At 42.9% G+C, this 116,388-nt stretch overlaps 10 protein-coding genes and 1 long non-coding RNA gene across 12 annotated transcripts; 7 read left to right on the forward strand and 4 right to left on the reverse strand.

The window, feature by feature from the left end:
- Positions 1–1,190: 1,190 nt before the first annotated feature.
- Positions 1,191–2,015, reverse strand: gjb7 (gap junction protein beta 7). Its single transcript, XM_070849906.1, has one exon. It carries the CDS (start codon positions 2,013–2,015, stop codon positions 1,191–1,193), a length of 825 nt encoding a protein of 274 aa, XP_070706007.1.
- Positions 2,016–4,570: 2,555 nt separating this feature from the next.
- smim8 (small integral membrane protein 8) lies at positions 4,571–10,860 on the forward strand. The gene is made up of 2 exons (XM_070849552.1): positions 4,571–4,826; positions 9,789–10,860. The coding sequence occupies exons 1-2, from the start codon at positions 4,698–4,700 to the stop codon at positions 9,945–9,947; spliced, it is 288 nt and encodes a 95-aa protein (XP_070705653.1). The 5' UTR covers positions 4,571–4,697; the 3' UTR covers positions 9,948–10,860.
- A 797-nt stretch (positions 10,861–11,657) lies between these two features.
- ddx51 (DEAD (Asp-Glu-Ala-Asp) box polypeptide 51) lies at positions 11,658–18,758 on the reverse strand. The gene is made up of 16 exons (XM_070849460.1): positions 18,719–18,758; positions 17,471–17,814; positions 16,646–16,827; positions 16,404–16,554; positions 16,026–16,171; positions 15,323–15,394; positions 15,129–15,235; positions 14,262–14,370; positions 14,006–14,151; positions 13,663–13,852; positions 13,454–13,569; positions 13,231–13,347; positions 12,279–12,380; positions 12,139–12,202; positions 11,919–12,053; positions 11,658–11,781 (listed from the first exon to the last, which is right to left on the reverse strand). The coding sequence occupies exons 1-16, from the start codon at positions 18,739–18,741 to the stop codon at positions 11,764–11,766; spliced, it is 2,022 nt and encodes a 673-aa protein (XP_070705561.1). The 5' UTR covers positions 18,742–18,758; the 3' UTR covers positions 11,658–11,763.
- Positions 14,269–14,719, forward strand: LOC139217951 (uncharacterized). The gene is made up of 2 exons (XR_011585639.1): positions 14,269–14,397; positions 14,642–14,719. It is a non-coding gene; the product is annotated as an uncharacterized lncRNA (long non-coding RNA).
- Positions 18,759–19,302: 544 nt separating the features above from the next.
- cenpe (centromere protein E) lies at positions 19,303–43,315 on the forward strand. Its single transcript, XM_070849707.1, has 54 exons — positions 19,303–19,403; positions 20,125–20,237; positions 20,344–20,433; positions 20,532–20,650; positions 20,743–20,862; positions 21,519–21,600; positions 21,691–21,758; positions 21,843–21,917; positions 22,041–22,092; positions 22,207–22,294; positions 23,382–23,511; positions 24,409–24,528; positions 24,659–24,811; positions 24,891–25,038; positions 25,138–25,237; positions 25,420–25,750; positions 25,849–25,905; positions 26,302–26,469; positions 26,600–26,674; positions 26,760–26,828; positions 27,173–27,304; positions 27,615–27,792; positions 27,875–28,029; positions 28,122–28,415; positions 28,648–28,794; positions 28,987–29,151; positions 29,418–29,588; positions 29,727–29,876; positions 30,594–30,782; positions 30,906–30,998; positions 31,109–31,192; positions 31,321–31,437; positions 31,515–31,631; positions 31,725–31,946; positions 32,309–32,389; positions 32,656–32,739; positions 33,107–33,268; positions 33,994–34,227; positions 34,514–34,630; positions 34,711–34,944; positions 35,102–35,323; positions 35,442–35,537; positions 36,161–36,229; positions 36,540–36,665; positions 36,760–36,954; positions 37,035–37,244; positions 38,449–38,661; positions 38,874–39,077; positions 39,430–39,606; positions 39,735–39,835; positions 40,046–40,143; positions 40,861–40,996; positions 41,093–41,439; positions 43,138–43,315. The coding sequence occupies exons 1-54, from the start codon at positions 19,348–19,350 to the stop codon at positions 43,212–43,214; spliced, it is 7,611 nt and encodes a 2,536-aa protein (XP_070705808.1). The 5' UTR covers positions 19,303–19,347; the 3' UTR covers positions 43,215–43,315.
- A 2,254-nt stretch (positions 43,316–45,569) lies between these two features.
- rad51 (RAD51 recombinase) lies at positions 45,570–50,798 on the forward strand. Of its 2 annotated transcripts, none has more exons than XM_070849231.1 (10): positions 45,570–45,668; positions 46,145–46,243; positions 46,636–46,773; positions 47,926–48,043; positions 48,234–48,325; positions 48,425–48,519; positions 48,715–48,828; positions 49,164–49,293; positions 49,454–49,575; positions 49,738–50,798. In XM_070849231.1, exons 2-10 carry the CDS (start codon positions 46,160–46,162, stop codon positions 49,859–49,861), a joined length of 1,017 nt encoding a protein of 338 aa, XP_070705332.1. In that variant the 5' UTR covers positions 45,570–45,668; positions 46,145–46,159; the 3' UTR covers positions 49,862–50,798. The 2 variants fall into 2 exon arrangements, with proteins under 2 accessions (XP_070705332.1, XP_070705333.1); XM_070849232.1 differs by having other exon boundaries at positions 45,584–45,668; positions 46,142–46,243.
- A 133-nt stretch (positions 50,799–50,931) lies between these two features.
- rmdn3 (regulator of microtubule dynamics 3) lies at positions 50,932–58,454 on the reverse strand. Its single transcript, XM_070849230.1, has 12 exons — positions 58,250–58,454; positions 57,439–57,628; positions 56,579–56,719; positions 55,094–55,439; positions 54,844–54,946; positions 54,191–54,251; positions 54,003–54,078; positions 53,828–53,905; positions 53,558–53,656; positions 52,694–52,747; positions 52,364–52,444; positions 50,932–52,202 (listed from the first exon to the last, which is right to left on the reverse strand). The coding sequence occupies exons 1-12, from the start codon at positions 58,449–58,451 to the stop codon at positions 52,143–52,145; spliced, it is 1,491 nt and encodes a 496-aa protein (XP_070705331.1). The 5' UTR covers positions 58,452–58,454; the 3' UTR covers positions 50,932–52,142.
- A 15,386-nt stretch (positions 58,455–73,840) lies between these two features.
- On the forward strand, positions 73,841–78,166 carry LOC139217972 (uncharacterized). The gene is made up of 9 exons (XM_070849484.1): positions 73,841–74,094; positions 74,499–74,621; positions 74,739–74,867; positions 75,406–75,598; positions 75,834–75,958; positions 76,443–76,633; positions 77,124–77,257; positions 77,425–77,673; positions 77,822–78,166. The coding sequence occupies exons 1-8, from the start codon at positions 73,888–73,890 to the stop codon at positions 77,655–77,657; spliced, it is 1,335 nt and encodes a 444-aa protein (XP_070705585.1). The 5' UTR covers positions 73,841–73,887; the 3' UTR covers positions 77,658–77,673; positions 77,822–78,166.
- Positions 78,167–80,026: 1,860 nt separating this feature from the next.
- cfap206 (cilia and flagella associated protein 206) lies at positions 80,027–87,288 on the forward strand. The gene is made up of 12 exons (XM_070849753.1): positions 80,027–80,134; positions 80,341–80,424; positions 81,189–81,279; positions 81,582–81,770; positions 82,351–82,518; positions 83,279–83,493; positions 83,687–83,806; positions 84,545–84,743; positions 84,882–85,022; positions 85,719–85,912; positions 86,778–86,921; positions 87,067–87,288. The coding sequence occupies exons 1-12, from the start codon at positions 80,027–80,029 to the stop codon at positions 87,286–87,288; spliced, it is 1,875 nt and encodes a 624-aa protein (XP_070705854.1).
- A 2,644-nt stretch (positions 87,289–89,932) lies between these two features.
- On the forward strand, positions 89,933–95,889 carry LOC139218346 (xaa-Arg dipeptidase-like). Its single transcript, XM_070849907.1, has 7 exons — positions 89,933–90,355; positions 91,195–91,343; positions 91,892–92,034; positions 92,118–92,272; positions 92,860–92,995; positions 93,304–93,411; positions 94,747–95,889. The coding sequence occupies exons 1-7, from the start codon at positions 89,933–89,935 to the stop codon at positions 94,926–94,928; spliced, it is 1,296 nt and encodes a 431-aa protein (XP_070706008.1). The 3' UTR covers positions 94,929–95,889.
- A 5,280-nt stretch (positions 95,890–101,169) lies between these two features.
- LOC139217647 (gamma-aminobutyric acid receptor subunit rho-1-like) lies at positions 101,170–116,105 on the reverse strand. Its single transcript, XM_070849025.1, has 10 exons — positions 116,002–116,105; positions 110,457–110,498; positions 109,043–109,149; positions 107,018–107,085; positions 106,711–106,934; positions 103,226–103,308; positions 102,795–102,935; positions 102,557–102,709; positions 101,839–102,035; positions 101,170–101,457 (listed from the first exon to the last, which is right to left on the reverse strand). The coding sequence occupies exons 1-10, from the start codon at positions 116,103–116,105 to the stop codon at positions 101,170–101,172; spliced, it is 1,407 nt and encodes a 468-aa protein (XP_070705126.1).
- Positions 116,106–116,388: the final 283 nt, after the last annotated feature.

Here is a 116,388-nt window from a genome sequence, read left to right on the forward strand (position 1 = left end):
AAAGGGCTAACACGTAATATTTAATTTGAAAGAGCGAGACAACTGAAGAAAGAAATCTAATATCAGGTTAGCTGAGAGAGAAATGCAGATTCAGTTTAAGGAGTAGAAATGTATTACCGCACTCACAATAGAGTGAGTGACCTACCGTGATGGTCAGTCACAATTCTAAACAAAAACTACCTGTACAAAGGTGATGAAGACATGAACTACTCTGTGGTCTAATCTTTATTTTGATGCTTTTCAGTGAAACAGATTTTTTTTCATGCAACTTGCATGTACCAATTTGGGCAAAATTTAGTTTCAGTGCAAGTCATTTCCTCTCAAGAATTCCAGAAATGTTTCAAGAAACAATTAAACATTTTCATACGCTAACGGATCTCTAATGAGCCCAAACTGCCCGTGAATCCAAGTTTGGCTGAGAATGACCCGCTGTAGTCTTTTACTAGTTTTAGACTATTTGAGTTTGTGTTTGTTTGTTTTTTCATTTCTTGTTTTTTTGTTCTTTGACCTTTTGCAGCAAGCAATTCTATGCAAATTATTTACACTGACTTTGTATAACTACATTGAGGATATCTGTAAACGCAACCTTGACTCTTGTTTATCATGTATCATGTTTCTAAATACTCAGAGTCCAGTTCATCACTTCTGCAGCTGCAATATGACGTCTCAGTGTTTGTATGACAAATACAAATACAGAGACAATCATTTAGATAATTTGTGTTTGTTACAGCAGGTGTACTGCACATTGCTGTCTCATGAAAAGATCAATTCAAAGCATTTTTAAAAAAAAATAAAATCTTCTAACAGCAAATTAATATTGCAGAGGCTGCACGATCCTATTTTCCATAATGCAATTCGATGTCTCAGATGAGCATCCTCCTGCCTGGTAAACACCCAAATATGCAAAACATGTAGCATTCAAAATGTGTGGTCTCATGACGTCATGATGACATCACTATAACGTCACCATCTCAGGCTCTCTGTAGAGCCGCGGAAAACTTCTAAAAATAGGCTACAACTGTTTTCGCAGGCCGAGTGGTGCTCCCCAGGATGAGTACAAAGACCATGTGCACAACTGAGTTCAAATCAGACACATTTTTGGTTAGTATTTTGACTGGTCATTAGACATGGCCGCTTCTTACTCCAAGTGTAATCTAGCCTGTCAAGTAATCAGGGGTTTCACTGTGGTTTCACTGGGAGATTGGAGCTGAGCTTGAGTCAGCCCTTTCGGACTGGACTGGCTGGTTTGCAGCAGTGGATGCAGGCTGTGTGCTGCCGTCCTGTGTGTTTACCATGGGCTCAGCCGAGACAAACTTGTTGACAATGGAAACAGGTGGCTGCCCGTGGCTGAAGGGTTTCTCGTCCACGGGTGCATACCGCCTGGTGAAACATTTCCACAACTGCTTCCACATAATGTACATGAGCTCCGCAAAATTCAGAGCGATACAAAGAATGGAGGTGCAGCCCATGATGTACAGGAAGATCTTCTTCTCTGTGGCTCTGGCGATGTAGCAGTCGACCGTGTTGGGACAGGGACTCTGGCTGCAGCGCAGCATGATGGGCACCTCAAAGCCATTGAACAAGAAGTAGAAAGCAAGCAGGGAGCCCACCTCGAAGGCCGTCTTGAAGACCAGGCTGACGGTGTACGTGCAGAACAGACCTCCGTCAATGCTCCCTTTGTCCTTGTACAGTTTTCGCTTGAGTTTGGCCTCCCGGTGCTCCCTGTAGGCCACGTGCAGGGCCACCAGCAGGGACGGGGTGGAAACCATGATGAGCTGCAGAGCCCAGAGGCGTACCTGTGAGATGGGGAAGAAGTGGTCGAAGCAGACGTTCTCACAGCCGGGCTGTTGGGTGTTGCACACAAAGTCCTTCTGCTCGTCCTTCCACACCTGCTCGGCTGCCGCCACGTACACCAAGATCCTGAAGAGAAAGACCACAGACAGCCAGATCCTCCCGATCACGGTGGAGTACTTGTTCACCCCACTAAGGACGTTCTCCAAAAAGCCCCAGTTCATCTTCCTGAGGGTCTCCTGTCAGGGAATTAACCAACGGGTAAGTGAAATTGAAAACAGCGCATTAGAAGCTGTAGGATATTTGAGATCATTGTTTAAGGCCACTTTCCTCTGATGTCCATTCATTATGTAAATCAGACCTAACTTCTTGACATAGGTAGCCTACTAAACCATCATTCTTTAGTAAAGGAGGATGATACAAAAGGTCTGCACTGTATCACCACACAATAATAACAGGACTTTATAATGCAGAGTGTGCATACTGTGCAATAAACACAGACACAGTCCTTCAGTTCTATAGTCTGAGCACATTCATGACTACTAGTCGTGACATTTTACACAAGGCGCTGTACATACCTCTTCACTACTTCTTTGTGGGAATTTGTTGAAACATGGATTTATTTATGTACGTTTTCAGATACGTGACACCCCCCACGGACAGCCGGACCGCTCAGGCGCATTTGCAAATATTCAGATGACGACAAACCAACACAGCAGGGTTGTTATCATCGGTTGGTTAAGACTTGAGCCAGCGTTGCACTAAATACAGTGACATGACTGGAATATTCAGATGCATTTGCTATTGCTATTGCTGTCAACTTACTGTAAAATCGTTACCAGTGGTAACGTAGCTGAATGTGGCCACGGCTGGTATACATGATATAAAGTAATAGGAATTCCACCTGTGGTCATATTAAGACTTCTGATATTAATGTATCATGACAGACTGTAGCTACACAAACATAGAACAACCTTTAAACATTTATAACTTTTCTTAGTAAAAGGTCATTCCTACATTAAGTGCAGAGTTTGGTCAGGTAGAAGTGAGAGCGGAGGACTCACCAGCAGTGTGTTCAGCAGCCGGTGTCTGTCAGGACTGTGCTGTGTCCTCTCCTGCTTGCACACCTGCAGGGTGTCAGCTCAGTGTCTGCCACACCTTATCCATCCGCACTGTGGCTTATCAGCGGCATCACACGCTTTCTCTTTTGTTTTTGACAGACAGGGTTTGCTTCAAATCACTAGCACACATGAAGTGTTTGCATGTGTGTGTGTGTGTACATAGACAATGTCACCATGGAGCTGTCTAATGCAAATATTACCTGCTTCCTGTCCAGTTCAGGCTGAGCATGAGAGAGGAGGACGGTGAAATAACCTCAAACACACTCAGTATGAACTTCCTTATTCTCTCACCTGGACTGACACACGAGAGTCAGCTCATATTACAGTGCTGATGAATAATACATGCAACCCCCGGGGCCCCGTGTCCTCCGACCGTCTGGGCCTCCTGCTCGTCAGCTTTTCGCCTACACTCTTCCAGTTGTGGAGCCTGTAATATGTCTGCTCTTACTGTGGTCCACATTCGTGTTGTGCGCAACACAGTCCCCTCTCTTTTCAGTTTTATCGTTCAGTTCGTGAAATTTTTTTACATATTGCGACAAGATAATGTGATTCAGGAGTAGCTTTAAAGTTCTATTTGTTAAGTACGATGAATGTGTCATTCAACGAGGAGAATCTGGAAGAGTTTTGCAGTGGGCTTTTCACTTTTTTTTACCAGGGACACTAGCCCACTGAACACACTTCCACACCGTGTGACCCTTTTTCTTTTCTCTCTCTCTTTTTTTTTTGTTTTTTTTAAAAATAGAGTTGTGATTTTATTTTTTTTTTAAAAATGTATGCACTGTCACATGTGGACTTAAGATAACTAATAAATAAAATGGGTGCTCTGCTCAGCTAAAGTGGGCTATTTATTCTATTTAGCGGTGAAATGCAAAGTAAGTACATTTAGTCAAGTACTGTGGCTCTGACATTTTCCTTGACTAAGTGGCGATACCTTGGGAATGCTTTCACCAAATTTGAGGTGGCTGTGGACAACCTGCTGGGAGGGAGACGTCCAAGAACAGAACGTGACTTTCATCGAGCACATAACATTTGGTAAAGATAGAACTTTGTGTGACGGAGTGTCGGTGAATATTGTCCTACAGATCTGGTCAGATCTCATCAAACATGACAAATTTGGGCCAGATTTGACACGCTGTCTGAGTTTTGCACAGACCTTTGATAACGTGACATCAAGATTGCCAAATTTGAGGTGGATTGGATGAACGGCCTCGCATTAGTTTTACTGTTTACGACCCCTAAAATGGCCAAAGAACGCCCCAGATTTTACCATATTATTGAAAATGCCGGACTTCTTGTGCATTTTACGAAATGGCTCCAAGAGGCTTTTTTTTACATCTGGATGTGACACACGTGCTCACCAAATTTCATCTTTATAGGACGAAGTGAAAGGATGGGGCTTCGGCTTTAGGGGGCGCAATCAAGCCATTTTTGCACGCCCATGTGTGACACCCATAACACCCATAACACCCATTCACTTTACCTGACCAGGGTGCAGAGTTTTTTAGAATCCCTTGCACCTCATTTTCCCATCTGAAGTGTCTAAGCACTGGTTGCACTTCTCGCTGATCACCACTGGGGGCACTGTGACCATTCACAGTCTATATATTTTTTTAGTCTCCTCTTCTTTAAAATCGTCTCAGACTTCTTCGACCATTGAACATGGCGACGTTCAGGGACACAGAGTAGTCCCAGAGAGTCCCAGAGAGTCCCAGCGTCTGCAATGTTGCTTTTCTGATCCCTACCGTCAGATATTGTCCCTACGGAGCTGTCCGTGCGCAGGCGGACATGTCGAGTAAAGAGGCCGAGGACGGGAAGAAGGGTCCCGGGGAAAAAGGTTACAGGACCCCCGGGCTGAGGGGGGCGCAGACCACCACTCTGTTCCGAGCTGTCAACCCCGAACTCTTCGTCAAACCCGTAAGATTCACAGACACTCGGTGTGCTGCTCATGGAGCAAACGGTAACCTTTGAAAACAAGCTTAGAAGTGAACCACTATCTGGTGCAGGGTTGTGTTCAGGTACAGTAGTGTTTCCTACACACTGGATGTGTCTGTGTTGTCTGGGAAGGTAAGACATCCAAATGGTCTTATTGTCTGATACTTACAGTTGATGCCTGGGGATAGTAGTTTGACAAGACAATCTCCACTTATCTGCTTATTTCTCTGGAGCATTAAGCAATTACATGTCACAGTCTTGACCAATTCAATTCAATTCAATTCAATTCAATTCAATTCAATTCAATTTATTTGTATAGCCCAATATCACAACAGAGTGTCTCATAGTGCTTTACAAAGTTCACTGAAATAAACAAGTGTAAGCGAACAAACAATCTAATAAAGAGTCCAGCAGTCGATGAGGCCAATGGATCAGTCCGGTGGATCAGTCCGAGGCATCACCTGCCCTTTATGACCCTCCTTCTTCGGGAAGGAAAAACTCAAAAAACCCAGTGGGAAAAGAGAAACCTCCGGGAGCACCACAGTGAAGGAGAGATCCAGCTCCCAAGGACGGACAGGCTGTAGCCTTGGACGGACGCACATCCATTGGCTGGTGGAGAACCACATCAGCGGGGCCAGGACCAGGATCCATAGGAACCAGGGAACCACATCAGCAGAACCAGGACCAGGATCCACAGGAACCAGAGAACCACATCAGCGGGACCGGGACCAGGACCCACAGGAACCAGAGAACCACATCAGCAGGGCCAGGACCAGGATCCACAGGATCCACAGGAACCTGAGAGATGAGAAAGCACAGAAACGCTCCGGGGAAGATAGCAAGTTAGAGGCAGACATTTGACTGACATGGGACATAACGATGGAGAGGAAGAGGAGGAGAGAGAATAGAGGAGCTCAGTGCACCATAGGAGTCCCCCGGCAGTCTGAGCTTATAGCAGCATAACTAGGGGCTGGTCTGAGGCCTGATCCAGCCCTTAAATATATGCTTTGTCAAAAAGGAAGGTTTTTAGTCTACTCTTAAATGTAGAGAGGGTGTCTGCCCCCCGAACCCAAACTGGAAGGAGATTCCACAGGAGAGGAGCCTGATAGCTGAAAGCTCTGGCTCCTGAACTACTTTTGGAGACTTTAGGAACCACCAGTAGACCTGCATTCTGGGAGCGCAGTGCTCTAGTGGGGTAGTACGGTACTATAAGATCTTTAAGATATGATGGGGCCTGACCCTTAAGAGCCTTGTAGGTGAGGAGAAGGATTTTAAACTCTATTCTAGATTTTACTGGAAGCCAATGAAGAGAAGCCAGTACAGGAGAAATGTGGTCTCTTCTCTTAGTTCTCGTCAGAACACGAGCAGCAGCGTTCTGGACCAACTGGAGAGTCTTTAACGACTTATTGGGGCAGCCTGATAGTAAGGAGTTACAATAGTCCAACCTAGAAGTGACAAATGCATGGACCAATTTTTCTGCATCATCAGTGGATATGATGGGCCTGATTTTGGCAATATTACGTAGATGGAAAAAGGCAGTTCTAGAAATCTGTTTAATGTGGGAGTTAAAGGACAAATCCTGATCAAATAAGACTCCCAGATTCCTCACAGTGGAGCTGGAGGCCAGATTAATGCCGTCCAGAGCAGTTAAGGTAGTGGGAAAGCTGTCTCTGAGGTGTCTGGGGCCGAGCAAAATAACTTCAGTTTTATCTGAATTTAGCAGCAGAAAGTTGCTGCTCATCCAGGACTTTATGTCCTTAAGGCAGATTTGAAGTTTAACCAACTGATTGTGTTCATCTGGCTTTATTGATAAATATAATTGTGTATCATCTGCATAACAGTGGAAATGAATGGAGTGCTTCCTGATAATATTACCAAGAGGAAGCATATATAAGATAAAGAGTATTGGTCCAAGCACTGAGCCTTGTGGAACTCCATGTCTAACCTTAGTGTGGACAGAGGATTCGTTATTAATATGTACAAACTGAAATCGATCTAATAAATAGGACTTAAACCAGCTTAATGCAGTTCCTTTTATACCAATGAACTGTTCCAGTCTCTGTAACAGGATGTGATGGTCGATGGTGTCGAAAGCAGCACTCAGGTCTAACAAGACCAGGACAGAGAGAAGTCCTCTGTCTGATGCCACAAGGAGGTCGTTTGTAACCTTCACCAGTGCTGTCTCTGTGCTGTGGTTCGCTCTAAAACCTGACTGAAAATCCTCAAATAGACTATTAGAGTTTAGAAAATTACACAGCTGATTAGCTACAACTTTCTCCAGGATCTTGGAGAGAAAGGGAAGGTTGGATACAGGTCTATAGTTAGCTAACACCTGAATCAAGAGTAGGCTTTTTCAGGAGAGGTTTAATTACTGCTACTTTAAAGGACTGCGGTACATAGCCTGTTAGTAGAGACTGATTTGTCATATCCAGTAAGGACGTGTTAATTAGGGGCAGGACCTCTTTAAGGAGTCCAGTAGGAACGGGGTCTAAGAGACATGTTGACGATCTAGATGAGGAGATTATTGAGGTCAATTCAGCAAGATCAATTGGAGAAAAACAGTCCAAGTACACATCAGGTCTAACAGCTGTTTCTATGGTTCCTAGGTTTGAGGTTGGACCAGACCCTGTTAAGGGCAGGAGGTGCTGAATTTTGTCCCTAATAGTTAGAATTTTATCATTAAAGAAGCTCATGAAGTCGTTACTGCTGAGCTCTAAGGGAACACAAGGATCAATAGAGGTCTGGCTCCTTGTCAGCCTGGCTATTGTGCTGAAAAGGAATCTAGGGTTGCTTTTATTTTCTTCTATTAATGAGGAGTAGTAGGCGGCTCTGGCATTACAGAGGGCCTTTCTATAGGTTTTAAGACTGTCTTGCCAGATTAAACGGGATTCTTCCACTTTGGTGGCCCGCCATGTCCTTTCTAGCCTTCGTGAGTGTTGCTTAAGCTCACGTGTCTGGGAGTTATACCAGGGAGCTTGTCTCTTTTCTTTAATTCTCTTCTTTTTTAGAGGGGCAATAGAGTCTAGTGCCATTCGCAGTGAACCTGCAGCACTATCGACCAGATAATCAATTTGGGAGGGGCTAAGATTAGCATGGGGGTCATCCACAGCACAGGGACACAGTGGCTGAAATACTGAAGGAATCACCTCCTTAAATTTGGCAACAGCACTATCAGATAAGGATCTAGTGAGGACCTCTCTGTCATATAGAGCACAGTCCAGTAGCAAGAAATCAAATGTTATCAGGTAATGGTCTGATAAAATAGAGTTATGTGGAAAGACTGTTAACTGTTCAGTTTCAACACCATAAGCCAAAACAAGGTCAAGAGTGTGGTTAAAACAGTGAGTTGGTTCATTTACACTCTGGGAGAAGCCAATTGAGTCCAATAGTGAGACAAAGGCAGTGCTGAGACTATCATTATCATTATCCACATGAATATTAAAGTCACCTACTATAATCACTTTGTCCACACTAAGGACTAAGTCTGATAAAAACTCTGAAAACTCAGTTAAGAATTCAGAGTGTGGACCAGGAGGGCGGTACACTGTGACAACCAACACTGGTTTTAGAGTTTTCCAGGTTGGGTGTGAAAAACTAAGAGTAAGACTTTCAAAGGAGTTATAATTAAGTTTGGGTCTAGGTTGGACTATTAAACTAGAGTTAAAGATTGCTGCAACTCCACCTCCACGTCCAGAATCTCTGGGAATATGAGTATTAGTATGACTGGGAGGAGTGGCCTCATTAAGGCTAACATACTCCTCAGGACGTAGCCAGGTTTCAGTCAGACACAATAAATCAATATGATGGTCAGATATCAGGTCATTTACTAAAACAGCTTTGGATGGCAGAGATCTGATGTTTAAAAGTCCACATTTCACTCTCCTGTCCTGTTTCATAGTATCAATGGTGGTATTAACTCTGATTAAATGTTTATGCTGAACTCCTCTCCTGTTGGACTTAATAGATCTAAATGGTCTGAATGGTCGAGGGACAGACACAGTCTCTATGGGATGTTGGGTGGGTGACTGTACTGATGGAGGAGCAGAGAAGCGTGTAAGACTGCAGCTCTGCCTCCTGGTCTCGACTCTGGATTGTCAGGTTTTAGGACTAATAAACTTCTCCATATTTCTAGATAAGAGCGCAGCTCCGTCCAAAGTGGGATGGATGCCGTCTCTTCTAATGAGACCAGGTTTTCCCCAGAAAGACTGCCAATTGTCTATGAAGCCCACATTGTTAGCTGGGCACCACCTCGACAGCCAGCGGTTAAATGATGACATGCGGCTGTACATGTCATCACTGGTCAGATTGGGCACCAATGAGAAAGACAGCAGTCTTCAGAGATCTTATTTATATGTAGCAGCTGTTTAACTTCTCAGATATGGTGCAACAATGGAGAGCAATGGAGAATTGTGAATAATTCTGGACCAATCAATTCAGTGTCAGCCTCACGAGAGATTGGATAGCCCTTTTGAGTGGCATACACTGAAATGCATCCCTCAATGGAAATCTCTCATGGTAATTTAGTGTACGACATCATTTGTTATCTCAGTGACACAGAATGAGACAGAGAAATTGTCAAAAGACTTCTTCTTTAGATAGAGGAGATTGGAGCCAGCTTGCAAGTTATAACAAAGTTTAATCTTACACGTAAGAGGAGCGTTTAACAGTGCAACAACATCATGGAGGTTACAGAGTAAAAGGCTCCACCAGTGAGCAGGTACAGTTGGTTTTTATAAAGGGAGTTGTGGGTGTAGCTCTCACACATCGTGAGATCATCTACTGGCGTGAGAATTTCTTGTTGTCCTTGTAGATATGAGGCTTCACACCGTTGCAGAGCACACCCTCAATTGCCACTCTTGTCTGGCAATTCGCGAGCATGTCCTTGGATGGCAATTCTCATAACAGAAGTCTTCACTGTTACATGTCGGCATTTTGTCTTTGCAGAACAAACCAGTGATGGTGTTTGGACTGGTGACCATCACCCTATGTGTGGGCTACCTGGGCTACCTGCATGCAATGAAAGAAAACGACCAGCAGCTGTACGAGGCCATCGACAGCGAGGGAGAGAGATACATGAGGAGGAAGACTTCCAAATGGGACTGATGGCGCAGCGCTGTGTGTCTGCTGCGACGACCTGAAACGAGGACAGCTGCCGCGTTTCCTTTAAAACGCTTCCATTAAATCGCTTTAAGTGCATCTGCTCGGCTTCTTCGGTCTGTGAACAGAACTGCAACACAATAAGCTAAAACTACTGTCAGGAAATTATTTCTATAAGACCAGAAGTGTATTTTCGCTGTTAGTTCGTACCACAAAATGTCCCAACACACAAGATAAACTCTCAGAGACAGAGATCTCAGTTCAAAGTTTTACTTGCAACAAGCAAGCAGTACAGGCAAAGATCTACATCTGCACTGAGCGGTCTCAGTGTCTTTCAAGCATATATGCAACATGTATAAGCAAAGTTCCTCCTGTCAGCAGTCCTCCTCCGCACCCTGCTCCCTCTCCTCCTTGCAGGGGCGGTTGGTGAGAAACGCAGGTGCGCTGACTTCTCACTGTTCAAGGCCTTCTAGAACTCTTCTTTATCTCAAGAATGCAAGCACAGTCTGATACATCCTACGCCAACACACATCTCTTTGGTCTGTGTAAAGGTCACAGCAACTATCACACAGTCCTGCAGCAGGCTAAAACTTCATGGTAATAAAGCATAAATGTATTAACATAAGAATGTATTAACATAAGAATGTATTAACATAAGTGTGTCTGCACATTTTCTATTTCCTAACAACTACACAAAGTAAAAGTGAACACTGTTGGGTGTTGGGTGTGATGAACATCACGCTCTTGAATCTTTTTGGACTTTGAACTGTCGATCAGACACAACAAGACAATGAAGATATTACTCTGAGCTCTTGGAACTCGAGATGGGCATTTTCACCGTCAACAGCATTTACAATATTGATTTGTAGAAGAATAGATTAGAAAGATTAGTGTAGAATAAAAATTGTCATTATTCGCAGCCCTAATTTGTGATCTCACAGAATTCCCTGCACAACTGTCTGGTTCTTTCACCATGCCTCAAAAAAAAAAAATCACAGTATACATATATAATGTATATATAACATATTGAGATATCACATTATGTGAGTATAATGTATTGATTAAGATGTAGTAGGAATTGATTCATGTTGGTTAGTATGACAGGGGTGTTGATCAAGTATCTAAGGTAATAGAAAATGCATCCTATCAATAAGCATGAAACCAAAATGTAACCGAATATCACATTTATACTCTGCTTTAAGGAGGAGTTGGAACCTGCTGGTGTCAGCAGATGGTGCTAGAGGATCTGGGGAAATTAACAGCTGCTCTGTGGAAGCTCACGAGGTAGGACAAAGTGATCAGGTCAGAATAAGGTCAAAGGGACAAACCCCATCCTTATAGAAGGTGGTATCACTTAATTGGGGACAGATGTTAGGGGGCAGGCAGGTGCTGGTTTTGGGTTATAAAAGATTCTGAGAAAAACTTAGAATCTGAAAAAAGACTTTGGACAGAGAGGACCCACGTTTGGGGGACTCTCTCCCTCACACTTCGACACACACATATATATATATATATACAGAATTCCAGTATAACTTTAAAAAAATCACTTAGTTTAACTTTGTTTTGGCCCCATATACTGACATTAATCAGCCATTGCTAATGAACAGGCAATGACTCCTTGTCACATGTTGGGTCATTGTTGTGGGAACTGTCACTGTGAACATGAAATCACCAGCACCACCACACACACACACACACACACACACACACTTAATGTTTTATTAAACAACATGAATAACAGCAAATGCAGCTGATGAAAAATGCAATGTGATCTTTACAAAGCACAGATGTCCGCTCAGAGGAGAATGTCAGCGTTGCTCCATCACTGGTCTTTCTCATCCTACAGAGGGAAACAAAGGGCAGTGTGTTTGTAGGCAGACACTGAAATTCATTACTATCTATCTAGAACACCTCAAACTGAGGATAATTAGTTTATTTAAAAAAACCGAATGTGTGTGTGTGTGTGTGAGACGGTACCTTGATAATGTTAGCCAGCTCCTGCAGAGTTTGTTCATATCGGGCTTCCATACACTTCAGGGTTTCAGGTTTGACAATCTGCTTTTGAATCCCAGGGCTTCCTGCTTCCGCCACCATCCGAAGGAAGTTCTTCTCCTGAGCGGCACAACAAAAGCCGTTTCAGTTCAAACCTCTTTTAGTACACGGTGCGTGGGGAAACAACATGGGAGTGTCTCCGTACCTGCACTCCTAACAAAAAGGTGAAGGCCAAGCCCACTTTCCCTGCTCTCGCTGTTCTCCCGATCCTGAACAAAGACAGAAGCCAGTCAGAACACGGTAAGATGGAGCTACACTAAACACTTCAATTGACGAACAGCTCACCTGTGAATGTACGACCTGATGTACTGAGGTGCATCGTAATTCACTACACACTTGACCCCGTCGACGTCGATGCCTCTCGCAGCTGCATCTGTGCTGATCAACCTTCAGGGCGACAATTTAATTTAAATATATGTCTTGTTAACGCTCCCACTGCAGGAACCTGTACAGAAGCTCACACATGACCAAACGTAGCTGCGCTATATGTGTTAAGTTTGCTTTGTGAAGTTGTGAATGTGGTTATGTCACCACTATGTTTTTCTGGTAATCGATATTCAGAAAAAAAAAAAATTGGGCATCAAACTCGATTTCGTTTCACAAAAATAATATCTGACCAGAGCTCGAAAGCCCAACGGTGACACACGGCTGCACGTGCATTTTATCATGTGATTATTATTATTATTTTCCAGCAGATGCACAATGTGACTTTAACTGCATGATTTTTTTTATTTCCATAGAAATGAATTCTTTTTTTATTTCATTTTTATTATGTTCAAGACTATTAGCAGATCAGCCTGCGGTCTATGAGGTCCTGTTGCTGTTGTATGCAGCTCGGCACTGAACATTTGGAATGCACGTCAGATGTCGGGGCGGTCCGAGACACGAGGCTTGATCCTGCTGCTGAAAAGGTTGCCATCTTAACGTCACCGTTTCAAAAACTGATTTAAATTTGGGAGTCAATCCTGCTGTTTTAGTTCATTGATTACTTGGTCCCTAGGATTGGCTGGCGTCCTTCTGAAGTAGGTACAGTATATAGATGGATTTGCACTTGATGAAGTTTGTTGTACCGAAACAGACTTAAATCTCGACAGCGTACGGGAGCTGGTTTTTGGTACTTTGAGTTGTCATTTATTCTCCAAACTCAACTGTATGTGTAAGATTGGATGAAACATTTCTTTCCCCCAATAACTTAACAGACCAGCATGCACACACACACACACACACACGCACTCACAGTTTGATCTTTCCTTGCTGAAACTCCTTCAGTGTCTTCTTTCTCTCACCAGGAGAGAGTCGGGAGGAGAACTCAGCAGCCTGAACTCCACCGAAGAGCTGCACCAGCAGGTAAAGTCTGAAGAGGCAGAAACAGAAAGGACCGCTCTGAAAGAGTCCACAACACCTGACAGCTGAAAATATGTCCGGGAAAATGGGTTTTGACGGATGCAGCTTTGTCCAACCTGTGTGCGGCCTCTCTAGAGTTGGTGAAACAGAGGACGGGGCTCAGCTTCATGCGTAGGATGAAGTGGAGTATGAGAAGGGGCTTTTTGCTTAACGTACAGGGCACGTAGTACTCCTACACACACAAAAGGTGCAGCCGTTAACAACGTGATTCAGTTTCTAATCACAGTGAACCAGCCTGTGCTCCTCCCTGAAGGCCCCGTCTTACCGTAAGACCTAGGGGGAAGTCAAAGCGGCTCTGTTTCTGGGCGGGGGCTGCCGGCGTGGTGTTAGAGTGACCGTGGGTGGAGCTGAAGAGTCGGGGCTGGTGGAGGCCCAGCTGCTGCAGCTTCTCTGGGTTGTGTGTGAGTGTGGCAGAAAACAGGAGCTTCTGCAGTGGCATCTGAGGCGGAGACAGACTGAGGGGAGACACAGATGGTTGTTCATACTGTCCCTGCCTACAGGGAGGCTGGTGCTGAACATAAGGTACGTCGGCCTGACTCTGTACTCCAGAGTTCCAGCTCTAGCCACTGAAAAGAGACGCGTAGCTTCGGGTGTAAACACAGACTCACCCGGCTGCCGTGACATGTACCGGCTCCGTTCGACTGAAAATGGACATGGCTTCCGGTCCGCGTCCCGATCTGTACACGGCTTTCACCACCTGACCGAGCCAAGACTGGTGCATGCTGTCAATCATCCTGTCTGCCTCATCAATAATCTGCAGCGGACGAGGGAATGACTTCAAATAAGTACAGATGGCAGACGACAGTCATGTCTGCCATGCTCTGTGAATATGCTGATGGAAGTTATTCTGGTTTAGGAACTCACAAGAAACCTGAGGTGCTCCAGACACAAGCCCGAATTCTTGTTGATGTGATCCACAAGTCGACCGGTGGTGGCCACAACAATGTCTGCCAAACTGCGTCTCACGCCCCCTCTGGAAGAAAAATCACAACAGAAATAAGTAAGTACTTGAAGTACTGTACAAAAGTCCTGATCTAATATCTACATTTTTCTCCTAATGCAAATCTGAAGCTCCTATGTGCAGAACGTCATCATGTCGAATGATGAATCAGACCGGAAATTAAATACTGCTTTCATAACTCAGCTCTGCTTGTCAGTGTCAAATCCTAACTGACATTTTTCATTATCATAAAAATGTAACATATTATTTGTTAAAATGATGTTTGAATGAATGTTTCTTCCAGGCAGAATCTGCACAAAGCAAAGCAGTGGTGGAACAAACTCTCTGGTCTTTAACTTAAATAAAATAAGTCAAAACTGTTCATACTTTTACTTAAAAAAAGTTAAAGGTGCTCATTTAGCAGAAAACCCCTCTACAAAGGGAGATTTTTTTTTTTTACAACCCGACGACCCAAACGTTGTGCCAATGCCCTTATTACTGACCCAGGGTGTATCTGTAAAGCCTCGGCTACAGATTTAATAAGAATTAGGAGTCCCTTATGCCTCATTACAAAGTGGTACTTTGTATTTTAAGGAGCTCATTTTATTGTTTCATTTAATAAAATAACAACGTCATGAACTTTATAAGCTCACTTTGCATGTAAAAATTCATCTGCAATGCTCCTTGTAACGATAACTGTCAAATAAATGTAGTGGAGTAATGGATCAAATATACCCCCCCCCCCCTTGAAATGTAAAAGCACATCATAAAGCCCTCATGTCTCCGCTGACCTGTCCTCTGAGAGCGACGCCTGCTCTGCAGCGAAGGACTTCTGACCGGCCAGCATCACCACTTTCAGACTGGTTCCCTCGGCGTACGTTGTGAACACTTTGCAAACCTGCAGAGGAGAACGTGTCAGCTGAGCAAACGTTACTTGAACGATATCATCCACACTTTGTTTTTTTGTTTTCTCGAAACGTCTCACCTGCTGGGCAAGCTCTTTGGTCGGCAACACAGCCAAAGCCCGGACTTTACACACCACTCGCTCCGTCAGGACCTGATGGTGAAGAGCATCGTTACTTCACCCGGAGAGCGTTTGCGCGTGCTTCTCTCTTCACACATACAGGGTTCACAAAAAGTTAGGGATATTCGACTTTCAGGTGAAATTTATGGAAAATGTAAAAAGTGAATGCTACAGTGATATTATATCATGAAAGTAGGACATTTAAGTAGAAGCATGCAATGGTAGATTTTATTCATCTTAAACAATTTATTGAAAGAAAATCTAACAACAGTGGAGGGTAAACGAGGGTAAACGTAAAATTGGGACGTGGCCAAAGGACGTCCACTCCTCTCCTTTCTGTGACTCTTCCAGTCTCTGTATCACTGTTGCAACCTAATGATGACACTCTGTGACCCTCTAAGCTCAGTGGACACTTCTGTCTGAGGACTTCCTGTTTGAAGCCTCCAGTGTTGAGGTGCTGCTGATGGTGTCGTCTTGGTCTCATGATGTCAGAATGTGAACAGCAGGATGAGGAGGACTGTTTAAATACCAATTCTAACTGAAGCAGGAAATGTATTGGTGGTGGTTCATCCTGAAATTTCACCTGAAAGCTGAATATCCCTAACTGTTTGTGAGTAGTGTATGCACAAGCAGTGGTGCCTACGCCGATCACACGGCAGCTCACCTGTACGACAGGTACGACAAATGCCAGAGTTTTACCGCTGCCTGTTGGTGCAGACACGCAAATATCCCTGGGCTTGTAGCCGCCTCTTCCGGTCAGCAGCCCCTGCTGCGCGCTCTCCAGGATGGCCGGGATGACCTCCGCTTGCACTGTGGGACAGGTCACAGCGTTCTTCAAATCACAACATCCCTTTTTCACCCTAAATCCACCCACACAACACTCACCCAGAGATCTGTTAGAAGGATTTATTCTAACAAAGTAATAACACTCAGCTCAGAACACTCGTGTGTGTGTGATGTATGTGAACTAACATTAATATTAACAAGCCAATTCTCAGCCACTGCTGCTGAATACGCGCATCAATATAGCTCGTGTCATTACCTGGGAAAAGGTGCTGAATTCCATTAGTTTGTAGTTTTTTCACCAGCTGAGCAGAAAGTCCTGGGACGTCCGAGATGGGTACTAGATTGCTTTTGATGTCTTTGAGAATCGCATCAGGCTGAGCAAGCCACTGAGGGAGGACTCTCTGAATCTGCGAACGGAGGATATTTAGAATCCCCTAGAGGATGAATACCAATGATACTGGCGACCCTTCCTTTAGCAGCATCGACAAATCACTGTACCTTCTGGACAGGTTTGTTCTCAAATCCTCCCAAAACTGTGAATCCGGTCGGAGCAGGAGTCTTCCCTTCGGTTTGTTTCTCTGCTTCCTCCTCCTCCTCCTCCTCCTCCTCCTCCTCCCCTGCTGTGTCCTGTCCATCTCTTCCAGTCGCATGAGCGTCTGCAAGACTTTTAGCCGAACTGCCTGAAATCCAGAGACAGACAAACGGAATCATCTCAGGCACATTCTCAAAACTCAAAACTAGTGTTTAGGGCCGCTTGGGGACAAGCTGTAATTATTACATTGACTTCTTATCACTTAATAAAGTTGCTACTGAAGACTTAACTGTTTATACACCCAGCAGCCTCTAATGGTGTCTGCCTGCTGTTTGGTGCTGAAAAGCCAAATAACATTAGAGGAAGAACGTTGCCAGAACATTATTGTGTTCTCATCCTAAATCTTATGATGCACAGATTCTCGTAAAAAAAAAAATCCGTTTGTACAAGTGTTTCCTGGGGAGGCCCGGTGAGCGCAAAGACACTCAGCTGACACAGAGCTGAGGGGAACTGCAGAGTTGGTGTTAATTCTCTGTGAGGTCCTCTAACTAACTTTTCACAGTACGCACCTATTTGATCAACTGTTTCTCTCGCTATATACCCAATTATCTGCAGTGAGCTAAAATGGGCTGATCACATTGGCCATGCCGGTGTTTCAGTTAGGCCCAACACACAATATAACACTACTGGAATGTCATCATATCATATTATTGATAATATGATTGACGTGACATGAATATATTGCCCAGTTTGGTGTCAACATGTGAACGTATATAAGAACAAACACACACCTGACTGAATCTTCTTCTTCTTCTTCTGCTTCTCAGCGGTACCTTTCTTGCTCTTCTTTATCTTTTCCTCCACAGGCTCCTCGTGGTTATCGGAGTCCGAGGCAAATGAAGGCCCTCCTTCTGATTTCCTCTTTTTGTGGCGTTGAGGCTTTTGACTGCTGTCCTTGTCCGCTTTTCTTTTCTTCTTGACGGCCTGCCGTTCTGTCACCTCTTCAGGCCGGCGCTGTCTCTGCTCTGTCAAGCTCGGTTTCTGCTTCTCCTTTGCCTTCTGCTGCAGTTTAGCCAGTAACTCCTGAGAGCGAGACTCCTTCGAGACACTCCCATCTTCCTCCTCCCCGAGATACCTGAGAGCAACGTGGCTTAATGTAAAACAGGCTGCAGATTCTTCAGTGCACTTCTTCTGTACAATCACAGCACAACAGCTTTTAGCCATTTTTGTGACTTTCTGGTTATACAGTTCTAACTACATTTTTGCCATAATTGTGTTATTCACAAAACACTATTCTTTGACAAGTTAATAATATTTTGTTTAGGGGAGCTTTAGCTGTATGAACGAATGCCCCTATGATCTAATAAAAAGAAAAGATACTTGTTTCCAACACCATTTTCTAACTTGGTTCTAGGAAGTTCTGACCTAGGAAGGTCATTTTTACCTAAACAGATGACTTGCTAATGTTAATAACACAGTTAATACTTATGTTTCTTAGCAAGAACTGATTATTACTAACTCCAAGTTCTGGTGACTACTTTAGAGATGACAGCAATTAAGGCCAAAATTTGAATATGCAATTCGAGTTCATCAAAATGAAATGTTCCATTAAATAAACAACATGCAACATAAGACAACATATTACAGTAAGTCAGTTAAGGACGAAACATAGTAATTCATCTTCCAAAAATAAAACGCACACTTTTGAAAATAAGAAAACATGTCAGTTTTTACCCTGTATTGTTTGCAATTGCACTGTAAGTGAATCTGTTCTAAGATCTAAAATAAAATATGTTAATGAGTCGTGTGCCCAAATATCCCTAATATCAGTTTACTTTGTATATCCACACATAATAAGAGTTCATTGTCAACTAGTTACATTAAAGTCTTTTTGCTTTAATTTTAGCAGACAGAAGCTTAAAATTCCAAGCAGAGGATATTTGGACCAATTGCCAGTTTCTTAAAAAGCACTCAGAACTCCAAGGGCATTTAGTACTGTAAAGGTAGTAAGTGATCATATGGAGGTACAATAAGCCTACCTGTTCACAAGAAACAGAGACATGTCAACTCAGAGATGAAACGCCCCAGCAAAGTTTTTCTGTACTTTTCAGCTTTCCCGCATGAGGGAAATATTCAAACTGAATGAATCCCGTCCAGATCTGTGAGCGGTTCTATGTTTTCAAAATACTGTAAATGTCTACTGAACTGCAGAAACCACCCTTTACCTAAGACATTCATGCCTTTATCATGTGTTTTCCACACTGCATAAGGCGCGGGTTGATGACGCCATCACGGCCAGTCGCACTTTTCCGTCACCAGTCGGTCGCGGCCACATCATTTTTTTTCGCAACTGAAATACAAGTAAGTGATAAAATACAAGTGATTTTGCCTTCAGACCTTTTAGCGGTAAGATATTAAAATGTCGATAAAAAAAATAATTTCAGAATAATCGTAACTCAGCCTGAACCTTTTATTCACCACCCCCCTCCCCAGATGGACCTGCCCACCTGATGACGCTGACCAATCAAAACGAAGTGGCAGAATTTAAACGTAGCAAAAAGATTCATTTGTTGTGCGCTCGCGGCCATTGACCAGGCGTATTCAGTTAGCTGTCATGAATGAGATGTATTAGTTTGCCTTATTTGTGGAGGACTATCAGCAAGCAAAAATGACTGAAGAGTCCGCTGTTAAAGTCTGTGTTCGAGTTCGCCCGCTTATTGCCAGGTGAGCTACATGTTCGGAGCCGTCTTTACATTAACGTTACCAAGTGGTAGCTAATGCTAATACAGGCTGTTAACGTCACTTAACTGGTAATCACTCGTAGTTAACGTTAAATTTCGGGTCTTCGTTTCAGCAAATAATAACTATGTATCTGGCATACTTTTATATATTTATATTTTCACTTGTGTGTTTGACGTTTATTCTTATTCTTAGACTAACTTAGTGCCGCGGAGCCAGAAGTTTGACGTTTAAAGTTAACGGTGAAGTTTTTTTTTTTCTTTGTCTGAGTGACAGAGAAACGAGGACTCGAGATTTATCGTTTTATTAGTGTCGTATTATAACCACAGCTCTGCAGGGACTTATTGATCCGTGTCCTTTCCCCACACGGTAATCTGTTAACATGGTTGTGTATTGCCCGCTGGCATCTACAGGCGCCATTTCTGGTACACTAGAAAACAGGGCTCGTCCATCAAGACCATAATCTTTGATGTTGTTGACATACAATTAGACTTTTCACAACATAATAAATGCGGATGATATTATGAATGAAATTGGGACCTTGATTTCTCTTGTTGTTGTTGTTGTTATTATACTCCTTATTACATGATGGCTGCCTTAACGATTCAGCCACAAATGAATCCTCCACTAAACCTTCTCTCCTCAACACGCTGCTGAGAGAGTCTAACATTTCCACATGTCGTTTGAATGTGTGTCCTTGTTCCAGGGAAGAAAGTGCTACTTCGGAGAACGCAGAGCCTGTCCAGCTATTTTGGAAAGCTGACAAGAAATCAATTTATCAGGTTGATGATGGGAATTCAACCAAGACCTTTAGTTTTGGTATGTTTTGCCGCATGTTACAGGAGTGTGTGGTTCCTTTTGAGATTATTACCAGAGTAATTGTATTAAAAATCTACTGTACACTCATTTTCTTTTGTGTCCACAGACCGAGTGTTCACTGCTGAAGAAACAACTAATCACCTGTACCAGGACATTGCAAAGCCACTGGTTGTTTCCACTGTTGAAGGATACAATGGTATGTAATGGAAACTAGAGACGGTGGGATCTCTCTCATGGTAGTGTGTAGTTCCATACACTCACTGTACGCATGTCTGTTCTGTGTTTAATCCACAGGAACCATATTTGCTTACGGGCAAACCTCTTCTGGAAAGACTTTCACCATGATGGGAAGTGACCGCATTCCTGGAGTGATACCTCTAGCTGTGGAAGATGTTTTCCAGACCATTAAAAATGTAAGAACTGTATCACATGCTTTAAGTGTTTCACAGTTTGTTCTGTAATCACTGCTTCTTCTAACTGATTTCTTTTCTTTTTATGCCCAAAGTGTCCAAAGAAGGAGTTCCTTCTCAGGGTTTCGTACATGGAAATCTACAATGAAACTGTTACTGATCTGCTTGTCGACAGCTGGAAGAGAAAACCCCTGGAAGTCCGAGAGCAAATCAATGTAAGTGGACTAGGGTAAACCTCCTTGGCCTGCTTTAGACTGCTTTAGCTTTAGCTCTTGTTGCACTTGCTGGCTAAAGCCGGGTAGATCCACACAGGAGTCAAGGATGCTGTCCATAAAGCCTTAGCCTTATGCTTAGCACTAGCATTACAACCGCTGTACGGCTTCTTCAGCTCAGCCTGGATGGGGTGTTCCTCCTTTAGTCCATTGCAATGCAAGGAGTGCTCCCCTTGTGTATACAGCTTTCTTCCAAGCTGTAGTCGTTGGTTGAAAAAAAAAAAAAAACACACTTAATACACAACAATTTTATACTCTGCCTGCAAAAACAGTTGTATAATGTCTGTTGTGGCTCAGGAGGGTGCTTTTAAAATATCATCAGGGTTAACTCAGTTTGGACTTGGAGATGACACATTTTCAGTGGAAATCAATTGGAAGCAATGAAGTTTGACATGTTAAATGAATTGCATTATGGGGTAAAAGTGAGGATAAATTGGACAGTTCTCTGGCGAACCCATTTAACAGGTGATTTATTATTAATCTGGGCCTAAGTTCCTTAGTAACATACTTAAAAGCTTAGGAGCAATAAATGCCAGAACGCCTTTGAAAATGTACTTAACTATTTTACGTGATTGCGTCTTCATAATTACTGCGTGCAGAAAAACATCTATGTGGCTGACCTGACTGAGGAACTGGTTACGTCTCCTGCACAAGCTCTGGCCTGGATTCGGAAAGGAGAAAGTAAGATCTAAGGTTATTACTGATCGCGAGTATCAGCCTTGCACTGCAGCTTGCGTGTAACGTGTTTTTCTGCGCAATCTGCTTCCACAGAGAACCGTCACTATGGAAAGACAAAAATGAACCAGCGGAGCAGTCGCTCACACACCATTTTCCGAATGGTAAGCAACACCACGACATGTCACAACAGTAACATGTGGGATTGTGGGGAAATCTGGATTTTTCATGATTTGGTTTTTGCTTAGATCCTGGAAAGCCGTGAAGTAAGTGACCCTGCATCAGGTGAAAACGCTGATGGAGCCATTATTGTGTCTCATTTGGTAAGCTAGCTCTTTCTTATTATTATTTGCATTCATATTATTTCATCCATGTTTTGGTTTTTTTCATCATTGTTTGTGTTACAATAATTATTTGGTCACTAGCAATTTTGCTTTATCTTCCAGAATTTAGTCGATCTAGCTGGATCTGAGAGGGCAAGTCAAACAGGAGCTGAAGGTAAGATGGAGTTGGAGCCATGTGAAATGCACATTAGGGCTGATACTATGTTGGGGCTTACTGAGATCACACCCTACAATGTATACTGACTTTACATCTATTTTGACATCCTAGGCACGCGTTTCAAAGAAGGTTGCAATATCAATCGCAGCCTGTTCACACTTGGCCAAGTGATCAAGAAACTGACTGATGAAAGCCAGAAGTGAGTAAACGGGGGGCATGCAGTGTACTTATTGCAATGACTTTTCCACTTGTGTTAGCATAACTTATCATTTCTACTCTGACAATAACCATTTGGGTTGTACTGATACTGATGATACCCTTTTGGTACAGTGTTGAGTCTTACTGCTCCAGATGTATTTTCACTGACCAGGCAGGCATAAATCTCAGTAATGTATTATCTTCTATTGTCTCTATATTTTGTGGATTAGTTATTGAACAAATGCAAAAACATGTAGCAACTCCGACCAGCTATGGTCAGTGAGTACAGGTTCTGGTACGAAACCTGGTAACCTCAATGTGTTGGCGAGACTCTGGGAAGCTGCACGCGGTCACTGCATTCGGCAGTTGTTCACCAAGAAACGGTGCCAGCATCTGTTTTAAAAGCTGCTTCTGGTCTCTACCAGACTAACCACATCCCAACTCCAGGGCCTTGTTCTTTGTTTGTGGGTTACTGAGTTATCCAAATTTGAGTATAGACTGGAAATTCATCTGGAACCTTTGTCAGACCTTATGACACCCTATGCTCAGATCTGCAAAAATGTAGCTGGAACATGACCAAGACATTTTAGGGTGAACCACCTACATGAACTAATGTTCAGATACAAGTGACCTTCTCAGATTTATAATGAAAGAGTGTTGATTTGAATATAGTTCCAGATGAGAACCTAGTGGTTATTGTGAAAGTGTTACCTGTACTTATACTTGATTTAAAAAAAAAAAAAAAAAAAAAAAAGCTTGTAAATTGAATATAAAACAAACCAAAAGGACAAACTCAATTAAAAGTTTCCAAGGAGCCAACATTCCAATTAACATTGGAATTTGCATGTTAAAATGATAAACTGCCAAACTCATTCTGCAAAAAGTGATTTATGCAGTTAAGGCTGCTTTAAGTGATTAAGGGATTTTCAGTTCCATCAGTTTGGGGACGAAACAATTCATGTTTACATTAAGGAAAGTGATGAGAGGAAAACAACGGATCGTAAGAACGGTTATTAACAGCCTCTTTGTATGTGTTGAAGATTATTTCAAGGTGGTGACATTAATGAAATATCACTCGCTCTCTTCAGGGGTTTCACCAACTACAGAGACAGTAAGCTGACCCGCATTCTGCAGAACTCCTTGGGTGGGAATGCTAAAACAGTCATCATCTGCACTATTACTCCTGTTACTCTAGATGAGACTCTCAGCACTCTGCAGGTCAGTAAAATGTGCAGATTTCTTTCTTGCACACCTCTAGAAACCTCTGCCATGATATTTTAATATTTAACTATTACATTGTAATAGTAAATTGCATAGTTTGCTTTTTTTCCCCCTGTGCATGAATGCAAGATGGAACTGCAGCTCTATAGCTGGGTATACAGTATGGGTTAAGTCTGCTCACAACATCCAAAACAGTCCGTCTAGGAAGTGCAGTTATATGGGAATTTTAAGCATGACCCGTCAAAGCGAATGTCACGCCCCTGTCTAGGGGTGGCTGAGACGCAACATGAATGAAATCTGTCTTTCCCAAGCAGCCACAGAGACTGTTCACTTGCGCCAAAATCCCACCGGGGATGTCTGCGTTGCTCTGTGGCAGCATTCCGGTTTTGGTTGTAGAACCCACCGGGGGCGTTTCAGATGTTGAGCATTTTGCGTGGCTGATTCGTTGACTTGCTCAGATTTTGTTGATTTGGTCATTTCCCTGTGATTTTGGTGAACCTATGGATATGAAAGAAAACTAATTATAATCTCTACCCTCCCTAATGCGGGTAGAAAGGAGAGAAATCACTATTTACAGAAATGGCAGCCCAACTCTATTACCTACAGCACATTACAAACCAAACCCTCAGTGGGGTAACACTGCAGTTAGACGGGTGTCTGAGGCCAGTTGGGAGATGAGCAAGTCGAGGCTGTTCTCTCTGCCACTGACCAGCGCCCTCCTGCCTCTTTGAAACGAGGGCCATCCTAATGGGAACCAATCACAGGCGAGAACCAGGGGCAGACGGCCATTCCAGAGTGTCAGGGTTACAGCAACCGTACGCCCGCAGGCGTAACAGAATATGAGACTGCGAAATCAAAGCAGACGATGTTTCACAGAATGTTTGTTTATATCAGTTTGCCAGCACTGCAAAGAAAATGAAGAACGACCCTCATGTGACAGAGTGTTCTGATGATGGGGCTCTGCTCAAAAGATATCGTAATGAGATTGTAGATCTCAAGCGACGGCTCCAGGAGGCAAGTGTTATTACATTTTTATTTATGTTCCATTCCTTCATTCATTCACTCTTAAATTAATTCATTGGTCACGTGCATGACAGCAGCACCCTCTACCCACTGACCTGTGAATGACCCCCCCCCCCCACAGGTTTCTTCAGTTACACAGACCACAGCTACAGAGAAAAAGGTTCTCTCCCAGCTGATTCAAGAAAAGGATCAGCTCCAGAGAGAACAAGAGGACAGAATCAGAAACTTAACTAAACTGCTTGTCACCAGCTCAAACCTGGTTCCTGTTCAAAAGGTAATTATTAAACAAAATAGTTAAATTACAGCTTCGTCTGCATTATCATAGTCATAATGACTCATGTCTTGGTTTTAAGATGCCAAAACGCAGGGTGACGTGGGGGGGGAAGATGCTCAGACTTGCCCGTCCTTCTGCTTTTGGTGGAGTTTCATCTGACCTCAGCTTTGCGGAATCTTTCACTCGAAAGAGGAAAGGAGACCGCTCTTGTCTGGAGCTAGGTGAAGGTAAGGAGGAGCAAAAATTCCCCTAATAATTCCCATTTTTAATGCATGAAGTGCACTATTTGATAATTAGCTGAACGCATCCATGGCATATTTTGACAGACGACGAGGACTTTGAGTCTCAGTGGGAGATTCCTGATGAGCCGTCGGATGAAATGGAGATGAGTCACAGCTCTGTGGCTGTTCGTAGCTTTGAGGACAGGTGAATGTCCCTCTACTAACAGTTATAGCAGTTGTCACTTTTAAGATCTACAGTGATAATAATTTAGTAATCCATAATATAATAATGTGACAGTGAATCATGAATTAGAGCTTTGTTGACCTTCATCCTGCTCCCCTAAATGGCCATTCATTCATTCATTTCACTGTTTGCCTTTATTCCAGTCCCAAAGACTTTTTGTCTCCAGACCGGATGCGTGAGCTCTCAGAGAAAGTGTCCAATCTGGAGCTGCAACTGGACATGGAGAGTCAACAGAAAGAGGAGGCCATGACAAAGGTAGAAACATTGAATGGCAGAGTGGCAGACCTGGAGCTCAATCTGCAAACGGAGGCCCAGCAGAAACAGGAGGCCCTAGAGAGACTACAGACGACAGAAAAGAGGGTAACCGAGCTGGAGCTGCAGCTGCAAACGGAGGCCCAGCAGAAACAGGACGCCATGGAAAAGGTGGAGATGTTCGAGTTCAGAGTGGCAGACCTTGAGAGACAGCTGGAAGAGGTGTGCTGTGTTTTAATATACCTGCTCTGTGCCCTCCAAGTGAGAGGAGAAATCCTCAATTACAATAGCACATCTTCCAAACTGTTCTTGTTTTCCAGATAAGAAGTGAGTTTGCAGAGACCATCCAGCTGTGTGAAACTATGGCTTCAGAGAAGGTAATATTTAATGGAATTCACCAACTGTGCGACCCATCTCACAGCTCAGAAGGTTTTCTTGTCCTTTTAAATCAGCTCAGTTAAATCAAGACCAGGCTAAATGTAGAACTATTCCAGACTGTCTAATTTCTAGGTTTAAAGCCAAAAATCTTTGCCATATGTAGTTGTAAAGTTTTATAACCTATGGTAGAAGTTTGTTTCAACAGGCAAAAGTGCAACATCTGCACACAAAAATAAAATCAGGACCTGTTAAGTTACATGTTGACTTGAATCAGAATCATATAAAGGAAGGGAATTAATGCAACAAGCAAAAACTATGCATTTATTTAAGCTACTTAGTGATGATAACAGTGCAATGTGCCAATGCAATTCAAGTTAGAATTTGTGTGTTTATAGGACACGGTGGCTGTTGAGCGAGACTATCTGAAGCAGGAGCTTGGGATGTTCATAGAGCAGATTGAAAGTCTGGAGAAAGAGAAAGCTGCTCTGTCACAGGAGCTGGAGGAGAAGAGAGAGACAGATGAGTTCAAGTCTCTAGAGGAGGAGTTCAGGAAGGAGCATGAGGTAAAGTTGCTCCATTATTACCGATTATCTAGATATTTTGGGTTTGACTTTGTAGTTACTATGTTATTACTGGTGATGCTTTCAATGTGTTAATGCTTTTTGTGATTATTTTGTTTGTGTATTCTAACAGGATGATCTGCAAAATGAAATATCTAGCTTGAAGATGGCCATCAAATCCTCTGAAGTGCAATGCCTGGAGCTTCAGGTAAGTTGACATGCTGAAAATAAGTTTTGTTTTATTAGATATTTAGTTTTGTTAAATATTCTGTTTGTTTTTTTTTTCCACCAAGAAAAAAATAGATACTCAGTCTGATGAGCTGAAGAAGAAAACTGAATTTGCAGAGGAACTTCAGAGTATGGTATGTTGTTTTGTCGCCTCTAAATATTATGCCAGTTCTTAAAATGGCTCTTTTAGCGCGCTAGTACGAGTGAACTGGGGCTCCAGATGATAAATACCAGGGAAGCTTTAGTGAGCCGTCTTTGGTTCCATTGTTTTATGTAGTTTTTCTTCCAATGTTAACTGGATGTATGGGAGATGAGATTTAGGCTGAGGAGCCATTGAATTGTCAGTTGAAGTTGAAGCACTGAAAGGGTTCTGAAGTGAAGAGTGTGCTGAAAGGCAACTGAAATCAGTAATTAAATAATTAAGCAGGGGGGGCACTGTCATTAAGCAGGCTAATTCTGCCATATTGCCCTCTTGTAGAGTGGTAAGGACCTGGTGCAGGAGGTGGCAAAACTCCGGCGCTCCCTGGATGATGCCGAGGGCCTCAGCAGAGACACAAAGAAGGAATGGGCTGTCCTGCGCAGTCAGAACATCACTCTGGAGGAGACAGCTGTAAGTGGGATTCACACACAACGCTTTAGCAGTCTGACACTCTGAGTAGTTAGAATACTGAAGTGGTTCAGCTTCATTAACTGCCTCGTCCAAGAGTGAATGAATTCTTTTGTCCTGCCCTGTTTCTGTTTTACCAGCTGTGTGCTCTTATGGTTGCTTTTGAAGTCTTAAATAAGACTCAAAAAGATGGAGTATGTACAATAGTGGACAGTGTGTCTCAATGATAATGTAACATCTGTGCTAGGGGCACCAGGACCAATATGTGTATCTTTGCCATTTAGTGTTTTTTTTGTCACAATGTCCTCTCCAGATGACCCTGACTGCCAACCACGAGAAGATGAACGCTGAGGTGAACAGCCTGCGCTCTCAACTTGAGACGGAGAAGGCACGCTACAGAAAGATGCAGATCGATCTCCAAAAAGAGCTGAATGTTGCGTTTGAAGAGAACACCAAGCTCAACACTCTGCTGGATGGGAAAGTCCCGAAAAGTATGTTCAAAGTTAGGGTGTGTATTTAATGTAACTGCCAATTGGGATTTGCTGGGAGCTCTAAGATGTTTTCTGCCTCCAGATCTGATAGACAGCATGGAACTTGAGAGAAGAGTGGCCAACCTGACTAAAGAGCTGACAGCATCTCATGAAACAGAAGAGGCCCTCAGAGCTCAGCTGGAGAAACTAGTTTCATTCCAAACTCTCCCAGATAAAATGGACAATTTGATGAAGCAGGTCAACATCCCAAACACCCTCTAAGGATAGTGCCAGATTGAGATGGAGAGCATTTTACAGTAATCATGTGGTTTCATTCTGTGTTGTGTCAGGTGTGTGAGTTGACTGAGGAGCTGTGTGCTGTTCAAGCTGACAGGGACGGCCTGCTCTCAACCCAAACTCAACGCCAGGAGGAGGCTCAGCAGCTCACAAATTCCCTGCAGATGTCCCACGACGAGATTCTGAAAATCCAAGCAGACCTTAGTGCTGCTTTGCTGAGGGAGAAGGAGCTGAACCAACAGTGTGTTGATGTCACACAGCAGCTGGATTCACTTCGTTCAGACCTGGAGCGCTCTAATGCTGAGAAGAGTCAAGTTATAGCCACCATTGAAGAGAGAGGCTTGAAAGTAAGCTGCTATATAATATAAATATAAAAATATATGATATGTTAAGACATATTGGCCTCTAGTTCTCAGACACAAATCACAGGACAAACACTCACTCCATCAGATCAGATCAGATCAGGATAAGGAAAGGTGTCCACTATCTAATAGATAGGATACTCACCATCCATTTTTTTACCCTCATCCTTTATCAGGACATCTCTAGCACAAAGTCATGGTAATGCTTTCATTTCAGCTGGAGGAGAGTGAACAGCACAGAGCGTCACTGGAGGAAAACCTGAGTGAGTTACAGCAGCTGGTGAAGGATTTGGATGAGAAGCTTGCTGACAGTGAGGTTGCCCGAACCACAGAGGAGGAGATCGGCAAAGAACTTCAAGAACAAGTAGGCCTCTGATTGATGCTTGCTTTTATTCAATTAAGTAAACGCGATTGGATTTTTTTGAACACTCAGAACACGGAGACCTTTGCTGTATGTCATATTTTCTCTGGTTATTACGTCTGTTCTTGTGTTAAACTGTAGATCAATTAATACCATATATGTGACCTCAAGTTTTGTGAATTTGGATAATTCTAGCTGAATCAGCTAACTGAAGAGCTTCAGTCTGTGCGAGCTGGGAACGAGCAGAATGCCTGTGCTCAAAGCTCAGCAGAAGAGACGGAGAAGCTGCTCTCTACACTTACATCTCTCACTGCAGAGAGAGACCAGCTCAGGATGGACCTTCAGGAAAAAGAACAGATGGTTAGTGACTGTTTTTTAGAATATCAAAATGTTCTGTGTGTCTGTGTGTGTTTTGCTTTTATTTGAAAGTAACAGTGAAGAGGCAGGTAGGAAATGGGGGGGGGGGCATTAACCGACAAATCAACAGTCTTATTCTCTGTAATGACAACTTAAAATCTGCTGCTTAGTGTCCTTGTTCAACTCTGTGAGCAGAAAGAGTCTGATTTAGGGGAACATGTGAGTTAAATGTTAAAATGCTGACTGTTGGTTGGAAATCTTCCCAACAGATGCAGAGTCTGTCACACGAGCTTCAGTGCGTGCGAGATGAGAAAGATGCTGTCCCGATGGCCAGTGGTCAGAGCTCAGCAGAGGAGATGGAGAGGCTGCTCTCCACCATGGCTTCTCTCAAGGCAGAGAGAGATCAACTCAAGACGGACCTCCAGGAAAATGTGGAGATGGTAAATGCTTCGTCAGTCCAGATTTTAAAATCCGTTCATTTCTGTCAACTGTGCTGGGCCACTGCTCTTTTTTATTTTTTTTCTGTCTCTGCCAGAGCCCGAAAACAATTAGTACATTTTTTTATTTTTACAAAACAGATGATTGAGAATCAGGAAGAGCTGAGGACAGCCCTGGAGAAGAATCGTGAACAGAAGGCGCAGATCAAACAGCTGGAGACTGGCCAAACATCCAAACACGACGGTCCTCCCAACGAGATGAATGCACAGCTAGAGGAGCTACAAGCACATGTAAGAGTTTCTTGATGCATCAGGTCTCTTTTTGCACAATAAAAGCTTGCATGGTACCCTTACAATAACTATGCACTTACTTCAGCTTTAAAGATGTTTATTGTCATAGAAGTTCTTTTTCAATACCATTACCCATAATTCATGGTGCCAATAAGCAAATAAATTCAAAGTTTAGTGAGAAGTACAAAACATGCCTGTGAACATGAAAATGCAAAGTGTGAAGTTATATGTCTCCTAATGATGCATTTCTAAATGAGATTACTTTTGAATTCTGGGTAAATAATTTTGGATGATTTTGTCACCTGCTGCTGCGTTCTCTTCACAATTACAACCACAAACCAGTACTGAATTTGTTCCAACTCTAATTTGCGTGTCTAAATGACTTCCTCTTCATCGAAATCGAGTGTAGAGTGATCACCCAAACCAGACTGATGGAAAAAGCAAACATTTTTACGTAACTAAAACTGGTCATAACATGAACACGTAGAGTTGTTGCGCTATCCAAGAAGAACATTTTGAAATGGGAGTTCCAGAACCAGTAGCTCCTCCCACTTTGTAACTTCATTTGTTAACCAAAAGATGTTGCAAGTTGATATTCAGCCCTTTTAAAAATGTACATAGGAATTATCTCAATACGAACGTTTAGACCATCCAAGGTATTAAATATATCCTGTGTAAATAAATCCTGATGAAAAGTTTTCACAACAATGATTTCAGACGAAGACTGTGACTGAGGAGCTTGAGAGTGTGCGAGCAGAGAGAGACGGTTTACTGTCTGCGAAGATGGCCGCCACTCAAACTGTGACTTCTCTCAGTGAGGAGAGGGATCAGTTGCAGGAGATACTGGAGGGACTGAGGCAGGAGAAGCTGCAGCTCAGAGCAGAGCTGGAGGAGAGGATGGAGGTGGTATGTTAACACTCTTCATTCTAAAGTAGTATTCATGTAAAAAAAAAATTGTATTGTATCTACAGAATCCCACTCTGCCCGGAGAGAGAGAAAAGGAAGAAAGTAAAGTGTTTTCTGTTGCAGGTCGCACTAGCTCAAAGTGGTTTTAATCAGCCAGAAATACTGACCTCAGAACTGCAAGCACAAGATGAGAAAGTAGTCCAACTTCATCAAGAGGTAACGACAAAATAACAAAATTATAGAATATGTTTAATATATTAAGATGTACATTCTGGTGCATGATTGAAAATACTTGAATATGGAATGTGGCCATTTTCCCCCTCCAGATAGAGCAACTACAGGCTACTCTGCAGATGGTCAGTGAGCAGAAGAGCCAGTTGGAAAATGAACTGCAGCGTAATATGGAGATGGTGAGGCGAAGTTGTGTCTGGTCCAACCGGTCGTTTCAGGGTTGTGATCACACTGCTAGGGACGTTAAGTAGCTTGTGTACGGAGCTTGTAGTTTCCCTTTTGTAGTGATGAATTTTCTCATTTCTAGGCTACAGAGACTCAAAGCCTTCACAGTTCACTACAACAGCAGCTCCAAGAGCAGAATCAAAGAAACGCTGACCTGGAAAGCCAAAGCCAAGAGAGGCAAGCTCAGCTAGAACAACAGGTTTGTTCCTTGCAACATGTTTCACTCAAGCTGTATGTTTTGATGTTCTTTTGAACAACATGCTCTCTTATTTTTAGATTGCAGAGACCCAATGTTGTCTACATTCTCTTCAAAATGACCTTCAAGAGCAGAAGCAAAAGAACTCGCATCATATGGAACTCTGTGAGCAAAGGGAGTCTGATCTGGAGCAACAGGTGAGTTAAAATGTTGATGAAAGATATTTTTACTATCTGATCTGCCATTGTCGGTGCTCGAACTGTAATTTTGAAATCCTCCTGTTAAAACAGACAAAGTCTCTGAACGATCAGCTTGAGAGTGCACGAGCAGAGAGGGATACCTTGTTACTTGAGAAGGAGACCAGCTGTCAGACCTCCACAGAGGAGATGGAGAAGCTGCTGCGCAGAGTGACGTCTCTCAGTGAGGAGAGGGATCAGCTGCAGGAGACACTGGAGGGACTGAGACAGGAGAAGAAGCAGCTCGCAGCAGAGCTGGAGGACAGGATGGAGATGGTAAGAACATGGACTGAATGTCAATTAAGATTCTGATATATCCTGTTCATGCTCTCTAAAACTTGGTTGCATTTTTTTCTATGCCTTAAATTCTATGCCTCTGTTGTAACTTAATACAACAGTCAGAACTAGAAATGTAGTGAATTTGCACCTCAAGTGCAAAAATAAGAAGAATAAATAAGGTTTCACGATTAATTATCTGCAGTTCTGTTTTAAAATTAAACTTAATTAATGGCGAGAAGTTCCAGGAATCCAAGGAAAAGTGATCTCTTCTGAGGAGGCTCTAATTTAATAAACCTACAAACCTAGTTCAAACTGATGCCCCATTGTTCTCTTACACATTCTCTCTCTTTGTTCCTCAGATGCAGTGTGACTTGCAGCAGCAGTTCAACTCTGAGTCACAGTCACTAAAAGAGGAGCAGGAGGCTCAACAACTTCTGCAGGTAAATTCATGTCACTGGCTTTTTCTCATTGTTATACCTCTGACAGTTTTGCATTTAAGGTTCATTTCATGCATTGGGCAGTTGCCCCCTAACACACAAGACTCTTTTCTCTGCATTGAGCTATGTTGTTACTTTGGTAATTCGAATGATTTTCAGTTCATGTTGTTGCTCATATCTTCGGCTATGTCCTTAAGCAGATAAAGGCCTTATAGTTATATAGTTATAGTTATACTGAAAATGTTAAAGTATCCCTGCATGGTGTTCAGATCCAACAGCTACAGGAGCATCTAGAAGAAACAAAGGAGGAGATGAGCCAGTGCAAGCGTGACCTTCAAGAAAATGTAGAACTGGTGAGTTCTCCCCCCCCCATCTTTTTACCTGGATCATTATTAAAATGTCTGTTTGTAGGGTTGTAAATCATTTTTGTCATTGAATGAATCTGCTAATTATTTCTTGATTAATCATTTAGTCTATGAAGTGTTACAGTATCCAGTTTATTGTCATGATAAATAAAAAGCTGTTTTGCTTGAAAATGGCTGAAATGACAAATTGTTTATCAGAATAATTGCTGATTTATTTTCTTTTGATTGATGAACCAACTGGCAGTTGCAGTTGCAGCTGTAGTAATGCCACAGCCCAAGACCGTTGGCCCTTTTATTGTACACTCCTTTTTAGCGACTTTGTATAGAAAAGATTTTCAGTTATATATTCTTTCAGATGATCGAGAACCAGGAGGAGCTGAGGGTGTCTCAGGAGAAGATTAGAGTTCTACAAGATGAGATCAGCTTGCTGAAGACTCAAAATGCAAACCTCGAGGCCAGACAGGGCAATGGGTGTGAAGCAGAGAGTACTCTCCAGTTACAGGAGCTCCAAAACCAGGTAGGACTACATTTAGGAAGTAATACACTGAATGAACCTGATTTTTAGGCACATTTTTAGATGACTTGATTAGGTTTGTCCAGATTTGACAAAACTCCACTAAGCAAGTTATGTACTGAAATACAGATATTATAATGTCAAATATTGGGGATGACAATATTGGGCTATACAAAATAAATTGAATTGAATTGAATTGAATTGACAAAACCTGGAAAAGTCCTAGTTTTCCAGGCCTGGAAGTCATGGAATTTTGTTCATTGTTACAGTAATCTTCCATGGATTAGATTATATATAGATTTTTTTTAATTGCCTCAGTGTAATGTGATGCATTGACTCTGAATCAATTTCAGAAATAGTAACTACAGTGGACAAACGGGACACATATTTAGATTAGATATCAGTGCCTTGCGTATTTTTATATTTTTCATGGAAAATTCACATTTTTTTCATTCACTAAGCTCCATTTAATGTGACTCTAATTCAATACCAAAATATATCGCTATATGGCCCACATAGGACACACCTCTTCTTATTCTTATTCTTTATTTCAATAGCGTCCATGTAATGTGACAGTTACTAGCTCTAAAATCCAATATAAAGATGTGTGCCCTAGATTACATGGACATTTTATTATGCTTCTTTGTAAAGTCATGGAAATGTATTGAGATTTTGTCTATGAAAACGTGTGGGAGCCGAGTAATTGGATCTCTGTTCTTTCCTGACAGATTCAGAGACTGACTGAGGAGCTTGAGAGTGTTAAAGCAGAGAGAGACCGCCTGTTCTCTGAAAGGACCGCTGATGCTCAGACTCACAGTGAGGAGATGGGGAAGCTGTCGAGCAGAGTGACTTCTCTCAGTGAGGAGAGAGATCAGCTGCAAGGATTGCTGGAGGGACTGAGACAGGAGAAGCTGCAACTTAGAGCAGAGCTGGAGGAGAGGATGGAAAGACTACAAACTGAGGTTTGTGACGAGTCGTGCTGCCCTCCTCTTCCTTCAAATTAGTTCTGGAGCTTTAAAACAAGGCAAGGGTGTTCAAGGTTCGCACCCTGCCATCCCATGTGTGTAGGGGGCAGGTCTAACTGGTATGACCCAATCTTGGTCATAATCCTTTAAGGGAAAAACATGCAAATAGAATATAAATGAATAATCAGATGGAGTTTAAACAGTTTGTCAATTTCCTTTTTGAGCGTTACTTATTTTGTGGACTTCCACCATTGACTGACAAAAATGAACATTTTGTTTTAAGTCTTCTGCAACACAAGAGCTTCTGAAGTCAGTCCAGGAGGAGCTGCATGAACAGAAGCAGACGAACTGTGATCTGGAGAAACGCAGTCAGGAGAGGGAATGCTCTTTAGATCAACAGGTTAGTGTCCATCTGACTTTGTTATAAATAGCAAGAGCTGCTTTTATGAAACACATATGTAACAGTCTCCCTCTTCACAGATGAGGACTGTAACTGAGAAACTGCAGAGCCTTGAAGAAGATAGAGACAGCCTGCTCTATGAGAAGGAAGCCAGCTGTCAAACCTCCAGGGAGGAGACTGAGAAGCTGCTGTGCAGAGTGACGTCTCTCAGTGAGGAGAGGGATCAGCTGCAGGAGACACTGGAGGAACTGACGCAGGAGAAGAAGCAGCTCAGAGCAGAGCTAGAGGACAGGATGGAAACACTGCAGACTGAGGTGTGTTTCAGATGGATTTACTTATATGAAATAATATTCATTGTAGGGCTGCACACCTTTGTCATAGACAGAATAACAGTTATAACAGGATATTTGGATTATAAACTAATGTAAAGACACAGCTGGAGTTAAAGAGACACCTGAATGCACCCTGCAGATAAGGACTCTAACTGAGAAACTGCAGAGCCTTGAAGCAGAGAGAGATGGCCTGCTCTCTGAGAAGGAAGCAAACTGTCAGATCTCCACAGAGGAGATGGAGAAGCTGCTGCGCAGAGTGACGTCTCTCAGTGAGGAGAGGGATCAGCTGCAGGAGACACTGGAGGGACTGAGACAGGAGAAGAAGCAGCTCGCAGCAGAGCTGGAGGACAGGATGGAGATGGTATATTTTTGCAATTCTAAAGTCAATGGGAATCCAAGAACCTAGACAAGCATTATCGCGGTCTGCTTCAAAGCACTTTAATGTTGTCAGGTTATTTACCTTTTTTTTCTAACTACAGATCTCGGTCACTCAGCAGAAGATGAGCGAGCAAGAACTCCTGAACATGCAGCAGCAGACTGAGAGAGAAGAGCGAGACACCAAGCTGCAACAAGAAGTAAGTCCTCAATAGTTAAATATAGTTAAAGGAATAGTTCAAACGTGTTGCTTAATGGGCATATTTACTGTCTTGCCATGAGTTAGGTGAGGTGACTGATGCCATTGTCGTGTCTGCCTGGTAAATATAAACCACAGACTGAGATTATCTTAGCTTGGCATGATGACTGGGAATTTATATCCCTTTTGTTTAACCTACATACACTACCAAGGTGGCCTAACCTAAGAATGACACATTGTAGTCTTAAGGGAGGTTTAGATGCCAGACGACTTGCTGGCTAGCAACCTCCTGGAATCTCCACTGGTGGATGACCACAAGACCCCAGGAAGTTGCTACGCCTGTAGTTGCAGTTACTGGAGAATAATGCAGTTTTAAAAACTGAATTTACATCCATACATTCACTGACAAACTGTTTAGATAAAATACATTACACAATTCAAGGAGAGATCATAATCGAGATGAGAGCGAGAGGCTTCAGAGATGATGGATTATCTCCAACAAGGCCCCCTCTTCACACATTCAGAAGCCATCCAGTGGTGCTTCTGTTTGATTGTCTCCATGCTTAAGATTTCTATCAGCTGTGATCCTGCTCTGAAAGACCTGGTACTGTCTCTTGCTGTCAGGCGCAGCAGCTCAAGGAGGAGCTTCAAATGCACAGAGAGCGACAAATTCATGCTGAAGCAGGTGAACAGGTTCGTTAACTGTTCTACTTCAGCTATTTGTTTTTTTTATTGGTCTTTTTGCATCAGTTTATCATCTAAATTTAATCAGGTAGTCTCACTGAGCTCACCTCAGAGACCTTTATTAGTTTTAATTCATCCCATGGCATGAGACTTTTAAGCTTTAATGTAATTTATTCCATTTCTAAGGTGCAAAGAACTAGAAGGTAGCTCATAAGCGTGATATAGCATGGGTTAGAGAAGAGCCACGTGTATAAAATCTGATATCAGCATGAAAATGGATAGTATTATTTTCATGTTTTTCTTCCTCCTCTCCATTCAGTTGCTCAGTGAAGCAAACACAACCATTGCAGAGCTCAGAGAGCAGCTGAGCAAGTTGGATGAGAGCAGCAGTGGAGACAAGGAGGCCGCATCATCACGGCTGCAAGACTCAACCGGGCAGCTTCAGGTAAGTTCAATGAACTTTTATTAACCAGCAAAGCAAAGACATTTTTACATAATAGTTTAATACAACTCTGACACCACTGATCTCATCATTGCAGGAGACCTTCAGAAGATTCCAGCATTTTGTAGACACTTGTTCCAAGTACAACTCAGCAGCCCTGGACAAAGCCCTAAAAGTGCAGGGCCCCCTAAAGCACTCTGATCTGACCTCTCTGCCAAAACCCACCATGAATGCATACAGTGCAGTCTGTCAGCTGGGACTGCAGACTGTTCAAAGTTTGGGGAACATTATGGTAAATAATGAAATTTCAAATGGGGGAAAAAAATATTAAGGGCTGACATTTTTTATAACTCCTGCTCTTTGCTTCCCCAGGAGCACCTACAGTCGCGAGCACAGGGCTACAGGATTCTGTTTGAGGAGTTGGTGAAGAAAGATTTGACCGTTTTTGAGGAGAGGCGTCTGCAGGATGTGCTGCTGTGCAGAATGGATGCTCCCAGCTACTCTGTCAAAGACACGGACTTCCACACGCTGTGGAAACACAGACTGACCGAGCTGCTGGACAAGAGACAGCTCTACCTGCAGGTGAGCTCTGCTGCTGTGGCATCTCAAAAAGGTTATTACAAGCCCCATTTGGGCAGGACTGATAATATAAGGGGAGGTGGGGAATTAAATATTGACTGCTCCATTGTAATTTAACACATTGTTCTGGACAGCTTTGCAACCACTGTGAAATTACAGGATCTGGTCTGTAATGAACATGGAGATTCCACAGGACAAACCAAAAGACAAAGTCAAAAGACTTCCCACTAGTCGAGGAGGGAGAGGAATGAGGCAGAGATACTGCCGTCGAAAATCGAGAGTCGTGTTTGTGTCAATTCTGAACACAGACACACACATTGATATTGTTCAGAGTGACTTGTGCTTCCCGAGAATATCATTACCTCCGATTTCCATTGAGCATAAACAGAAACTTGCCTGAGAATCAGCATTTTAAGTTTTCAGTATCGAAGTGGTCCATGGGTATCAATGGGTACGCTGCAAACAGCAGCTGCAGAAGACTGTTAATATTGCCAATTTTCCATTCATCCATTGTCTATACCACTTATCCTTAAGGGTTGTGGGGCTGGAGCCAATCCCAGCTGACTTTGGGCGAGAAGTGGTTGGTGGTCATTCACAGGGTTAGCACGTAGAGACAGACAACCACTCACGGGCACACCTAGAGACACTAATTAACCTAACCTGCATGCCCATGGACTGTGGGAGGAAGCTGGAGTACCTGCAGACTCTAAACAGACAGGCTCCCATCAGTACCAACTTTGGAAACAATAACAAACAAAAATATTTTTTGATAAGGAACCCTTCGCTTTGGATTTTGAAAAAAAAAAGCTTTAGAGCTGTCTGATGGACAGACTGTAATGGATACTCTTTTCTAAATTACCTCAAACATATTTTAAGTATTTCCGTGCTGACATTTACTGTTGCTCACCAGCTGACATATACAACAGTACTAATTCAACCCCCCCCATGCAAACTCCACACAGAAAGACCCCACGTTCAAACCTGGATTAGAATCTGGACACACGGTTTGGGCATTTAGCAACTCATCCAGAGCAGTTTCAAGTATAAAAATGAACAGAAGGCTTCAACAACGACACATAACTTAAGTTGTGTTTCTCACCCCTGTGACTTTGACCTGTGAAATGGTGTTTGTCCTATTCCTCATTATATTTCCATTTCCCCAACATTCCTGGACTGACACTTCACAACGACTCTGTTGCTTTTGTAGAAAATGGTCGGCATTCTGGAGAAGCTCTACGCAAACATGGCTTCTTACCCCAGTGAGCTGTCAGCTGAGATCAGCGAGCGGGAGAGATTCAAGGAGCAGCTGCAGGCCATGGTCACCAACCTGCCAATCAGCTTCAGCACAATGGACAGCATCCTAAACTGTGAGCTGGAGCGCAGATCTGCGGTTGCACAAGGCAGGAAGAGGATTCTGCAGGTAGTGTTCAACATTCACTTCCCTAATTGTTGTGTTTTTGGCCCCATTTGCCTTTTAGGACATAACAGAAAGTGTCGCTCATATCACAAAGTAAATGACTAAATGAATATAAGTGACTGTGAAGAATATGCTTAAAGCATGTGCTAGAGATGGAGACATTCATCCGTAATGAAGGCTGTATTACAGTAATGCTCGTCTCTCACGTCCTGCAGGCCATTATGGATGAACAGAATGGTCCGTGGGAAGAGCTGAAGCTGCTGGAGACTCAGGCTCATTCTCAACTCCGAGAGGAGAGAAGCAAGACCTCCACTCTGTTGCAGGCGCTGGAGGGAGCTCCTCTGAAAACGGAGCTTTCTCTGCTGAAGGACAACCAGCAACTTGTTCTCCAGCTCCAGCAAACTGAAGAAAAAGTCAAAGTATGTCTTCCAGATCTGTATCAGTTTGGTTTGAGTACTTCTTCACTCGTTTTTTGGCAGAAATATTCACCTCAAGTGTTTATTGCGCCTCCCAAAGTGCCCTCTCTCTGTTTGTGGTTGGCCAACATATATTCTTTTAACTACTACTTCCTAATGAAGTTATTTTCTGTAGGCCAATTAGTGGGTGTTTCCTCATTGCCATGGCCACACACACTGACTATTCTGACTCAATCCCACACACACCATCCTGCTAATCTGCCCCAACGAATAGTCAAACAAATGCAAATGCTGTTTGAGTGTACGACTGAGAGCTATTACTGTTTGCAGATTATGACACGTTTTTATTTTTCAGGCTCTGTACACACAAATTGAGCAGCTGGAGGACGCTCAGATGAAAGCCAACAACCGGGTGTCCAACCATAAACAGGCTACTCAGCTCCTGCAGACAGAGCTGCAGGACAGCCGCGCACAAGTGGAGGAGATGGACGATACAATCAAAACCCTCAAGAGTAAACTGCGAGAGTCCGAGGTTTGTCAATTTTAGGCCCATCATAACACACTTTTGAGGCTTATCATTGAGTTAATGTATCATAGTCTTACGCTGAAGCGGTTCAAATTTGCTTTGACTTCTTATATTTCTCTGTCTTCCTGGTGTAGATTAAGGCGCCACCCAGTGCCGTGGAGCTGGAAAAACTTCAGACAAAACTGTTCAAAATGGAGATGGAGTTGAATTCAACGTCTGATAAACACCAACAACAGTAAGCTCTTTGGATGCATTCTGACTCTTTGGTGTGTTTCCTCCTGTTTGACTTCAACCAATGGAACGTGACGTCAGGATTTCTGTGGTTGCCCTCCCTTCAGCCGTTTTCCCCACAAATATGTCAGATGGTGAAAGAGACTCATGTTAGAAATGTTTCAGTGGAGTAGCATTTGTATGAGCTGACCGGTCTCCCTTTATTCCTTCTCAGGATCCAGAGGATGACCACTGTCTTGAATGAAAAGGAAGATTCACTCAGGAAGCTTAAAGAGGCCTTGAGAAAATCACAGCAGCAAGGAGAGGAATCCTGTAAGTCATCGGGTTCTTCTGAAAGTGCAGTAACACTGATCGGCTCAGCCCAGGAAGTCTCACGCAGGGACAAAGCCAAGTTTAGCTTACTAAATGATCATTTCTGTCCTCCATTTTCCACGAATAGAACACAGTGCTGAACAGCATGGTTAATTTTAACATGTATTTGAGATGGCATGTTTTGTAGCCATACCACTCAAATCTCAAAACCTAAAGACGCCTTGAAGATCAAAGGCACACGGACTATTTGCTGACGAGCCACAAAAATAAACCAAATGCTTTATTGAATTTTTTTTTTTTTTTTAAAGCAAGAAAACGCAATGAAAATTTCAGGAACTAATGGAAGTAAAGTATTTTATTACAATTTAGTCAAGGTCTTAACACAACTAAAACTATAGGGAAAGCTGGGCAGCATGGCGGCGCAGTTGTTGCCTCACAGCAAGAAGGTTCCTTGTTCAAATCTGCTGGTTTGCAGTTTGAACATGGAACCTTTCTGTGTGGAGTTTGCATGTTCTTCCCGTGATTGTTTGGGTTCTCTGGCTTCCTCCCACAGTCCAAAGACATGCAGGTCAGGTTAACTGAAACTTATTTGTGCACTGGAGCTAAACACTTAAACACTTAAGTTGACACCTGCCGGGCTGTTTAACAAAGCTGCTGATAGTTGGTGACCTTCAGCTTGGTAACTGAATAACACTGATGTAGTCATGTTGAATTCAGTCCTTCAAGGGGAGGAGCTTCATGCCAGACTGACCAATCCCAGAGGTTTGATGATCAAGAGCAGCATTCTGCTGGAGAAAACCAAACTGGAGGAGGAAGTCAAACGGCTTCAGCTGAGAATCACTCAGCTGGAAAGGTAATCTGCACCAGTGTGAGATCCGGATTGTTACAGTTGCTGTAATTCACTGCATCTCCTCGTCCTGCTCTGACACCTGTCCTTCTGTCACATCAGCCTAGTGAGCAGTCAGCACGCAGAGATGGGCAAGTGGAAGAGCAGAGCCATCAAGCTGAAGGTGAAGAGCAAGGCCGAGGTGGACAAGCCCTCACCACCCTGCACCCCCACCAAGAGGGGGCTGCCCATGACCTCCGAGTCCTCCACTTTCTTCAGCTCGCCCAAGAAGTTTGTGGTTACTCCCAAAAAAGTCCTGGACTCTCCCAGGAAGATTTTGGAGTCTCCAAATGCGCCTCTGCTCGACTCCCCCAAAAGCAGATTCTTTGATGTGGACAGAGGTTCAGATCTGCTGACCAGAACACGTCCCAAGCAGTTTTTTGATAACTCCAGCCTCGGAACCATTCCAGGTAAGCTCCAGCTACCGTTCCCCTACCTGTGCTGTTGTTTGTCTGGTAGTCCTAATGTCTTAAAGACCTGAGCTCTTTGTTTTGCCAGAAGTTTCCAATGGTCCTGACACCCCAAATGCAGAGACGGGTAACTGTTCTACTGTCACTGTGTTTTGGGTTCACTAACAGAAGCACAAGGTGTTGGGACTTGACCACTCTTCCACTAAAACCTGAATTAGAACTGATGCTCACCTTCCTCAATTGATGAATTCACTTTTCTTTCTTCTTTTTTTCTAATTAAACCGAGCAAACATTCGCTGTAGGGTAGTAGACTGTGTGCAAACCATGTATTTCATTTTAAAGTAGAGGAAAACAAGCAATATATAAGATCATTTACCACAATAAAAAAAGGAAATGTTAGGATTGATTAAAAAATAAATAAATAAATAAATAAAATAGTGAGCCAGAATATTTTCTTTCAGTCAAATACAACTCTACTCAATGTCCAGTAGGACCACAAATAAATGTAATGCAGTCTAATCCAACGGTCCTACAGCAAAATCATCCCTCCATGAAGGTTCCAGCATTTAGTTTCTGTTGAAACTATTTTAGATGCTCCTTAAGATTACAAATGGACGGCGCTAAATACAAGTGTAAATGTCCCTGACGAGGACCTAACGGGAAAATACGTTATCGGTGCCACTATTTTCCTAACATTCTCTGTGACCCTCTAGCGGAGGTGAGGTAGGTGGCAACGAAATCCGAGCACAAGAGGTCAATAGTAGACGCATGCTAGACACAGGTGTGAACGGTGATATGTGCCGGCTGTGTTTCTGTCCAGATCACTGAAAAGCAAAAACCTTTAGAGGTGTGCGTGGCCATCTTGGAGGATGTAGTTCGTGGTGCTGTTGAAGTAAACCACATGACGCAGAGGTGCTTCATTAACTTCATGTTATCCCCCCCCCCCCGTCCAGCATGAACTCAGACATCCAGTCTTATTTTGTTGCAAATGCAAATTAGCAGTAATATGGCGCAACATGGAAATTAAAGCACAATCATTTCATTTACTTTGAGCAATGACAATATTTTCTCCCTAAAATCTCTAAATATTTGTACTAAATAATCGTGATCAGAATATTTGTGATTATCATTTTGGCCATAATCACGCAGCCCTAATAGTCAACATGCAGAGATAATGTTCACTTATTTGCTACAGAAAGGTTTTGACCTATTTCAACATCGGAGTTGGAATCTCAGACTTTTACAATACAATGTAATGATTTTGATTTAATTAATCATTTTCATCAATGATGACCACTGTTGTGTTTAACTTTTTTTTTCTCAATTCGACCCATTTCATCCTCTAGTGAAAGCAACCTTTATATTACAATAACTGCAGCCTTTGGTGTTCTTTTTTTAATAGCAATTTTTGGCAATACATACACATGGCTTTTGAACTGTCAATCAAATTTCAACTGTTTTTCTATATTGGGTATCATTAAAAAGCACCACTGTGGTGCTGGTTCACATTGATGGGCGACTGACACATTTACTGGCACATCAATAAGAGCAAATCACCCACACACTCACATTTGTAATGGAACTGGTTCGACACATTTCATGAACAATCACAGCCACTGAAAGCTGGAGACCAGTGGGATGCATTTCATTATGTTCCTGTCGGTGGAGTCCTGTTTCTAAAAGCCTCGTGTGTTGCAGATGCTGCTGTGGGAGCAGATGGGAAGGAGTGGTGGCCTCAGTCTCCTAAGCAAGAGGACATGTGTAAAACCCAGTAAAATGTCCCACATGTGCAATATTAATGTCTTTGTCTTTTAAGCGTCTCTGGCTTTTATTGTTACCTTTTGGTTCGTCATTTTACTTTGAAAAATAAAGCTTTTCTTGGTAACAGCTACTACAGTTGTCTTTCCATGTTTCCGTGAGCCAAATAGAAACTAGAAATGGAAATGTAAGAAATTCCTTGCTGTAACTTAGTTTCTGATACAACGACAAACATAAGTAACAGTGTGGCTGTATAGATTTACGTAACACTGTTCATGCTGTTCATTTGAGTCTTTGAGTCTAATTATGAATTACGGTCGTGTTGCTGTATTGATTTATGCAGATGTATGGCACTACACATGATTCAACTACAGAATATCATGTTGGTTTGTGGGATATCTTTTTCTTTATCAAATACACATGTGGTGGTTTCTCCAAGTTCAGTGCAAAGTACCACTTTTAATGACTACTGTGGTCTCAAAATGACTCAACCCCCTTCTTGACAACCATCTTTAGTACTTCGTAAAGTCTCCTTTTGCTGTTCTGACCTGCTGCAAACGTGATGCACAGTCAGACACCAGGTTCTGACAGCGTTCCTGAGGAATCTTAGTACATTCCTCATGGGCAACAGCCTCCAGTTCTCTAATATTCTTGGGTTTGCATGCTGCAACCAGAGATTTTCTATTGGATTCAAGTCAGGTGACTCTGACAGCCACTCTAACATCCTCCAGGACCTTTTCTGTAGCCAGGTCTTGTTGGACTTTGAGGTATGCTTGATATCATTCTCATTGGAAAGTCCAGTGACGCCCAAGCTTCAGCTTCCTCACATTTTCTCCTAGGATTTCCTGATGCTTCATTTAATCCATCTGCAGGTTTCCAGTGCCAGAAGAAGCTAATGAGTGCTCTTACGAGCACGGTGGTGTAGCGGTTTGCACCGTTTCCTCACAGCATGAAGGTTTCAGGTGTGAATCTGCTGGCTGGCAGGTCTGGGTTTGAACTTTGAACCTTTCCGTGTGGAGTTTTGCATGTTCTACCCGTGCCTGTGTGGGTTTTCTGCGGGTACTACGGCTTCCTCAGGACAAGGCAAAAAGTCAGATTGAGTTAAACCAGTTAACAAGACAACTTTAAAGCCCCCAAAGCTTCCAATTCAGAATTTACTGTAATGTGGGAATGCATTTCATTGCACAACACAAGTGTACCTTAAAACTGGGAGCTCTTGACTTTGGAAACAGTGGTGGACAAGCAAAATCAATCTCACCACCAAGTCCTTCCTCAGAAGATGGAATTTTCATCACAAAATTGTAGATGTTCAAATTAACATTTTTCCAATCAGTGGACTTCACAACCATCTTGGCTTAAAAGTTGAGATTGAAAGTGAAATTGATGATTGTGAAATGGACAAATTTAAATGGCTGTAAGGAAATTCTGTTCAGATATTTTAATTGGTTACATAGATGTTAATATGTGAGCGCACAACTTTGACACCAAAGCACCACTAACTTCACTCCTTTGGCACCTCATGTACCCTTGAAGTAGCTTCACCTCTCAGAAGCTACTAGGACCTTCATAGCTGTAAAGAAACGGCAGTTGACGTGCAGAGATCAGCACATGGAAGAGCAGAACCATCAAGCTGAAGGTGAAGAGCAAGCCTTCAGTACCCTGCACTCCCTGACCTCCACCGCTGAAATATCAAGTCAGGTATGATTTGCCATATCACAGTCTATCAGTGATCAAAAGTATCCCATCATTTGTACCTACTGACATTATATATAGCTACTGATTTGATTCATACTATACTATACCCTCACAGAAGTGAATGCATGTTCTGCATTTTGAAGGGACAGTTTATCAAAAATGTTTTATCCTCTTCTGATGAAAGAGATCCAGGTGCATGCCGGGTCATTCTAATGCTTCACGTGGAGATTCTTGAATCCTTCATTGTGAATTCTTGAATTTTTTTGTGTCTTGAGATAACATTTGTTATGAATTGGTGCTACATAAATGAAGAAAGATTGATTGATGCTGGTCCCAACTGTACTAGGAAAACTAACACAAATGCTACAATATTACAATAGGTATTGTAATCAAATAATCTTGTAACTAATTAAGCAATATTGGAAGTAATTGATACTCACACTCAAAACAAATAATAAATAGCTCACACAATATAACTTGCGTCGTGCCAGTCAGATTAGCACTTCCTGTTAAACTTTCCAAATTAATTTCGTGAGCCTTTAACTTCGAAAGGACAGTCTGGTTTCCTGTATTGATGCTAGCTTTGTTATTGTGAAGCTCTGTGAAGCCACCAATCAGAACGCTTTACGGCGTCTTTACGTACAACGTCATCGCGTCGTATTACCCGGTTGCGCGCGGGAGTTTTGGTTATCAAACAGTCGAACTCGGGAAGGAAACGGGCTCGTAGTGATTCCGCACAAATCTCCGCGTTCAGAGCCTATGATTACAGCACACAGGTGAGACATGAGCTTTTACATGCGCCGAACTCTGCACCGTCCGCTGGTAGCTGAAGCTAGTTAGCACCGTGGCGAACTGACGCGGAAACAACCCCAATGCTAATGAACTAGCAGCTTAATTGAGGAACTGTGTCAGTGAGACTGTGTCTTGAAATAACGCTGCTTTAGAGCAGTTCTGAAGCTAACCAACCGAGTACGTGAACAGCTACTGTTGTTTTAAATGTGTAATTTGTAAGTTAACGTTTATCTGTTCACTTCAGCTGCCTAACGTTTTCTGACGTCACTGTCTAATCGAGCAAAGAGTGGACTAAAGCTGAAGAAACCGATGTCGCCATTTTCGCACTTAAAACTTAACAACGCACATTTGATGCTTGGTAACCAGGTGTTAATAAGGAAATAAAAGCGCGCTAGAACAGTCAAGTGTGCAGACAAATCAAGATCTCGCAAAACAAGCGCTTTCCTCCGTGCACAAGCAGGTCTTGACGCTCGCCATGGCTATGAGGAGCGAGGCCCGGGCGGAGGCCGAGGCGGAGGAGGAGGAGAGCTTCGGCCCGCAGCCTCTGTCCAGGCTGGAGGTACGTGACGTCACGCTGTGGGCTGGGTCAGTCGCCTGTCACTTGATGTGGGATGTAGTTTACCAGCTGCACCAGGTTTAATACACACACACACACACAATGAGCTTTGTGTGTGTTCTGCTGTTGTTCCCGCACAATGTCGTTTGATTTTTATTTTGCAATCACAAAAGAAAGAAGCCAAAAATGTGTTTAAAGTGACTGCGATTGGGCCAATTGTCAACTGTGGAGGAGATTCCTCTCATGTGAGATTAGTCTATAAAGATGTACTTTTGGTGCAGGACAAAAGAGGAAAAGACAACTACCTGTCGAACTCATTCTACACTCTTTCATTTATGTCAGCTGTCGATGAACTAATGCTTGGCTGTCTCTTGCTCCGTTATCTCCGGATGCAGCAATGTGGAATCAGTGCCAGTGACATCAAGAAGCTGGAGGACGCAGGGTTCCACACCATTGAGGCGGTGGCCTACGCACCCAAGAAGGAGCTGCTGAACATCAAGGGCATCAGTGAAGCCAAAGCTGACAAAATTCTTGTAAGAAACAGAAGTTGTCTTATTCAGCGTCCCTGAGTTGTTGAGCAATTGCAGAAACATGCTTCATGATCCAGTGGTTAGTTTGAATAGCTGTTATTGAGGTTTTCAGAGGTCATTTCAACACCCCCAGTTATTTGTCTTGTGCTTTTCAGCAGATGTTTCTCAATAGATCTTTACTTGGAGGTATAACATTTTATTTGACAACACCAGGTAGTCCATTGGCACATCACACGCAGGACAGGTGAATATATCTGACACCAGTTTAGCTTCATATTAGAACCCGGCTGATACTGGAGTTTTGAGGCTGACGTCATCCATCAATCTAGTATCTATGCTCCTTCTCATCAAGGGGCATTGGGCAAGAGGCAGCGTACCTCAGCCGACATATACAACAACACAAATCCAACCCCGATTCCAAAAAAGTCTCGTAATCCCACATTTTCTTCAACATAGAAAACACCTCAAATGTTTAAACTAAGAAAAAAAAAAAAAAAATTAATTTTAAATTGCATGGCAGCAACGCTTCTCAAAAAAGTTGGGACGGGGCCATGTTTACCACTGTGACTCTTTGCCAGATGTTTGGGGGAGGAATGAGCCCCATCCATGTCTGATGTAGGATTCTAGCTGCTCAACAGTCCTGTCTGTCCTTTGCCGGATTTTTCATTTTATGATGCGCCAAGTCCCTGAACGAGACGCTGTCTGCATGGCAGCATGTGGTGTTCTAGAACCTCTATATACTTTTCGGCACTGATGGTGCCTTTCCAGATGTGTAAGCTGCCCACGCCTTAGGCACTAATGGAACCCCAAACCATCAGGCTTTTGAACTGTGTGCTGATAACAAGCTGGATGGTCCCTCTGCTCTTTAGTCTGCAGGACTCAGCGTCCATCGTTTCCAAAAAGAAGTTCAATTTTTAAGTCATCTGACCACCAGGTTCAAAACTCTGGATCCCTCTGTGTGGAGTCTGCATGTTCTCCCTGCTTTCTTGGAATTGGGGTTATATATCTGTCTATCTGCTGATGTGTATCCTCCTGACCTGTTCATCCATTCAGCTCTGTGTCTTACGCTTGTTGGGTTTCTGTGTCAGGCACATAACACATCCTGTATTTAATAATCCTATAGCAACTACGATTTGATTTTTCCTTCCCTCTCAGGCTGAAGCTGCCAAGCTTGTGCCCATGGGTTTCACCACGGCCACTGAGTTCCACCAGAGGAGAGCAGAGATCATCCAGGTCTCTACAGGCTCCAAGGAGCTCGACAAACTCCTGCAGGGTTCGTAAGTCTTGTATATTATCAGGGAGTAGTCATGCAGGAAACCACCATCCACCGCAAACTAGGCCAGCCAGTGCTCCAAGGTCCTACTGCTAATGATGCTCACGTCTAAATACAAGTGATACGTGACGACGTGAAGTCAGTAATTACCGAGGAGCTTATTTCAGGTGACTTGTCGCTTCTCCTGCAGGTGGGATTGAGACGGGCTCCATCACGGAGATGTTTGGCGAGTTTCGCACAGGGAAGACCCAGCTGTGCCACACGCTGGCCGTCACCTGTCAGGTAGAGTCTAGACTAGCATACAACTCCACCTGAACTACTTCCTGTCATTAGTGAGCGCTGAGCATTCTGACTTGTTGCTGCGCTCGTCGCTGTCCCCAGCTGCCCATTGATCAGGGGGGTGGAGAAGGCAAAGCCATGTACATTGACACAGAGGGGACCTTCAGACCAGAGAGGCTCCTCGCCGTCGCTGAGAGGTGAGTTGGCACATTTCCTCTCCAGCCCAGAAATGTTGATACTCAACAGCAGTTTTTAGCCCACCATCATTACTCAACGCACCCGCATGCTGTACTATGTGACATGTTTTAAGTTGTCGCCCTGTGTTTGTGCATTGCTTCATATACAAGTGGACGCTTGGTGATGAGTTTCATGTGACCCCTCTGTGCTGTCAGGTACGGGCTGGTTGGCAGTGACGTTCTGGACAATGTAGCCTACGCCAGAGCCTTCAACACGGACCATCAAACCCAGCTGCTGTACCAGGCCTCCGCCATGATGGCCGAGTCCAGGTCAGTCGGTGCAAACTGTTTGTGCTTAAAGTACCAACTCGCGCTCGGCTTGCTGTTACATGCAACCATGAATAACATTTGAAATTGCTCTTTGACATTAATATCACCAGTACATGTTAAGATCAGAACGTCTTGAGCAAATACATTGTACAACGAATTTATTCCAACATTGTCTGATAGTATGGATCATTTATTTCTAAAAGCAAGAGACAGAAGAGCATTACAAGTTATTAGTAATGTCATTTTAGTATGAATACACCGGGTATCGTCCAGGCCGCGGCGTCTATCCCTGCACACACACACACACACCCCCTCTCTCCCTCTGTGTGTTTCAGGTATGCTCTGCTGATAGTGGACAGTGCCACAGCTCTGTACAGAACCGACTACTCGGGCAGAGGTGAGCTGTCTGCTAGACAGGGACACCTGGGACGCTTCCTCCGCATGCTGCTCAGGCTGGCAGACGAGGTAGGCGGCTGGGCCGGATGCAGGTGTTCTTGCGGCCCAAGACCCCCTGGTTGTTATGGCGCCATCATGTGCTCTCTATGTCTCTCATGTACTCATGTTCTCAACACTCATGTCTCTAACTATGAGTATTTTTGTCTGCCTCGACCCTATGTCACAACAGTTTGGCGTTGCCGTGGTGATAACCAATCAGGTGGTAGCACAGGTGGACGGTGCAGCCATGTTTTCTGCAGATCCCAAGAAACCAATTGGAGGCAACATTCTGGCTCACGCCTCCACCACACGGTGAGTGACAGCGTGTGATTCCTCCTCGCAGCGTAGCATGATACTTTCACTGTGTCTTAGTAGAGCAGAGCGGCACTCTGAAAGCTCAGTTCCAGCCTCTGAGGTACAGCTTGATGATTGTGGCTCGTTCAAAGGTTGTGAAACGTGGATTTTCCTTCGCAGTCTGTATCTGAGGAAAGGCAGAGGAGAGACGAGGATCTGTAAAATCTACGACTCGCCGTGTCTGCCGGAGGCCGAGGCCATGTTTGCCATTAATGCTGACGGAGTGGGTGACGCCAAGGACTGAGCTGGCCGAGAGGCAGGAAGCAGCGGAGTGGTGGTGGTAAATATTACTGGAACCCCTGCTGGCTCACGCCTGGACTAAAGTGTTGTGCTTGTGGATCTTAACCCACGCTACTGCCTTCGCTCAAAGCCTCGGCCTGATGGGTAATCAGGAGCTGAATGCCACAGGTTGTATGATTTGGTTTTACGCTGACTGAGATGGAGTCAGTGAGCCGGTCCAGGCTGCAGATCTGGCCTTCTGGAGCTCAGCTGTGAAACAGCAAGATGGACTGTTTTAGTTTTCTGCAAACTGAGGCTCTTTCATACTGAAGCACATTGCACTCAACTAAGGAAAGAGACTTTTTCCTGCAGTTATAACCAAGAATACGTGCAAGATCTGTTATGCCATTATGAGATATTACTTCATAGTTACGGGACATTTTTTGTAATTACAACTTAGTATCTCCGTAATTACAAAAAGCTAATTAGATCGTAATCTCTAATTACTCAGCAAAATTAAATCTTAATTACAAGAACTGTATCTCATAATTGCCAGATCTTTACTACCTAATTACAGAAAAGCCCTCTCATAATTGGGTCTTAAGTTACTAATTACTGGAAAGGGAAAAGTGCTGAGGAGGTTATAATTGCATGATGTGGGGGCTCAATCTTTTCTTTGTTGAATGCAATGCAGCTCTGTAGTTTCATCTAAGGAGTCCAACTATTATTTTGTCAACTATTTTTAATAATTTGAGATCCTTTTTTCCGTGAACTTGTCTTGGTGGTGTCTTTGTTTTGGGGATCTGACAGTGAAGTATTTTGAGAGTGCTGAAATATTATTTCGCAATGACTGCAATGTTTTCATGTCTTGCCAGCTGAACCTTCTGTATAGAAGCTTCATAGCCAAGTTAAATTAGTGTTAATAAACTGATGTCTCATTTGTTAGCATCAAAAGAATTGTATACTATAAACCCTATTGTCTATATAACCATATTGTCGGTCTTATGGATGATTACATGCATTTATCACTTAAACACTCAAGAAATTCAGGTTTAATACAAAAAGAATTTTATTCAGTGTTCTCCACGTGTCAATTAAGTGCATATCAATGTTTCATTGTGGGGTCAGAATGAAGAAATTTAACACGATATACACTGTTATCTCACAGCAGTGACAGCAAATTAACCTCAACATGAATTAAAAACAGAAAACAAGGTGCAATTAAAATATTAATCAGAAAATAGCTGCTGCGTTACCTTCACACAGAAAATAACGGGAACGTAAACACTCAAGGTTCAAAGGCAGCAAACACCCTCAAAGGAAAACTAGGGTGCAAGAGTATTGGGATCCTTCCACAGTCAGAGAGATGGCTTCATGCACTTTCTAATTTAACTTGAGTGGCTGCAAAGATTCAAACTGCAGTTTGAAATTGAAACTTAACTGAAAAAATGAAGACTCATATTCAGATCTAAACACTCCAGTGTTTCTAATCTACATTAGTGAAGCGTCACTCGTCTCCATAAAACAGTCAAAGAGCAACTGAACTGGACCCAACACAACAGTGTTCAAATAAAAGTACGGTTTGTCAGATTTATTTCGTACCAACTCCAAAAGTCTCTCTCTCCCTTAAAGCTCTTAAAAGATCCCTGATCAAACTGGATTACCAGCTCTGTTTCCACATTATTTTACTATAACATTTCTCAGTCAGCGTCAGACTGCATGGTGGTAAATTACGAACCCACTGCTCCTAAATACTCCAAACTCATTGGTCATCTTTTCCAAAAATCTAACTTAGAAAAATAAAAGTTGAACCACCAAAATTACAAAAAACAAACGAATTAATAAATAAGAATCTTCCATTTAGTGAAACTAGCTATGCAGATTATTTGCCCATGTCTTTAGAAGCCCGTCTCTGAGACCGGCGCTCCACAAATAAAACCAAAACCAGATAAATAGTTTGGGGTTTATTTGTTTTGTCATTTGGGTGATCTGATCCTTTAACTCTGTTGAAAATGAAATAAAACCTACTTGTTAAAAAAGCAAACAACTGGTCAAAAAACCTTACACGTTACAATATATATTACTCAGTGACACCGACTCAGTTAAGCCATGTTAAAGTCTGCAGAAAATAAATATACATCATCAAACTCCATATAAGTTCACAGTGACGGGATGACATCCACCAATGAAGGTAAAGAAAATGATGCCGCTTGTAGAGCACATGTGATTGGCGGCCTGACTAGCCAATCTGTGCCATCGGCTGACCGACGTCCTCTCCTTGTTCTCCTCAGTAGAAAAAAAGCAGCTCAGATTTTTCTGTCGGTTAAGACTTGAAGTTGAGCCTCCAGTTTTGATGTTTCTTCATCCTTGGAAATAAAGAGAAGGCAAGAACGCAATTAGTCTCACGTCTGCATACTCCGATGAGATTCTTCTGTAGCTTCATGACGCAGCTGTACACAGACAGGTCTGGTGGATATGGTGTGGCTGTGGCAGACGGTTAAAATGGGAAAGTGAAGTGTGCTCTTACATTATCAGTGTTTGTGGGCATCTTCAGAGCGAGCTCAGTCCAGTTTGTGGCCTCAGAGAGGTTTCCCAGCTCCTTGTGACACTACGAGACAAACATGACTGTGTTTAAAGTGGACCAATCACAACACACTGACAGTGAAGACAGAGCTAAAACACACACCCTAGAAATGATTCTTAAACTCTAGTAATGTTCACCAATCATTTATTATTCAACCCTTTGACTCCTCCTGTTTCTACTCAGCCGTTAAGTCATAATGGGTTCTGTTGCCTTCATGTCCGACAGCTTCTCAGGGAAAAGAAGTAATTCTTTCATATCGTCGACATGGTTTACCTTTGCGATGAAGAGCCTCACTGTCTTGGAGAAACCTGGACTGAGTTCCTCTGCCTGGGAGTTCACACAGTACACAAGACAAAGTTTTAACACTGTTTTACAATCACATGTCCATGTAGAATACTACATGAGGAGCCTGCCAACAGTGAGGACCCACAGAACGCAAAACCAAGTTTCTCAAAGCACTGCTGGTAAGCAGTACCCTAGTATTTCAAGACAAATACCATGTTACTGCTGCGTTCCTGGTTTGATCCCAGCCATGATCCTCTGCTGCATGTCCTCAACCCTTCACTCTCCCTGAGTTTTCTGGGTGTCTATTCTATCATACTATCAATACAAAAAGACCATTCCTTTAAATACATACTATTTAACATTAAAATACTTAAATGCCACAAAAAAAGCAAGCAGTAGGCTGACCAACGCTGTTTTAGCCTAACTAGGACTGCAAATTAGCTTCAGCTAGACACCCTGAACACATTACATCTACTGCATTGCTTTGCCTTGTGTAACAATGTTTGTCTGTAGAGTCCCTGTTGAATAAACTGATGAAATTAACAAGTAAATGGGAGGGTAATATATAAAAAAAAAAGACAACATTTGACTCATAGCTGTGGATCCTGGAGTTTCTGAGACTCCTCTGAATGTGCTTTGCCTTTCTAGCACAAAGTCACGCAAGTTGTTGGATAAAGTTGTAAGCTGCTCATTTATGATAAGCAAGCTTGACCCTCCCAAAGCAAGATACACAAAATGAGGCAGAGAAGGACTGTTCAGTACTGTGGGATCCTCTGCTCATCTCTCCCTTCAAACTGGGTGTATATTGTGAGGATATTAGGACACAATTAGGGTGAGGCAGCAGAAATCTACCTTGAGGAAATTCTCGAGGGCGTCATGCAGGGTGGAGGTGGGTGGGCTCTGGTAGAGGGCAGCAGCTGCCTTCTTCTCCAACCAGTCCAGAGTGGCTACCTGTGGAGACAAAGCCAAACTACACTTTAAACTCCCCAAGTCTTCAAATGTGGCCGTGCAGAATGAGTAGAAACACGTGGACTGAAGCGGCTGCCTCAGGGTCCCAGTGTTGGTATTCATTTGGATGCATAGGAGAAGACCAGAGTTAACAATAACAGCCCCTTGTCACACCTCATAGCACCATCTGCCCAGCAGGTAGAAACACATGGGCTCATCATCTCTGAGGGCAATGGCACGGTCCAGATGCTCCTGGGTGGAGAGAAAACAAATCTAAAGATTAGATCCAAAATGAACTTTGAACAAAACATTAGTTCAGTGGCCAAATGTTGAGACACACCAGGTGTACCTTTAATATGTGGCTGCTCTTCAGCTTGCCGTGCATGCTCTCGTGCTGGGACGTCTGTCCTGTCAGCACAGCAAACCTGGAGACAAAAACGTCAAAAAATAACAAGTGCTCACCGGTGGGGGCGAGCTCTACACAAAAGGTGAAACCCAGAATGGTACACGTTCAGTTTGCTGTGCTCACCGTCTTACCATTTGTGACACTCCGCACTCAGGCCATTCTTCTTCAGGGCCAACTCTGCCTCCTCTCGACCTACAACACCAGCTCACAGTTCAATAATGAAAACTACAACAGACTTGTTGGTGGAAACAGTTGCACTAGGTTATGTTCAGAGTTTTTTTTTAGTTAACTGAACCCGGAATAGATTGGAAAAGTATAAAATGAGTGTTTAAATATGCTGCATTACATAACAGCTCTACAATGTGCAGCTGCTACCTTAGAAATCAACAGGAGGGACTGAGTTTCACGGAGTGCTGAGATAAACATGCTCATTCACTCTACCAGTATTCCTCTCTTGCCTCACTCACAGCACAGTTTTTATATTATTCCTATTTCTCCGTTGTAATGACCCGTTCCTCTTGACCGAAGGAGGCAGATCAAGCGCTCCATTTGTCCGGTAAACTCTGCAGCCGTGATGACCTGGGATAACTCTGAAGGGAAATTACAGCATCTGGAGCACCATGCGAGTCATCTGAGCCACGCTGCGGGGGCCATGCTAGTAGGCTAACCGCTCCGTGTTATTTATATTCATGGGTTGGTTTACTGTAGCTTTGTTTTACTTTACTGTTCTGTTTGAATAGAGTTCAACATAATAACCATACTATTGGATGTACGTGATCATTACCTTGCTGTGCGTATGTCTTTTTCTCCTCTTTGTCCTCAGTGGACTCATACATATCGCTGTAAGCCCGAGCCAGTCGCCATAGAAACTCCCTGTTGTCTCCATACTGCGCACACAGAACCAGAAAAATACCAGTTAAAGTGCTTCTTACAGTGTGTGTGTGTGTGTGTGTGTGTGTGTCTGTGTGTGTGTGTGGCAGTTTCAGCACTGGTTTCCCATCAAGTGACCAATGAGGCAGAGTTCTGTCCCTCACCTCTGCTCTATTGTCCAGCAGCAGGCGAAATCCTTCTGCCTTTAAACTGGCATCTCCCGTGTGGAGGATGTCACTCTGAGCCAGGAGAAGAGCCAGCTCCCCACTGGGAACTTCAGCCACCAGCTGCAGGCTCCTGTCATCATCATCATCCTCCTCCTCCTCCTCCTCCTCATCTAGTCCTCTCTCCTCCACCTCTTCTTCCTGGGAGTCTTCCTGCCGGAGCGTGAGGACAGTGGCACAGCTCCTGTCCTCCTCTTCCTCAGACTCCTGTTCGGGCTCTTGCTCACCTTCCTCTCTGTCTGTGTCCCGATCTGTGTAGTCGGACTCGGCATAGGCTGTCGAGTACCTACAACGCACACAGAAATGACATTCACAAAATTCAACAGCACTTTTTAGAATGATTGCTGCATGACACGATATTCCACAGAACATACTTAGTGTTATCACAGGGGTTTAGTCTTTGATAGAAAGTCGTCTCTATCTATTTTAGTTTCAGAATCAAAACCTGGGCAAGTACATTTTAAACTACTGGCAATAATCGATATCACAAAAGGTGAATGAAAAACATTTTTTTGCACTTTGGGGAAACAATCCCTTTTATTTCATGATAAATGTGACTGCTGTATTAGAGAGAAAGTTACAGTAGCTTGTCAGTTGTACATGAAACAAAGTACGCTATTACAGCCCAAAGATCGGCATCAGCACTGTGCGAACACAAAGGGCTCCAACACAAAAACAGACTAGTTCGGCAAAAAATGTTTAACCTGAGTGAACCTTTACCGCAACGCAGCATCATTCAACACTTAAATCAATACATGCAAGCGCAAATCCAATAGCTTTTGGAATGCTGCACTTCCACGGTTTAGCTCCAGATTGTCAAGACAGAGGGTAAAAATTCTAGTCATAATTACTGTCTAGAGCAGTGTAACATTACAAGAAAGGAAGTGCAGGAATACAACACGAGCCTTAAAACTCATGGATCTGTTACTCCAACCGGCCTTACTTGATTGTAAAAACCCAGTAGGAATGAAAGTCACTTAGCAACACATGGTACAATCTAACTGTCTATAACTGTCTTAGAGATTAAGACGCATTACCTGATGAAGCTTGTAAAGAATCCCATTAAAACTGGCCACAGTTGTATCACACCTGCATCTCAGCCTGACCTAGTTCTACACAGCTCACTGCTGGACTGAAAGACCATTACTCAAAGCCTCTTTTTTGCCCCTTAATCTGCCCCACAAGCCAAAGACACCAACAGCAACAAAATAAGATACAACAAAAAGTACTTATGACTAAAGTGATAAAAATGACTCTTAAACCAAACAGATATTGAATATTGGAGAAATAATTGATGCAACTTAATTAATCATACCCATAATAAAATATAATGTACAAGATGGTGCCACCAGAAAATGTAAACAGTAGACCAAATCACAAAAAAGTCAACATGTTGCTTTGTAACAACAGCTGCTGATGACATACCCTCCTTCGCTGGTCTCTTCGTTCGTGCTGGTCATACCCTGGCTGGCAGTGAAGTAGATGGAACTGGAGCTGGTCGAGTCAGTGCGTTCCCTGTTGACATGGCGACGCCGACGCACCCGCTGACTGTCCTCCACTCCCTTTCTGAGTGTGGTGGACAAGCAACACATATAAACAATCAGTCAAACACCACCAATAACCTCCATGTGGAGAGCCAGCCCCGCTTTGAACACTCACCCCATTATTAGAACACCCTGATTATTGTAACAATCCACTTTTTTGGGTGCCAAACGCTGCTGCTGGAGCCTCATGCATTCTGTGATCTTTAGATGCCCGTACAGACACGCCTCATGCTGCTGGTGCAATATGCTAAAACCTAACCTGTTTCCTGCCGAGTTATGGCTTTCGTTGCACAGCAGCTGGAGTTGGTTGGGCTTGATGTGCTGAGGCAGCTTCTACACAACCCAAAACCTGTCTGGTCTCATGTGGTGCGAGACTGTAGCCTTATATGCCTATACGACAATGTGCCGGGCAAGAGGACTAACAAATCAACACCAAACACCTCGAGGAGCCAGAAATTGTGGCTGGTTGGGCGCAAGTCATTCCTTAGCAACTGTCATGGTGAAATAGGAGAGACTAAACATATAAGAGCTAGAGCAGAATTATCTATGATATTTACATACATTTACATTTAAGTGAGTGATGACTGAGTATGAAATATGAAGCAGCAGAAACAACATGGAACCTTTTTCAAATTATATCAAATTACTATAGAAAATATTGCAGTTTAACAGTTTTTGTCCATCCAGCATGATTCAACTTTAATGGCCCTGATGTCAAACTCTCAAAACACCATCGCTTACTTGACGTCCTGAATGATCTGCAGAGCGATGTCCTGCAGGCCGCCCCTCAGCTCAGCCACCTCTGAACGCAGCGAGGACACACAGCTCAGCACCTGGTCCAGCTGGTTCCTAAGCTCCAGCTGCTGCTCAGGCGACAGGCCCTGCACCACCGCCTCCACTGCTGCCAGGGCCTGCTGCTGGGCCTCCGCCTCTGGGGGTGGAGACAGAGCATGTAAGACATGTAGGTCTGGGCTTGTTCTCAATTCAGTCAATCTTGTACCCATACGTGTACCACAATCCCCAGCTTTTCTCCCGCGCTCCAAACCTGAACCAATCCATCCTATTTTCCTCTGCTTATCCAGGTGAGAGCTAGCCCAGACTCCCCTCTCCGCGTCCATTCACATCCTGCAGCTGCTGAACATGTGGGATTGTGATGCAAAATGTCCTTCTAACAACCACTGACCTGCAATCTAACCTGATCTCTAAACCATAGTTACTTTAAACTGTGGTCGGCCCGGACTGCAATGCATTTTGGGTAAAATCCCTCTACCTTACACGACTTTGCCATGTGGTACACACGATTCATCAGGCAGGATCGAAACGTTGTCATTAATAGAAGCTTGTTTTGTATCTTGGAGTGAGACACGCAGTTCATTAACATAACTGAGGGTGCTCTTCTTTCATCTTTTTTAGATCATTTGATTGATGCCCTTATGCAGTGGGAACCGAGCATCTCTCTCTCTCTCTCTCTCACACACACACACACACACGCGTCTTTACAAAAAGCTGGCATCAGTACCAGGCAGAGCACAGCCGAACCGAGCCAACCCACCCTGGGCGTCCAGCGTCTCCAGCAGCAGCGATGCTCCATCCGCCCCGTCGAACAGCCGGGGGGCCGGCATGACCTCCAGCCCCAGCCTCTGGGATTTTCTCTTACTGACCTCTCTGTAAATTATGAAGGCAATCAAGCCCAAGCCGGCGGTAGCTCCGACAGCCAGCCCAATTAACCCGTTCCTCCCAAGCGGTGTGTTCATCTCTCCACACACCGCAGACGCAGGTCGTTTATTACTCGCGTTGGCGTCAGTTACTCACGAATGCCAATTTCAGAAGTGACCAACCATGAGTACATGTAGTTAAACCTCAGGGTGCCACCGACGTGACTGGAGCCTCTTGACGCAACGTTCAGATGACGGTAGTTCAGTAAATAGAGCTGACACTGCTAGGACGTTAGCCTAACGTCATTAGCCTTTCTCCGTTAGAGCGTTCACTAGCTAACAACACTGTGGCGACTTCTAATAAGCTTGACGCAGATATTAAAATCTTCCTCAGGGACCTCAGACATCTACCTCGACGACACGTTTCAGAAGTAAAAGAGTCCGCTGACAGGGAGGCAAGAAGTGCTGATTTAAGTCGGTCAGCTGCGAGGATGCTATGAAAATGTACAGTGTGACTGCATCACATCAGCAGCATCAATGACCGCATGGGAGTATGACTTCCGGTTCCAACTTCCAAAATAAAACGTGTTGACAAATTTGATATGCCATTTCCGCCAGGACTAAAAAGTAAAATAGAAATACTGAAAGTCTAAATTATTAGATACTTAGCTTCACACAGTATAGTAGATACAGAGTTAGATAGTATAGTTAGTTAGTTAGTTATAGTTGTTAACGTACTCTTTTAATACATTTTTCTTGGTGAAAATTTGCATCACTCCCTTGTTTTGGTGATCTATTCTGTCTTTCTTTTCCATTGATTTTTTTCTGTGACTTTTGATTCATATTAAAAGGATAGTGTTCATTCACATCATGATAAGTGATATGATAAGTTAGGTGAGAAAACCTGTAGAACATGCTGGGAAGACTACCCACAATGCCTGGTAGTGGCTGAGAACCCCTGTGGACATAACCCAGATATGCAAGATGGACAATGGATGAAACATGCCAAGAATGTCATTCATGATGAGGTGAAGTCAGCATGACAGATACCTGCAGGGAGGAAACAGAGATGGCTCAAAAAGCCAACAGGTGCTACATAGCTGATTGTTGATGTGGTCGGTTGGGTGTGTAGTGCTAATCACAAAGTTTAAACAGTAAAGACCTCATCAAGATTCCTGTAGGAATAAAATAAAGACTTGATCACAGAAATATTAAAGCCAATTAAATGTACTGGGAAGATCACATGTAAAAACAACAAGGGCCCTAAAACAGAGCCCTTGCTGATAATGATACCTGATGCTGAGAAGGATAGTTTACACAAGTTTACTGCTTGATATGTTCAGTTGAATAAAGGGTGACAATGATAATCCTAGGAGGAATGCAGTCAGACCAGTTCAGCATATTCACAGAAATGTAGGACTTGGCCGTACGCATACAGGAAACACTTGCAGGCATGAGTGAATGGACAGCCACTACAGGCCCTAAGACAAGAAATGTGAACCACTGCTTCATCTTTATTATGTCCTAATCATAATTTTGTCAGTTATTCTAGTGACTGTTGTATTCATAGCTATATGAGAATATTTCCTGAACATAGAAATAGAAATGTTTGAAAGGTGTGCTGCAGAGATTTAGTATTGCACCCTGCATGAAGTTGGTGGTCTTGGAAGAGACAGATTAAAAAGGATTGTTCGCAATCAAAGCAGAGGCTCAAGATATAACACTAGTGTTTTCACAGGGTAAGTGGTAGCCTTCCTGTTAGCTACCTCAGCTAACCACCAATTCATGTTATTTCATACAAAGCAGAGCTTAACAGAGTCCCATATGTTTTGTTCCTGCTTGTATTAAATCACATGTATTAATCTTGAAATGTTCCGAATTCTTTCTTTCTACAGAAATGAGGCCATTATAGGGAAATTTATCTGACTTGCTGTAAATATTAAGCCAAAATTTGAGGACCCCCAGAAATGTGAAAATATTATATTTGCTATGTGGAGCTGAAAAGTTGTGGAGTTGGTCACAAGTTATTCTCTTGTGAACTCAAGACATAAATAATTAGTCTAAAAATATTTTTTTTTTGTGCAAACTAAATAATAACTGCGCACAATGTTTTAGGCTTCGCGGGCAACATCTCACGGATAGTATCATCTTTCAGGACACGGAGGGCTCCACGAGGCTGTGAGGCCCTCAACAATATTCATGTTGTGGGCTGAGGACTTGCTTATTTCTGACCACAGCACCTCCAGACTTCTGTCTACAGCCCGGATATACCTGCTCAGACCGGGGCCGGGTCGTTCGCAGCCGCTGTCCGTCCTCCTCCGTGTTTTCTCCGCCCTCTCTAGGTTATAAATGAGCCGAACATCATCCAGCCAGTCAGCGGGGGTGAGCTCAGCAAGGAACGGACACAACATGGCGGGGAACGCCGGCGACCTGTCGCAGTCCACCCGGTCCTGCTCTCCGGCTGCACTGCAGTAGAACTGTCCGGTTAACTTCCACTTCCACGGCGAGGGCGTCGTCCACAGAGTGAGGGTGAGGGGTGAGAGGTGGAGGGGGGCAGTTTCCTCTTAGGCTCTGAGAGAAGAAGTGCCCCGCTCGACATGAGCCTCCACGCGACAGGTAGGAGGAACAAGTGCACGCGACCCACTTCATCCACACACTGACCCGAATGGCGCTTAAACTGTATCAGCTTCCAGTGAATGTACAATGTCGGAGCTCTTCATCACTTAATGGGCATCAGCCAACTTTTCCCGAAGGCGCTGAGGAATGTGCGGGCGGTCATGTATCGAGGAGGGGGTGCTGGAAATTGGGCTCAGGCGTGTTTACTATAAAAATAATCATTTCCCCCACAAACCTTTCAGACGCCCAGGAGCCGGTGCAGGAGTGCGTCCCCTCCCCGCCGCTGCCTGCTGATCATGTGCTCAACTCCGGAGCTGTGTTGTTCCCTGGTAGCTATTAACCCTCACTGCTCTGCCTCCTACACGGCTTAATGTCTGTCAGTGTGGCCTCTGGTCAGAGATGGAAAGTGCTCAGTCAGGCCCGCAGAGCTCATCTCAGCACTTTGGAGTCACTGTATTGAAGTAACAGATGGTGGATGAAATATTGGCAGTAATTATTCAATACAATCTTATATACAATCTAACTGCCAGTGCATGTGCTAGACTAAACTGTCCTTAACTCAGCATGGATACCAGGACGCTTCACAGATGAGATGATTTGTGTCAAATGTCCATACAGGTGCTTTTGATCAATATGGCTGCCCTTTGATCGTGTTCCCAGTGGAAGGACAAGCCAGGCTCTCCTCAGAGCTCAGCAAAGCAGAAGTGGTGGATTTCATAAATTACTTTCTGTATCTGCACAAGTACGTGGAGTCAGGCAAGGCTGTTTGTGTGTGTGTGTGTGTGTGTGTGGGAGAACAAGTTGTACTGACGGCTGGATGGTTCTCTCCTGACAGTAAGAAGCAGAAGCAGGAGAAGGGGAGTCTGGTGTCAGTGGTGGCTGATCTGAGACAGGCCTCGCTCCCTACGACCAGGTTCATCGCTGAGACTCTGCTCCTGCTTGAGGTATTGCTGTGGCTGTGACTGTACCGCGTGGTGCTGCTGTGTTTTCCGGTGATTGCTCGGACTCCTAGATTCCCACAGTAATGGCTCACTGAATGACCGAGTTGGAGTTACATGCCTGATCATCGATGTGATGAAGTTGATCCATAAGCCTGCTCAGTCCCGCTCCACCCATCAACTTCATACTTCACAGCTCGGCTCTTGGCACTTGGGAAGTTTTGCACGTGTGAAACATTTAGAGTGATAATACAAAGAGTAATAGCTGAACTTGTTTTCTATTGGAGGTGGAGGTGTGCATTCAGTTTTGCAGATGCCTCTTTTACAATGGAGGTCTTTGGCCCTTTGGTCTGTTGTTGCAGTACCACCGAACAAGCCACATCATGTTATACATGTACGGGGCTGCGTTCATGCTAGAAATGTTATAAAGGGCACTACAGGTGATAAGGTTAGAAATCTACCTAGTGGATATCACCATGAAGCTTCCCCAGCTGATTACTTGCATTAAGAGAATTATTTGTGTTACAAGTTTTCTGAAATTCTACGTTTGAATATGCAAATGAGGCATTATCTTGTACAAATTTGCATACATTTCCAGACCATTTTTAAAATCACTCCATAAATTGGCAAATATTGTCAATAGCCATGGGGAAAAAAGCTATTTTTGCCTTGCTTTTAGAAATAAAGTCTTGTATAAATCAGGCTACGAATGATATAGGAACCAACCACTCAAGCCTACAGAATATTGGTCGGAATATAACTGTAGAGTTTGTTATGTAAGTGCTACTGAAGTGGAGATTTCAGGCTGAGTGCGAAACTCATTTTGAGGAAGCAGCTTTTAGATGTGAATTAAATATATGAAGCTATGAACTTAGGAGAAAAAGTACAGTAGAGTAATCGGTTAAATGTGTATTTTGGATGTTTTCTTCCCACTTGTCCGAAAGAAGACATGTCGTGGAAGCAAAATGGCACGAAAAAACATTCAACACATTAATTCCAACTCACGGATATGAGGAATTGGTATGCCGTGGTTGGTGAGGACATCTGAATTTGACTGAACCTTTCTCTGCTTCCTCACGCTGTGCCACCGTCTGCCTTTTCAGTAGTGTTGGGCAGCACTTGCATGTTGTTTTGAGGTTCAGTCACATGAACAGCATCCTGTTGCACCTCCAGGTTTTCAGTCCATACAAGTGAATGCACTGAGGAACTTTGGATTATTGTGGACATGCAGACAAACAAACGATATCAGCTGTTCTTTTTTCAATGTTTCTATCTAGATCTTTTTACCTTTCCTAGACAGAATAAATACCACCAGGGCATCTAATATTAATTTGAAGAGAATAACACATTTCTAAATGATTAAAACTATAATCCTGATGAACTGTCAGTGTTCTGTCATCCGTTAGGATTGTGCATCACTGCCTTTAAAATATCTGTCCGTAAATCGGCACTGGGGACTGTAACCTTGCATGCTAAAAGCCCTAACAAGCAACTAGAGGTACCTGTAACATTTCCTTTGATCATCCAGAGATGCAGCACATAGAGCTCGTACTATTAACTAGCAAGGATGACTCACTCGCTTCTGGATTCATCCCAACTTTTGAATAATTTCCTGTGGGCAGAGAAAACTCTCAACAGAAGAACTGAATTCGACTGGGAGGAATGTCCCGTTCTGAGAGGAGCATTCCTCCCTGCTGCAGAAACAAGACCAGTCTTTTTCTATAATAATATTGAAAGTTAAAGCATGATATAAAAGTTAAATTCAGAAGCATGTAGGCACGGAGCTTTTGGGAAATGGCAGCTTGGTGTTTCTGCAGTTGGTTCTGTCTGAATAATGCATGAACACAACTTTGAGTTGGTCCTCAGCACACGGTACAAATAACTTTACCCTTTTGACTAGCAGAGCTGCTACAGCATAAAGTTATGGAACATTTTTTCTTTATTGATTCAAAGAGCTGTAGACTGCGCTCAAAGTACAATACTAAATAGAACCTGCCTGTGGTGGTCATAGTGGAATTCCTCTGTGTGTGGGGGGGGTCACATGCATAGCTGGTCACATGCTTGGTTATTTAATAGAAAAGCCTCAGTGAAATTGCATTAAATGAGCACGATTATGTAGGGGATGCGGCATTTTTGCATCCAGATCAACAGTTTATTTTCTAGTTTCTGTGGTCGCTGGCCTGATGTCAGCGTGCATAGACATGTTTATGCATTTTTGTTTTGTAATTACAAACTGCTGGGATAAGGAAAAAGCTAATTCATAATTGCCATCTGTCTTAATCAATGAATGCATTTGGAAAGCCAAACAAAAGTCACGAAACGTTCAGATGGACCACCACACATAAATTAACAATGATTGATAAGGAGCCAATGGATGCACAGCCATGACCACTGGAACAGCACTGGGCCGGGAGGCAGGGGAGCCAACTGCCCAAACTCTAATTGTACATGAATGGGTGGATGGGGTCCTTTTTTTTTTTTTTTCAAACAGTCATTTATTTTCAATAATGAAATAGTTTTCTCCTCAATCTCTTGCAATTGAATTATGCAGATTCACAAATGGCGCTAAGGATCTAACAACATGTTTAGTCTCTGACACTAATAACACAACACAAGTGAACAAAACTACTTTTTATTTTGGGTTACAGACCAAAATATTAACCATAAAATGTAAAGGTCCTGTCCATGTCACTAGAGAGATGTGAAAATGGAAATGATTTGGGAATTTTCACAACATAAATATAAAATAATAGCACTTTTAGACATAGGTGTTGGCCATAGCTGGTTGAAAAAGCACCTCCATGGAGCCAAGTCTCAGTCATTTGTGTCACTACAATCAGCAAAATGTATCCAGTTTACACTAAATTTAGGAACTCTTCTTTGCTGAAAGGACTACATAATTTCTTCTTATTGCAAAATGTAGTTCATAATATACACATACAGCTACATTCACACCCAGGTGTCGGTACCCAGGAATGCCATTTCTGGCAAAAATCAGGACAACTGGTCTCACAGAGGATTCAGACTCTAGTCTTTAGAGTTGAAAGATGAGAATCTAAACCGTCCAGCCATCCCAAATGAAATAATTACATGAGTTTATCAAGCAAAGCATGCTATTGGCTGTATTATTGGTAATTATGGATCCTGTGTTTTTTGGTTTCTACTGCGTTGGTCTTGACCATTCTTTTATCCATCTCAGTGAGTCCCCTACTTAATGAGAGTCAAATACCAAATTGCCAGACGGCTCCATGTGACCATCCCGTGTCATTTGGCTCAGTACTGGTTGGTGCTAAGTCTTCCCTTTGCCTTTCTTTTCTAGCTGCACAAGCGGACGGTCCACAGTGTGTACATTATTCAGCCCAAAAAGAAGGATGTTGCCAAGCTGTGGCTGAAACTCCTGGCTCCATCCAAATCTTACACGGCCTCTTTCAAGGTGAACGAAACAAAGCATTAAATACCCCTGGTTTATTTTCAGATTTGACTTCAGAAGGTAACTCTGATCTTATCTTTTGTTTTGCAGAAGGTCTTACTGAAAGAAACCTCCGAGCTCTCCAACTACATTGACCGAAGCCAGCTAACGGCACCGCTGGGCGGCTACTTTATTTACTGTCATCACAGTTGGGTTGCCTTCATTAAGGTAAATTGTTTTTGGAAAACATGGTATTGTGTCAGTTCGGGCTAAATAATGTATAGTGCTGTTATGGGCAGATTTAACATACACTACTCACAAAAAGTTAGGGATATTCGACTTTCAGGTGAAATATATGGAAAATGTAATAAGTGAATGCTACAGTGATATTATATCATGAAAGTAGGACATTTAAGTAGAAGCATGCAATGGTGATTTTATTCATCTTAAACAATTTATTTAAAGAAAATCTAACAACAGTAGTAGGTATACCACAACTAAACATTTTCGGTGTCTCACTAAATTGGGATGTGGCCAAAGGACGTCCACTCCTCTCCTTTCTGTGACTCTTCCAGTCTCTGTATCACTGTTCCAACCTCCTGATGACACTCTGTGACCCTCTAAGCTCAGTGAACACCTCCGTCTGAGGACTTCCTGTTTGAAGCCTCCAGTGTTGAGGTGCTGCTGATCAACTGTTAGGTGTCGTCTTGGTCTCATGATGTCAGAATGTGAACAGCAGGATGAGGAGGACTGTTTAAATACCAATTCTAACTGAAGCAGGAAATGTATTGGTGGATTCATGGATCAAACCTGTTGTGAATGTTGCTGTTAAGCTTCTTGTTAGAGAACAGCAACTTGTGCAAAAAGTACTGAAACACTGAACAGTTGGACATGTGCATTCAAAGGTTTAGAGAAGGTCACATTAAGTTCACCTGGAAAGGTTAGAATGCATTTTAGGTTCATCCTGAAATTTCACCTGAAAGCTGAATATCCCTAACTTTTTGTGAGTAGTATGTTGCTACAGCGATTCCAGTGCTACAACAGTTTCCATAGTCCGGTAGTTACTTTAGCTAACTAGAAGTTGCAATATTTTTTTATGTGTCTTTAAAGTAAATTAATTTAAAAAATGAACTTAAGACCGACATTCTGCTCTGATTAGTCAACAGACAACCTGGTGTTATCCAGGCACTTGGAAGGTTGGAATGTACCCGATGGGGAACATTGATATGTGTAATATATGAATACATGAGGCCCAATGTACATAAAGATCAAACCACCATCAGCGTGCTCTATTCACTTGGAAAAAAACGGCCTAATTGTTTGACAGAGATGCTATCATCAGCACAGACAGAATATAATAAGCGAATATATGCAATAAACGAGCATCCCTCCACAATTCACCCATTTTGACCAGCTCTGTTTGTGAAACACAACCGAGGGATTCAAAGCAAAACCTATGAAGCCGTCTTATGATCAGTCAGAAGGCTTCACACAAAGCAGCATTGTCCTTCTCTCCTTAGCAGCTGTAGAGCGTCTACACACACACACACACACAAATACACACTTGGTTATTCTGATTAGGTCGGCGGGAACACATGCACATACTGTTTCTCTAATGTGCGATGCTACAGCCCAAATATTTATTCCGACTAGCCGTGGCTGCTTTGTGATGGAGAGAGTACTCGGCTCACTCAGTCAGGGGATGTTTTCATTCGTGAATCCATTCATGAGATCCGTCCAAGCGGTCTACGTCTATTGTTTGTTACCTTGGTGAAGCTTGTGCAAATGCCTCGTGTAATCAGCTGGCCTTATTAGCAAGTGAAAGGAGCCCCTCTTTCATCACATTATACATTCAGTCATGTTCAACTGGGGCATTTGGCCATGATGACAGTATTCATTAACCACGGCAATTCTCTGCCTATAGCAGACCTATTAAGGATGCAGCCACACAATCTCCTCCCGGCCTACATTTCTAAAAGGTTGTGGATGTTGAACGTGGATCAGAGCAGCATTACAGTCTGTCCATCAGCTTGATTTTATCATAAGAATTCCAATTAGATGTTAAAAGTAATACAAATCTCCACGATTTAAAATTTTTACTAACTTTGAAGTGTATAAGTATATTTTGTTTACTGCATAACGGCAAACTTGACATGAACCATCACGGCCATTTTCACTTCACCCTGGCTGTGTGCTGCTGCTTTCAGGAGATTGATGAGTTTGTCCGGGAGTTCCTAACGGTGGTCCAGCGGCTGCCCTCGTGTATTTCCACCCTGCAGGCTCTGTCCAGGCTGCCGCTGCCCTCCACCTTCAGTGAGCTTCAAAACTTCTGCTCCACCAATGAAGCCAAGTTCCAGCAGCTCAGGAGGTCAGGCTCATACCTGTTGCTCTGCTGCTCTCATAGGCCAGCATTGATTCACCAGATGGTTTCATCGACTTGTAAGAGAATCAAGGAATCTGTTGAAATGAATCTCATGCTGTCCTCCAACAAAATGGTCTATTGATTATCTCCAATGATGTTATGGTTATTTACGTAACTTCTTTGAAAAGAGGTCTCTATGGAAAATATTTGTAGTCTACAGGTTCGCATTACTTTTACAAAGAGAAGTTGCTGATCCTCCCCATTTTTCTCTGGACCAGCATTCATGTAGATGCCTCTGCAACTTGTAGTAATGTAATCTGTGGGAATTTGCTGTGCGTTGATTTTTAAATTACACATTCCACCCTCTTCCAAACACAAAGAGTTGTTTTGTTTTTTTGACCTGGCTGTTAGAATGCATAGCTAGCTGATTTTGAAGTTTAATTTTGTACCTCTAATATACAGTATACACACTAACTAAAGGGGGGGGGACAGGACATTCTGGGCAATTTAGCATTAGGGCTGGATTTAGGTTTGGGTTAAATATTGTCTGAGCACAAGCAGGCATACCAGATGACAGACATAGCATTGAAAGGCGGGAAACCACAATAACTTTTCATTGGTACCAGTTTGGTTGTTGAACTGGTTTTAACCACTTGAATGTGAAAGTATTTGGAACTTGCATGTTATTCGAAGACGGCAAAGTATCGCAGCCACACACCATAGAAATGACCCTAAATTACTGGTTTAGAAAGAATCTTTTGTCACCGCTGTTGCCGCTGGAATATATTGATGTGTTTTCCCCACAAGTAACAAGTACACCATTAGTGCTAGGTTACATGACCAGGAAACAAAACTCTGAATTGTCCTAGATAATTTTTAACCCACTACGCTGTCCTCAAACATAACCTTTTTATGAATATTTCTCTATGTGTTGGTGCGCAGGGAGCTGGGGTTGGATGAGCTGCTGAGGCACTGTGAGAGTGTGGTGCAGAAGCTGCGTTACCCTGAGACGGAGCCGTGCTACCAGGCAATGGCTGGCACTGCCCTCTTCACTCACACCGCCTTCGACATGCTCGAGAACCACAGCAGGTACTGCAGACTGCAGGCGGCAGCTCCCACAGTTCTTGGTCACAGAAAACACTACCACTCTCAAATGCCTTTTTATCGTAATCCTCTCCAACACTTCCCACGCATACCGTACTGCAGTGTTGCAATGGTCCTGTGTTTCGCAACAGCTAAAGCACACTACAGGAGTGGAGGGAGAGAGGGGCAAAATAATTATGGCAACTATACTACTAAAAATACGGATATGGCTAATAATGAGCAATATGTTAACAGTGAAAAACCTAAAAATAGTTCATATGAATAATAATAATAAGGACTAATATTAGTAAAAAGCAGCTGATGATCCGCAGCAGTGATTCATGAAGCCAGCGAACCACAGCAAGCTTACAACACAGCAGAAAGTATGTTCTGTTCAATTCAAATTGATGAAGCCAATTATTGATTGAAGCTCATTTTTGTATTTTACAGGATAACTGCAGCTGTGGAGAAAGTGGAGCTGCTGTGGCAGCAGGCCTTTTCTAAGGCTCGCCTCCAGCTGCAGGTGGTCCAGCTGCGAGAGGATGCACTGCAGGTGAGCCGGCGGACAACTGTTTGGTCCGAGGTTTGCTGTCACACCCAACCCGTTTTGTTCACTGCAGAAACTAATTTGGAGATAGGGGTGCTACTCAGTGCAAAAGAATCATCGTTAAAGGCATTGCATTCTTAGTTTTAAGCTTCTACATGTTGCATTGATGTTTATTCTAATGGACGAAGTGGGTGTGACTTGCTGCTCTGATCTTCAAGAATTTTAACATTACAGTCCATGTCTTAAAAAGTACGATGACCTTACCAGTATGATTGAGACCTTTTTTTTAAAATGTCTGTGTACCCTGATATGACTTCTGCTTACAGATCACAGAGCAGATCAAAGTTCTTCTGCAAGACAAACTCCAGACATACAAAATTGAGATTGCCAAGGATGCTGCAAAGGCAGTGGCGTTGATGTCTGAGTTTGAGGTGTCCATTCACACTCCTGCCATGGTACTTAGTTACTGTGTTCTGTTCCTTTACTTAATGTAACCTGTTGCCCGTTTTCTTCAGATTTTCACTGTCTAGATTCTTAATGTGTCGTTTACCTGATCAGACAGGATATATGACTGATATTAGAGATCAGCAGTAGTAACTATATCACTGTTTAACATCATACTGTCATAGTCTCTCTGATTTCATTTTTTGGTAAGTACTGTTTTTTACTTCACTTGCACCTTTTTTAAATAACTCCTCGCCTTCCCCACCCATCGCCTACCAGGCACTTGTTCGCTGTGCCGAAGACGTGATCCACACGTTAGCAGAGATCCTACTGTCTGACAGTCACACCATGGAACACTGGGCTCTGGATGTAGAGAGGCTGAAGGAGAGACTCCACTCTACCGTGCTCTTCATTCTCCAAACCCTCAGAGCAGTTTGCAACTACCATCGTTACTACAACAAGGCAAGTCATCAGCATTGAAGAAATTTGATTTGATGACTAAAGATCATTAAATAGTAATTGTTTTCACTGACATAACGTCTCTATTAAGGGACTATGTATCCTGAGCCTGTTTACTGTTCCTCTTCCAGGCCAGCAGCTGGTACAAGCTGGTCCTCTGTGAAAACTTGCTCCAGGAGCTGCTGTCCGGTGTTCATGGAGACGATGTTAACACACAGAGGCAAAGGAGGAATTGTGGGACCATCCCTGCATGGAGGCACAAAATGTCCATCTTCCTGAAGAAGAATCCACCTCCAGATATGGAGGAGCTGCTTCATCTATCTCACCTGTCTAGTGTCATTCCGGATGATGAGGTTCAGCAGGCAGGCAAACGGATGTTTCAGCGGTGAGAGAACCTTGAAATTCACACATGATCGCAAATAGTTTTTCCTGGTACTGTTACATGACAAATTATAGAGTAACTTCTTTTTTTATGCATTAGGTGCGTCACCCTGAGGAAACTTCTCATTTCTTCAGGACCTGTGGCTGTTGGCCACCTCCAGCTAGCCTTACAGTGGCAGTATGAGTTGTTGCGGAGTGTAAATCATTCCTCTGCTGACGATGCTACAAACGGACCAGCTAAGGATGTTCCAGACCTCACCAAATGTGAAAGTGGCAAGGATGCATCCTACCTACTCGGAACATCTTCAACTGCAGTTTCTGGGATGGTGTCAGCTGGGGGCAAACCCCCCTCCCTCAGCTCATTCGACTCGGGCTTTGATGGAGCAGGGAGCAGCCAGCTGGAGGCTTGGGGAGGGAGGGAAGGAGCGGAAGGTCCGTCTAGATTAGCTGGGGCCAGAGATTCTGTGAGAACTGCCATGAGCCAGCCTCAAATCCACAAAGAATATATCTCCAGTGTCTCAGATTCTGAGGATCACAAAGAGGAGTTTGACTTTGGTTCTGTGGGAAACTCCTCCAGGGCAAGTATCCAGATAATTCCTAAGGTAACCGTGGAGTCCCTAAACCTTGAGATCAAGGTGAAGCGCTCAGCTGCGCTGCCCAACAATCCTTGGCTTAGCTTGCCAGTAGACGATCTGGAAAACTCGTACACTGTTACCATTACACAGACCCCAACGCCACAAAAGAGAGAACCACAATCCGTTGGTTCCTCTGACCTCTGCATTAATACCAACCAGTCCAACAGGACCACACAGACGGAGGTGTTGACCAGCACACAGTCCAGAGGTCCACAGAGCAGGGACTGGATAGTACCTTCACAAAGCAGTCTGGAGGATCCTGAACTAAGTCCTATTCACAACATCCTCTCCAGCACCATTACCGATGGAAGAGACAAGTCCATCTGCACCACGGAGGGGATTCCCACTCTTCTTTGGGATTCTTATGACCTCCATGACCAGAATCAGGATTCTGTTGTTGGGTAATGCTTCTGTTTCAGAATTTGAATACCATTAGCCTGTCACCTTTTTTTTTTTTTTATTATTCATGCTGGAGTTTCATCACATGTTCCAGTAGGCCATGACAGATTTGTTCCACCTGCACTTTGTCTGTACATGCCACTCTCTGCTTTGACATGTCAAAACCTCTGCCGTGAAAAGGACCATTACAGTTGCTAGGCTACGATTGGGCATTGGTGTTCAGGGGGAGGTGGTCAAAAGGCCAAGAGTTTTAGTCACATACTTCCCAGAAACGTTTAGTATGCGGGAAAAACAGAAACACAACAGAGCTGAGAGCATCTAGATGCTGCAGACTGCCATCACTGTAGCTCTCAGTGGAACTAACTGTAGTCAGCAATGGTCTGACATTACAGAGAGCTGTTTGTTGGATGTGGATGTCACAGGTATTGGTTTGTAGAATGTTGATAGTCAAACCAATCCTCCAGTACATATTACTAAGACCAAATGGCGCTTTTTTGTTTCCCCTCAGCTCAATCGATCTCTCCCTGGAGGACTGGGATGTGAAGGAGCAGGAGGGTTTGAGGGAGGTGGAGAAGGTCCTGGACAGAGCTGATGAAATACTGGAGGTAAGAAATGCACCGTTTGAGTAAAGGGGTGGATGATGAGTGCCAGTCAAATAAATGTCCTCTTCTACAGAAAGAAGAAAATGTCCTGGCCCAGGAGGCTGTGCTGGATGCCCTTCTGAGGTCAGAGGACGGGCAGTTGCCGCTGTGGGACAGTGAGGACCACCGTGGTTTGGTACGTTAAGTATTAAGGAAAACCTCCATAAAGTGGCTAAAAGTTCAGTTACTAATCTGTGACCTTGGGCAGCGATAGAGAAGCAAACTGTGTTAAATTTAGTGCTTAATCAATTCAACTAAAGCTTAATAAAAATGTAAATTGTAAGCGTGCAGTGTTTGTTCATTATGCTTTATCTGCTTGTGTTCATCTGTAAAGATGTCGTCTAGTGAGTTGGCTGAAGCTGGTGTTCTTGGCCTTGAGGATTACCTTGTCCCTCACAACCTCAGTGAAGCTGAATCAACAAGTGAAACTAAGGTTTCTGAAGGTGATGGGCGCTGCACTGAATCGGCCACAGGAACGGAGACGGTAGCATGTCACAGCAGGCCGGGCCTTCTGACGGAGCTGAGAGAAATCCACATTCTGGATGAGCTAATCGTAGAGGAGAACCTGAAAATCCATGAGCTCCGAAGCTGCAAAGAAGAACCCATTGAGGAACTCGCTGGTGGCAAACCCTCGGATGCAAACGGGCCGTCAAATATGTGCAAGGAGAGGGAGGCTTTTCGGTTGCAGCTGGAAAAGGAGAAAAGGGAGGTGGATAAGCTTGAGAAGAGTTTGGACAAGGAGCGTAAAGTGAAGAAGCACAAGGATGGAGCTAGAAAGGTTGTAAAATGTTCTATAATGGAGAGCGCTAGAACTACAGATAATGGGGACCGAGCACTCTGTGATATTGTATCAGAAAGCTCTGACGGATCACAGAGAACACATTCTACATCTTTGGCCCCCCATGATTCCCAGGCTCAGGATACCTGTAAAACTGAAATTATTCAGGCAGAATTAGGTCTTGATGTTGTCAAAGAGTCTACACCACTAGACTCCCAAGATTCCCAATGTCAAGATTGCTCTGAAGCTGAGCCATTAGTATTTAATAGAACTACCATAATTACTGCCTCTGATCTGAAGGAACCTCCTGAAGAGATGGGGATCCAACCTCAGGGATGTGTCTGTTCGGAAGAATTGGACAGATGTGGCGAACACGCTGCCACGTGCAAACCAGAAGCTTCTTTAATGCCTGAAATGAGGCCTGACGATGGAGCATTTGACCCAGGTGGAAGGTCGCACCGTCCCCCTGCGCTTAAGCCAAGAAGGGCTTTGCTTCCTGTGAAGGACAACCTCCCAGAGCATGAAACTCCTCATTCCGCGGAGCCCCAGAGTCCAGCTCTGCCCCCAGTCGCTCAAGATCCTGGTATTACGCAACTCGATGTACAAGATAAACCACTTCCTACCCTGCCAGAGAATGTTAGTCCAGCGACCAGTCACAACTCGGTTCTCAGTCCAAATGTGAAAGAGCACAGCAGCAGCAACAACAACAACAATAACCACACTCTCCCAGAGAAAGGCATGGTGTCATTAGACCACTTGTCTGAAACGACCACTAGAGATGAAGAGGATACATCCGAGGCACCTGCATGTTTGCGACGGGCAGATTTACACCAAGCAGAGGAAATGCAGACTTTATCTCCTGCAAATGAGTGCCCACAACGGCATTCGGCACCCCAGCTGCCTCCTGACCAGCACCTGGAGTTGGAGCCCAGTGCAAGAGATGAGCACAATGAAGATCGGCCCGATTGGGTTCAGAACTATGAGGCCATGAGGAGATCAACCTCTGGGTCACCTGGTGTTCAGGCCCAGTGTGGCATCAACATGAGAGAGGTACAACTATATACTGTAACATGTGGAGAGCCGTCATATAAACCTTTCAGTGTATCTCACATATGATGAATGAAACTTGGCCTCAGCCAAAGAGCAGATGTAGTTTTTGGCTCTTGAAGATCTAGTTCAGCTCTTTTCCTACTGACTGACATCTGCTCCACACATGACACTGATCTCAGATTGATGTCTATTTTCAGTGAAGTGAAATGTGACTAAAATCAATTTGAACGTGCCCGCTATATGAAATTCAATGAAACATGGTTCCATGTGCATCGCGTGAAAGTTAAAATGGCCTTGAAGCTTATTACCATTAAAAAGCAGATTTGATAAAGCGAACAACAGTGCTGGGGATGCACAGCTTTCTTTATGCCTTAATTCATTTATTTGTCTTAATGTGACTACAGATGAGCGATTTCAAGACCCCCATAGTACTGGATACAGGCTCTGGTTTGATGAAAGCAGGATTTTCAGATCAAGACCTCCCAAACATTGTATTCCCAACGATTATAGGGATGCCAAAATACGGGGTAAGTGCATATTCTTCAAGTTTGACATGTTCTCCACAAAAAAAAAAAAAAACCTTCCAACAGTAATTTGGCTTTGCTTCTAGCCACCCTTTCTGATTTTGAGTTCTGTCTCGGCAGGAAATAATGAATGGTGACGTTGAAAGAGAGGCTTACATTGGACATGAGGCTCAGCACATGAGAGGAGTCTTGGCCTTGAAGCATCCCATAAAGAATGGGATCATACGTAACTGGGATGAAATGGAAAAGGTAAGTAGGAACGCTTGTGTTTATGCTAAGGGACTGTCAGAACTGCTTTATGTTTATATCCATGAGTGGATTAGTTCCAGTGGAACTGGGATATGTCTTTTGGTATCTGGGTGTTGTGGTTAATGGCATCTGACCTAATCATTTTTTGAATTGTTGTAATGTAAGAATAGTCTCATAACTGCTCTGAGATTGCAGTAAGTCAGCTAAACTCCTAATAACCACAAAAATATATATGGCAATAACTTGGTGCTAGATTATTTTCTCAGATGATTACAATGTACTAACCCTAAGCAGAGGGTACAAAAACCATTAAAGGATTACTGGAGTCAGGAAGTAGCACTTGGTGGTGTGTGGGTGGAAATGGAGTTAGCTGTTGCTTTTCGCTGTTTATTTGGCAGCACATGGTAAAGGTAAGTGTGAGCTTTTATGCAAGGGCAGTGTGCTATTAGGTATCAGTGCACTAACTGCCCATATTTGTGGAGAACCAGAATAAAAAGGTTTGAGTGTCTTACTCATAAATTGATTGTCTTGGTTTCAGATTTGGCATCACACGTTCCAGCAGCTGTCTGTGGATCCGGAGGATCACCCCGTTCTGCTGACCGAGGCGGCGATGAACCCCTTGGAGAACCGCCAGCGCATGGTGGAGATCATGTTTGAGTGTTTCAGCGTTCCCTTCACTTATGTGGCCATGCAGGCAAAGTTGGCGCTGTACGCAGCAGGGAGAACGACCGGTAATTTGGTCATTTTATGTCTGAATGTATTTTAATTATGAATTTTATTGGATGGACACTTATGGTTAGATACTTGAATAAGTCATCAACTGGAAAAGTGTTCTTTCATTAAAAGTATTTAATAGCACTTTCTAATCTGTCTCATCATGGCATTTGTAAACAGCTGTAAAAAAAAAAAAAAAAAGCAACCAATACATTTTCTTTTTGGCTTTTTTATCCCTTTCTGTCATCGTAGGTGTGGTGTTTGAGTCTGGAGACGGCGTGAGCTACAGTGTACCTGTGTTTGAGGGGTACTGTCTGCCTCATGCAGTGCAGCGTTCCCCTCTTGCTGGTGTAGATGTTACAATGCATCTTAAAAAGGTATTCCCTACCTTCCCTACCAGTGATATTGATGGGCAACACTTCTAATTGCAGCGTGGTGAAGACATGGGGCTTAACATTGTAAGCCCTAATGCTGTGTGTGTAGTGATCCCTTTAATATATCCGCTGGTAAAGTTGGAGCTCATTTTAGCCGACTACTGGGTAGCTTATAGTAATTTAAAGTGATTTATTAGTTGACTTGTATTTTATATGAATAGTCTGAATCTGAAAGTGACTGAAGTTGTCAAATACGTGGAGTAAAAAAGTACAATATTGGCTTCCAAAATGAAGTGGGGCAGAGGTATAAAAGTGACAATGAGCCTTCACTTTGTCTGAAAAGAGATAGAGATGGCACTGAATAATGGACTGCAGTGTCTGTTCAGACAAAGTAGGTCCTGTTGCTGATCTGCAGATCAATGCTCTCCATCGTCCACGTCCTCCTATAATACCTAAACCAACCGTGTCGCTGTGCCTGTGCTTGAAGCTCCTGCTGGAACAAGGGGTGTGCATGCGCACGACCGCAGAGATGGAGATAGTGCGGGAGATGAAGGAGAAGTGCTGCTGCGTGGCTCTCAACTATGAAGCTGAACTGAGTCAGGGGGGGTCGTCCAGCAGAGAGATGCATTACACCATGCCAGACGGCCAGATTGTCACACTTGGCACGGAGAGGTTCAGGTAACTGTCTGCACATCACGACCCGCTTTTAGATGGACACTCGATCCACTCAATGGGATCCTGAAGGAAATCTTTTTTGGAATGTTTTAAGAGTCAGACATGCTGGACAGAACTGTTTACCAAGAAATCCAGCATGTCACACTTTCTAAAACCAGTTAGAGAGCCATTAAATCCAAGTAGCTGTCTAAATGCCAGAATGTTGATTATTCAAGCATCTAGAAAGATTCTTGAATAATCAACCCCCAAACTAAATGTCAAACAACAACCAATCTGGCTGAAAAGACTCCACAAGTCTGGGGCTAAAATGGGGCTTGATCAGTGCCTGGCTTGTTGAATAATGTCAAATGCCAGCCCTTGTCCCGCAGGTACTGCACATGTCAAATTCTCGGGACAAACCAGCTGCCTTTTGTTAGAGCAGACTCCTCAAACAGGGCAACTGCCTCTTATAGCAGACTACTCTAACACTACTACTGCCTCCCCCCTCATCCAGGGCCCCTGAGATTCTCTTTAAACCTGAGCTGATTGGACGGGACCATTATGGGATACACGAGAGCATCTTCAAGTCAATCCTCAGCTCAGACATTGACCTACGGCGCTGCTTCCTGGGAAACATCATACTGTCAGGTAACAGTCAGTGTTTGTCAGAGATGTTACACGACGGTGGGACGCCTCAGAGATGCACTCCAGCTGCACCAGTATATCAAAAGCAAAGCTTGTCACGCTTTGAGCTTTAATTGGATTTGGTCATGTTCAAACTAATTTGACCTCCACCCCCCCCTCTCTTTCTGAAGGTGGGAACACTCTGTTGGCCGGCCTGCCTGAGCGGCTCCAGGCTGAAATCAGAGGACTGGTTCCCACAGACATGGGGGAGAGCGTTCACGTCACCAGCCCCAAGGACAGAGACTTCTCCGTGTGGAGTGGAGGAGCGGTGCTGGCCAACCTGCCCACATTCAGCTCGGCATGGATCAGTCAGGAAGAATATGAGGAGTACGGACCACAGATTGTCTTCAGGAAGTGCTTCTGAGACGGACCGCTGTAAGGTGTGTACTGTACGCTGGACTCCCCTGTAATGTACCACTTCATTATACTTCAAGTGCAATACACAAACGGCTCCATATTTGTCCGTCTATGTATTGATTTTTATTACTGAGTTTTTTTTTTTTTGTTTTTCTTTCCTCCTCATCATAGTGGATCCTGACCTGTGAGCTCTTACCTGACACCAGTGGGTTCATGTTGACCTGCTGCTTATTCTATGTCTTATCTACTGAGCTCCACCAACATGCAAGGACGAACGAACCCTTTAAACTGTTGTTACGTTTCCCACTTCGGGAATGTATTTCTGTGTCCCATAAGTATATTCATGTATGTGGTTAAGGGACTAGAATTGAAGCTGGCCTTTGATTGACGTCTGCCGTCTTTTGTCTTCAGAATATGACCATTGAGGGACATGAAGAAAACTCAATGTTCTGACTATATGTATTAATCTAATATCAAATTAAGGCGTATATTTATACAACAATTTAAAGTAACATAGAACGAATTATCCTTATGTGTTTGACATGGTGAAAGTTGCAGCTGTGCAGTGTTCACAACTCCAGTTGTTCAGCAGTATGAAATGATGGTGATGGATTATTGGAGCCACTGTTGGTACAGGACACGGTTCTCAAGTACAGCTTTTTTGGTTCATGTGAACAAATTTTTTTGTCGTAACATTACAACTTTATTCTCAATCTTTTGATTCTTGTAACGCTATGACTCTTCTCCTCACAGTTATTGTTGTAATATCTTTGTAACCGCTTTCTTTTCACCGCTTACTCTTCAGCACAGAAATAACACTTCCATAATATGGCTTTCTCAATAATGCAGCTGTACTTGTTACCCCTTTATTCTGAATTTATGTCTCAAGAGAATTTATTATCTTTTTTTTTTTTTTTTTTTTTTTTTTAACCTAGCAGTGCCCCCCCCCCCCCCCCCCCCCCCCCCCCCAAAGTAAAATATCAGTTTGCTGCTGCTGTAATGTGAACTGGGAAGGAGAACTGGATTTGTGGGATATGAAGTTTGTATGCCAGAAAACATTTAGCAGAGTTATGTCTCATTAATGGCTGTCTTCCTATGTGATGATACTCCACCTGAGTGGACTTTAGGTGAAGGTTGGCGGCAATGAAGTGCAATTCCGTGGTGAGACAGGAGGTGAAGCAGAGTGGCGGTCTGGTAATGCCTATCACTTGATTTCAGTCTGAATAAGATGATGTTAAATGCCACTGTTGCAGGTGCAGTGTTTTGTTTATTGCTTCACAGTGAAATTCTCTTTATTTTCAACTTGAGTGCAGTGTTTTACCATTAGGTTTCTCTTTTTCTTTTTCTTTTTCCAAAATGTCTTTAGATCTGAGAACAGTGGTTGTGTGGATTTTCACACCTGCACAGTAGTGTTTATTTTTGTGAAAGGTGTTCTAGTTGTGCCAAACCTGCTGCCTTTATCTCATTACCATGAATTCTTAGGAAAAAAAAAGGCTTTGTCCACTCTGTATATTTAAATTTAGTCTACATTTTGAATTTATTTTGTTGCATGTAATTTTAGTCGCACCTTTTTGCATGTACTCGTTTTTGTCTGCACGCTTCTCTTTGTATTTTTTGTGAACTGCGTCTCTAAAGGCACAGGGTTGTCATGTGACCTAAAGCTCAGCTCTTAAGTGGAAATCGCCATTAAATGTGACTGTGGGAACTCCAGTCTGAGCCCTTTTATATAAGGACAGACATAAATGCTCAGCCTGCTTTGCCTTGACTGGCTGTAGTTTGAAGAACACAGGCTCTGCTGGCTGGGTCTCCTCCTCCTCTTCCTCCTTCTCCGAAGTGTACTGTATCAGTCTGGACTGAGTCTAGCAAAGTTTCACCAAAACCATGCTATTTATGTCAAGTTTTTTATAATAAATATTTTAATCATCATTCTTTAGTGTTGTCCTTTTCTTTCCTCTTTTGACTAGATAGGCCTACTTTAATTTCATTTCATTAATTTAGGATGGACTGCAGGTACCAAAGGGGAGTGATCAGAATAATAAGGACAAGCTCAGCGTCCACAGCACTGTATCCAAAAGAGCATTATTCCATTTACCCCCTGTATTACTAGCTAAGTAGAAATACATTCAAATACTTGCTGCACTTGAAAAGGTCTAGAATATGTGAAATGGATGGAAGTCATGGCACCAAACATGATCTAAAGAGTCCATAGATTCTGGTCGTTGGTCTGAATGGCAGCGCACTCTAGTGGACACCGGCAGGTAATGCATCCTCGGGTGACAGTGTTACTATGGCAACCAGTTATCAACAGACTACCGTATCGGTACCGACAAAGTGCAGTTAGTGTAGCCGGCAGCGGGCTACTTTCTGTCGGTAGACATGCCGAGAGCTCACGCTGAAAACGTCATTAAAAACATCATCAGTGCCATAGGGCGGGAGTGCGCGCTGAGGGGACACGCGCTGTCCGACACTTTGGTGGCTTTTATGGTCAGTGACCCGCTCCAGCTAACTAGCTAACTGCTAGCCGAAGTAGCTTAGCTAGCTAGTTATTAGCTTAAAGTTACTATTCTGTCAATTTTGGAGCTTCTTCGGAGTAAAATGTTCTACTGTGCTTCTTGAACCCCTGCCTGGCACCCACGGGGGACTCTACCCGCTGCTTTATTAACATGTTTGTTCGTTTGAAACCTCCTCAGGTAAAAGCTGTGGTGCTGGACCCAAGAAATGGGTTCAACGTAGATCAGACACTGACCAAGCAAGACGTTCAAAAACTTGAAGAGGTGAGTCACTGTTTAAGACCTGGATTATTTGAGATTGATTAATGAACCCATTCCCTTCATATTCATGTTGATATTGTTAGACTGAGCTGGTATTCTAGAAATATGATGTTCTCACTAATACATTTTATTTGTCATGTTACTATGTCCATTTATTTTGCACTGGATTTATTCGTATTTTGAATGTTAACCAACATTTTTAATATTTCTTTGGTTTAAAAACTTGCCAGGTATCAAATTCTGATGGAAAGATGCTGAATTCTTAATTTATTCATTCCTGGTTTAATGTACAATATCTTACAATGCCATCTCTTTATTATATTTGTATATACTGCATAGCTTTTTTTATTCTATTTATATTATATTACTTTGAGATTGAAGTGTTTTCTTGTTCTTTTTGGAGCTGTGTGTAACAAAAAGCAATTTCCCCCTGGGGATTATTAAAGGAATTCTGATTATATTATGCTTATATAGGCACCTGTTGTTTAACTTGTCTTTGCACGGTTGTTCTTGTTCTTTGCTGCTGCAAATTTGTAAATTTCCCCAATGTGGAAGGAATAAAAGTTTATCTTATCTTATCTTAAAAATAGTCAGATTTAAACAGATTGAATTTAGATTTTGTTTTTTTTTAAATTTGAGAACGGAAATCCCTCCAGGCATCTTGACCTCAGGGTCCAAAATGGCAGCACAGCCCCTGACACAGTGTGGGTAATGGCTCTGAAAACTACACTTGGTTTGTTTCTAATCTCCATCAATATTTCTTACAGCTGTGCCTGAATAGACTCATGGAAAAGTGCAGCCCATCGCTGGACACAATCAAAATGCAGGTGTATTTTGATATGAGTTACACTTCTCGACGTAAGTGTGTGAAATGGCATGCTGAAGCCCTGACTTGTGTCTGTGGGTGCAGCTAACGATCATTATTAATGACCATGATTTAAGTTATTAAAATGTCAGAAAATAGTAAGAAATGCCCATCACAAAGTCCCAGGGACATAAACTAAACAGTAAATCCACCAGAGGAAAGAAAAACCAAAGAATGTTTGTTGATACATGACTCAAACAATTAATTGATGATCAAAAATGTTTTTGTTCTTTTAAACCAGTGCATTTACATCAAGTACAAATTCACTTATATTATGAATGTTGTGTTTGTGCAGGTGAGTTTCTTGAGGAAATCCATCGGGTCATGGAGTCCAGGCTGAGCCCAGTGAGCAGAGAGATCACTGACAGCAGGGTGAAAACACGGGAGGAGTTAGACGCTTTGTACCGTAAAATCATCACGTATATCCTGCTACGCTCCAGCATGGGCTCACCCACTGATGTCAGCACTGTGCAAGAGGCTACAGGTTTCACCCCTTGTTCTTTCGCTTGCTAGGGAACTGTAGTCAGTAAAAGCACAGTGACAGCATTACACATTCTGGGATGCAAGGTAAAGGGTAGTGTCAACACTTTCAACAGCTCATAATGTTCCAGTGCTGTGCTGAATTGTGAATAATGTCTCCTAACGTACATCAATCATGCACCTTACTGCAGCAGCCTGCGTTTGAATCCAGCTTGTCATTCCCCTCTCTCACCTGCATTCCCCCGTCTCTTTTAGACTGTCCTGTCAAATAGAATATTCGAAATGCAAAAAAATAAACTGAAGTGCATTAATCAAACAGTGAACTACATACTTTGACCCTGAGCTTTGGAATCACATGTTGTGGAGCTGTGCTCAATGAGAAAATGTTTACTTTAGGGTTATTTGGATGCAGCAAATTACATACCAATTACCCCCCCCCCACTGCAACAAATATTAATGAACAAATTCAGGCACAACAACACATGTACTTTTGGCCGTGCAGTTTGCATTGTTTAGATGATGATAAAGATAATAAGTGAACTGCATCCTGACTTTTAATTTCCCTTCCTCGTCTCTTATCCCAGCTGCCCTGCAGAGCGTCTTCCCTCAGACTGAGCTCGGAGCCTTCATGGTGCTCTTAAAGAGGGACAAGGAGCAGCAGCTCAGTGAGCTCACCATGATTGTCACAGGGATCCGACTCTTCAATAAAGCCAGCAAGAAGGAAGGAGAGGACACTGACCTCCAGGAATTAAGTACAGTACACCAGCCTGCTGACACAAGTGCTACATGCGTATTAGTATTACTGTTGGATAAGATCACATGATGTAATGGGCCTTTAAAAAAAAAAAGGCACATTAGCAGATTTACCAGATTAAGTGCTTGGCTTTTATGTAAAATAAATCACACAGTGGGGCTGGCTGGTTCAAGGAAGAAGAACTTACCCCCACTAACTGAGCAGGTATACATTTATCTCACAGCAGTCAGGCTGGCAGGTTCACTGCCATTCATTTGACAATTTCTGGGAATTGAGCTTCAAACTTGAGGTTCAAACTTTACCCCCCTGCTTTTTGGAATCACTGAGTTGCCACCTGCCGTTATAATATTCTGAAATTACACGGTGCATGGATTTTCTGGAGAGCACGCTCCAAATTTAGGCTGCAATACAGGATATTTCTTCAGGCCCAGCTGAGTACAGATGCTGGATGGATGGAAAATAGAGTGATGTAATATGTCATCAAGGATATATCATGAGCGAATTCCCCCCTTTTGCATAGAGTATTTAAAGTTTCAAAATATCAGACAGAATCTAGGAAGTCTTACATCACTACATATACACTATTATAATATTTCAAACAACAGATTCAGATTATTTAGTAGGTCTACAATATTAGAATGCAGTCCACAACAGTGATATGTTTATTCAACTACATCACCAGACTAGTTCATCTTCTTCACTTCTGATCAATACTACACTTGGTAAATATGCTGTTTTCTTTTCCGTTCTCTGCACAGTGCCTGCAGTTCTTAATGAAGCTCTTCCAGTCACCAGTAAAAGCATAGAAAACGAGCTGAGCGCAGCACAGAGTTTGGCTTGGAAATACACAGCTGTGCTGGAGAAGCTAACTGACCCTGGCAGTGAGCCTGGAGTTTGTGACGCACCCACCGTTCTGCTCAAACAGGCTCTCTACAACATCAGGCAGCACGAGGTTTTCCTCAAAATGTTACTGGTGAGGTGGCAACATCTGGTAATTATGGTCTGTGTAACTGTGGATTTCTTGTAGCTTAAGAAATATATATTATTATTATCATTATACATATTATGATGTGAATTTATATAATGCAGCTCATTAAGTAAAAAGGTGGCAGCAGGATTCATGTGTTAATTCCCAAGTGAAGTATGTGTTTTTCTTTTGCCACCAGGCTGATGCGTGCCTGTGTGTCAGCCACGTTGAAATCCTGAAGTCTGAGCTCACGTCACAGCTGAAGCTGCTGAAAGACACTGTGAAGCTTAAGAGTGCTGTGCCCACTGCAAAAGTTTTTGTAAGTGTCTTGGTCACTGCTGTTATGTTGTCGCTGTTACTGCGTCTTGTTATATCATCTCTACATAAATAAAGGAGTAGTTCAACATTTTGAGAAATACATATATTCACTTTGTTTCTCGGAGTGAGATTAGATAACTTCCCCTACCGACACCTCTACAGCTCACTCATTAATTAAACACGTAAAACATAAAATTAAGCATGTATCTCATTTGATTCATCTGTACTTACGCATATTATAATTTGTGGTTTTGGAGGGAATTATAATACATGCTGGCATTATTTTTTGGTGAATCACAGTCACACTGAGGTTTCTGGGTTTGGCACCGTTGTTCATCCAGAAATAATTCCAGCATGTAACTCACTTAAAGCCACTCACATGTTATTTGTGTATGGATTAAACAAACAAATGAAACACTCAACTTAAGAAGTGCTGGTGGATGTATTTTTTTCACTTTATTCATAGCCAAGCTTTACATTTCTCCAAGCCAGGTCTATACCTCACAGACATGAGATTGATGTCAATCATCTCATCCATCCACCCATGCAGAGAATTGCCTTTGTCCTTTTTACAGCATTTTTGTTTTGTCTTTTTCTTTGTGTCATTTTCATCTATTGTGAATCACACTGTACTTAAACTTTGATAAAATGTGCTACATACATTTTATAAAAACAGTACTTGCTTTAGTTTTTGTTAGGTCTACAGCCTAATTTTGCCATTCCTCACATTGTCTTTCAGCCACTGTTCAAGACCCTGTCACAACTGTGGTATGGACTTCAGGATGAGGCCGAGTTGCTGAACATCCTAAATGACATCACGCTGAATATGCAACCCTTCGTAGCCTCTCAGGCCAAGATGTTTTCTGAAGCGTATTTGGACGGTCTGCTGGGGTCTTCAGAGGTGAAGACAGATGACCAGAGAATGATTGTGTCCTCAGGTATGGCCGATTTAATCAATAGATACGGTGATAAGTTCCGCGTTCCACAGGTCTTAAGAACCTGAACTCGATGGAAAGACTGCTCTGAGCCAAACTTATGTAATGTTAACTGTTCTTTTTCCTCATTGCATCTATTAGATGAGCGTATTGTTCCAGCCGAGATGAAAACACAGGAGTGGCTCCTACATGAAACCACTGCTAGCTTTAATGGGCTGCCACTACAGTATAATGGAATATGTGGCTACACGCTTGTGAACAGAGATGGTCTTCTCCTTCCAGGTACTGTTCTCATGATACACTCATGTCATATCATGAGGGTAAAGGCACGCATCCAGGAGACACACCCAACTACCCCAAGTGACGTGTTTCAGAGTGAATCAGCAGCAGTTTCCCTCCTTACTCCGTCCTGACTCTCATACTAAGCTCAGCCACACTGCAAAGAAAACCCATTTTGGTTGCTTGTATCTATAATCTCATTCTTTCAGTCATTACCCTACCCATCAAGCGGCAGATCGAACTCACTCTTAAGGCTCAGCTCCCTGCTCTCCCCTACAGTCTGGCACAAAGCCTGGATTGCCGCTAGTGTAGCACCAATCCATTTATCAATATCCTCGTCCATCTCACTCTCACTCGCAAACAAAACCTGAACTCTTCCACTTGGGGCAGTAACTCACTCCCAACATCAAGGGAGTGGGAGGGCAGTCCGACTGTCTTGAGGCAGGGTATGTTGGCCTTGGACTTGGTGATGTGCTGAACATCACATCTGTCCCATCAGTTACACCTTGAGATTCTGTCCACTAAAATCACAAACAGAATTGGAACCCCTCAAGACATCCCAAAGTTATGGCCCCTATAAAACGATTAGAAACAACAGCCTGGCCTAGATAATATGATAACAATATGATGAAGATGCTTAATCTAGGACGTTGTGCCTAAAGTCCATTCAGTTTGGATTATTTGACACTTCTTTTGCAGGTAATCCACACATTGGAGTCCTTAAACACAAGGAGAAGCTCTATGTTTTTAGCTCCAAAGAAGCTGCCTTGAAATTCGCCTCCCGTTCAGACAGCCTGATTGCAGCGGTGGCAGAGAAAGCCAAGCACTCCCCCGAACTAATTCAGCTCCTCAAACTCCACCGACAGTTTTCTTGTGTCAGCCCTTACCCAGAGGTCAGTAACCACTTCCATGCCAAGTGTCCTCAAAGCTAGGAGCAGCTAGAAGTACTTGCATTCGGGTACTTGCCAATACCAAGTGCTGATATGAGTACATGATAATGCCATTATAGTATATATCAGACCGGCAATACATCAGCCAGAGTAGGCTCTCACCACCGTGTCCTTTTTAGAGGGAAAACATGCTGGTTACTGGTTGAAGCTCAGGCTACACTGACCGGGCTAATGGAAGTCAATGTGAACTTATAGGCCATAACATAAGAAGAGTAAGAATATTTCACTGGTGCTTCGCTGGCCTGGAGACTCAATAAAGTAAAAATAGATCTCTGGGCACGACACCTCCGTCCATTGTGTGGGGTTATTGACGGACCTTAATGCACTGAAGGGACATGACTGAAGTCGGATCAAATGAATCTCTTTGATATATCTTTCACGCTGTAAGTTAGACAGAGTGAACACGTATTTGCCTGACATAGTGACTTTGGGTTATTTATAAAGTCATTTAATGCTGATGGTGTCCTGTTGGTTTTGTCAGTGGTGATTGTCTTTTGTTTTTACCACAGAAAAAGGCAGGGACGTGTTCCTGGATGTGCTGGTCTGATGTATACCATTTCTATTGCTATTCAACACAGCTTTACCACAGTTCCATGTTTGTGACACCTACATTACATGTGTAAATAGCGAAAAGGACACACTTAGAAAACATTCTATTAAAGCCATCACATATATGATTTGAAAAAAGTAATACTTCATCATTATTTATATGAATGGTTTGTGGCTTCACACTGTTCAGAAATGATTTCCATACTCTGACTCCACTTGGAGTTTGATCCAAACAAACTTTGGCCTTGTGGTTTTGCAGATGCAGCCAGGAGAGAGTTTACTAGTAAAACCCATTACCAAGTGTGAGAGCGGTACACAGACTGATATCCACCCTGTGGAGACAAACATCGTCAAGTCATACGAGTGGAATGAGTGGGAGCTGCGAAGAAAAGCTATCAAACTGGTGAGGCAGAATCCACAAGGCGCATGTTAATGTGAAATCATAGTCACTGGGCAGTTTTGGGAAGACAAGCTCTTTTCAACTTCTCTTTTTGTTTAGGCTGGTTCATTTAATACCCATACACATTTTTTGTATTTAACCATTGTAGGCTGACGTCCGGACCAAAGCGACACACTCAGCACAGACTGATCTGAGCCACATGAGACGGGAAAATGCCACTCAGATCTGGCTGCCCAAGAGTGTTGCCTGTCAAAGCAAGAGAGACGGTGAGAGCAACATGCCCAAACCTCAGATCTACCTGGCAGGTCTGAGGGGACAGAGAGATGGAAATGTAGTCAAAACAAACCTGACTAGATCTGTGGATGAATGATCAAGGTGTCAGAAGTGTTTTTTTGTAAAAACATTGTTTTTGTGGAAAGTAAAAATGAATGTGAGCGTGTTATTGTTTTTATTATTATTGTTTAGACCTAATTCTAATTTGCTGTTTTAAATGCATTCATATGAACAGGTTAGTGAGCTGTTAAATATGACATGCGCTAAACCTATTGCCTGATCAAAAATCTTTTTTCAGGTTTTAAAAATCCTCTAAGATTTCGATGTGTTTTCAAGAAAACTCCACAGGGATCCTGTGTTGCATGTGTGCTACCAGAAGCTTTCTGTGGCTGTTTTCTCTTCATCCAATCTTTCCTGCAAAATTTCACACTGACCAAGTAGTGCTGAATATCTCCGCTTCTTGATGTGTTGACCTTTTTTATTGAATTGTAGCATCGCTAATAAAGTTCACACTAACACATTGAGCCAATCAGTTTATTCCAAGATACTGGATCAACCTGCAGTTGAGGTTTGGCCACGGTCAGCCCCGCGGCGTTGTTGATAGTTGAGCCATCACCACCAACTACTGGCTTGGGATAGCCAACAAGTTGCATTCCAGGTGAGCTGTGAAAATGAGGCCTTGGTGGTGCATGCCACCAAATTTGGTGTCAATACAGTCATAAGATTCCAAAGACTGGATGCTATATTGCTGTTTTTCATATTATGCAAATTAACAAAGATTCATCTTGGTGGACTGGAGATTTTTTGGAGCGTTTGTTGATTTTGTGTATCACCTTTCAAGTCGACCACAGTCATGGTTGGAAGGACTGAACTTCAAAATTTGTGTTTTTGGCAGTTAATTAGAGCACCACTGTTGGGCAGGTGAGGATTACAGGTTTACAGGTTTCTTTCTTTTGAGCAAAGGTCTCCCTCTCTGAACTCAGTTTCCCAGAGTCCTTTAGTTTTCACATCTCCTCATTCATATAGGAAAATAGGAAAATAAAAACAGCCCTAGATTTCTGTTCAGCACGTTAGCCAGGCTGACAAAGAGCCAGAACTCAGTTGATCCTTGTGCTCCTTTAGAGCTCAGTAGCAGCGACTTCATGAGCTTCTTTAATGATGAAATTCTAACTATCAGAGACTAAATTCATCACCTCCTGCCCTCAACAGGCTCTGATTCAACCTCAAACTTGGGAATCATGGAAACAGCTGTTGGGCTTAATGTGCATTTGGACTGTTTTGCTCCGATCAATCCTCCTGAATTGGCTTCAATGGTTTCCTCATCCAAACCATCAACTTGTCTCCTAGACCAACCTTCCCTTTCTCTCCAAGATCCTGGAGAAAGCAGCAGCCAATCAGCTGTGTGATTTTCTAAATAAATCCAATAGTCTATTTGAGGTTTTTCAGTCAGGTTTTAGAGCGAACCATAGCACGAAGACTGTAGGCTTAGACTGTCGGGGGACTCCCCATGATGCACTGGGCTCCTCTCTCCTCCTCTTCCTCTCCATCTTCATGCTTCATGTCTCTTTAATGTCTGTTACTAACTTGCTATCTTCCCCGGAGCCTTTCTGTGCTTTTCTCATCTCTCTGGTTCCTGTGGATCCTGGTCCTGGTTCTCCTGCTGTGGTTGTCAAGCTGAAATATTCAGGCCTGTTTCACCACAGCCAGCATCACTGATGGCAATGGCTCTGTGTCCTGGAGTACACCTGTACATCACTGCAGCAAGGTGAGAGGCTGAACTACTGGAGGTGGGCAGAGAGGACTTTCTGGGAGTGTTAAGTTACTCTTTAACCCTTCAGTCTGGGGTCAAATGGCGTTTTTTACTACTTTTCATTTTACCTTTGTGTTTCCCATTAAGCTTACCTTTTTCTTGCCTTTCTTTGTGTCTTTCTTTTCAGCACAACCTCACCTATGTGATTCTACAAGTATTTATTTATTTTGACATAATATATGGACACACTGTATGTAAAAGTGCAAAAGAAACACAAAATCCGAGCAGGAACTAGTTGGATCTTTGGAGGAGCGGGGGTCTGCGCGGACACCTGCTCTCGTTCCTCTTCACGTGCAGCATCCACTTCATCCTCTCCACTGGAGTCACTTTCTTCCTCAGGATCAGAACTTTCTTCCCCAGATTCAGTATCTTCTAACTCGTAGAAGAGCTGCTGTAGTGCGCGACTTCGGCTCTTCATAACTTTAGTCTTAATAGGCCGATCGAGAAAATTCAAACACCTGTGAAAAGTTTGAAGTGTCCGCTTTCCAACAGTCTTTGAATTGAGCACCTGCGTGCTTGTGTCACAGCTTTACGTTTTCAAACGTGCGACATGTGACTTTGACGCCGTGTGGCGGCCCTAGAGTCCAAAGGGTTAAAGATGGAAATCTCTCTGTTTAATTGGGCTTCAAAGGGGCACAGCTGCTGCACTTCCTTAAAGTTAGGCTACTCAAACAGATGGTCAAAATGAAGCCAGCAGAAGCCGAGCCGTCCTGACTTTTAGTCCTTAAGGTGTGCAAAGAGAATACTCCCCTCGTGCGTGTGGGCTATTTTGAAATGAGACTGCTCCAAATGTAGCCCCTGTGCAGGGAGCAGCGGTGACTGTAACTTGATAGACTGCATGACTCTGACTTTGAAAGGACACGTGAAGTTACACTGTGCGTACAGAAGTTAAAGATTCTAGAACAACATACATTCTGATAGACTGAACAAGATGTGCGGGCGAGCAGCACACCGTGACAGAGAGCTGCTGCTGGAGCTGAAACAGAGAGCTGGCTGCTGTATAGATGAAGCCAGAGCAAAGCTCCACAGTCTCAGTAAGGACATATGGAGCTGTCCCGAGCTGGCCTATGAGGAAACCAAGTCTCATGACCGACTGGTAGCGTTTTTCCGTCAGGAGGAAGGCTGGAAGGTCGACGCTCACTTCAAACTTCAGACTGCATTTCGAGCCACTTGGGAAGGTGGAGGCAGCGAGCGGTTCGACGTGGTCAACGTGGGGTTCCTCTGCGAGTACGACGCCCTGCCTGGTATGGGACACGCATGTGGACACAACCTGATCGCTGAGGTTGGAGCTGCTGCGGCTCTGGGGCTCAAGGCGGTGCTGGGGGGCACCAAGGAGCTCCCTGTCCGGGTGCAGGTGGGTCACAGTGTGGTAGAGAAGTGCCAGAGAAGTTCATACCGAGTTTGGTTTCTTTGGACAAGATCAATTTAATATCGACAAGTGTTTTCTGACGCGGTCGTGTAAGATAAAAAGACAAAGTCTGACCACTGGGAACTGTAAACATCAAAGCATCATGGGTAATTAGTGTAGTCCATTTTTAAAAGTGGGCTATAGTCACTGATTAAAGTGACAACTTTCAGCTTGGATTTGAGGCTGTTTACTTCAACACAATTGTAGATTTTTTCATACAAAGTCCCCCAAATGTAAGGAATCAAAAGTAGCTGAGAGGGAGAGACACCACCCTCAGTGTGTGCCCTCACATCCTCTCCTCCAGTCAGTGGCCGTCTGGAGTCAGATCGACACGCATCACTTAATTTGTTCCATGATGAGGTTTTAGGTGTTTTCCTGGTTTCCTGGCTTGACCTGCCAGTTCAGAACATCCCACCAGCCATAAAAACTTCTGCCTTGTCTGCAGAACTTCTACAAATCTACCCAATATCAGTATTTACATTCTCAATACATACAATACCAAACAGTGTCACTGGCCAAATAGCTCCAGACCACACTGTATAGAAAGTATGCTCTCCACAAGTGATGCAGCCAAAAGCTGTTTCTTCATATGTTCCATATTGATGATGAAATGTTTAGTAGGTCACTATTTTAAAAATACCTTTGTGTCATATTTGCTGGAACTGTCACTATATCCTGACACCAGGACATGAGACAGGTAATATGTGAAAGAAACCCTATCAAGAAATTCTTTTCCTCGTGGAGGTAGAAAGTTTCTGATTATTTTGATGGACCTACCTCCACAGGTGACGGTGCTGGGGACCCCGGCTGAGGAGGATGGCGGAGGTAAAATTGACATGATAAGGGAAGGAGCCTTCGAGGGTCTGGATGTGGTGTTTATGGCCCACCCATCAAAGGAGGACGCCACGTACCTGCCCTGCGTGGCCGAGCACGAGTACGTGTGTTACATTACAAATGTCTTGTGTATATGTTATGTGATAGAATTCATTGTGCTTCATGTAGCTGCTTAGTTTTACCTAATGTCATTAGTGTGGGGGCCAGGTCCCAGAAACATTAAATGGGAAATATCCTGAATGTAACAATCTAATTTCCAAGAGTACAAAACTGATTATCGGATCATTTATGGTGTTGCATGAATGAAGCACTGTGCACAGTGCTGGACCTTTTGACCTGCATGGTCTAGTAGTCCTCTGTTCCCTGTGGACTTTTCTTGTGAACAGACAAAAGTTATGTTTGCATTCAGTGAACTTAACAACAAATCTCTGACAAATGTGATGAATGCATTTCCTTCCATGTATACTAGCTAGCTGTCTTCTTCCCTGTCTTTACTTGTTCATTGCAGGATAGCTGGGCATGTTGCTGCCTCTTGTTTATCCATGGGATAGTGTCAAACCACTGGCGGGATGTGTTTTAGTGTGCATCCGTATGCATGAGACACACAGAACAGGGAATCAGCTGTGTGGTTTGTCCTGTGTTTTCCAGTGTAACTATAAAGTACCACGGGAAGGCGTCCCATGCCTCGGCCTACCCCTGGGAGGGAATCAACGCGCTGGACGCGGCGGTGCTGTGCTACAACAACCTGTCTGTGCTCAGACAGCAGATGAAGCCAGACTGGAGGGTTCATGGTGAACATTTGAGACACCTCTGTACTAATGTGTTGCTCTGAGGAGTTTAGTGAGCTCTGATTACACCGTGCTGTGACGTGCAGGTATCATAAAGCACGGCGGAGTGAAACCAAACATCATTCCTGCCTTCACTGAGCTGGAGTACTATCTGAGAACCCCCTCACGTGCTGAGCTTCCCATCCTAAAGGCAAAAGCTGAGAAGTGTTTCAGCTCAGCTGCTGTGGCGACTGGCTGTGAGGTAAAAACTCTTTTATTCTTAAATTGCACTTTTTCCTACTTTGTACAGCAATTACGGCCCAATAACTTATCTCGGGATAAACTGAGTTCTATTTTGTCTCACTACAACGTCTAGTAGGAAGTGAAAAGTGCATTGCTGTCTGTTTTTGCAGTTGGTAATATACATTTCTCTATACTGAGTTCACTTTTTCAAAAGTCTTACACAGTTTTCTTTACCCACATGCATGCACAACCGTTAGCAACACTGACAACAACTGTGGCATTCTTTATAGATGTATAGATATAGATTCTTTATATAACTTCAGTTAAACCAGGTCTGCAGCAGATTTAATTGAGACCTTGGATATACTGACTGCTGGTGACATTTTCACAGGACACAGCAGTCACAGTGAGGCACATTTTAACCCCCAGCTTCTGAAGGCATAGGAAAGGGTTGAAGAGATCACGTGATTTTCGTTCCAGACACAGGCACAGGTTTAAACCCTCCTTACACTTTAAACTGCAGCTGAGCTAATGATGGAGCAACAGCGGCTTTGAAAACAAGCTTGCAGCTTTAAAGAAGTCAAATTGAAAATATCTCCCTTTCAGGTCGAAGTACAGTTTGCAAGAAATGAATATGACAACATGCTGCGCGTTGCTGCACTGGAGGAACTATACGAGAGAAATGGGAAGGCTCTGGGGATGGATTTCACTACAGATGAAGCCGTTCTCCATAATGAATCTGGTATATGTACATCCTCTGTTTCTGTTAAAGAACAGTTCTATATTGGATAATGTACATACAAGCACATTGTAATATAATGGTATAACATGTATTAAGACAACAGTGGCTGTTTGAAACCTATTTTATGAACCAAAGTAGGTAGCAGTTGCACCACCTAAACACAATTCTTCATGACGGCCTCTTATATTAGGATCTCTTCAATCTCAGTGTCAGTGGTGGGCTCCTCCCACTTCTAATCACTGATTCTGAGCGTGACGCTTCTGTTGACCCCCCCCACCCCCCCACCCCCCTCTTTCCTCTGGCTGCAGGCTCTACAGACTTCGGCAATGTGACATTTGTGGTTCCTGGCACCCATCCATACTTCTACATTGGTTCTAATGCTTTGAACCACACAGAGGAATATTCCATTGCTGCTGGTATGTGTCCTTTTAATGATGTCGTCAATGTAACTGAACATAGAAACAAGGAACACAGTTATACTTTTTCAACTCTTAACATTTGTTCATCTTATGTACTGATGATTCAAGCGTTGTTGTTTTATATTATTTGCACGTTCTTTCATACTACTTTAATATATTTGTTGAGATTGAAAGTTCATTCTTGACCACAGTGGACAAAATAGTCTCACACAATTTAGTGGCTGTTGTCATGACAACTGGCCATCTCCATTAGTTACCGGAGGATATGATACAATAGAAAGCTCCACAACAGTGACTAAATGGACCTTTTTGGTGAAATTGCTTTGTCAAATGTATTTCTGAGTATGGCTTTAAAACAGTACTAGCAGCTCATGCTAACAGACCACAGTGAGCTCCGGTTGTGAACACTGATCTGAGGTCAGTGCATCAGAGCAGCCCCAGACGTTTCCCTCCGAGGAGAAACCAGAGTGGCGTTTGCCATTAACCACTTAACTGGCCGAGCTCGCCTGTGGGGAACTGCCAAGTGGGAACGCTGGATGCTTGCCTGCTCCTCCTTCCAAGTGTTTACCATGGAGCTACGGGGGGGGGGGGGACTTCTGGGCCTGAGCCAGGGGAACCGGACCCTCTCCATCTACGCCATCGAGTTCTGCACCAAGGCACGCCAAAGTGACTGGAACGAGCCAGCACAGTGCGACGCCTTTCTGCTGAGCCTGCGAGACGTTAAGACATTAAGGAGGAGCTGGTTTCCTACCATGTCCCCTCTGGACGGGCTGATCGAACTGGATAGTACAAAGGAACCACTCAGAAAACATAAAACCTGTACACAAAGATAAGAAGACAGGCGTGATTACATCTGTATATGATAGACGATTAATGATGCAACAGCCATAAAACAATCAGACACTTATTAACTAGAAACTCTATTACTATATTAACCTTCTTGGTTGATTGATGGGTCTTTTAACACAGAAACCACTTGAAAATGATTAAAGGTTATAAATGCATTTCTGCTGGAAGGAGGAGCTTCTATTTTCAGTTATGGATTGAGAAACATTTCCTCTAATCCAGCGTCGGTACAGTAAGAATGTGAATGCACGGATTGAAGCTGAAGGAGTGTAGTAGGACTGCTGTTTGCAGCTATGTGTCAGAGTGGGGAAGTGGATAATCACACGACAGGCTGCTGGCAGAGGCTGCAGGATGTCACACTGACTGTTATAATTAATAATTGATGTTTCTAATCAAAGCAACTAGAACCCTCTTCTATACAAAGTGAATGTGCAGTCTGTTGGTCACGTTTGCTCGGCCGACAGTATATTTGTGTCTCCGCTGCAGGTGATGACCGAGCTCAGTTCTTCACCCTGAGGACAGCGAAGGCTCTGGCCATGACGGCCCTGGATGTGCTGCTGTGTCCAGAGCTGCTGCAGAGGGTGAAGCACGAGTTCACTGAAGCCAAGCTGAGGGAGGATGGGACGGCGACGGGAGAGCCTGCAGAGCAGTCTGCAAGACGGTGTTGATGCAGGCGCCACTAAGCCGCCTGCTCACTGAATGCTGACTCAGGAAGACAGGGAAGTTACTGTTAGACATGTGCTTTCACCAGCAGGCTAAACTGAAAAAAATCCATCTTTGATCCACACTTTCTATCACTGAGTTGTGTCTGTTTTTTGTTTATTTGATTTGCCCAAGCCAGTAGAAAAGGAGGAACACAGTTATGTACATTAATGCTTTATGATACGAAGTGCTCGTCCAGACTGCCCTCGACTTCTCTGATTATCTGAAGACTCTTTATTAGATGATTCTCTTGTGTGTGACACTAAACAAAATGAAGAATTATTAATGTAACTGTGACTTTAAGTATTCAGTTGGAAACATGCATTTGATAATCACTCAAGCCCTGGGGAAAAAATTGGGAGAGAATAGATATGACTAGAATTCTACAATTCTTCACAGCAGCTTAGTAACTTTGCTTTGACAGTTCACCTGTAGCATTCTGCAGTGACGTGCCATCCCGTCTGGTTTGCACTTGGTGGGACCATCATTTAAACACACGTCCAGGCTGCGTGAGGGCTGTTTGACTAAGAAGGAAGAGCGATGGAGTGCTCCATCACATGGCCTGGCCTCCACAAGCACCTGACCTGACCTGACCTGACCTGACCTGACCTGACCTGACCTGACCTGGGAACTCCTTCAAGATTGTTGGAAAACCATTCAAGGTGACGGTCTCATTAAGCTGACTCAGTGTGCAAAGCTGTCATCAAAGCAAAATGTACTACATAATTCCACGTGTGCTCCTTCATAGGTAGTTCACAACAATACCCACTAGATGGCAGTAGTACTCTGTCCATAACCAACTCAGACAACACTCCACCTTCTGCTTTCAAATGTTGCTCTTCACTTTCTGTTAGCATGTAATTATCTAATCTAATTGATTATTTATTAGTAAAACCTTTTAAATTTCTCATTTTCTTTCTGATTGTAATAAATATTTGGAATGTGCTTATGAGCACAACTCGCCTCACTATTATATCAGAATAAAGTGCCTCGGTGCCCTCATGTTGCAAGATAATGAAACTCTGAGGGTTTTTTATAAAAACACTGACACACTACAATGATACATCTCTTGAAATATGTTTCCCTCATTTCATACCATTTTCTTTGATTGACATGGCATGTCCCAGAAGCTCTGTAAGTGTTATTCCGATCAGTTTATGAATTGCCTACTGATGTTTTAATATTTGTCCTCTCATTTATATAATTCCAGATAACCTTTGGCTACTATTTAGATTGTCTTGACAAGTGCTCTTCCCGTATCTTTTTAACCCTTTCATGCATGAATTATGATAACCTCAGTCAGGATTTTGTGTTTTTATTCATCTTTATTCATGAAAAACAAGATTTGAACTTTATTTTTTTTCAACCCATATTTTATAAAGATATATTTACATGTCCAGTAGTTGAAATATAGCTAGTGATGCATGATGTACACTTCAGTGGACATGTGGTTAATCATAATTTCCTCCCAATATAAAATCAATACTTGGAAAATGTAGCAATTGCATGACTCCTTAGATGTTACTTGATGTCACCATATTTTTCTAACCTGCAAGGGTTTCTTTTTGTAGAAGGTTTGGTTTCACTCTTTTTTTCCACTTCCAATGGCTTCCCACTGGGTAGCAGTGTATGAGATGATGCAGTAGCTTCCACTGTAGTGGCTGATGTGCAACTATGCCATCAAAACTCACGCATATACAAGAAAACAGCTTTTGAATAGCTGTACACTGTAGTGACCTCTATGCATGAAAGGGTTAAAATGATACCGTCAGGAGAGCATTATTTAATCAGGGCACACATGGTTCAAGACCACTGGACTGCTGCACACAGCTACGATTTGTCAGTGATTCAATTAGTGAAGAATTCATGACTCAAGTGAAACTAAATGACAAAGAGTGATGGAGTGTAACTACATGCATGAACTCAAGTACTTGTTGAGAGTTACTTGTACTTTACCTGAGTATGTCCTTTTTATGTGACTCTGTAATCTATATTCTCCACTACATTTATGAGCCAGCTTTAGTTACATAGTTGATACAAAGCCGTTGTTCCACATTGAACTACTCAAAGTTTATAGAAGTGCAGCCATTTATCAAAGGCTGCTCACATGTTAATGCATCAGAAGTAATACGATTTAAAGGTCCCATATTATGCTCTTTCACAAGTTCATGCTTGTATCAAGAGATCCTCCTGGAATAGGATTACGTGGTTTCATGTTCAAAAGAGCCTTTTTTTTTTGGTCATACCAGACATTGCTGCTGCAGCTACTTTCAGCCTCTTTCTGCATGCTCCATTTTCAAAGAATAGAACAATCTGCTGAAGGACTGGAGGAGGTCACGTGTTCAACAGATCCCCATATGACATCATAAGGGGAGCAAAATCTAAAAAGCGTGTTCTCACACATTTTCAGGAGATAAGTTGAGAGCCCAGTCTTTTCTCTGGTTTAGTTCAGCAGTCGGTAGGCACACCGGCGACACATATTTAGATTGAAAAGTGTATTTTGAATAATATGGGACCTTTAACTTCTCATAAAGGATGAACATTGTTTCCTTTGATTCGTACACTCACTACTCTGTCTTTATCCGTTGTTTCTCTTAATGCCAGAGATTTAAGAGAAAATACTAAGCATAAAGCTTTGTTCTTATTTTAAAACAGCAGAAATCTGGTTCCTGTAAAGGTCACATTCAGTGGTAAATGACAGCTCTTTTTGGAAAGCTTAGTGGGGAAATGACATTTGCATGGTTCAGAAAGATGAGTATGGCTATCTGCTATCTGAAAGAATAACTTCCATGGAGATTTTTAAATTGGAGGTGACAGCATTTCTAAGAGAGTCTGGGTCCTTTCTGTCTAAATCTAGAAAGAGTGATGATTATTACTAGAATAGCTGTGCTCACACAAATTATGCCTGGACATTTGTCAGAAGATGACAGACAGGATTTAGTTTTACAGCAAACTGAATTAGATGAGCAATACAGAATGAAAGGGTCACAGTTCAGAAGACCCATACACAGAATCACCAGACAGAGGCTGGATTAAGGCGACACAATGGCTTTACAGAAGGGTAAAGGCTGAAGGGGGGGGGGCTGATTGGCAGGCAGACAATACAGGGGGGAGAGAATAGTGAACTGGCGGGAAAAAGCCGGTAGGTGCTGTCTGGCAGATGGTGTGTGCAGGAGGGTGGGGTTTAGGAACAGGAAGCTCCAGCAGGTTCCATGACAGAAAGTGCTAGTCCAGATTCCTGCCAAAAGTTGAAAGCTACGGACGTCGCCGTCTTGGAACCAGAAGTGATGTTTGCTCCTCTGATTGGTTAGTCACAACGTAACTAAACGAGCATCATGTTGTATGTTACCTACATATGATGTTCCATGCAAAGCATTTGAAGTTGGTCCTGAATCTTATCACGCAGGGACAGATCCCAGAACAGTGTGTTCAATTATCTGCAAATAAAATCAAATGTAAAATACATAGAGGTTCAGATAATAAAGTTTAGTTAAAGAAACAACAAATTGCAAATTGCTGGTCCACTGTATGATGAGGGCACTGTGATCAATCAACATTAAGCGTTAATACCACTGATCATTATCTCCAAAGGTTACAGTGCTGGGGACCCCGACTGAGGAGGACGGAGGAGGTGAAATAGACTTGTTAAGGGAGGGAGCCTTTTGGTGCTCATGGCCCACCTACCTGCAGAATGACCATCCATATCTCCCACATGTGGCTGAACACGAGTAAGTTTTAAAGGAACAGTTCAATATTTTCGAAATCCCGTCTGGCAATTATGACACCTCAGAGTTATAAGATAAGGTCTCCAATCTTCATTAGTTAAAGCAGACATTATTTCCCAGACGTTTGCCAAAATGCAAAAATGTCCTCTGCTGAAATGTCTTATTATTTATAGTTTATATTATTATTCTACACAAAAAATCATGTCACCAACCTCACTGTGTGAGATCTCATAGTCCACTGAACAGTTGAGGTTTTTGCCGTGTCAGACTTTGATGTAGCAATGTCCCTTTGTTCCCAGCTCTCCACAGTTAGCTTAAAGAATGTGAACATAACCGATAGGAAAGACGACCAAAAGTCCATTGAGAAACGCATCTATATTCTAATGTAGCCTCAGAGAAAGCAATCAGCAGATAGCAGGCGTTGAATCATTCATAAGCTACAGTTACAAAGTATTTAACAGACTGTTTATGTCACGGTCACATCAGAGGACAAGAGGCATGAATTTGAAATTTGTTTACAGGGAAATGTCAGATTTTACTAAGCTTGCAGTTTTCGTCTGCCGCTTTGACAGATGTTACCGGAGACTTAAATAATTTACAAGATAAAAGCAACTGAAGGATGAATTTCAAAATCTAGCTCTTAAAACTTTTGGATGGCGCCTCCCTTAATTAATCTGTTGATCAAACAGACTTCCAACATGTCACAGGCTCTGCGCCCCAGTGGCAGTATCTCCCACTTCTCAACGTAAGGCAATGGTGTTCAGCCAAAAACCACTCAAAGAACAACTGCAACAAGAAAAACTATTTTATTTAAGAATGTTGTACACTGACTTTCCACAGAGTCCATACAGTACATGGCCTAATTTGCCACTATATTGTATGTAAATGAGAAGAGTTACACGAGATGGAGATGTAAAAGTACAAAAAGCCTCAATTCCATCTGAGGTTCACGCCGGTGTCTGTGGCTGCTGCCACGTGTAACTTCAAACATATCTACAAAGAGGTCAAATGATCAAACGGTGACATTAAACCTTAAAACGTGAAGATTTGACTCAAAAGCAAAACAAAAAAAAATGCGCAAACATCTGCTGTTTAAATGGAAAATGACCACGGACTCTGTGTTTGTTAAGAACGACCAAACTTCAAGACAGTAACCAACACAATGACCGAGCCACACACACACACACACACACACAACTTTTGGTATATCGAAAGCAGAATGCAGATGTTTCTGCCTCATGTCAAATCAACTATTCGTGAAGTGATAAATCATCTACAAAAAGTGTTTTCCAATTACACAGCAGGATCAGCAGGATGTCTCTGTGAAATCATATATTTTGAAATGTTTCATGCTTTCAAATTGGGCCATAGGTTTCAGTTCACCTTATCTGTTTACTATATGAGTGTTCTGCACACACCACAGAATATACATCGCATAGCTGATCTCCACAGAGCGAATGAAGCACCCATCTAGAGCCACACCGCAGGTCCTCACTGGTCTCTTTCACCCTCAGCTTCACTGTAGTTCGGTTGAGCTGGTTCAGACCATTGACTGTATGTATCTTTATATACACTCTCTATATAAAGTGATACATTATGGCCTTTTGGATTTGGTCCATACTACGTCTTACAAACTCATATGGACTGACGGCTGACTGACGGCAGCTGTGGTAATGTCTGCATCATCACTGCTGCGTGGACCCATGTAGAAAAACCATAACAAAGCTGGTGCGTTGTGCTTCACTGTACTGAATATGTCAAAGTATCTTCACTGGCAAAATCCATGGAGTAGTACACATGTTTTCACTGATACATCAGTCTCTGTCTGACGCTGTGATGTATCAGTGGAAATGCTTGCACTCAATAGTTTGGCCGTGGCTACCAGATGATCTCGTATAATTATATAAATTGCACATATATCAACTAAACCAAAAAAGTCAAATGGATCTGCAGCCAGGAAAAAGTTACCGCTTAGTATTTATTTAACTCTTGATGAAAGAGTTTATCAAGCTCTGAGCCAGTTAAGAAAAAAACCCCAATAAACGATTGGCAGACAACAGCCTGGTAAATCCAACATTTCCAGGCAAAGCTGCTCCTTGGCAAACATTCAATATCCTTTGAGTACATATGATGGTACACGGTCCCTCCAGTGATGAAGCCACATTGGATATTTGCTGTGTTTTTTCATTGGCTGACTAAAGATTCACCTTTATTTAATCCTGTTAGACTTTCCTCAGGCCTCCTTCTGTCCAGTTGAAGACCCAAAGTCCAAGGTGAAGTGGAATGTGTTGAGTGTGCATCTAGCTCATGGTAGAACCTTTGTTCATGGGGGGGTCGGGTCAGCCTGGAGACGTCTGCTGCACACCAGTCCTCCAGTGCTTTACTTTCTCTCAAAGCAGAAGAGTCCCTATTCATCTGTTAACCACATTGACAAGCAGGGAGGCAGATCTTTCCCACTTCTATCTGCTGAGTCTCGTTGCCGTTAGGAGTAGATAGACCAGTAGATGATGTTGAAGAGGACGTAAGATCCAGGAAAGATGACCCGGGAGTACTTGTCTATAGCGTGTGTGTCGATCCAGACATTGCTGTAGGCGCTGGAGCCAACGTGGCCGGTGACCTGGTCGCTCTCCATTGCCAGCTGAACCAGCATCCTCTCCCGCTTCACGCCGTTCTCCTCTGGCATGCTGTAGTTCCCTGTCGTGTTGAAATCCACCTCACTGTAGCTGGCTGACATCATGCCAGGATGGGCCATACCGCAGGTACACGGCAGCTGCAAGGGGTCAAGAAGCACTTGGTGACTTTTCAGAACACTACATGTCGACAGAACCCTGTTAGCTAATGTAAATCAACCGTTCCCCCAAGAAAACTATTTGTAATTGTAAAGGCCGCTGCCCAGGTCTTTGTTCATGTTCACAGAAAAAAGAATGAGGAATAAAGAGTACATTCAGTTTTTACTGTGTGATGACCACTGCAACACAGGATTAAACATCTCAGTACTTCCCTCTGTAGTTTCAAGGAAGCTAAATTAACTGCCTGTCTTTTTGTCATTTCACATTCTGAATATTGTTCAAATGAATATATATATATATGATATTAAATTAATATCATATATATATATGCACAAATAACTAAAGGAGTTTCTGGTACTAACCCTCTCTCTGAGTTTCCTCTCCTTGCGCTCTTGCAGAGTGGACAGGTAGTTGACTGCAGCGTACTCTATCACGGACAGGAACACAAATACAAAACTGACCCAGAGGTAAATGTCCACAGCTTTGATGTACGACACCCTGGGCATGGAGGCGTTGACTCCAGTGATGATCGTGGACATGGTGAGCACTGTGGTTATACCTAAAGGCAGGAAGTGAAACCAGTTTCATGCGTGATGTTCATGTTGTTTGTCTCGGAGAAGAGAACTGTTCCCCCTGTTCGAGAGAGACAGCCTCTAACCCTAACCCTCACCAATAGTGACCAAGGCCAAATGTGATTTAGCAAATACATTACTATACAGAGCTGTAGGACTGTCCACCTCCATACATATCTTACTCATCTGCATTGCTCGATCAGGAGGAAACACCAATCACAGTCTTTGGAAATGCCAACAGCGTGTTTGCCAGCTGAAATTCAAACAACTCTTTCTATGGTATTGCTCTTCTAACAGCCCCAAAGTTCAAGATGACGTTACATGAAGAGAACTGGGGGGATTTTAAAGTAACATTTTGCATAAAGCCCAATATCACAAATTTGTTTAACACCCTATATCCTTACTTCCTTGATTTGGACATGGAAAAATCCCCCAAACTAAGATCTACGGCAGCAGTCACCTAACTAACCACTGCACCAATTAGCTAACAATGGCCAAGCACTCTCACCCAGTGGCACCCTGGCAGGGACAGCCCTGCGATCGATCCAGAAAGACACCCAGGACAGCATGACCATCAGAGTGGCGGGGAAGTAGGTCTGCAGCAGGAAAAAGAAGATATGGCGGCGCAGTGTGAAGTTGATGTAGAGACGGTTGTACCAGCCTGGAGAGGAAATGAAGTTAGATGTTGCATGGACCTGAGATACTGCACGCCTGAATAATGAGACAGCTCCACTTTCCGTCAGTACCTGTGCTACTGTAGAAGGCCAGCTTCGTGGCCGTGTGGAACTCCTGGATGAGGAACTGGGAGAGAGAAATTCTCTCATCTGTGTTTAATGACCTGTTGCCTTCCTTCCAGTACAGCATTAGGTCATCATCTGTATACGCATCTGGAGAGACAAAGAGCAGAACTAAGCATCTGGTGGTGCAAACTCTATTGTAATTGACATAAAAACATCTGCACAAAATCCCCTCCGCAAACTTTAATTTAACAACACATCCTTAACCTACCATCCTCTTATAGTAATGAAAAACAGGAGGGAGAAATATCTTACTTCTTCTACTACAACAAGACTTTTCTATGGAGGTCACAGGACTTATCAGAATGTAGTTGGATGAAACTGTGTAACTGCAGAAGAGAGGAAAAGCCACATCAAGCTTAATCACATCAGTCACTTACAGCTCTCTATCTCCAAAGAGCACGTCTGTGTATCAAGAGGAAAGCGACTCAGGTCCATGCTACACATGGCTGTGACTGTCACCCTGCAATGACAAAACAACCGACTGCAGTTTTGCGATGGCAAAATATTACTTGTGTTTCTTTTTTTTTTTTTACGGTTCTTCATCATCATCAGCTGACAAACATTCAAAAGGGGGGAAGCACAGAGAAAAAAAAAACAGGCTAAGGTGGAATATTATGAAAAAGTGAAATGAAATACAAAATGAGTGAATGAATCGTTTAAAACATCTGGGAAAGGATGAGGAAAAAATAGTTCTTCTACATAGACAAGGACTAAATATTGGTGATCCTTGCTGGTTCCAGTTTAACGAGATGCATTTCTGTGCTATGTAGGCACTGTACTGGTGCGATGGCCAAAGAATTTTCCAAAACCTTTTTCTGCTGTCTGAGAAAATCCGGATAACTGACCCTGCACATGTTCTAAAACAATAACATCTGTGTTGGATACATCTTTCTCATCCTATGCATACATTTATAATTGTGTCCAATTCTTTTATTACAAGACAGTAAAAGAAGAAATGAACATGTTCTGACACATGATATCTCACTGATCCAGAAGATTTATATGCCATACATTCTTATGTGGGGGTCAAAGGAAGAGCAGTAACAGTAAAACGGAGCATTACAGATTAAAGAAATGTTCCCTTTTGATGATCTCCTCCATCTTTGAAAACCCCACAGAAAGTTGTTCTGCCCCTTTCAAAGAAGTAACTCAGTGATGAATATATGGGTATTTTTTTAAAATCCTGTTTTTGAATTTCAAACTCTGATCTTAAATTTTTAATCATCTGCTGCAGAGCCCTCCTTTCCCGGCTGTGCACATATTATGCCGGCTGGTGTCGTTTCCTGTCAGGACGCTTTCTATTGCTCCTCTGAAGAAGTTAACATTAACTTATCGTGACAATTTTGCTCCCATAAGTATTTCTTTCCTAAGCTTTCTGGAAATGGCAGTATTGGATGTGAGTCCTGGAGCGTAGAAAGTGAAATGGCTTATGGGGAAGGTCAGGGTTAAGCAGAGACAGTGACTCATTAGTATCACCAACCAAGATGTTAGTAGTTCTGACTTGGTGATATATACTGTAAGCAGCAGCCAATAACTTTCTTTACAGGCCCATAATGCACGTTTAACCTTCAGCAGAGCACGACCCCTCCACATTCACAGGCAAATAATGTATGGGTCAGGGGTCTCGGCGTAGATTTGGTTTCCTGCACAGAGTTGATAAATGAAAATACATAATCCAGCTCACAGGACGAGAGACGGCCAGTCTGCAGGTCTGCAAACTCTCATCCTCACTCACCAATCTGCCTTAGTCTGGAAAATCTCCAACCAGCGCCAACCCCGCACAGATTAACCCAGATCATGTGACGAGTATGCTTATGTCTACCGTTTACCATCATGCACTCTTCCCTCACACACACAGCATGCATTCACCAAGTAGTAAAGCACCACAGTCCACATGAAGATCAAGATCGGGATCTTCAGGATCAGATCGCAGACTTCAGATAGTGAGAGTTTTGTGGGAGTTTATTTTTGAGGATTAATTTGATTATTTCTATAATCATCAAGCCTCAGCTATCAATCACGTGTCTATCAGCCACCCTCAATTCTAACAGTCAGATATTTCAGATCGAATAGCGAACGTTTGGTTGTTCAGTCCACCAGGGAGGCAATTCTATGCTCAAGTGGTCACAACAGGAGGCAGATGGCCAGCTGTTAATCTCTGCCAAGCTCTGTAATGTGGATTACAAAATCAACTATCTTGGCTCGGAACCTCCCAGCACTCGCCAAAAATTACGAGGTCTTGCTCAGCAGTATTAGTGCTCGTAATTGGCAGCCTGTTATCCCTTTAAATACACATCTTGTACTGTGGCAGCTGGTGCCACTTTGACTTGATTGGACAGCCAACGGTAATTACATCCCCGAACACCCACTAACAACACACACACACACAAATGATGACATGTACTGTATGGATCCAGTTCTGTCACGTCACTGTAACCCCCCACCTCCGTGAGTAACCTGTTTGGATGTGTTACTTTTCCAGATTAAAAACGCATTGTATATAAAATGCATATTGTGAAACTGAGGTGATACATTTGAATTTGTTTTCACTTTCAGGACAATTTTCAGGACTTTCTTTTTGGTGAGTAACACTTGATAATACTGTACACACAAATGTAGTTGCCACCGAGGGAGACACCGTTGCCACAGCAGAGACATTTTGACGCGCATAGGTGTTATTAATGGCATCAACGCCGACTCATTTCCCCTTAAGTGCCTCCACAGCCATGACAGTGGGCCAGCGGGCACAATACCAGGACTCTGAGACAAGTGGAATTCTAATTCTCCAGCCACTCTCTCCTGCCTGGAGTAACCCCGTCCCATTCTCCTCATTAGTGCCTCAGGATATTTACTGGCTCTTGTTCTCTGCCAGATTGTCTCATTTGCACCTGTCTACTTCAGTTCCAGCTTTTTTTTTTGGGCTTTGCTGCCCAATCTTCTGTCTCACTCAGGGATTAATGATTGCCCCTTGTGGATAACCTTGCCTTGTTTGCTTGTCTACCTCCCTTTTGACTTCAGCAAACTCAAAAGTTTTTGTCTTCTGTTTGCACGGTGGCATATCAAAGAGACTTCAGACTGGATTTATTTCTCTAGGGGAGGTTAGGTGATTTTAATTTTACCTGCGCTGGTCAGTGATTTTAACCCCATTTGATGTGCAAATGTTTGTGACAGAAATAATTAGTTGGAGTTAACTGAACATGCAGGTCCTTCTATGACTTAAGGCCAGTTCAGGGATACACTTTGCATAATCTGGGTACTGCACTGAAGGATAATAATTAAAGGGGAAGCATGTATTCTTTGCTACACTAGCCGACAGCCCATTATCCCGAAATCCCAATCGATTGAAAAGTCACATTGGATCAAAAGCCCATTTATGTGACAGCCCCGTCACCTTGGGCTTTAACCTTGTAGACTGTTTCTTTCTAACCTAACCTGCATCTCCAGAGAAACTTAACAACAAAATACAATACAGCAGAATAGCCTCACCTTGTAGCCTAAATCTAATGACTCACTTTAAACAATTGGGATGTCTTGCTTGCTCAAACTGTGAAGCGTCCCCTAAAATCACATCAATCTGCCCAGCAATTATGTGCAACCCCTCCAGCTCTAATACGGGTCGCCAGATACAGACAGTGAGCACAGGTCTTAGTATGGGTCTCTATACAGGCCCCACACCTGGCAGCCTCACTGTGATGACTGTGAAGTCTGTTGTTCACCACGTAACAGTACTAACAGTTGTATGTCACTCTTGGGTTGAAGGCACATAAATGTTTTTCCCAAAATGTTGAACAATTCATTCAAGCCATTTCAAGTTGTTTCTCAGATGCTGAGGGTTGGGCCCCGCTGATAGAGGGGAAATTACCTGAGGCTGTAGAGGACTTTGCCATCTGGGTAAACCCGCAGCATGACGTTGTCAGTGGTGGTGTCGTGGGTGAAGGACTTCTTAGAGTGGACAAAAAACATGTCAGGCACCCAGATTTTCTTCACCAGACGGCCATCGAAGGTCATGCTCTGGTTGTTGTTGCTTTTGAAGGACAGACGCTCATCTTTCCAGTAGTGTCTCAGATACAGGGTCATGGTGAAATCCTTTAACAAGGAAATACATGTCTGTTAGAGCACTACCTCAACTAACAGCATGAATGAATCGTCTTCCTGTGATTCACACATACCATATCGACCTCTGAAATAGCATCCAAACTTTCAACCTGAACATCCACTCCAACGGGTACTGCAGGCCCTGGAAAAGCATACAGCAGTTTACGAGGATGCATGAACCTGTATAGTTTTGACACGAGTGTTTTAAAATACAACAGCGGACAGTAGGAGTGCAGATGTAGCCCAGGTGCCTCATTCGGAACTGCCTGGATTATCTGTGTTTATTTGGAGGTTGTGACTCCTTTTTATGCCAATCCGTTTGCTTCAAACAATGACTTCTGCTCTCTTTCATCCAAATCCCCATAAAAGCAGGGTACAGATTTCCCTACAAATGGCACGGAGCCAGCGGAATGAGTACTCTAATCCTAACCGACATCACAGTGCAAGATGTTTTTTTCTCATCTTTTCACTTTTTTTTTAAACAGATTCTCTATATTCTCAAAAGGGGAAAAACGAAAAAAAAAAAATCACAAAAAAAATCACACAGCCTTCTTTGAATTCTCCTGATACACAGATCTGAGGCTATACTTAGTGTGAGCCATCTTGCTGCTCCAAGTACCAAGGTCTTACCTTTGTCATGACTACGTTTATGGAATATATATTTCAAAGGAGTAAGCACACTGAAGCTTAATATCCAGCGTGTGTTGACATCTAGTGGTTGCTGCAGTAACACTTCACAGTGCACCTCAGTGCATTATGTTCTATTATATTATATTATATTATATATATATTATATATAGTCTGTCAAAAGGACACACCTTCTCATTCAATGGTTTTTCTTTGTTTGTCTTATTTTCTACATTGTAGATTAATATTGCAGACATCAAAACTAAGAAGGAACACATATGGAATTATGCAGTAATGTAGAAACATGTAAAGACCATCCGCTCACCGTTTCTGCATCTCACAAACACATGGCGGGTGGAAACAAAAGTCTCAGACCAAAGTACAGATTTCCACTGGTCTAATGTCCATTGTAATGCCACAGTTGTGGCTTCTTTGCAGCAGTTTGACCACGAAGGCCTGATGCACGCAGTTTACGCTTAACAGCTGATGTTGAGACGTGTCTAATACTTGAACTCTGTGAAGCATTTATGTGGACTCGGATCTGAGGTGCTGTTAATTTGCAGTTTCTGAAGCTGGTAACTCTAATGAACTGATCCTCTGCAGCTGCAGAGGTAACTCTTGTTTTCTGGAGGTGGTCCTCATAAGAGCCAGTTTCATCAGAGCGTTTGATGGTTTTTTGTGACTGCACTTGATTGTCTGACCTTCATGTCTTAAAGTAATGATGGACTGAAATTTCTTTTTACTTGAGTACAGTCCAGTATTCAAATAGGGCTGTTCACGGGATAGAACTATGTACCAACCCTACCTCTGCACGATACAACTGACGGTCTCAAACACATTAAGAAAGCAAAAATTCCACAAATGAACTCTTTTGTTAACTGACAAGGCACACGTGTTAATTGAAAACCAGTTTCCAGATGATGACCTCATTAAGCTGATGTGTTCCTTCATAGTTTTAATGGCGTCAATATTAAACCAGAGAAAATAATTTTAAAAAAGTAGAAAGAAAACCATCGAATGTGAATGTATATATTCTTTTCAGGAACTCGATGTGAGGTTTAATACTTATGGAGGAAATGCAAGTGTGAGATTCTGAAAAGTGCACAGACTGTGAGAGCTGCTAATGTGGCAGATTAAGACGGGAGTTATTGAGACATAAAGCTACAGACTGTGGCCGCTTGGTAATTAATCACTGGCCCACAGCAGCATGGTTCAGAGATAATCCTACTCTGTTATGTCATCTCTACAAGCCAGTGACTGTCACTTCTACATTCGGACGAGCGTATAGACGGGGTGGCTCGGGCTGGGGTTTTACTGTGAGGTCTAAAAGGTCTAAGGTAACAAAAGGTCGGTCACTAATGACTGTCTGGTCACTGAATTAAGACTGAAGCATCTTTCAGCAGAGACCACAGTCTGTTGGCTGCCTTTCTGACAAGCAGGTTCATTTAGATGATGAAGATGGACTGCCTTACCTCCAAATCCTGGTCGCATTGTAAAGTCATGGTCGTCTATCCTCAGCAGCTGCTCCGATGTGGTGCCCCAGGCTTTAGTTATATCTGGATTCCTCTTGAATATGGGGCTTTTGGGAAACAACATACTGAGTGTTTATCTATGTACTACTACATGTGAAGTTTATGGTCTCCAGGAAAAATGAACAATTTCACGTTAACGTTACATTCAGTCATGTCAATCCCTCAGTGCAATTACTGAATGAAACCTTTTATGCTTTTATGCCGTCTAGCTGATCCGGTCGTTCCAACAGTTTTCACATCGTGAATAGTATGTCCTCACTCCGCATTATGGCTGCTGAATCTAAATTTGATCCCCTTTGATGTTGAAAACATATCAACTGAGAGCCACAGGGTTTTAAGGTCTCCTAAAACATCTGCTAATCACCTTTCAGCTGCTTTTTTTCCCCCAATCTTTCCAATTTGGTTCAGTTTTCGTTAGCCTGTTGGCTCACTGTTGTGTTTTTGGCTGAGTGGATGTAGGCTAATAGAAGAATTCTTCCGCAGCACTGTTGCAACGTGTGGTTACGTGTTTCCTCAGCTAAGGCCGGTTTGGCCTCTGTCCTCATCCGATGGGATGCCTTACTACAGTTAAGATCACATTGGTCCCCATTTTGCATGCTTTCACGCACTGAACTGCTGCCACATGATTGGCTGATTGGATGTCTCCATTAATGCGCAGGCGTACACCTGGCCGGATACATCAGTAAGGCGAGTGGGGGCAAATGTTTGCAGATTGGCCCCCTGTTGACCCCCCAACTTCCAGCCCTGTCTGCATTCCTTATGCCATCTTCAAGCTACCACAGAGCGGATTATACTTGGCCCCATCCCCACTGTGGTATGTATGAGTAATTAAGATATATAGATAAATAATTAAGGTCTTCAAAGTAGATGGTGACACACTCTGCTGATGAATCTGACATATCACACAGACACACAGACGGGATTCTAACCCTACCCTAATAACTCTAATGACAGTAATGCAGATTCAGTAAATTGCTATTACTGCTACATTTACTAATGCTTCTCCTGAGCCTTGTGCTATTTAGCAGTTATTCAAGGGTTATCCCTCCCGCTAGCCCCACTAGTGTGATTTTGACCACTGTAGCTGGTTGTCATCGTTTTGACTTTATGCAGCACGGGCATATAATCTTATGAATTTCCTAATTCTGAAGGATAAGAATGGATTATATTGGGCTTAGTAAAATACACAAAAGCAGCCCATCCTCCTCACTAGATACTGCAAACAATAGCGTGATTAAAATGTTGACCATGTGCCTCTAAGTCCGGTCACGCCGCTTTAATCTCTCCCACTATAAGATTCTCCTGTGTATCCTCTGTCACCGCTCTCAGTGGACCGAACACACACAAAGCATACCTGCCAATCTTGCGACCAGATCCTTCCATTTCTCTTTTTGATCTGGAAGAGGGAAAAAAAAAAAAACGTGATGTGATTTTATGCAATGTTAGACAGCACTGACTATAAATGGGTTCATCTTGAAAGTAAGAAACAGAAAAGAAAAGATTTTGGAAGTCTGCGACGTGATGGCATCTCTCTTCTTCTTTAAACAGCTAAAAGCATGTATGCTCAACAAAAGAGGAAAAAAAACAAACAATCATCAAATTCACCACAAGTTTGTTCTAAACATCTGAAGCTGGAGTGGTGAGTAGATGAAGGCAGGACAGAAGTGTGTGCTTTAAATAAATCCCAGGACACAAACTAATCTGGACTCGCTTCCCAGATGCCTATGGGATAATAGATAACATCATCAGCATAAATGTTTTAATTTTCTAACCATACACTGAGAGGCTCTCCTGAAAATGACAGACTGCTGAGTTTTATCGCGTCCGTCTACTGAGCTACCTCAGGTGGTACGCTCTGGATAGCAGGGGATTGTAGCATGACTGAGAAATTCTGCACACTCATCATACTGATAATATTACGTCAACCTCCATGACATTCTTTTTACCACCATCAGACTAAGGATTAAAAGAAAATCTAAATTTAACATGTGGCATATGGCTGTAATTTACTCAGTATGATGGTCAGTGATGATGGATCCTTTCCATTGGCCACGCCATGAACTTTCTTGTTCAGTTTTGCCAACAATAATCTAACTAGCTGAACACATTTGTGCGATCAAGAGGACTGCTTGACAGCGTTCATACTTTGAAATGGACTACAGAGACCATACTAACGTAAAAAAAAAAAGAAGAAATCCCCTACATAACTGTATAATTCATCCAGTGTTAGTCAAGTGCAGGCCTGTTTTTTAGTTCTAGAAGTGCACATACATTTGTGTACACTTCATACCGCTCAAATCTTTTTCTGAAACCATGTTGCAAAAAATCCACAGTACACATTGTGGTATTTATGTAGGTCACAGCTAACCAGAACATCAGAGATTTTCTATTTTTGCATCAGTTTTTGTTGACATTTTGTGTTCATCACTGTCTTGTTTCAGCACTGCACTTTCTGCAGCACACTGTGCTTTGCAATACTGTCCTCACAAGAAAGACAACAGCATTGGTCACTTGTTCAAACACCTAAAACAATCTATCTTTACTGTCCACGTCATGTACTTTCCTGCAGTCTCACCATCAGCTGTGCCCACAATAATCTAACTGGCACGCCGTATTGAAATCTGCTGACCACATTCATTCTATCACAAAGAATGAACCCCCTTTTAATCTGATCATCACCTCATGACTTTTCCCTTTTGCGCCTCTCTCATGATGAATGTTACATTGTTATTCCCACTATTGGCAGGGTTCTGAAGCTGTATTCACGAAAGCAAATTTAAGAGGTGCCAATATTTCATTCATACAAAGTCACTGGAAACACATTTTCTTTGTGGGTGAAGCTGAAGACATTTGCATTTAAATATTAAAAATCAAACAAAAAGAATTTATCCCATCCTGACTCATAATCATGAATGTACAGGAATGATGAGAAAAAGAAAGATTAGACAAAAAAAATGACCAAAGATATGTCAAATGTAAAAGATTACTGTGAAAACTGTGAGGAAAAGCAGTTCACTCTGGTTGTCTCCATCTTATTGTGTGATATAACAAACATTAGAGTCTAGTGGCTGCTAGCAGCTTCAGAATCGTGTCTTAATTAAGTCATTTAGAGTTTTTTCTGTCTTGGAGCTGAATATGAACGTCACGTTCCGAAGAATGCAACAGTGTGTTTTTACCTCAACTCGTCAGCTTGGACGCAGTGAAACTGTCAAGTGATTAAACATGTGCTTGAGGATAGGCTATGGATGTCAAAGAGCTGATGAGCTGTCTGGTTTACTTCACAGCCTTTGAACCTAAAGCTGAGTTGACTTGAGGATACTGATTAGTTTAAGACCGGACAGCTTGTCGTGCATTAAAATGGGCAGTAGTGAAATACTAAGAAGCCAAGAAATGACTTTTTACCAACAAGTGTAAAAAAGAGATTCCCTACACAGCTGTGTCAGTTTCTTTCTAGTTGAATGAACATGCATATTGCAGACACTTCATAAGGCTAAAATCTGTTTTCTGAAATCCTGGTTCAAAACAGCTTTAGTAGTAGAAGTGGTTCAGGTGTTTCAGAACTTCCACAGCTAACCAGGAAACCAGTGGGTTTTAATTTTTGCTTGAAATCTGCTAACACGCTACTTTTTTTTTTTTATTTCAGCACTTCTCAGAAACCACTTTGCACTACTGTTAATGCAAGAAAAACAACAGTACTGGTCATTTCCTCAAACACCTACAGCCATCTCTGTGTAATTCTAGTTAGTTATAGATATAACTTTATTATAGTGCTGCAAACATCTGTGACTCTGACATGGGAACTGGTAATGTTATTTTATTTTTTTTTTACCCATGACCACAATCTTTCCCTGATCTTAACCAAATAGTTGTAGTTGACTAACGATTAAGATAAAACTCGTCACTCGTCCCCAGAGAGGAACGGTTGTTGCAGCAGCACAAGGACAGAAAGTAAAGATAAATACAGAAAGTAAAAGATAGATAATAAGAGATACATTACACTAAGATGAGAATAGAAAATAAAAAATAAAGACTATACAAGAGCAATTAACCCTTTAACCTTCATTTGGACTCACTATATCTTATTGAAAACATCTCAAACGTTCGGTAGAGGCCAATATTTCAAAAAATATGGGGTCTGTTCATTAAAAAAACATTGACTTTTGTTATTAGTGCCCCAAGGAAATAAAAAACTATAAAGAATAAATTTTTTCATTGCTTTTTTTCTTGCTGCTGCAACAGGCTGCCTACTGGTCAGCGCCTGGGAGTGCTCGATGATATCTGAGTCAGATCTGACAACACTACCTGGATCATTTTGGAAGGTAATGACAAAAAAAATCATACCTCTGAGTGTGCTGGAAGCTTATTCGGGCTTATTATTTGTCAGAGGAAATGTAGAATGTAGGTGAGCCTCCGACTAACACAAAAAGCCTTGAAATCCTTTACTGATGTTAATGACAATGTGCAGATGGGTCCCAGGCTGCGCTGAGCTCAGTGCAGTTTCATTGTTTTACTGCGAAGTATGAGCTCTCTCGCCATCTCTACATTCCCTGGTCCACATGTCTGCTTGGATTTCTCCAGCCCTCTGCAAAGCTGATTCAAAGCTATGGATTCATGAGTTCCATGTGTGCCAGCTGCTGTCGTTGCCAAACATTTAAAACACGGCACTCCATGTACACCCGAGGATTTTCCACGGGAGAGCAATAGGTCACTATATAGAACAGCGAGGTACTAAGCCTCTCATTTTCAAAACCGTATCTTCTGACAGATGCACGGCACAATGACAATATAACGTGTTTTTATATTTGTGCTTTACTAAAGAACAGATTTAATTGCTGGCGGGGACTTCCGCCCAGCCAACCTTTCCCAAAGCCACAACAATAGCAATAATTCAGAAAGCACATTAACACGCTTAGATTACAGGTTACATAATCAGAGTAAGTGATTTTTCTAAACAGAAACATGTCACCTTTTGCTGCTGTCAGCTAAAAACAGTGCTTTGATTACCAGGCATGCTCTGTCCTGAGTCTGCACCACCTCAGCTGACAGCAACGTACAGTAAACAAGTCAAGTCCGCTCTGTCCCTGAAGTGGGCCAAAGTCCGGATATACTGGTGCCATTTGGTTGTATGTTGGAGACATAAAGACGAGACAACAGCAGCGTCCTGGAAATCACAATTGTTCCTATTTACTCGTGTTAAAAACGATTTCATGGTAGATCTGAGTTGAAAAATGTGGGAAGCCGAATAGATGTAAACCTTGCTCCTATCAAGAGGAAGATAAGCATCTTTTCTTTTGCAAGATTACCAACCAATATCATTTCAGCTGCCTTGGGGCCCTGTACGCTCAGGGGCCTCAAAGGCTCCAGGTTCGCTCTCTGGGTCCAGTGATATTGATTTATTCATTAATATAAACCTACAATGTTGTAATCTTGATGCTATGTCTTGTAGAGAGGTCTTGTGTCTAGGTGCAGTGCGTTTAATACCGAATGACATTTATGCATACGTCCAATAATATTCTTATATGACAATATTAGTCAATATTACTCAAATAATTGTACAAAAGTCCACTTGTAATAGTTCAATTGGCTTAACGTAGAAACAAACTATGTCCATTAATGTGCAGAGCTGAACAGGGGCCCCGGGGCCTGCAGGCAGGTCGTGATGCAATCCCCAAATAAGAACATTACGTCATCACGACAGAAGCCCGGCAGAAAAGCGGCAAATCTGTTTGATTCATCACAAACAAATGCAACAGTGTCACATGCACGCTCCACAACTGGGCTCCACGACGAGGCAAAAGGCAAATCTGACACCTGACAAACCTGCCAAACCGGTGACTGGGTCTCGTTTTTTTTGGTCAAGGTTCGTTACAGCTTTCAACCGCATCTCAAGGCCTTCAGTCAGCCCTCGTGGTCCTTCATCAGGAAATCAGCAGATTGATGGTAGTGTTGGATTATTCTCTTAAACTGTTATTTCTGAGGTCTGATGCTTGATTAGCAATCAGACGACAAAGACGACATGTGAGAGATGGTGTGAGTACAGGCACGTGAGGCTCACACAACAGCAACAGACTTCAAATAGAATCTTGGATTGTGCGACTCATTAAACAGTACAAAGAATATTGGATGAATAAATCTGAAGTAGGACTTGTATGAGGCTAAAATTTCAATTCCACAGCAACTGAGCAAACTCAGTCTGCTGATGAGGACCGTGTGATATGGTTGAAAGCTCCTGAATGACCCTGTAAGTGGACCTTGAGTTGGAATTGTTTTTTCAAGGTCAAGAATGAATTGCCGGCTGTCAAGAGTTTATGCCGATATTGAAAACATCCTTGAATGAAGATGTACTTTCTTGGAGCTGCTGGATTGATCTGACTCGTTCAAGAACCCTCATACTTGTTTTATTAATATAACTCATATTTGTTTTATTAATATAAATTCTATATTTAGAATTTAAGTTTATGTTCTTTATTTGCAATGTGCACGACAATTGAGGTGAGGCAGTCATTGGCAATGAACTGTTTGTTCGCTTACACTTGTTTATTTCAGTGAACTTTGTAAAGCACTATGAGACACTCTGTTGTGGTATTGGGCTATACAAATAAACTGAATTGAATTGAATTGAATTGAATTGAATTGAATTGAATTGAATTGAATCGAATCATGTAAATATCTAATCTAAACCAAGAAGAAGAAGTTAGAATATAGGAATAAGATTAGATTAGATACTGCAAAAACATGGTGTAACAGTGCCATGCTAAAAATTAATGACTACAATTCTAAAACGATTTAATTCACAAGATTTAATAATTCAAAATGATGTTTAGGTTCATGCGTATTTACGCACGGGCACATCAGAAGTCAGCCAAGCCTCTCCTGCATCTCCACCATAATGAACTCACCTGACGTGCCTGTATGGCTGCAGTTTTTGACATGTTTGACGCGTCTGCCCGGACACACCAACCATCCAGAGCAGCAGGTTGAGCAGCACCACATCCGTGTGCATGGTGTCCAAGCGTCCGAGCCCTCTCCAAAAGTCTCAAAACTGCAGGCTTCCCCCGCAACTTTTCCTGCGCAGGGCGCGCATTCCGCACATGCTCCGCGCCGTAAACATAATGAGAATCTATACATGGATGGCACGGTATTTAATCTCACAGAGGAGGGCGAAGCAATTTCGCCTAAACCTACAAATCCTCCACGTCAGATGGATCGGATTTGCTCTCCGTGCACTCGGTGGAGCCTGAGCTGGAACGCAGAGCACGTTTTTTTTCCGCCTGGTAAGAGCGGAG

The sequence above is a fragment of the Pempheris klunzingeri genome, chromosome 18, assembly GCF_042242105.1.
Source record: "Pempheris klunzingeri isolate RE-2024b chromosome 18, fPemKlu1.hap1, whole genome shotgun sequence".
Classification (NCBI taxonomy): Eukaryota; Metazoa; Chordata; class Actinopteri; order Acropomatiformes; family Pempheridae; genus Pempheris; species Pempheris klunzingeri.

Coding starts and splice junctions, on each gene's coding strand:
- smim8 (XM_070849552.1), top strand. CDS start 4,698: ATGTCGAGTAAAGAGGCCGAGGACGGGAAGAAGGGTCCCGGGGAAAAA. Junction 4,827..9,788: donor CCGAACTCTTCGTCAAACCC/GTAAGATTCACA, acceptor TTGTCTTTGCAG/AACAAACCAGTGATGGTGTT.
- LOC139217972 (XM_070849484.1), top strand. CDS start 73,888: ATGCAGACTTTATCTCCTGCAAATGAGTGCCCACAACGGCATTCGGCA. Junction 74,622..74,738: donor TAGGGATGCCAAAATACGGG/GTAAGTGCATAT, acceptor CTGTCTCGGCAG/GAAATAATGAATGGTGACGT. Junction 77,258..77,424: donor GGGAAACATCATACTGTCAG/GTAACAGTCAGT, acceptor CTCTTTCTGAAG/GTGGGAACACTCTGTTGGCC.
- gjb7 (XM_070849906.1), bottom strand. CDS start 2,015: ATGAACTGGGGCTTTTTGGAGAACGTCCTTAGTGGGGTGAACAAGTAC.
- rad51 (XM_070849231.1), top strand. CDS start 46,160: ATGGCTATGAGGAGCGAGGCCCGGGCGGAGGCCGAGGCGGAGGAGGAG. Junction 48,520..48,714: donor CTCCTCGCCGTCGCTGAGAG/GTGAGTTGGCAC, acceptor CTGTGCTGTCAG/GTACGGGCTGGTTGGCAGTG. Junction 49,294..49,453: donor TGCTCAGGCTGGCAGACGAG/GTAGGCGGCTGG, acceptor ATGTCACAACAG/TTTGGCGTTGCCGTGGTGAT.
- cenpe (XM_070849707.1), top strand. CDS start 19,348: ATGACTGAAGAGTCCGCTGTTAAAGTCTGTGTTCGAGTTCGCCCGCTT. Junction 29,152..29,417: donor TTCAGGAAAAAGAACAGATG/GTTAGTGACTGT, acceptor TCTTCCCAACAG/ATGCAGAGTCTGTCACACGA. Junction 29,589..29,726: donor TCCAGGAAAATGTGGAGATG/GTAAATGCTTCG, acceptor TTTACAAAACAG/ATGATTGAGAATCAGGAAGA.
- LOC139218346 (XM_070849907.1), top strand. CDS start 89,933: ATGTGCGGGCGAGCAGCACACCGTGACAGAGAGCTGCTGCTGGAGCTG. Junction 92,035..92,117: donor GCCAGACTGGAGGGTTCATG/GTGAACATTTGA, acceptor TGTGACGTGCAG/GTATCATAAAGCACGGCGGA. Junction 93,412..94,746: donor GGAATATTCCATTGCTGCTG/GTATGTGTCCTT, acceptor TCTCCGCTGCAG/GTGATGACCGAGCTCAGTTC.
- rmdn3 (XM_070849230.1), bottom strand. CDS start 58,451: ATGAACACACCGCTTGGGAGGAACGGGTTAATTGGGCTGGCTGTCGGA. Junction 54,079..54,190: donor AGTGCGGAGTGTCACAAATG/GTAAGACGGTGA, acceptor TTTTGTCTCCAG/GTTTGCTGTGCTGACAGGAC. Junction 52,203..52,363: donor TGCCCACAAACACTGATAAT/GTAAGAGCACAC, acceptor TTTATTTCCAAG/GATGAAGAAACATCAAAACT.
- ddx51 (XM_070849460.1), bottom strand. CDS start 18,741: ATGTCTCTGTTTCTTGTGAACAG. Junction 15,236..15,322: donor CCAAAGAGCTTGCCCAGCAG/GTGAGACGTTTC, acceptor TCTCCTCTGCAG/GTTTGCAAAGTGTTCACAAC. Junction 13,570..13,662: donor ACTTCCCCCTAGGTCTTACG/GTAAGACGGGGC, acceptor TTGTGTGTGTAG/GAGTACTACGTGCCCTGTAC.
- LOC139217647 (XM_070849025.1), bottom strand. CDS start 116,105: ATGCACACGGATGTGGTGCTGCTCAACCTGCTGCTCTGGATGGTTGGT. Junction 109,150..110,456: donor TCTGGTCGCAAGATTGGCAG/GTATGCTTTGTG, acceptor GTTTCCCAAAAG/CCCCATATTCAAGAGGAATC. Junction 107,086..109,042: donor AATGCGACCAGGATTTGGAG/GTAAGGCAGTCC, acceptor ATGCTTTTCCAG/GGCCTGCAGTACCCGTTGGA.
- cfap206 (XM_070849753.1), top strand. CDS start 80,027: ATGCCGAGAGCTCACGCTGAAAACGTCATTAAAAACATCATCAGTGCC. Junction 80,425..81,188: donor ACGTTCAAAAACTTGAAGAG/GTGAGTCACTGT, acceptor TATTTCTTACAG/CTGTGCCTGAATAGACTCAT. Junction 82,519..83,278: donor CACTGACCTCCAGGAATTAA/GTACAGTACACC, acceptor TTCTCTGCACAG/TGCCTGCAGTTCTTAATGAA.